General features: G+C 41.4%; 1 protein-coding gene and 1 long non-coding RNA gene across 2 annotated transcripts; one reads left to right on the top strand and one right to left on the bottom strand.

Moving 5' to 3' along the window:
- Window positions 1-41224: 41224 nt before the first annotated feature.
- Window positions 41225-83266, top strand: Cand1 (cullin associated and neddylation dissociated 1). Its single transcript, XM_041663424.1, has 15 exons — window positions 41225-41604; window positions 52609-52752; window positions 63799-63953; window positions 64601-64724; window positions 66102-66358; window positions 66859-66964; window positions 68182-68327; window positions 69931-70223; window positions 72203-72344; window positions 72598-74091; window positions 74819-74914; window positions 76651-76820; window positions 76901-77065; window positions 77892-77999; window positions 82651-83266. Exons 1-15 carry the CDS (start codon window positions 41537-41539, stop codon window positions 82873-82875), a joined length of 3693 nt encoding a protein of 1230 aa, XP_041519358.1. The 5' UTR covers window positions 41225-41536; the 3' UTR covers window positions 82876-83266.
- On the bottom strand, window positions 79958-97054 carry LOC121455759. Its single transcript, XR_005975541.1, has 3 exons — window positions 96994-97054; window positions 96050-96151; window positions 79958-80217 (listed from the first exon to the last, which is right to left on the bottom strand). It is a non-coding gene; the product is annotated as an uncharacterized LOC121455759 (long non-coding RNA).
- Window positions 97055-144179: the final 47125 nt, after the last annotated feature.

Raw genomic sequence — 144179 nt, 5'->3', positions numbered from 1 at the left:
TCCTCTGCTTTCTGAGTGCTGGGATTAAAGGCCTGTGCTGTCACCACCCAGCTGAGACTTTTGAAAATTGAGATTCCCCCCTCTTTAGTTTGTTAACATAAAACACGGAGCACGGTTGCCCGAGCATGGTTGCCTTAAGCTGACCTTCTCCAGAATCTTTCTGTCTAGACTTCCCAAGTGCTAGGATTAGCAGCACAGGGCACCATATTCAGTGAGCTCGCATTCCAGTGGGGAAGACAGAGGATGCTCCCAGTGCAGCTCGAGCTGTGCTACACACACACACACACGCATGCACACACACACACACACATGCACACATGCATACACACACACACACACACACACGCATGCACACACACACACACACATGCACACATGCATACACATACACACTCACATGCACACACAGAGTACTGGGGATTGAACTGGAGTCTTGCACAAACTAGAAAGATGCTCTACCACTGAGCTAAACTCCTAAACCTTTTGATACATTTTTTTTTAAATTTTAAAATATTTTGAATGTTTTTTTCACAGAACAAGGTTTGATTTTTATTATCTTAAAAAGTTTAATATTAGTTGGGCAGTAGTGGCACACGCCTTAAATACCAGCACTCAGGAGGCAGAAGTAGAATCTCAGGAAGATCTCTGTGAGATCGCGGCTAGCCTGGTCTACAGAGTGAGTTCCAGGACAGCCAAAACTACAGAGAGAAACCCTGTCTTGAAAAAACAAACAAAAAAGCATAATATTTACTTAGCTTTCTGACCTGTATTTGTGCCTTCAACAATGGTTTTCTGCTCCTCAATAAGGAACACTCACTAGATCCTGTCATGAACACATTTACCACAAGCAGAATCACCCTATACCCTGCTAACGTTGTTGTTTTAGGAAATGTCATGAGGACTTTAGGTCTCAGAGCACAAACTCCTCAAAGTCTGCTTGGACACACACCACATATGGATTTTGGTGCCTTCCCAAGCTTCCTGGAATAAAGATCAACAATTCTGTTACCAGGAGTTCCAGATAGCCATTTTCATTCGTCTGTATTTTAGAGAACCTATAATGGTGTGTCAAATGCTGGGCTGTTGTGAGCATCTCTAAACATTGCTATTGGCGTAGGAATGGCCCTTTTCACACTTTAAAATTTTTTAAGACAGAGTGTGGATAAGTTATGCAGGCTGGCCTTGTGCTTTTGATACTCCTACTTCAGCCTCCCAAATACCTAAGGTTACACGAAGGCCTGGGCCACCATGGCCAGCCGTGAAAACACTTTTATATTCTTGGGAATCTAGTATAGGGCCTGCCATGGTAGTAGAGAGTAAAGATTGTTTTAGTGAAGGAAAAGTTAATGTGAAGCTTAAAAATGAAATCATGCCAGGAGGTGGTGGCGCACGCCTTTAGACCCAGCACTCGGGAGGCAGAGGCAGGTGGATCTCCATGAGTTTGAGACCAGCCTGGTCTACAAAGTGAGCTCCAGGACAGGCTGCTATGCTACACAGAGAAACCCTGTCTCAAAAAAAAAAAATTAAATCCTAAGAATGTAAAAGAAGAGTGCTGCTATCGCCCCCCCCCCCCCAGCAAGAGTTATTGGGCAATTGGGATCAGCTTTTCCACTCACAGTGTTATTACTCGGTCCCCACATGAGATTTACAAAGACCCATTATCCTCAGCTTCTAATGAATTCGTGCCCAGGGTTAAAATAAAGTAGGACCCATGAGAGGCTTCCTCCTATTATAGGTTAGTCCCACATGTAAAGGTAACATGTCACATGCCAAATCCCCCACCTTTTAAACTATGAAAACTACCCACTCAAGAGAAAGTTTTTTGATCAGTCCTAAGCCTTTAGCCAAAGCATCTTAGAGAAGGGTTTTTTTTAGCTATGGTTCCAGAGGCAGAAGAGTTCGTTATGATAGGAAGGCATGGTTGCAAGCAAGCAAGGCAACATGATCCAGAAGCTGAAAACTCACATCCTTGACTGCAAGCTGGAAGCAAGAAGAGAACTGGAAATAGGGTGAAGCTACATACTTTAAAAACCTTCCCCAGTGAAGTCATTCCTCCTGCAAGGCCACACTTCTTAAACACCAACACCAGCTGGGGAGCAAGTGTTCAAATACCTGAGCCTATGGAGGATATTTCTCATTCCCATCACTATATAAGCACACATAAATTGCTCGAAATATTATGGATGGTATACTGAATGGTTGCTTTTCTTGGATGAGTGGATTTTCAGTTGCTTCACTAACAGATATCTAAATAAAACAAATATTATCAATTGTCAGAGAAACATAAATTAGAACCACATGAGATATTACTTTATTCCAATCAGTTTTCTTTTGTTTTTTAAATATTCTTTGTGGATTCAAATAAAATTAATTTTTATTTACTATCTAAAACATAAAATTGCATGTATTCATTGGGTAAATATAGTACTTTAATACATATATACTTTACACAATGTTTAAGTCAGATCAAAAATATCTCTCTCCTTAAATGTTTATCATTATACTCATTAGGAAAGCACTCAAAGTCCCTTCTTCTAGGTCTTTAAAATACACTGCTGTTGACAACGACAGCAGCTGTGCACATCAGAACCTCATTTTCTCTTCTCTGAATAAACTTTATTCCCATTGAATAAACTTTGTCCGTCTTTGCCTCCCCCTTCGATGAGAGCAGCGCTTTCATGGCACACACAGGAGTGGGGGCCTATGGTGCTTGCATCTCTGTGCTTCACTGGCTTCATTGAACAGTGATGTTAGTTCCATCTGCATCACTGCAATTGCCAGGATTTCATTATCTTTATAGCCTGGCAATATCCCATTGTGTGTCCATATCACGTTCTAAAGTCCATTCCTCATGTAATGGATCGGTAGTTTGTTCCCATGTCTTGGCTGCTGTGAATAGCATGGTTGTGAACATGGGAGTGTAGAAGTCTTCAGCACACTAATGTACATCCTTGGATATTCAGTCACTAGTGGAACTGCCAGGTCTTTTGATTACAATTTTTTGAGGAACCACCAGCTTTTTTTCCATAAAGGTGGAAACATTTATATTTCCATCAGAAAGAGTTCCCCATTATCCACATTTGCACAAACACTTGCTTCTCTCATATGTCAAAATAATGATGATGATAATGACTAAGAGTAATAATAATAGACAGCCTTTCTAACTGGGGGAAGGTAATAACATCATGGCTGTGAATCGTACTTCCCCAGTGATTTGGCTCTGAGCATTCCCCCTGATAATCATTTGTGTGTCTTTTTTCCAGAAAAGCCTCCTTATGCCTCTTCCCCCTTGTACAATCAGATCATTTAGGTTTGACTCTTGACTTGTAGTTCTTTACACACTCTGTATGTTAAGCTCTTGTCAGCTGCATAGTGTGTAAGAACTTTCTTCTGTACCATCGCTTTCTCCTTTTATGGTTGTTTTCTGCTGTGTCCTTCTTAATTGAGGATAATGCTACATGTCTACTTTTGGGTTTTGTCTTTTGTGATTTGGAGCCTTACTAAAAAAGGCCTTGCCCACCCTAAGACTTTGGTGCAGTTCCACCATTTTTTCTTCTAGTACAGTCATAACTTAAGTCTTACGTGTAAATCTTTACCCATTTTGAGGTGATTTTTTCCATTGCTGAGAAAATAGTTTCATATTTCTGCATAGATATATGTTATGCCACTAGAACTTAGCACCATTTATTAAAAGAATGATTTTCTTGGATGTGTCTTCTTAGCATCTTCATCAAAAAAAAATCATTTGAGTGTTGGTCTGTGTATATCACCAACCCCGAGTTTTTTCTACGCTATCTATATGTTTCAAGAGCAATAATTAAACTGTAGTAGACCGGAGATCATCATTCCCGCATCATTTATGTCTTTTGTAAAGACACAAATTGCTGCAGTTTCTCTTAAGTTGTGTTGCTTCAAACTTACTAACTAGGCAGAAAGGTGGTAGTGACTTCAAGAAGTCTCACTTGGCAGTCATCAGCATTCTCGTCCTTGCTTACAAGTCTAATGTTCAATAAAAAGTGGCTTGTATCTATAATATTTATTCTAATTACATAGTCAGCGTAATGGAAACTAACTACAAAATCGATCTAAGGATTCATTGACTCTTCCATAAAATGTTCTAGAGCCAAGACCCCATTTATCAAAAGCCCCACAGAGATGATTCTTTAGATTAACTGTCAGGAAGATAACCTCTCTGTCTCAGTGGAGAGCTGTCCTGGGGAAAAAGCCAGGAGCTTCTTGGGGAGAAGATCGGAGAAATATAAAGCTGTGACGACACTGTAGGCACCTCCTCGAGGCTGCATGTCATTTCAATTAGTTGCCTTTTAATAAGTAAACAAGTTGAGATCTGGAAAATAAGTGGAAAGAATGCATTTTCTTATTATAATGACTAATTACAGATCCTCATCCGCGGTTGCTATTTAAAAAATATTGTTATTGTTACCCAAATAATAACATCTTAACGCACTAGTCTTCTACCTTAACCTTAGAAATACTGGGATCCAATAGCCACCCTAGTCACCTCCATTGTATCCCTGTGGATCAAAGCAATGTGGCTGGCACTCTGCTGTTTATTACAAAAATAAGCAATGATTTTTGTCAAAGCCAGAGAATTTTTGAGAGGCACAGAATACAGACCAGAGGATCCATTTTCTCCTCTCCTCCAGACTCTCAGTGTGTGCCTAGTGTAAGAAGCTTAAGGGGAAACTGGCCTGCGAGCAATACAAAGCAAAGCCTAATAAGGCAGGGTTGGATCAAAGAAGGAACAGCTGCATAACCAGCATGGCAGCTCCTCCAACTATCACAGTGCCACTAGTACAGGTAGAAGAGCTTGCCACCCCTTCTGACCAGCAACAACTGGCATCAGATTAGAGAGAAAACAATTTCAAATTTCTATACAGATGCTTCTACAATTGAGAGTTATCCCTGATTTTAAGTCTGAGTTCCTCAGAGTGGATAGAACGAGTCATATGTTGCTGTGTTGCCCAAGAGTATAGGAAAACAGGAGTAAGGAAAAATGGGAAAGAGGAAGAGAGCCCCAACACAAAGTATATTATTAAGTAGGGGGCAATCTTGTACAACATATGAGACTTTATCTGTCAGGATCCTAAGAACATGTGACTACTGTTTCTAGATACCCTGGAAATGGAGGGCTGAAGGAAAGGAGGACCATTTCCTGCTGCACACCCCCCCACCCCTTGTTCTAAGGTAGAAGCTCAGTGATTTGCTGAGATTTACTTTCTGCCTTGCTGATTTGAATGGCTGGGCCCTCAATGCATCTTAGGGCATCTCAGGCTTCAGTAGCAACAGGGATGCCTTAGGACAGGAAATAGAAGACACAGAATCTGGGCAAAGTACAAGGCACTGTCTGATTAGGATGTCTCTGATCCCTTTTTGGTGGTCCTCACAGTGATGCTCAAGAGAAAAAGTGAAAAGACCCTGGTGGACCCGAAAGATGCAACTTTCATCTGTTAAAAAACAGCATTTTATACCAACAAAAGATGGAAAGCAACCCAGAAGGCTATAAAAAAGAATAACTGAATAAAATACATATACTGTATGTAACCTCAGAATACATATACTATATGTAATGTATAAATCATTTTCTATGCTTGTGCTGGCTGGTTTTATGTCAACTTGACACAAGCTAGTGTCATCTGAGCCAAAGGAGCCTAAACTGAGAAAATGTCTTCATAAGATCAGGCTGTAGGCAAGGGTGAAGGGCATATGCTTAATTAATGATTGATCAGGGAGGGCACAGTCCATGGTGGGTAGTGTCATCCCTGGGCTGGCGGTCCTAAGTTCTGTAAGAAAGCAAGCCAAGCAAGCCATGGGCAGTAGGTCAGTAAGTAGTGCTTCCCCTTGGTCTCTACATCTTCTCTTGTCCCCAAGTGTCTGCCCTGTTTGAGTTCCTATCCCTGACTTCATGAACGGGTAGTGCTGTAGAAGTGTAAGGTAAAAAAAAACCTTCTCTTCCCCAAGTTGCTTTTGGTCTTGGTGTTTTATCAAGTCAACAAAAATTCTAAGACAGTGTTGTTATGAGAAGTCTATAAATGTTACCACACCAAAAAGAAAGATGCAGGTGAACATGTATAATATGCAGACTTTCAACAAGATCTCAGAAAATGAGTCAGACATAGTGGTGTGTGTCTTTTATCTTAGCACTCGGGAGGCAGAGGCAGGGGAATCTCCATGAGTTTGAGGCCAGCATAGCAAGTTCCAGGCCAGTGGGAAATGAATGCATGAATAACCAACAAATGCTAATGAATGGTAACCGTTGGGGTAGGGTGTGAATATTGTGAACAATACATGGCAACAGTTTCCTTTGTCTGTTGAGTTAGGTATGTGTGCTTGTTACATTATTGTCCTTACCTTTTTACGAGCGTGAGCAGTGACTATACTACTAGTCAAGAGTATAAGCAGCCGGGTGTCGTAGCTCACACCTTTAATCCCAGCACTTGGAAGACAAAGACAAACATGTTTCTGTGAGTTCAAAATCAGCCTGGCTCATAAATCCAGTCCCAGGGCAGCCAGGGCTGTTACACAGAGAAACTCTGTTTCAAAAAACAGACAAACAAAAACAAAAAGAATATAAGCACAAGAGCCTAATCAGTTGGGTTAAGATTCCGTCTTTACCACTTGGAAGGTGGGTGATTTGAGTTTATTTAAACCACTCTATCCCTCAGTTCCTGTTCTGTAATATAATGGCAATGCTTCATATCCCGCGAAGATAAACTGAATAATGCATGCAAAGCACTTGGCGCAAGTGTAATTAACGTATCTTCCTTATTTCATGCTACTGACCTCAACAGAAGATTCTACTTTGAGCAATAAAGCCCTCCGCGACATGACTGGATCCTGATTGTATCTTAGTGAACACAGAATGGAAGGGAGACATGTATAAGCCTTGAGCCTTGCTTGCACCACTTCCTAGAACTAAGCAGTACAGAACAGAAAGTGCAACTGCATACACCTTCTTCTTGAGGGGTGTCTAGCCAGTAATGGGTGTAGACACTTAGACAAATTATAATGCAATATGAAAAGGTTGGTTCTAGGAAGAGCACTGAGAGAAGCGTGATAAAATATTTGACATTCCAAGAGTCATTGTTCAAAACCCATACTGTACCAAACATAGAATAAAGAGTAAATCTTAGTTTTCCTGCCCTTTCCTGAAGTCCATGTACAGTAGCTACAGAAAGAGAGAGAGAGAGAAGGGGGAAGAAATTAAATTAGTGATTGGTAAGTGTCTAAGAATTAGTTATTATTATAATAATAGTAACTATTATTATTATTATTATTATTATGGTTTTTGAGACAGGGTTTTTCTGTGTAGCTTTGGCTGTCCTGGACCTAGCTCTGTAGCCTATGCTGATCTTGAACTACAGAGATCCACCTACATCTGCCTTCCAAGGGCTGGTATTAATGGCATATACCACCATTGCCTGGCTTCTAAGAGTTAATTTTTATTTAAGAATACTAAGAATTAATATAAGCCATTAAAAAGAGGCTTAATTATTTTTTTTCAACATTTAAAAATCTAAAAAGAAAATCCTGATCCCAAGTGGAGACCCTTGCTGTTTCATTGATTATCAAACGTTAAGCTCAACCTAACAAAGTACAAAATCATGTCTGGCCAACTCTATGGTTATATTTAGCATCTCAATATAAACCAAGAAATTATTATTTTAGGTTCACTATGCTTCATACAAATCATTACCTAAATACACAAAGAAAAATTTGTTGTGACTGATTTTGTACTTTGTTAGGTCGAGCTTAAAGTTTGATAAGGCCACATATCAAATTTTAATTGGCACAAGTGTTTTCTGTCCTATATTGTTAAGAATGCATGTGTACACATATTTGTGTTTTCTTTTCTCAATTTTTTATCACAGACTATTGATGTGGGATGTCCTTCTGTATATGTGTTGCTTTATTGGTTTATGAATAAAGCTGTTGTGGCCAATGGATTAGCAGAGTAAAGCCAGGCTTGCATATCTGAACAGAGATAAAGAGAGGAATTAGGTGGAGACAAGGAGATGTCATGTAGCCCTCAAAGGAGACAGATACTGGATCCTTACCAGTAAGCCAAAACCTCATGCAGATACACAGATTAATAGAAATGGGTTAATTTAAGATGTAAGAGTTAGTTAATAAGAAGCCTGAGCTAGTAGGCTAAACAGTGTTGTAATTAATGTAGTTTCTATGTGATTATTCAGGTCTGGGCAGTTAGGTAATGGAAAAGCAGCCTCCACTTACAGAATATAATATCAATTAAGACAATATCAGTGGCTGTCATATTTAAGTTTGAGATACTAAAAGAATGTTCCACACGGGACATTGCTACCTTTTTAAAATTTATAATGTATTTATGCTTGTTCAAGGGATACTTAAACAATGTTAGGCATAATTATGACCTGGATAAATATCTAATGCATTTGCAGTTGTACATGGAATACTTTTATCATGTTTTTGGTATTATTGTGACCTGGTTATTGTTTTCATTTGGAAATTAATCACAGCATAAAGAGGTGTGATTGTGTGTCAAGTTGACAAGGAGTGGACTTGTGATGGCTCCTCTTGGTTGTCAATTGACTACGTCTGGATTAACTAAAAACTGTAGGGCACACCTGTGAATGATTTTTGCTTAATTTTAAGTAGAAAGATTTACCTCTAATCTAGAGCTAGGAGGTAGGAAGACACACCTTTAATCCAGATGTTTTGAGCTGCTAAAACCAATCTTTAATCTGGGCCACACTATCTGTTGGAAGCTTATATGAGGGCATAGAAGAAAACTTTTGCTTTTTGGCTACTTGCTCTTACCTTGCTAGCAAGTGCATTCCTTCACTGGCATTAGGGCCTACTCTTTAGAATCTCGGAGTACACTGAAGACCAGCTGAGACATCTAGTCTTGTGGCCTGAGCAACTGCTGGGTTCTTGGACTTTAGCCAGCTATTCATAGCCTGTCATTGTTGAAATAGCTAGACCATAGCCTTTAAGTCATTTTAATAAACCCCCCATATAGATGATAGATAGATAGATAGATGATAGATAGATAGATAGATAGATAGATAGATACTTGTTCTGTAAGTTCTGTTACTCTAGAGAACCCTGACTAATACATACTTCTTTGGAGAAGCTGATCTAAGACTCAAGTAAATCCCAGAGGAATGCAACTCCCACAGACAGTTCTGGAAAATCAGTGAGACTGGCTGTGAAGCCAGACTGCTTCAGAAAGCATCCTGGTGGTGTGTCTCACTGCCTGGAGAATTGTGGGAAAATCTGTGAACGTCTGCAAACCTTTACACGTAAACCAGCATAATAACAATGCTTGTCTTTTATTGATATCATTATTTGGTGAGTTAGCATCTGAAAAAACGTCCTTGTTATTGCATCCTTTAAATGCAAATTAAATAACAAATCTATCAACCAATGTTATGTCACTGCTGGTTGACAGATTAACTCATGACCACTGATAAGTAGAAGCATTAGAGGCTAATCAGACAGTGGTGGATTATTAGGCCAGGAACTGGATAGTAGATGGAGATAGATATGTGTAATTCGGGTATATAATTCTATTATCACTCTTCCTGGATACAGCATATCAGAGCTCTAGGTATGAGATTTAGGGATGACTTTGCCCTGGCACTATTGCAGCAGAAGTATCTCAGAGAAATGGTTGAAAGCTGAAAACAGAATCAGAGTCCAAGTCCCAAAAGCAATGGGGAACAGCGCTACTTCCCCTCTAAGGAGGGGTGTCCTCTTTGCATAGGAATAAGACAGAAGCAAACCAATCGTCACGTGGTATAATTCCCTGGCTTTATATTCAGAGCAGCTCACAAAACCTTAAGACTTGGGGGAAAAAAGAAAAAGGGGTATTAATGAAATCTCATGAACCCAACAGAAAGGAAAATACAGAGAGAGACAGAAGAGAGAGAAGAAGCATTATCTATCTTCAGAGCATTTCTGTAAACAAATTTCCAAGAGAATAGCTGGAAAACCACGAAAGCTAACAAACTGTGTGAGGTATAAGTTAGACAGCAGAAAGAAAACTGAAGAAAGAAAAAAAGAAAATCATATATATGTATATGATTCCCACACAATTGCTAGTGTGGGTTGTGCCCACTTCTAGGAAGGTGAAGAAGAAGGCTGAGCGGCCATGGAGAGCCAGCCAGTAAACAGCAGTCCTTCCTGCCGCCATGTTTCCAGTGCTTGAATTCTTCTCTTGGCTTCCCTCAGTGATGTACTGTAAAATATAAGAATAAACAATCCATTTCTTCCCCAAGTAGCTTTCGGTAATGGTGTTTATCAAAGCAACAGAAGTAAACTAAGATAAATACAAAATATAGAGAAAAATAATGGAATGATTAATCTGGGGCAGATATCTTGAATAAATCATGGATACATAGCATAAATTTGTGGAGGAAAACATGAGAGAAGGGGAAAAGGACAAGGAACAGAGTAAAAATGCCTAACATATATGGAATTGATGCCCCCCCAAAAAATGAAGATGAAAATGACACAAAATATTATCTAGAAAAAATGAGCTGTGTTTTTTCCAACCTGCAAAATACATCAGGCTAAATGTTTACAAAGCCCAATGAAAAATAAAAAATTCATACATGATACATCACAGTTAAACTCATGAGTAGGAAAAATCTTAGAAGGAGCGAGAAAAAAAAATACAGATTACCTTGAAAAGGCTTCCGTTCTATTGACAATTGGTTTCTCATGACAGAAGTAGGAGGACAGCGAGACATCATCAAAGGGGTAAAAGATGAAGACTGATGTTCTAAAATCCCCTCAGGAAAAAGTGCCCTTCACCACTGTAGATGAAATCAAATTGCTTGTAGACAAACAAAAAGCCGGGTAATCAGTCACCAACATTTCCACTGGAACGGAAATATAATGGAGATTTTCCAGGCCGAACAACCAAGTAAGCAAACAGAACCCTGGAAGCTCGGTTGTATAGAAAACTTAGAGTCAGGCAAGTGGAAAATTTATAGGCAAATATAAGTAACTATCAACCATATAAAATAGCAACAGTGAAGTCTTGATATAGAAAATTAAAATACTTAGCAATCACATTAGAGGAATTATGTCCTGTGTCTTCCAGGGAAAGGCAAAAAGCATTGAGTTATGTTTGTCATGGACAGTTGCAGTAATCTGTATCACTGTAAGATTACTGAGGGTATGCACCCTTATTAGTTTAATAAATACAAACAAAGCTTATTAGTTTAATAAATACAATAAAAACTTCATTGACAAGAGTCAGACTGAAAATAGGGAGGTGAAGTTGAGGAATCTGTTCTCTGGGTATCCAGAAGAAACAGTCCACACACGTTTTGAAGGTTTAATGCAAGGAGTATTTAAGTGGGGGACGGGCTGGAGGGATGGCTCAATGGTCAGCAGCGCACACTAGTCTTTCAGAGGACCTATTCTAATCCCTAGTACCCAGATACCTGCTCACAACCATGTGTAATTCCAGTTCCAAGGGATCTGATGCCCTCCTTGGCCTCCACGGACACAGCATGCACATGATGTGCTTACAGATGTGTAGGCAAGCATTCGTACACATAGAATTAAATAAGTCAGTCATCACTCTCAAGTGGATATTTAAATAGGTAATCAACAAATACCTGTGTAAAGGTAAGGAGAAGTGTTCAGACTGCAGGGTATCCTCCTCTACCTCTGCGTGAGATTAGTCACCCAGAGCAGAATGAACTTGAAAGCTCTCCTTTGTCCCAGCAATGAAATCTACATCTTGTTTTGTGGCTCATGGGACTACGAGACGTTTGCTCTTAGTTTAATGGCCAAACTCGCTGACGGTTAACCTCATTGGTTTACTGAGCTGGGATTGGATGGACATAGTTCTTAGATTCATCATTATTCCTCTCTCTGCAGATGCATAGCTGTTTAGTCATGTCTTCCCTGGGAGAGGGACACAGCTGGAGGGGCAGTTATATTTCATTTACATTTCTATTTTAGTTATAGAGAGTTATATTAAAATATATATTCTAAATTTGGAACTACGTCTGGCATTTAATTGTTGCCCATACTTTAGATATTGAACTGGGGTGTGGAGAGTTAGATGATTTTTTTTTTTTTTTTTGCAGAGGTACAGAAGTAGGACTTGCAGGCCCAGGTTTTCTTAGTCTGCACTCCTTCGGGTATACCACATCTGCCTCTCCACAGTTCTTCTGCAACAGACAGAAGTTTTCTGCGATTTTGGTCCTCACTGTACGCACAGCTAAATGAAAAACCTATTTCCAGCTATGGAGGCTGGAAATAGATTTCCGCTATAAATACAAATAGAATGCTGTTTTTAAAATGTCTTGACTGCAGAGTCTGCAGACAGTAGACAAGGTGGGATTTGCTTGCCCTTCACAACTGTGTTATAATGACTTCAAGCAAGAGCTCAGTCCGATAGTATTTTGGAAGCTTAAAGACAAAACTGTCTTTGTATCTTTAAGGACTTTGAACATCTCCCGTATCCCACAGCATGTTGAACTAGTCTCCCAGAACGTAGCAAGGAAGTACTGATGCAAATATTATTTAAAGATAGCTAAGTGGACCTCAAGCCCACAATCTGGACGTATTTGTCTCCATGGAGTGTGATAACTTGGGTCTGGCAAATACTCTAAAGGCCCATATGTTAGACTACAATTTATATATATTAACATATATATAAACATATATATTAACATTAACAAACTGTATTTGTGTGCTCTCTTTTGTGATAATCCAAGCTGAGAGCAAATAAATACTCACATAACTGGTGTAACAGGTGTCACCCCCACCTATATGGCTTAGTTCATCTGAATCAGTAACTTGAGAGGGGGCCAGGAGCTGAAGGAGAGGCAGCTGATGAGCAGGGGCTAGCCTGCTGTGATATCATTAGGTGAAGAGGCAAATAACAAACGCTCTACAGTGTGCTTTTGATCTGCTCCAAAGGCCACAAAACACGAAACCCCATCATGTCTTCTTATACCAATTCTTAGTTACCACAACCCCCGTTGCTTTGGTGTTTCCTGTTTCTATAGCTCACATACAACAGAGGTAAGTTTTGTTTCATATACAAAAGGAGCATCAGCTCAGAGGACTTCTCTTTAGGTTAACTCTTGGATGTGTAGGAAAGAACTCTTTAATCATCTTAAAAACAAACAAAATAAAAAATAAAAACCAGACTATCCAGCAGCAATCCTGCCCTAACAGATTATACACAAGTACCGCTGGACAAACTGACTCTCCTACCACATGCACAAGCCACAGGCACACTTGATGATGAACTCCAAGAAGTGCTGGGGCAGAAATAGATGGGAGTAAAGTCTGTTGTCAACACAAGGTAGGGCTCTTTGTTATTTCATGGAGTCATGTCAGAATAAACAACGGCCCAGTCAAATCCCAGACAGAAAGACTGACAGAAAGACCTGAATTTGTTGACTGATTCACAGGTCATCGGTGACCTGTAAGCAGCATGACCTTTATTCTGTGGTCATGAAGGCAATAAAACTTTAACCCATTTCTTCACTGATGGCTGAATATTGATACCAAGAGTAAACCTTTAGAAGCTTTGTGTGTTAACATGCGAACAGTACTTCAAATTCCATAATCTTTCTCTGGCTCATGAAGAGGGGTGAGCCACGCCATTTTGAAGATTGGTTATGACGTAGCACAGCCTCCCTGGTAACAGCTCTCTCTAACAGAACACTTAACAATGTACCTGGTTCTGAGCAAGTCTTTTTTTTTTTTTGGTCCTGGATTTTATTTTATTTTTTTAATTAATTAATTTATTTATTAAAGATTTCTGCCTCCTCCCCGCCACCGCCTCCCATTTCCCTCCCCCTCCCCCAATCAAGTTCCCCTCCCTCGTCAGCCCAAAGAGCAATCGGGGTTCCCTGCTCTGTGGGAAGTCCAAGGACCACCCACCTCCATCCAGGTCTAGTAAGGTGAGCATCCAAACTGCCTAGGCTCCCACAAAGCCAGTATGTGCAGTAGGATCAAAAACCCACTGCCATTGTTCTTGAGTTCTCAGTAGTCCTCATTGTCCGCTATGTTCAGCGAGTTCGGTTTTATCCCTGGCTTTTTCAGATCCAGGCCAGCTGGCCTTGGTGAGTTCCCAATAGAACATCCCCATTGTCTCAGTGTGTGGGTGCACCCCTCGTGGTTCTGAGTTCCTTGCTCGTGCTCTCTCTCCTTCTGCTCCTGATTTGGACCTTGAGATTTCTGTCCGGTGCTCCAATGTGGGTTTTTGTCTCTGTCTCCTTTCATCGCCTGATGAAGGTTAATATTCAGGAGGATGCCTATATGTTTTTCTTTGGGTTCACCTTCTTATTTAGCTTCTCTAGGATCACGAATTATAGGATCAATGTATTTATGGCTAGAAACCAAATATGAGTGAGTACATTCCATGTTCCTCTTTTTGGGTCTGGATACGTGAAGGTTTCTGATTGCTTTACAAGTAACTTATCCACTCCTGATGTGGGAGTGATTTCTTATTAATAAAGAAACTGCCTAGACCCATTTGATAGGCCAACCCTTAGGTAGGCGGAGTAAACAGAAGGGAATGCTGGGAGAAAGAAGCTGAGTCAGGGAGTCGCCATGATTCTCCCACTCCAGACAGACGCAGGTTAAGATCATTCCTGGTAAGCCAGCTCGTGGGCTACACAGATTAATAGAAATGGGTTAGATCAATATGTAAAAGCTAGCCAATAAGAAACTGAAACTAATGGGTCAGGCAGTGTTTAAAAGAATACAGTTTCCGTGTAATTATTTTGGGTAAAGCTAGCCGTGCGGGCGGCCAGGTGCCGGGGACGCAGCCCCGCCGCTCCATATTTCAACACACTCCCTCCCCCAGGGTCTAGCCTGGTACGTGTAGTCCTTACCCTTCATCAAGGCAACTTCTCTTTGCAACAGATGGAGACCACCACAGAAAGCCACAACCAGTCAAAATCCGGGGTTGTAGAGCCCTGTCTCAGTGGATACATTTACAATCCAGAATCAAAGGATAAGAGAACATTTCAGAAGAGGGGGGAAGACTGTGGGAGTCAGAGGACCAGGGAGTTTATTGTGAGATTGTGTCTCCCAGCAATATCAGGAGATGCACACATAAAGTGTCACTAATCCGACTGCCCAAGTGTGAACTGAACAAGGATGGCATCAATAGACAAGCAAAGTGCAAGTGAGGAGTCCATGAGGGTTCAACCCTACAGAAAGAGGAAGAAGCTCCAAGGAGGTCTGGGAGTGGGAGAGATGCTCTTCCCCAGGGAAGAACACACCAAATGGCCACCTAGTGATAAATAATCAGCTCTGAAAACATTCATACAGTAACTTTAGATGGACTGAACAGGCTGTATTTGGAAATATATGTGTATACACAAACGCATGAAACAATAGCGAAAGTGTCTGTGAGTTTGAAGGAAGGTATGGAGGGATATAAGGGAGATTTTGGAAGGAGAGAGGTGATTAAATTATAGTCCCAAAAATAACAATAAAAAATAACTTATGCCAGGTGGTGGCGGCGCACATCTTTAGTGCCAGCACTTGGGAGGCAGAGGCAGGCAGAGGCCTACTTGTTCTATAAAGTCAGTTCCAGTACGGAGAAACCCTGTATTGAAAAAGAACAATAACAACAACTTAAAGAACAGTGTTTATATCTCAAACCATGAAACTCTCACATGTGGTTATGTCCATCTGGTACACATAGCTGTTATTTACTGACTGTGCAAAACACACACCATATTTTGTGGCTCAAAATCTTCATGAAGCAACTCGTATTCTTGTATCATCATACTTGTGCCAATTCTTGAAAAAAAAAAGACTATTAAGTAATCTGTTCAGGTTGTGTTTGGGAGCGTTCTTCAAAAAAATAATTTTAGGAGGGATAAGGTGATGGCTCAGTGTATATAGCACTTGGCATGCAAGTGTGAAGACCAGAATTTGCATCCCCAGAACCCACATAAAGCCAGATACAATAGCATGCAGGCAGTCTCAACACGGTACAGTAGCATGAGGGCAGTCTCAACATGGTACAGTAGCATGTGGGCAGTCTCAACATGGCACAGTAGCATGCAGGTAATCTCAACACAGTACAGTAGCATGCAGGTAGTCTCAGTGTGTTACAATAGTATGCAGGTAGTCTCAGTGTGCCTATGGAGAGATTTGAAGCAGAGACAGGAGAATCCTCAGAAGACAAGGGAATGCCCACTTGTCATTTGCCATAGTGGACAACAGAAGACCCTGCTTCAGAGAGGCTAAACTAAGATTATCCTCTGACCTTTACAATGCACTAAGACACATGTGGCTGATACTCATGTATGAACACTCACACACATAACACACACATCTACACATCCACACATGCTATAAAAAGAAATGATTGTGAAAACGAGTAGCCCCAGCCAATCACAGCCTTGCCATAACCACTAAAATTACAACTTCAGAGTCTACCTTTTAAGGCACAAACAATTCTTTTTGGAAAGAAAAAAACAGTGTCGGCGGGTATCATAGAAACCAAGAACCAACGTCAGCAGGTACTGTGTGAGTACTGAGTGCTGTGTGGGTGGACAGGGAAACTAGGCCTTTCATCGTCTTTGAGATTATGTGTATCTGAGCAGGAGGCTCACCACAGAAAATAGAGCTGACATGTGTTTCTAGAAATTGGAAATTTGGAAGATCATGAGTTTCCTTTACACCTTGAGTTTCCAAACACTTACAGCTTGTAGGCTCTAATTTCTACATTATGGAAGTCCCACCCTTTGTGATGAAAAGACTCTGAGAAATAGTCTTGGAGTCCTCAATGCTACACTTCCAAAGAAAACATTGGAGAACAGGATTGGGGGGAACAATAACTGTTTCATTAAGCTAGATCACTGACTCTCCTGGGATTTATTCTTCAATGTGTTGATCATTCAGAAAAGTACTTAAAGTAAAACCAAAGCTAATGGGTCCCCCTTGAGCAGTCAACTAGAGCCCTCAGTTTAATCAAGGTGACCTGACAGTGCCCTGCTTTTAGAGAAAGGGGGATGATGAGAATGTGAAATCAAAGGCTGGAGAGACGGCTCCGGGGTTAAGAGCACTGGTTACTCTTCCAGAGGTCCTGAGGTCAATGTCCAGCAATCACGTGGTGGCTCAGAACCATCTATAATGGGATCTGATACTCTATTCTGACCTGCTTATGAACATGAAGAAAGCACGTTCATATAAATAAATGAATAAACCTTTTTGAAAAAAGAATATAAAATCAACTTAAATATTTTATGAACTTGATTTCTAACTATACTTTCTGGAAGTGAGTACAGATGTTCAGTCACCTACTACTATAGTCCCAACTATTGGAATTTGGTGTAGTGAATGGTGGGAGGCTAGCGTGATGGTGCTACGGTTTGGCTGTCCTTGACCACCAGAAAGTTCATGTGCAAGATGCTTAATATCCAGTGTGGTCATACAGAGATCAGGGCAACCCAGAAGGGGGGAGTGAGTGGGAGGAGAGATGTCATGTAGGCATCACCCATTACCGAAGAGTATTCTAGGATATTCGTGATTGGATCAGTTCTCCGACCAGGTTTTTATGAAACACTCATGGGCATGACTGCCGAATAGGGCTGTTTTCTTTTCTGCTTTTCGATTCCTTAGTACCCTTACCACATACAGGCGCTGTGCCAGTTGAACTTTACAGCCACCAACATAGCGAATAAACTTAATTTCTTACCAATTTCCAGGATTTTTATTCTGTGCGTGTGTGTGTGTGTGTGTGTGTGTATGTGTATCCGTGTATGTGCACAGTTAGATGTGTTTGGGGGTATAGCTGTACATTTGGGTTTTTTTTCCTTATTGAGCTCTACATTTTTTTTTTGCTTCCCTCTCTGCCTCTCCCCTCCCCTCTTCAGCCTTCCCTCAAGGTCCCCATTAATTAGGAGATATTGTCTTTTCTACTTTCTACTTGCCCATGTAGATGTAAGTCTATCATAATGTCTCTGTTGCTGTCTAAGTTCTCTGGGATTGTGATCTGTAGGCTGGTTTTCTTTGCTTTATGTTTAAAAACCACATATGAGTAAATACATGTGATAATTGTCTTTCTGTGTCTGGGTTACTTCACTCAAAATAATGTTTTCTAGCTCCATCCATTTTCCTGCAAAATTCAAGATTTTATTATTTGTTTCTGCTGTGTAGTACTCCATTGTGTAAATGTACCACAATTTCCTTATCCATTCTTCAGTTGAGGGGCACTTAGGTTGTTTCCAGGTTCTGGCTATGACAAACAATGCTGCTATGCATATAGTTGAGCACATGTCCTTGTGGCACGATTGAGCATCCTTTGGATATATACCCAAGAGTGGTATCACTGGGTCATGAGGAAGGTTCTGTGAAATCACCACACTGACATCCAAAGAGATTGTACCAGCTTGCATTCCCACCAACAATGCAGAAGTATTCCCTTTTCCCCATAACCTCTCCAGCATAAGTTGTCATCAGTGTTTTTGATCTTGGCCATTCTTACAGGTGTAAGATGGAATCTCAGAGTTGTTTTGATTTGCATTTCTCTGATGACTAAGGATGCTGAACATTTCCTTAAGTGCCTTTCAGCCATTTTAGATCTCTGTTGAGAGTTCTCTATTTAGGTCTGTTCTCCATTTTTTTTTATTGGATTATGTGTTCTTTTGGTGACCAATTTCTTGAGTTCTTTGTATATTTTGGAGATGAGATCTCTGTCTGATATGGAGTTAGTGAAGACCTTTTCCCATTCTGTAGGCTGTTGTTTTGTCTTATTGACCATATCCTTTACAGAAGCTTTTCAGTTTCAGGAGGTCCCATTTATTAATTGTTTCTCTCAGTGTCTCTGCTGCTGGGATTATATCTAGGGAGTGGTCTCCAGTGCCAATGTGTTCAAGTGTACTTCCCACTTTCTCTTCTATAAGGTTCAGTGCAGCTGGCTTTATGTTGAGGTCTTTGATCCATTTGGACTTGAGTTTTGTGCATGGTGATAGATATGGGTCTATTTTCATTCTTTTAACATGTTGATATCCAGCTATGTCAGCACCACTTGTTAAATATTTTTTCTTTTTTTTCATTTGATATGTTTTGCTTCTTTGTCAAAAATCAGGTGTTCGAAGCTGTGTGGATGGATAGCCGGATCTTCAATTTGGTTCCATTGGTCCTCCTGTCTGTTCTTATGCCAGTACCAGGCTGTTTTCAGTTCTGCACCTCTGTAGTAGAGTTTGAAGTCAGGGATTGTGATACCTCCAGAAAATCTTTTATTGTACAGGGTTACTTCGGCTCTCCTGGGTTTTTTGCTTTTCCATATGAAGTTGAATACCGTTCTTTGAAGGTATTTGAGGTCTTTGAAGAATTTTGCTGGGATTTTGATTGCATTGAATCTGTAGGTTGCTTTTGGTAGGATTGCCATTTTTACTAATGTTAATTCCACCTACCCAAGAACATGCGAGATCTTTCCACTTTCTGGTGTGTTCTTCAATTTCTTTCTTCAAAGATTTAAAGTTCTTGTCATACAAGTCTTCCACTTGTTTGGTTAGAGTTACTCCAAGATATTTTATGCTATTTGTGGCTATTGTGAAGGGTGTTGATTCTCTGGTTTCTTCCCCAGCCCTTTTATCATCTGTGTACAAGAGAGCTAATTTTTTTGAGTTAATCTTGTATCCTGCTACATTACTGAAAGTATTTATGAGTTGTAGAAGTTCCTTGGTAGAGTTTTTGGGATCGCTTATGTACACTATCATATCATCAGCAAACAGTGAGAATTTGACTTCTTTTCCAATTTGTATCTACTTGATCTCCTTTTTGTGTTTTATTGCTCTAGCTAGGACCTCAAGAACTATTTTAAATAGATATGGAGAGAGTGGAAAACCTTGTCTTGTTCCTGATTTCAGTGGAATTGCTGGGAGTTTCTCTCCATTTGGTTTGATGTTGAGTGCTGGCTTGCTGTATATTGCCTTAATTATATTTAGGTATGTTTCTTGTATCCCTGCTCTCTCCAAGACTTTTATCATGAAAGATGTTGTATTTTGTCAAAAGCTTTTTCGGCATCTAATGAGATGATCATGTGGTTTTTATTTTTCAGCTTGTTTATATGGTGAATTGCATTGACAGATTTTTGTATGTTGGACCATCCCTGCATCTCTGCGATGAAGCCGACTTGATCATGGCAGATGATGGTTCTGATGTGTTCTTGGATTTGATTTGCCAGTATTTTATTTAGTATTTTTGCATCAATGTTCATAAGTAATATTGGCCTGTAATTCTCTTTCTTAGTAATGTTTTTCTGTGGTTTGAGTATCAGAGTAATTGTAGCCTCATCAAAAGAGTTTGGTAATCTTCCTTCTGTTTCTATTGTGTGGACTAATTTGAGAAGTATTGGTATTAGTTCTTCTTTGAAAGTCTTGTAGAATTCTGTAGCTGCACATTTGTGCAGAGGTGTGCCCACATATGTGTACAAGTGCATGTGGAGGCCAAAGGTCATTTCTTGGTAAAGAACCACCTTGTTCTGTGATAGGGTATCTCTCCCTGGAACCTAGAACTTATCAATTAGGCCAGGATTGCAGTCTACCTCCTAAACTCTAGGATTATAAGTGTGTGCAAACGTACCCATCTTTGTTACATAGATATTGAGGATTACACTTGGGTCCCATTTTACTGACTGAGTTTTAGCCCCAGTTTTAAGTTTGTTTGTTTTTGATAGCAACACAAAAGTAACTAAGGAGTTACCCTAGATCCAAACAAGTATCCTTTATCAAGGAAGTGCGCTGTAATGAAGTCCTTGACAACACCCAAAGTCTTTTGCTAGTGCAAGGAAATGCTGGCTCAAGTGATTTTTAGATTAATTAAAATTTGCTCAGAAAAAAAAAAAGCAACCAAAGCTTCCCTATGTGAGACAGTCTCCCTTTATAGGCTTCCCCCCGCCCCATTTTCTCCTTCTGGAGCTCCAGCAGGCAAAATAAATATTGTCACTCTTACCCATTATTTTTCCTATGAGATCCCAAATTATGTCATACATGACAGTGGGATGTCTACTTTCATTATGAGGCTGCTATTAATTACTATTCATTGTTAACTTTAGGCTGATGAATCAAAACAGCTCAGTGATGCCTTCTCTAGAAGGCATTCTAATCAGGGCTAAGGGATGTAGTACATTTATAAAAACTGCAATGAAGAAGCAAACATAAAACTCCAGATCTGCTTCATCCCTACACCTTTCTCTGATGGGAACTGCGACAAATGATGCTTTGGGCTAGCCTCACTTTTGCTTTGTAACTGCCTCTGGCATGGTGCTCAGGGGGCAAGACCCAGTGGGGTACTGGCATTCCATGTGCAAAATTTCAGGGCCATGGCAAGTTTCTAGCAACTCTGTGTGCCCTGGTACTTGTGCCCCATAGAATGAGAAAAACCAGACTTTGTTCCGGACATAGCAGGAAGAGGCGAGGGGTGGGCAGCCACTCCTGTTGCCACTTCAGACCAATGTTTTCAAATATTATTAGTTACTCACACATGCATAATAGTTCAAATAATTTAACACATCTGTTCATATATTGTAATTTACTTAAATAAAATTGCATGTGTATTATACTAAGAATTTTCAAAACGAAAAAAGCAAAACTTTTTGGCTTTTCTTGCTGAACGTTAATGAATTTCTTGAGCAGTCCCTGGAGTGCTCCACCCCACAATTTAGTTCACCCCTGGTCTAGGTTTGACAGGTACTAGCTGCCCTAGCTTTCTTTTTGAGTTCACGGGTCCCATGATGGACAGCTGTTTTAACTTTTCCTTAGTTTAATGAGACGCATAACATAGGCTGTTTATGAACTATGGAGATATTTATTTAGCTAATGGTTCTTGGAAGCTCCAACCAACATAAAATAACGTGGCTTCTGATGAGGGCAGAAGAGCATGGTCAGGACACACGCTAGAATTAGGGGACGTGCTTCATGTCACAATGAGGAAAAAGACTAGGAAGGGGGGGAGGAAGAGAAAATAAGGAAGCAAGAAGAGAGGAAAGGAGAGCGGGAGAGAGATTGGAGGTCCTCCAGTGTCCTTCAAAGATACACCCCCAAAGACTCAATAAGGATGCCCTTCTAAAAGGTCCTCGCCCAACCCAGTACTGCTTCTCACAGCTTCCAGCGAGGAACAGTCTTCCAAAGCAGGCAGCAATCTTATTGTATTTAGTTTTTAGAAACAAGATCAAGGAACAATTGAGAAATGATTGCTATGGTTATTCCACATCTGGAGATACTGTATTCAATTGTGAACAAGAATTTACCAGGTATCAAAGTTGTTAGTCACACTGTGAAACGAAGTTAAACCCAGTTTGAGAAAACGCAATAAAATAGATTTAGGTTCTGCAATATAAATTTGAATATATATTTATCAAAAACAATGTTAAAATTGAGTTCAATAAAATAGTCCAATACATAGAATTTCTTGATTGTTTATTTTAAAAATCACCCTTGTTAACTACAGAGAGCAATACACGGAAACTGCATATCCTCTGGACTATACGCCATCATTCCACTCTCTCAGAATGCTCACTTGGTGTTTCAGAAGACAGAAGCAACAAAGGCACCTTGTATTAAAACATCAAAATAGCAGTTGTGTTGACTGAATGCTTACGACAAATGATAAATGGCAGATGCTTTTAAATTTTGCATGTTTTATTTATAAACCATGTAGTGATTTTTTTTTTAAGATTAAACAAAATTTATTCAGAGAAAAATTTTAGCCAAAGTATCTTTCACTCCCTTGGGTGAGGGTACAGTCTCTCCTCAAGGATTTTTATTTTTCTTTTTTTTGGGGGGGGCGGGGGCTGAAGAGGTCTGAGTATCTTTTAGTTTCTTTTTCTCTAGCCACTGCCTAAGCTCCACTTTCTACAGAACTCCATTTCCTTATCAAGAGTATTTGAGTGCATCCTAAAACCAGTCACTTTCCCTAGCATTTTATTATCATCCCTAATAATAATAATCACAATAATCATAATAATACACATCTATACAACATCAAAGTCTACATCCCTTCTCCATCTTATGAATTATACTGAATAACATAATTTGGGATCCCCAAAGGCTAAAACAGTCTCACAGAAATTACCGTGGCATCAATGAGAGATGGATAATCCCAAATGTTCAATAATGTGAATCTGCGGGTGCAAAATGGTTAGCTTGATTATTTGTGTGTTGCTATGCACTGTAATAGGTTGCTTTTACAGACTCTTAAAACTTATTGGGGTATTTAAATACACTTTGAGGGATTCGTTTTGTTTTGTGTTTTTGGACAAGATTTCTCTGTGTTGTCCTGGGTATCCAGGATTTCTCTCTGCAGACCGGGCTGGCCTTGAACTCAGATATCTGACCCCCTCTGCTTCCTAAGTGCTGGGATTAAAGGTGTATGCCATCACTGGGTTTCCGTTTTCAGTTTTTTAAGGAAATGAATTTGGAAAGGATCATGGGAAGAAAATGAGTGAATTTTTACAAGATTCTATTCTAAATATTCAAAGGCAAGAGAATAATGTTTAAGTGAAAACATTTACTAAGAACAAGATAATTGCTAGGGGAATGAGCTCATTTTACAGTCTCCCTCTACATTTTAACACCACTTGATTTCTTTCACAATTCACAATAGACAGTCCATGATACGCACTGAAAATAGAGGATAATTCCACAGAGGAAACTTAGAGTTTCTTCTCAAGAGCTCTAAGATGTCACAACCAGCCACCAGAAAGCCTGCTAGATTGATGTCTCCCAGGATAAGATCTCCAAATTCTATCATCCACAGGACTGGGAATACTGGTGAAGGGAAGGAGGCTTCAGTCTCTGGGAGCCTGCATGAGCCCTGCTTATCTGATTCTGTGAGTCATGTTTTCCTGGTGTCCTTGACCCCTTGGGCTCCCCAATCAACTTCTTAAACAAGTAACTTCCATCTTTTCTGTGAAAGTTGATGGTCACCTGGAAAGAGGAAAATATCAAGAAGAAGAAATGGAGCCGGGTGGTGATGGCACATGTCTTTAATCCCATCACTCAGGAGACAGAGACAGGCAGATCTCTGAGTTCAAGGCTAACCTGGGAAACAGAGTGAATTTCAGGACAGTCAGGGCTATACAGAGAAACACTGTTTCAAAAAAAAATGGAAGATGAGGGGTGTAAAATGGCAAAGAATGTCCACCTCCAAGTTATCCCAGGGTCTGAGCAGACAGTATCTCAAATACTAAAAGATGCCAGCAATTTGATTGACCAAAGGCTGTTGGTTATGACTAAATGGCTATAGAGAGTCTTTGAGAATTTAGAGAGTACTGAAAAGATGCTTAAAATCTAGAGCTGGAAAAATAAATTTTCCAATTAAACCCAAGATGCTACACACGATGAGACTGAGAGCTACACCTAAGACTCTAGGATGAGCTGTTGAGCCTTCAATAAGCACCAAAGAGGGAAATGTGATCAGGAGCAAACAGAATGAGTTTACCAAAAACTATCCTTCCCGATAAGCTTCATAATTTTAGATAAGAGTATAATATATATCTTGATCTTAGAAAGTGCTCTGACATGCTCTTTTTCTTTGTAGAAGATTTATGAGGGATGATGTTGTAGACGAAGTATCATCGAGTGCAATTATGTGGATTTGTAATTAGAGCACTTGATTAATGACATTTCCCAACATGTTGATTAATGAATTAATGAGAAGGTGTGCTGAATTCTCCAGGATGCCACTGTCTTATTCTGTTTCTTTAATAAATAATTTAGGTAAAGGTGTCACTGACATAATGCCTAAATCTGCACATGCCCAGTAGCTGCAAGAAGCTAGCATGCTTTGATTTAAACTGTCTAGAAAGATCATCGGAAACAAAATCCTATGATTAGATGGAGGGGGAAAAGTGAGGTAAAACAAGAGCCCAAAGCAAGCAAACCAACAAACAAGAAGCTAGACTGCAGTTCTCAATGTCATTTGTTGCTGGTTATAAATACCTATGGAGATTCCATCCCAACCTCAACCGATGTGTTTGAGGTCAAACACAGGGCTTTGTATATTCTAGGCAAGCCATCTATCAACTGTGCTATATATCTAACCCCAAGTTCTCGGAGGAAACCTGAGCATACATATTTCTTTAAATAATTATCCTGGATTGACCTGGCTTAAATCTGAATTGGATTCTGAAGGGGCATGTTTACCAGGCTTTGTTGATACATGAGGAGGGTTTGAGGAAGTACTTAGGTCACGACTTTTTCATCTTTTCAGTGGGTAGTCCATCCAGAGAGTCAAAGTTGAATGGGTTGTTTGGAGGTGGTATACACTGTTATGTATTGTCCCTGGTTGGAAGAAGTAGATCCCCAGGGTTAATGTAAGTGACTTGGGTAACTCATACAGCTTGTTGAGTTTTATTATCTCTCACAAAAATAGTGTAAGTATGGGGAGAACAACAGAATCCAGAATTTATTTGGCAGCAATTTTTAACTAAAAAAAAAATGGTGTCAAAATAATGTGATCCTGATTAGAGATAGGGTTCAGCAGTAAATAATTGGTGTAGGAGAGTCTTCTTTTTATGTGTTGCTTTCATTGGTTGAATAAAGAAGCTGCCTAGGCCTTTTGATAGGGCAGCTCTTAGATGGGCGTGGTAGACAGAACAGAATTCTGGGAGGAAGAAGGCAGTGTGGTAGATGCCATGGCTCTCCTCTCTGAGGTGGACGCTGGTTAGACTCATGCTGGTAAGCCACAGTCAATTGGCGATGCACATTAATGGTGATGCGATAAATGAATATGTAAGAGTTAGCCAACAAGAGGTTGGAACTAATGGGCCAGGCAGTGTTTAAATGAATTTAGTTTCTGTGTAATTATTTTAGGGGCTAAGCTAGCTGGGCAGCAGGATGCAGCCCACCGCTCCTCACTTACAAAATAATTTGTTCAACTCATCTAGAAGACCTGGGTTTGGTTCCTAGTATCTGCATCAGGCAGCTCACAATCACTACAGCTCACAACCACTAACCTGTAATTCAATACCAGAGGTTCTAATGCCTTCTTCTGGCCTCTGCCGGCACCTGCACTCAGGTGCACAAACCAGAACACAAGACATATACAAATACACATAATTAAGAATAAAAATAAATCTTAAAAATAATGTAGATAATTAAAGAAATATAAATCTTAAGTATTTCCCCAATATTTCCTATATTAAGACGTTGGAATTTTTGTAGATCTATGAGGAAAAATATGCTACTAAAGAGTTATTTTTTGGAGAAAATTGAGTTTTTAATAACAAAATAAAGTAGTTACTTTTTGCCAAGTGTTTTATAATTGTTTCCATTAAACCCCAAATAAGTCTATGAAGTAAATACAGCTAATATTATTTTCATTTAGAGATATTGCCCATGAATCCATTTAAGTGTTCTTATCGGGATTTGGATGCAGATCTAAATGATTTAGAGGAAGCCCTTTGTATCACCCTGAACTATAACAAGCTTAAGGTGGCTACGAGAACCGGGCAGAAACACACTACAAAAGCTGAGAATATAGCTAGAACACAGACAAAACAATTAACTTTATATTCAAGTTGTTGATGTTAAAAATAGGGAAATGGGAGGCAGAGGCAGGGAGAAGGCAGAAATTTTTAATAATAATGTTAAGTAAATTTAACTATTCACCAATGACTCATTTACTTCAAAGACTTTTCTTTGCATCGGAGATCAAACTCATAGCCTGTGCACACTACGCATTCTCCTTCTTTGCTACATCCCAGACCTAGTAATGCGTTATTCCTATGTCCTACATCACAAACTCTCTTCTGGGAGAAGCCCATAAAAGAAACGCTTAAAGTCCGAATAACTATGGTTTCCAGTAATATGTTTTCACTTTTATTATGTTTGACTGCATTATTGAAACACAATTAACATCCAATAAGCAATACACCTTTTACAGTATATGTGTTGATGAGTTTTGAAGTCTGTATACACATGCGCAATCACTACCAAATTAAAGTGTAAGCACTTCTATCACTCCCAGCTAGCTATCCTGGAGCTGTTTAATAATTAGTCCCTTTCTCCACGCTCACTCCTAGACAACCACTGAGGTACCTTGTGTCCCTATAGATTAGGGTGCAGTTTCTGCAATTATCTACAATCAATGAGTAGATTCATAGGTGATTTTCCCCTTTCACCTGACTTGCTTCACTAAAGATTATTTTGAGATTCATCTACTGTAGTGCATTCTACCATGGTTCATCCCTCTTTATTGCAGCAAAGTATCCACTGCATAAACATGATGTAATTTATTTATGCATTGCTCTACTGGTGGATATTTGGGTTATTTATAATTTGAGACTATTATTGATAGATTATTATGAATGCCCAATACTGTGGTGATTCAACCAATGGGCCCTCTACAGTATGGAATTCCTTTGACTTCCCTATTGCCTAAAGGATGGCCTCCTATAGTTATTCATTTAAAAGATTGTTTCTTCACTATACCTTTACAAGGAAAAGACAGAAAAATTTGCCTTCACAGTGCCTACTTATAATAATTCTCAGCCTAGTAAGTGATAGAAAAGGAGGGTCATCTCACAAGGATGTTAATTAGTCCCACCCTGTGCTAATGTTTTGTAAGTCAGTCATTGGAAATAATATATAAGCAGTTTGCTAAATCTATAGTCTACCATTATATGAATGACATCTTGCTATCTGATTCAAATGTAGATATTTTAGAAAGAATGTTTGAAGAAGTAAAGAAAGTTTTGCATAATTGAGTATTACAAATTTCTCCTGAAAAAAATACAAAGAGGAGAGTCTAACAATTATCTAGGTTTATTGAGGATTAGAACACAAAAAGCACAAATTAGGAGAGATCAGACACAGGAGACGTTTCCAATCTATTGCCCACTTGTGAGATAAAACCTGATCTAATAATTCATTTAAACAAAACCTTAGATGGTGACAAAGACATTTAATAGTCCCAGAGAATTAAGAGTTGAAGCTAAGAAAGAAATTTTGAAGAGAAATTACAGAAGGTACATGTGGATCATGTGGATCCAAATATTAACTGCATTCTGGTCATATTACTCTCCCAATATTCCACTACAAGAATTTTAATGCAGAGGAAGAATATTATCTTAGAATTAATCTTTTTACTGCATAAACTGAGTAAAAAAATTAAACCTTATGTGGAAAAGGTCTCTGAATTTATTATTAAAGGAAAATTGAGACTTTGTCAATTACCAGGAATAGACTCAGCCAGAGATTATAGCATCTTTTACTAACGTTGAATTAAAAAAAAAATATGGGAAGACAATGAACCCTGGCAAAGAGTTTGTGCTATTTTTTTGGAAGAGATGAATCACAATTATCCCCAAAGTAATAGAATTTACTGTATAAAGAGAGCTAATTGGATCCTTTCCTACATTGTATGGGACACACCAAGAACTGGAGCCTCTACATTCTATATTGATTTAAATAAATGAGAAAATGTAGGTTATGAATCAGAAGATTTAAGTAAAGTGGAACAAAGCCCTTACAATTCTGTCCAAAAGTCAGAATTATATGCTGTTCTCTTGGCGCTAGGGGATTTTAAAGAAACTCTCAGTTTAGTTACTGATCCACAATATGAAGAAAGAGTTATTCTGCATATTAAAAAACTACAGAATTTATACCAGATGATACAGAATTTACTTCATTATTTATTCAGGTTCAAAATAAAATCAGGAATAGGCTTTGCCACATATACATAACACACATACAATTCCATACAGGTCTGCCAGGTCCTCTAACACAAGGTAATGCAGAAATTGATTTATTTTTGATTGGAAATGTGCTGAAGGCTTCAGAATTTCATTAAAAATCATGTCAATAGCAAAGGTTTAAAAAAGAAGTTTTCTACTACATGGCAACAAGCTAAGGAGATTATAAGGAGATGTCTTGCTTGTTCTTTATAACCAAACACCTGCAGGGAGTAACTTAAAAAGTTACTAAAAGGAATGAAATCAGGCAGATGGATGTATTCCACTTTGTAGAATTTGAAAAATTAAAATATGTACACCACACCATTGACATCTACTCAGGTTTCCAATGCTAACTGCCTTGAGCTCAGAAATGGCTGATTTGGTAATCACACATTTACTAGAAGTTATGGCCATCATGAGTATACCTGCACAAATAAAAACAGACAATAGTCCAGCATGTACCTCTAAGAAAATGAAATAGCTTTTTGCTTATTTTAATATAAAGCATTTTATAAGTATACCACACAATTCTACAGATAAAGCAGTTTCAGAAAGATCAAATTTTGAACTATAAAGAATATGATAGGGGCTGCAGAGATGGCTCAGTGGTTAAGAGCACTGACTGCTCTTCCAGAGGTTCTGAGTTCAATTTCCAGCAACCACATGGTGGCTCTCAGCCATCTGTAATGAGATCTGGGGCCCTCTTCTGGCATGCGGGCATACATGGAGGCAGAATGTTGTATACATAATAAATAAATAAAATCTTTTAAAAAAAAGGAATATAATAAACAAACATAAAGAGATGAAACATATCCCCAGAAATAGATTGCATAATGCTTTATTAACCTTGAATTTTCTTAATGCTAATGAGAAAGGAACAATGGCAGCAGAGAGACATTGGATAATAGAAAAAACTTCTCAATTAAATCAGTCAGTGTATTTCAATGATGTGTTGACCTCAGCATGGAAATCAGGAGATGTTTTATGTTTGGGAAGGGGTTTCACTCTTGTTTCTACAGGAAAAGAAAGTTATAGATATCATCAGAATTAAAAAAGATTTTGTTTGAAAAAGAGAACACTCATGAGAAAGAAAAATGACAGCTCACCCACAGATGTCACAACCATACAGGTGGTAAGGAACCTCACAAGGGTTGGGGCAGGGTTCTGGTCTTAGCAGGAACGTACCTATCTTCATAAAGTCAAGAGATCTTGGACATCAAGATGCCTAAGCAAGAAAAGACAGATATCCAAAAAGAATCACCAAGCAAAGAGAAATCTGATTTATGATACGCATATTCTCTGCAGGATAAAATTTCACTTCCTAAACATACATATCACCCTACTTCTCAGTATAATGGTAGTCGCGACTCACTTCAAAATCAAAGCCAGCTTTGGAGTTGGACAGCGGCTATTCTCTAAATCCAAGCATGTTGTTAAAAGAAAAATTCAGTGTTTCTGTGTCATTTCAGGATCTACCTGGTATGGGACAAAAGGAAGAAAAAAATTTAGGGACTATTTTTTTTTTTTTTTTTTTTAGCAAAACTCTGATTTCAAAAAATTTTGCTTCTCCCCATACCTATTTTTGTCCCTATGGTACCTTTTGTTGAATATATGTCTATATGAATAATGTTTAAGTTTTCCATAATGAACAATAAATTTTCCTGCAGTAAACTATGGAGTTTCCAGGAAGAAGATGGGGCCCCACAACAATGACTCCACCTGGTTTATATGACGTCATTGTGCTGATAGCACCACTTTAATTTTGGTTTTGGGTGACAAATTGCTCAAGATGATTTCAACTTGGCTAGCTGAAATGATGCACCTTCTTACAATGTTCTGGCCAGAACTTCAAATAAGAACTCCAGCAAAACCGTACCAGTAATCTTGAAACTTAACTATCATTTTAGCTTTTACAGGATCCCATAGAAGTAATATTGATCCATAACAGCTGGAAGTAATTCTAGAAAATGACATCCCCTCTCCACAACTTTTGTCCTCAGGGGTAGGGACAACTAATAGGGCTTCGTTATAGGAGTTATAAGAATGGAGGTGGAAATTAAGTAGACTCAGGGATATCTTTTGAAAAAAAATAAAAGGATTGGATGGAATAATAGGTAGATTAGTGTGAGCTTACACACACTAATAATAATAGTGAGTAGTAGTGAGAATACTTGTGAGCTATTATTTATAGACAATTTACATTAATATAGATTCTTGTATAATCGTTCAATCAATAAATATTTTCTTCTGCACTGACCCTAGATAGTGACATGGCTTAATATTGAAAACAGATTATAGCAAACTAATAATTTTTTTTTTGGAAATTGACACATGCTTATGGCTTTTTTTCATGGTACATAAAAAGATGTTACTTGTAATGTTTTTCATAACCCATATAGGAAAGGAAAGTGTTTGTTTTCTAAAGTGACTTATCTAGACAGTTGCTGATGAGATTTATGTCAAGTTGACACAATCAAGTCATTTGAGAAGAGGGGAGCCTCAAAATTCCCTCAGCGGATAGGTTTAATTGGGACAGGTTCCTAATCAGTGATCGATGTGGGAGGGCCTAGCCCACTGCGGGAGTCCTGTGGGTATCTAAGGAAACAAACTGAGAAAGCCATGTAGACAAGCCAACAAGCAGCACTCTTTCTTGGCCCCTGTATCAGCTCCTGCTTCATTTCCTGCCTTGACTTCCTTCTTGATGAAATTTTCAGAGAAATTTTGAAGATTTTTTTTCAAAGAACTGCGTATGTGGGGTGTGTGTTTGTGTGTGTGTGTGTGTGTGTGTGTGTGTGAGAGAGAGAGAGAGAGAGAGAGAGAGAGAGAGAGAGCATGAGTGTGTGTGGTGTGTGTGCACATGCGTGTGTGTGCATATGTATATGTGAGCGTGGGTGCATGTGTGTGTGCATGCGTGCATGTACGCACACACGTACATGCTCGTTGGTGTTTTGCCTGCATGGATGCTTGTGTAAGAGTGTCAGATCCTCTGGAACTGGAGTTACAGACCATGTGGTGCTGGGAATCGAACCCTGGTCCTCTGAAAGAGCAACCAATGTTTTTAATAACTGAACCATCTCTCCAGCCCAAGACATTTTTGAGTATTTTAAGGAGACTTTAGATTTTCAAGTGTTTGAAATTTTAAAGAACGTAGGATTTTTAAAAGTCAGAACGCTTTATATTGTGATACTGATATTGATGTGAGCTCTTTGGGGATGAATGAGAAAGGAAAGAGTACAGCTTGGCAGTGCTGTGCGTGTGTCAGACTGACAGAGGTCAACTGCAATGGGTTTTGGTCACAGCAGCAGAAACCCTAACTAAGACACAAAGTAAAAGAACAGCTTTACCATCAGCAGGTTTTCCTAGAAAGCGATGGCTTTTACTTAACTTATAAGTAATGATTATGTACTGACATTATTTCATAGTGCCTAAAACAATTTCTCTCTCTTCCTTCCTTTCTTCTTCTTCCTCCTCCATCTCCTCCTTCTTCTTTTCTTCTCATTTGTCTTCTTTTAGAAATAAGGCTTTACTTTGGTTAGTAAAAATACTAATCTGTGCTTTTCACAGTTAAAAATACAGCTTATCATGGTGTGAGAAGCTGTAGAAACAGGGCTTGGGGAAGCTGGTTACATTATGTCTGCAGTCAGAAAGCAGGGAGAGAGAGAGAGATGGACACTCAATTTCTTTAGTATTTCTTTACATTTACTTTGATTAAACTACTATTTCCCAGCCCCACTTCCTTTAAGTTTTAAAAATTACTGATCTGCGGGTTCATGACTTCTCTAGTACCTCTGGACACTTTTTCTCAAAAGTCAGAATTTATATTTCGCAGTGAGAGGAATGTATTTTAACAGTAGTACAAGGCATCATCAGCACGATATCTACATTTAAAGAAAATCCTAGTGTTTGAGGGATCTAGCACTTTCTTCTGCTTCCTTATGCCCCAAACAATGGCAAGTTTGACATTGACTACAATCATAATTGCATTGGCCCCAGAAGTCCTGGAACAACTCTCTTAGCAATTCACATCAGAAATGCATGGTGTTTCTTTTATTGCCAATACTGACATAAAAGTCAGACACAAAACGGGAACGTCAGGCATTCCAATGGAGCACCTCAGTGAGGTGACTAATCTCTGTGCCTTTCACTAATATGTTGCACATGTATTTCCAACTCTAAGAGAATAATTCCTTCACAGAACAGCAATTACATTTGATTTAGAGGACCACTAAAAATTAACCAAGTACTTCTAGCAGTTGTTTAGTAGAGAATAGATCATGGGAAAAACTAGCTGTTGGGTTGTTCCTCGTCAGCTTGAAATAAATCTCGAGATTAGTCTTCCATGCATTTTCTTCCTTTGGCATCTGCGTTGAAGTCGGTATTGAAAAATGATCCATACAGGCAGCATTTGTGTCTATTCGAGTAGGAAGCTGTCTGCTCCCAAACACAAATCAGAACTGCCCTTTTCCTTCTCTATTAACATATCTGCCTTGACAATCAAACAGACGTCCTCACGCCTTGGAAATGAGTGACTAGTTTAACAAATAGAGCTCTCTTTTCTTTAACCCAACTCACAACAAATGTAGGAACTAATCATAGCCAAACTTACTTGGCAGAAGATTAATTTTAAAATATATTTTGAATTAGTTTTCTACCAAGGATCTCCTATCCATCATAATTTAGCAATCGATTTAGAGAAAAATATCAAGGAAACAATGTTTCCCAGACTGAATTTCATGGCGTGTTCATTCCTCTAGATGGTAAAAGGCTACAGTTTTAAATTCTGTGCCCAAATCACAAAATGCCCATCACATTGCATCCAGGTGCTATTTAACCCTCTTTGGGATACATGTTTGTATATTAAATGTTCTGAAACACTCCACCGGTAAGAAAATAGTTTTCTAAGTTTTAAAAAGAATGTGTATGGGTGGGGGCACCCATGCATGTCACATACACATACAAAGGTCAGAGGAATGTGTGTGCTCTACCTTCCACACCTGGGGCTCAGCCCAACTCCTCTGCCCACTGAGCCATCTTGTCAGTCCAGTCATTTCCCTTTTGTTCACTGCTCTGCCACCATCAACAACGCGTATTCCAGGACACAAACGTCTGCATGTATTCCAAGACACAAAGGTGGTTTTAGTTTGGTTTCTCAAGGTTGGAGAATGAACCCAGGTCCAAGAGAATCAGTTGTATTCACATTTTATAAAACTTGTTCACTATGGTTCCATTTGGGAAATGAAGCAGTCCCTCATTTCTCCTGCTATATTAGGGATGCTTTTGTGAAAAACTTGCAGCCTTTAATTAGACGTACCTTTATTTTACCTCCCTTGTCTTTAGCTGGGGTGTTGGTGAACAATCAAATGGCTGTGGGGAAGATAAGCAAATGAGATTATTTGGAAGTTGGATACTAGGTAATTAAATAAATTCAGTTCTAACACTTTTCTTAAAATTACTGCTGATATCAATATCATTATATGTTCATATTCCATACTTCCTCCACACATGTTTAAAATGAGACAATTTTAAAAGTTTCAGGGCTAGCTGGGCATGGCATTGACACCTTTAATTGCAGCATTTGAGAGGCAGAGGCAGGCAGATCTCTATGGGTTTGAGGCTTCCTGGTCTACAGAGTGAATTCTAGGATAGCCCGGGCTGTTTACACAGAGAAACCCTGTCTCAAGAAAACAAAAAAAATCAATAAATCAATAAACAAACAAACAAACAAAGTCCCGGGGTTGGAGATACTACACTGCATGTATAGTCCCGGGGTTGGAGATACTACACTGCGTGTATAGTCCCGGGGTTGGAGATACTACACTGATGTATAGTCCCGGGGTTGGAGATACTACACTGCGTGTATAGTCCCGGGGTTGGAGATACTACACTGCGTGTATAGTCCCGGGGTTGGAGATACTACACTGATGTATAGTCCCGGGGTTGGAGATACTACACTGATGTATAGTCCCGGGGTTGGAGATACTACACTGATGTATAGTCCCGGGGTTGGAGATAGATACTACACTGCGTGTATAGTCCCGGGGTTGGAGATAGATACTACACTGCGTGTATAGTCCCGGGGTTGGAGATACTACACTGTGTGTATAGTCCGGGGTTGGAGATAGATACTACACTGCATGTATAGTCCCGGGGTTGGAGATACTACACTGCGTGTATAGTCCCGGGGTTGGAGATACTACACTGCGTGTATAGTCCCGGGGTTGGAGATACTACACTGCGTGTATAGTCCCGGGGTTGGAGATAGATACTACACTGCGTGTATCTTCTCTTCCTATTTTTCAAACCCTTCTAGTCACACAGTCTGCCTCTCACCAATGCTCTCCAGTCCTCACAGCTTCCATGGTGAAAGTGGATGCTAGAAGAAATAGGCGACCTATTGAAAGTATTGGGTCTTTCCCCCTACTCACTACATAATAATAATAATGACAACAACTATAGTACAGTACTAATGACAATAACAGACAGTGGATAAAATAAAAAAAAAACTCTTTAAGAAATGAAGATTCAAGGGAGAGTTCTGGTCAGTCCAGAAGTCATTAAAGGTGGTAAAAAAAAAAATGGGCATCATGGTTGTGAATGATGATCGAAAAGACCAAATAACAACGGAAGCATTCGTGCTGGTAAGCATCGCTGCTTCCTTATTCTTTGATTGGCCACATCAGTGTATATTTAAGGAAAGCAGACGAGAACCACACAGACCTGGTGGGTGGAGAGGGCCCGACTCTGCAGTGCTCCCATTCCTTCCATTACAGTACAGATTCTTTAGTGCAGACGTGGAACACATCCTCTGAGATTAGTTGGGCTTCAGTGCTCCAAAGTTTCCCATCTAAGAGTGCTGTTGCCACCTGGAGGCCTTAGATGTTCTCAGACCGATGCCAACTTGGAAAAGATGCAGTGGGTGATCTCTGCGGCAATCTAAACAATCCATAACCTCGGACCTCACAAGAGTAGCATTTGGGTATTTGCCAAAGACAGCATTAACAGCAAGGATAGACTGAGACCATGCAAACAAAGAATCTTTATTTCCTTTGCCTTCTTTTCCTTTGTAGTTTACCCTCCGCTCCACAGGATCTAGAAGCAGAATAAAATGTCTGTATGAATATTGGATTAAATCAGTATCTTGGTTGGCTTTCTGTTGCCCTAATACAATACTACAGACTGGGAAAATTTTAAGCCATAGAAGTCTATTTGACTTGTGGTTCAGGAAGGTCGGAATTCCTATACTGTAGCTTCAGCATGTGGCGGGGCTTTGTATCATAACATGGTGAAGAGACCAGTGAGAATACATGAGACAGAGGAGAGAGCTGTACAAACTCATCTCTCTAACAGGATCTCACTCCCAGAATGACGGCACTAACCCATTCGTGAGGACAGAGGACATGTGACATAATCATTATTTAAAAATCCCATCCATGGGCTGGGGATGTAGCTCAGGGGTAGAGTGCTTATTTAGTATGTCCAAGGCAATGACAGCACACACACACAAACACATGCATGCATGCACACAAACGCGATGCACAGACAGGGTGGAGGATGGAATATGAGAGGTTCTACATTTTGAATTTATCATAGTGATAATAAATTCCAACAGGATTTTGAGCAGGGCATTTATTTTCTTAAGTTTGTAATCATATTTATGTACAGAAAACTTAGCAGGTACATTTAACCAGGTTTAGTGACGAGTTCTTTGGCCTTTGCCTTTTCCAGCTTGGCAATTCAAGTCACAGATTTAGGACCCAGGACATTGCCTTTCAGTGGCGGCGGATCTCATCATATCTGTCACTGCAATTGGTTCTAATAGCTTCCAGCAGCTGAGCCAGAGCATCCTTGTCTTCCGAGCTAACCTGTGGGAAGGAAGAAGTGGTGCAGGACTTCCTGTGGACCAGCCGCCCCAGCATGGCCTTCCCCTTGATGATGCAGTAGAGGACTCCCATCACAGGGCAAGCAGGAAGACCACCAGTCTAATGGGGTCTATGTCATGGGCAATCACCACCGGCTGGGTCTTCTTATTCTCCACCAAGGTGGCTACAGTATTGACCCCGCTCAAAGGACTGGTGGTCTCTTAGTTGGGACAACCCTTTACCAGCAATTTTCTTCTCAGGATATTTAAACCCCTGCCACTAGATTGGATTTTTGGTTTTGGTATTTTGGTTTTTCAAGACAGTGTTTCCAAGTTCTGGAACCAGTACTGGAACTCGCTGTGCAGACCAAGCTGGTCTTCAACTCACAAACAGCCATCTGCCTCGGCCTCACAAGTGCTGAGATTAAAGGTTTGTGCCATCACTGCCTGACTGGATTTTTTAACACCTCCAAACGTCTGGAAATCTATGGTGCCCCCAGGAGGTCATTAAACAGCATTGAAAATATTTTACACATGTGTTTGCAATAATGTAACAGATTATGCTGATACATTACTCTTCAGTTAATGAATTATATGATATTTCCATTGCTGTCCCCAGTCATTCATCTTTTAAAGCCCTTCCCAGTCCTGTCATATTTAAACATGTTAAGGTCAATGTTAAGTTCCGTTCTTCACTCCAAGTACATACTAGAAAGCTGTCTTGATTCTATTCTCATGCTGAGACCCCTTTCTAAATTTTGCCTAATGTATATGTGTTTGTGTGGATGGATTTGTGTCTGGGTAGTTAGTCTCATGTGTGCCTAAACAGAGTCTCCCGCTAACCTTGTTCTGTGTGGCAAAACTTTTCCTGGGAGGAACACACACACACACACACACACACACACACACACACACCTACTCATCCCAGGCAGGGATCCCATGGGTGAGAGATTACCTACAGGAAAAGAAAGGACTCAAGGACAGCTGCATCACCAAGGCCCACCCCAGCATGAGTGACTCACAGAAGCTGGGAAACCTGGAGCACATTACACAGCCTGCAGGCAGCTTATTGGTTGGAGATTGTCTTAATTTTTTTAAAGATTTATTATTTATTTGTTTGTTTGTTTGTTTATGTATATCGCTGTTTTTTTCTGCATGTACATCTGCATAATAGAAGAGGGCATCCGAATTCATGGGACTACAATTATAGACAGTTTGGACCATGTGGTACTAGCTATTGAACTCAGGACCTTTGGAATAAGCAGCCAGTGCTCTTAATTAATGGTTGAGTCATCCATCCCTCTAGCCCATTGATTCCTAATTCTTAAAAAAGAGTCTCCCGCTAACCTTGTGCTGTGTGGCAAAACTTTTCCTGGGAGGAACACACACACACACACACACACACACACACACACACACCCCTACTCATCCCAGGCAGGGATCCCATGGGTGAGAGATTACTTCAGGAGAAGAAAGGACTCAAGGACAGCTGCACCACCAATGCCTAGCCCAGCATGAGTGATTCACAGAAGCTGGGAAACCTGGAGCACATTACACAGCCTGCAGGCACCTTATTGGGTGGAGAGTGTCCCTTTTAACTCCTTCCAGGCATCTCTGTGGTTTCCTCTTCCAGGCATCTAGTCTGGTCTCAGAGAGGCTTCTTTGAGATTTTTCTCATCTCAGTTTTTTCTCTGCTGCTCATCTGCCTTCCCTCTGAGCAGGATTCTCAGCTTTTATTGCTTACTTTGGAGGGGGAGGGCGTGGGCAGTGCTGCTAACAAATCTGTTCAGTTTCAGGGACTTCTTGAAGCTACTTTGAGTTGCTTGCTTTTCTTCCACTTAAGAAGTTTCCACGGGATTGAACGTTTTGATCTGAGGAAGCTGGTGCACATTTGCAGCTCACAGACTCACTTAGATTGCCTGCTAGTGAGCTCTAGGAATCCTCCTGTCTCCGTTTTCCCAGGGCTGGATTAAAAGCCCAAGCTGCCAAGACCAATGTAGGATATAAGGATTTTCTATGAAATTTATGCTTGCACCACGAGTGTTCAGGTTTAATGAGCAGGTCTCGTGTGTCATTGAATCACCACGCTCCACTGCAGAGCTTGTCACAGTGCAGCTGCACCAGACTTGAGCCAACTACGCTAAACTGTTCCTTAGTGCTGGAGAATGTCCCCCGCCTTCTCAGGTTTCCCATCCAAACCTTCTCTTCTGATCACTGTCTAGCAGTGAAATTCTGAGTTTAGCTTAATCTTGACTTACTTTCTGCAGCTAAGGTTAATTTGACAGAGGGATTTTTGACACATTTCTTTACTGTTCCAAAGAGATATTCCATGTGTGTAATAGATGTGTTCGTTTCCATGCTGGTGACAAAATGCTTGCGATAAACAACTTCAAAGTAAAGGACTATTTATTTTGGCTCATGGCGATAGAGTTGGAAGAGAGAGCACACCAGTCTTCAAGAGCATCCCCAGTGACACTTCATAGTCCCTACCTGCCACAGCTGTTCCACTTCCAAGAGTGCTAGTCACTACATTGTACGCTCTCCATAGTCCAGACAAGCTAGAACCTGAGGTTCTCCTACCCAGGACTCCCAAATGACTGAGATCATGGGCCCATGCCACCACATCTGACTCTAATTTAAATTTTTTTTTTTTTTTCGAGACAGGGTTTCTCTGTAGCTTTGGAGCCTGTCCTGGCACTAGCTCTTGTAGACCAGGCTGGCCTCGAACTGAGCCTGCCTCTGCCTCCCGAGTGCTGGGATTAAAGGCGTGTGCCACCACCGCCGGCCTCTAATTTAAATTTTAACTCTATGGTGTCCATACTCTAAAGGTCATCATTTTTCTCACAAAGAAACTGAGGCTTGGGGAGGTCAGAATGAATTGCCTAAGACACTTAGCGGCAGGAAACGTCATCTATATCCACAGTGTCTGGCTGTAAATGATGAAGGCTGCTGGGAACTGACTGAAGAGTTGCACACCTAAAGACAAACCATTATCCGGTGTCTTCCTGGATACACACGAAAGGAGGGCTATTACCAAATAACTGACGTTCCCAGTTTTCAGATTTACATGAGAAAAGTGACCTGATTGTGTTTTAACTATCGTGTAAAAGATACTCGTAGATGAAGAAACCTGGGGTTGAAATGGTAAAGTTTGAAGAGCCCGAACAGTGGTAGTTAGACGAAATGAAAGGAGACGTAAGGCAGTAATGCAAGGAAAAAAAAAAAACAAAAAAAAAAAAAAAAAACGATACCAACCTTTTTAACCGGAAAGACAAACTCAGCAGGAGGAAATGGAGACCTGCGCAGTGAACCCAAATCACTTTTAAACTAATAGTAGTTAATAACTTAAGTACTATTTTGTAAAAGTTCATTCGATACTGTTATTTGATGAATGTACCAAAAAGAAAACAAAATCGGTAGCATGGCTGGGATTTGAAGTATTTGGAGGAGGTGAGCTGTTTAAAGACTTACTGTTGAGTCCAGACAGAAATCCAAGCCTTTCAATTCTTCCTTGGGCTCTTTGACACGTTGGCTAGTTAGTGAAGCTGAAGTTGTTGGCTGTTTCACCTCTGACCTCTTATGGTAGTGTTAGTCATCTATTTTATTTATTTATTTATTTATTTATTTGCAGCCCTGGCCTTTTCACCTCTGACCTCTGATGGTTGTTTTAATTAATTTATATGCAGCCCTGGCCGGCCCAAGACTCGCTTTGTAGACCAGGCTGGTTTTGTATTGAAGACCCAGGCGCCTCGCTTGACCAGCGTCTAGAGCCCAGGGATTAGAGGCGTGCACCGCCTCCACAGTTAGCCTTAGGAAGGTATTCTTATTAGAACCTAGCAGGAGTCAGGAAGCTGGCTCTAAACTGAAGGGAGCGTGTTCAGCCACAAGTGTCGGGGCCCTGATGCCTTTTAGCTAAGAAGGCTGGACTAGGCCCCTGCCCAAACACCAACTGTTGCAATGCGCTTGTCGGGAATGACAGCAGAACATGATGGGCGGTGGAGGTTTCAGAGAAATAAACACTCAAGAGAGGTAGAGAGAGCCGGTGCGAAGGTTTTTATTTAGCACAACCGCGTCGCCTGGCTGCAAATCCCAGCATCCTCTCCGACCCTGGGAACCAATGAGCAACCTTCAGGCCAAGCAGCCAATCCCGCCCTTCGCCTGTCACCGGCTGAATTGTGGGAATTGTGGTTTTCACGTGGCAATCACACAGCATGGTTGTCAGGGCGCAGGGTCGGCCACGCGTACCGATCGGAAGAAAAGCTCATTTTACAGCGCTCCCGTTGGCCTCCAGGCCTGCTGAAGGCATCGCCACTCACGAGCCTCCCGCGCCTTAAAACACATAAGTCATCTCCTCTCCTCTCAACGTCCTCCGGGGAAGAGCACGCAAGCTACCGCAGGAGCATTCCGGCCTGCTACGCTCCCGGCCCGTCCTTTAACCGTCGCTCTATAGTCTCGCGAGACCAGGCCCCAGAGGCGTTGTCATTCCCCCTGAAAGGCGGCCCGCGCGGAGACTGGCATCGGACGCCACCAACGGGAGCGTCTCTCTGAGCGGCGCCTGCGCAGAGCGCTCGGGACCGCCTCGGTGACCTCCGACCCCGCCTCCCGCAGCGCCCCGCGTCGGCCGCCCCCGCCCTCCCCGCGAAGGAGGCGGGCTCTGGCCTCTGGCGCTGGGGAGCGAGACGGCGCGATCGCGAGTGTCTGGCTTCCCGGCGAGGCCCAGCCGCCCGTCCCGCCGCCCATGAGCTCGTCGCTCCGCGAGCAGCTCCGTCGTTAGGCCGTCCCCGCCAGTCTCTCGTCCTGCCCCCGCCCCCCGGGACCGGCACCCCCCAGCCCCGTCTGCCCGGGCCCCGCACGTCGTGTCGAAGCGCCTTCCCCGGTCCGCGTCGCGCTGCGACCCTGGAAGCGGGCGCCGCCGCCAACGAGAGGAGGAGCCCCGGCCGCGGGCCCCAGCAGCCACCGAGCCAGCAGGCGGCATCGAGGCCGGCAACATGGCGAGCGCTTCGTACCACATTTCCAACCTGCTGGAAAAAATGACATCCAGCGACAAGGACTTTAGGTGAGACTGAAATCCGACCCTCACGCCTCCTCGGGGAGGTTGGGGGGACAGCCGCCGCCGCCGCCCGGGCCTCGCAGCAGGCCCGGCCCCACCCCTCGGTCCGGCGGGTCTCCAGCCACCCCCTCCCCCATCTTTCCTCCAGGCCGTTGTCCGCTGTGGCCCCCGGGTCCCTTTGGCGCCCCGGCGTCCCTATCGCATCCTTTGTCCACCCCTAGGGACACGATGCTAGCGTCCCAGGTAACGCCGTGGGCCGAAGGCACCCTCTCCGGTGGAGAAGGAGTCTTTCCCGGGCGGGAGGCGAGCGGCCAGGCCTAGTCCCCGGCTCTCCGGAGACACCAGGCCGTCCTGCCGCCGGGGACAAGCTGCTGCTCATCAGCCACGCAGCAGCCGCCTGCTTTTCCCGCGGATGGGAATGGGTGCAACGATCAACTTTTTTCGAGGCTTCCGCTGATTGGATTATATACTTTTTTTCCCCTTCGGGTATTCTTGTTTGAGAAAGGTGGGAAGAAGAGGGAGGGGAGCCGGGGGAGGGGGGAACAAAACTTGGCCTGCAGGATTTTTCCCGCCAGCATCGCTGTCACTTTCCCAGGTCAGGTGAAACCCCATTCAGGATCTCCCGGTTTCAGTCTCATACAAAATCAAGGCCAGAGGGCTGAATTGCCGAGACGCTTGCCAGGCAAACGAGTCTTCTTGGAAAGAGGGGCTGATGAGCCGTGAAGCTTAATCATGGAGTTGTGTTCTGGGAGACCTGGACTATGGGTTCTTCTTTCCGGTGCACTTGAAGGTGTCACAGTTTTACGGACTAGCTTAGTCTGTTTTTTTCCACGCTACACTGATTGTTCCAGCCTTCCTGATTACTATCCCTTCACAAATAAACAAGCAAGCCCTCTGTCAAAAAGAAAAGAAAAAACTATTACATTGATACGTGACTTTTGTCTGCAAAGCTTTGGGAGGTATAGTTTTATGGATATTTAAAAAGAACAAATAGTCTTTGGTTGAAACGAGCCTAGGAGCTTGGGCTTTACTGTGTGAGCTGTTTTAACACCTGAAGATTTGTCCAAATCCTATCAGGAACAATTTTCCAATCAGTGAAACGAGAACCCTGGGGAAGTAATGCCTTTGTTCCTAGATTAAAGTCATTAAAGTGGTCAGTGACTTACCATGTTGTTTCTGTGACCCAAAACCACTAATACCTTAATTTTTTTCCCTTTTCTACTTTGAGATCTAAGTCTTAAATTTCCATTTGAAAAAATAAAGGTTTCCCGAAGATTTCAATGTTGTGATGTGGGGAAAAGAGAGAGCGACTTGTTGAAGCATTTTGAATTTTTAGGTTTGTTTGTTTCTAGGACCCATATTGAAGATTGAAGCTCTTGTTGTTGGACTGTTGAGGATCAGAATGACTTTGGTTACTTCTGGATCTTTGCTTACTCACAGTTGAAGTCTTGAGATTTGAATAAATGAATGAAACACACATGCAAACCCAATTCTGAGGTGTGTGTGTGTGTGGTTCCTTCCTTATGTCCTGTAGGCACTTCCTATAGAAGTACTGAGTTTCACTCTGAATTTTTGCTAGGATCATATAATTTTGTTCATTTGCAGGCTCATGGATGAATATATTTTGAAAGACTGCAGAGCATGCGACTATTGATTGAAGTGATTTCCTGTAAAAGAATGTGTACACACTTGGATTTTTCTTTTGTTTTGAAAACAAACTGCTATGAAAGAAAAAAACTCCGATTTTCTGCATTTAGATTGGAGTGAATCAAAACATTGACCAACTATTAGCCGTAGTTCTGGAATTTGATAGATGTTTTCTTTAATAACAACAGCTTTCTTTAATTTAGCAATATTACAGTTTTTGGTTTTTTTACTCTTTTTTGGGGGGTAGGTGCGTTTGAGACTAGGTTTCTCTGCAATAGCCCCGGCTGTCCTGGACCTTGCTCTATAGATGCTGACCTAGAACTCACAGAAATCCGCCTGCCTCTGCTTCCCGATAGGATTAAAGACTTGTGCCACCATCACCCAGCTCTTAACTCTTTTTTCCTTTTTAAACTAAATTTTAGCCATTTTCTTAACATATCTTCGGGGCTGAAGCTCTCTATCCAGTAGTATCGAGCATTTTTGAAAGTTAACACATTGAGCTCAAGTCTTTTTTGAAGAGTTTTTTATATTTTCGTTATGTAAACACATAGCTTTTTAAGGTCATGCTTGGTTCTCATTAGAAGTTTAGTTGTTCCTGTAAGTATCAAGATTTGTGACTAAATATTTTTAAATACTTAATTGGCAGAAGATTTGAAGGCAGGCTAAGCAGCATTATGTAATGCCCGCCTTGTAGAAAGCTCCCTGACAGCCTCGAGCTCCAGGACAGCTATAGGGTTTGGCCCAACAGAATTGTGAGGTGAGATTTTTTTGAGGTTTTGTATATATAACTGTTGTGCCACTCTCTAGGATGAAGTTAGTGACAATGTCGTATCACAATGTCAAAAGCTTAGACATGCTCATAAGGAAGGAAGACAATGTTTCTAGAAGGAAGAAAAAGCTATGTTCTCATGGTTTACCAGGTCTGGGTTCTAGTCCCATGGGATTCTTAACTATAAATTGTGAGGTCTTGGGAAATCCATCTGACTTGAGATTCAGTTTTCACTTCAAAAGCCTTCAGTGTGTGTGGTTACAAACTCTCAAGGATAGCTCTTTTCAAACAGCAGTGCAGTGCATTAAGGCAGAAAGGGTGAACAGCATGAGCATAAACTGTAGGATGTTTTTAAAGATCCATTTGTGGAATTTAAATTGTAGGCTTATCTTATTATTTATTTATTTTTTTTTAAAAAAAAATCTCTCCTATATCTTTACCTTCAGTGTTTTGAAGGTTGGTACTCGTGTTGCGGATAAAGCAAGCATAAGAGGTGTAAAACGAACTTGGAACCTAATGAGAGGGGACATTTGTGTGTCCCAGTGTCTAGGATAGGTAGTGCCTGTCACCTACTTTGATTTGGGGAAAGATTATTTTTAAAATGATTGCTAATTCAAGTAACCCTTTAGAAGAAAAATGGAAAGACATCACTCATTGCCAGTGTCCGTTAGAGCAGTTCTCACTACTTCTTGCGCCCCCCAAAAACCCCACTTAAGTGTGCTCAGACACCCCTCCCCCAAAAGACCTTTATTATATCAATAGTTACTTGGGTTCATTGACCTTTAGAGGTGTGTTCAAAACCAAAGAGCAGATAGAGTAGCAGTCAGCAGATTCTATAGATAACAAGGAAAGCTTTAGGGGAGATGAACACTGAGTCCTCCTTTATGAATATTAATAGTAGATATTTGGTGGTTGTGATAACTTAGAAGCTTTATCCACTTGATTTTATTTATCCTTGTCTCTGGTAAAGTGGATAATAACAACCTCTATTTTGGAAACTGGGATTGATTGAATAAGGATTTGCTGGAAGTCAGCTAGTAAAGCTGGAATTTCTCTTTATTCATGAGTGCCTGGTTATGTATTCCTGGGATTTTAAATTATGGGCATTCTGATTCAGGTTTTAAATTTCAGTTGCTTCTAAAACTAGGTTCATGGAATGTTTTGTTCTGGAAGATGGCTTAATTCCTTTAGCAGAGCTTTGAGAAGTGGGCTCCACTTTTTATCCCTGGTAAATCTGCTTTTTGGATGGTTAAAACTTTACTGTAGAAGTGTGTAATCTCTGCAGTATGTAGGTGTCTGATAAGAAGTGACAGAGGATTAAAGCAAGGAGATGTCATGTCTGTGGTGATCTTACTGAGGTCTTGCTAATAAAGTTCTTGATAAAGTATGAAAACACCTGGCAAAAAAACCTTGGGGAAAAGGGAGAAGATGATTTTGTCCTATAACTGGACGGTCATTGGTTCCACGGAGTCCTTAAGAATAAGGACCTGATTTTTTTAAATAACTATGTTATTTTACTTTGTGTGTATGAATGTTTTGCCCACATGTATGTATGTGCACCATGTATGTGCCTGGGACTCTTGGGTCAGAAGAGGACACTGGATCCCAGGAACTGGCGTTCTGGATGTTTGTGAGCCATTATGTTAAGTGCTGGGAAGTGCACCCAAGTTCTAAGAGCAACAGGTACTCTTTAACCTTGGAGCTGTCTCTTCAGGGGTCTGGTCTTAACCTTTCTACTCTTATTCAGTTCATTGAACTGCTGGCTTCCACGAGAACTTGTAGTGCTTGAATTGCATGGAAGGAAAAAAGGCATGCAAGCATTTTGAGAGATCTCAAGAAACCATTGTAAAACAATTCCATGCTGCTTGATACAATCTTGAAATAATTTATGATGTTGATAGTTTGTTACAAAGTTTATTTTTGCTTTGAATATTAGTGGAACTTCCTTAGTAAAAATCTAAGCCTGTAAAGAAATCACAGTGGGAAGGGAGTTGGAGAGTTTGTTGACTTTGAGCTGCAAGTGTGAGTTATCACATTGACATAGAAAGAAGCGTAAGCATCACCATCTTCATTGCCTTTTCTTGAGCAGCTTTAAAAAGACCTTTGTGGTGTTTAAAAGGTGACTTGAGATACTTTGTACTTACTCTAAGGCAGATGGTGGTTACAGCTTGCTTGATATCCCTGAATGCCAATATGGGCAGACAGATCAGCAGCAGTGAGAGTTGAGTACTGAAGAGGGAGAGGAAGAAATGTGATAGAAGGAACTTGGCTGTGTAGATAGATGATCCCAGGCTTACTCATAGCTCTAGGAGATGCATCAGGAAAAGGTGGTTTGTGCATAAAATATTTGAGCGATAATTGCTGAATGGTGCATTCTGGCCAAGTCACCTAGATTTCTACTGTAGTCAAAAGTCAAGTTGCGTTTATGTGTGAGGGGAGGTGGGGAAAGTACATTGTACAACACAACATGCCACTTTCTAGCGTCATTTCTGCTCCTCTGTGCTGAATTTACCCGAAATAAATAAGTTTCCCCAGGAAGCTCTCAGCAAGAGTAAGCCAGGTGTATAGGGTCTGGATTCCAACTGTCTTGTAACTCACTATCTGAAGAGCTTCGCCTGAGTTCTCCATACCGATGCCTCCACCACTACCCTGCCCCCAAATACTTGCTGACTGTGTAAGGCATCTTGCTTGCAGATTGGGTCCACCTTAGAATTGCATAGTAGGCTGAATTTAGCAGTGAGGATTTTATCTCCCTCTTCCATATTAAATCTCCTTTGTTCCCAGTTTAGCTTATTAAATTAATGTTTGCTGGAAATTGCCAAGTAGAACAGCACCTGGATGCAACTCTTTTCCAGCCTTCTAGTAAAGACCTCAGACTTCTCAGTCTCCTGGTCTTAGTCTCTTCCGATGACTCAGTCACTCTGTCAATTAGAATTTCCCCTAAAAATCATCTCTGGTTCTTTTTTTTTTACTCCCTTTTTGATTCTGATTGGCGACAAGAAAAACTCCAAAGCCCTTAGCTGGTATCTCAGCTTATTAAAGCCACTCTCCCTAACATCCCTAACAGTCTTCCCCATGTCATAGATTTTAGTGCATGTCTTCTGTGTTGCACTTAAGCACTGTTAGCACACTTGGATTTTTCTTAAGTGGCATCCCAGATGTCATTTGGTATCTCCAAAAGCTAAGGCTGTTGGAAGGAACCTGTTTGGGGCGTGTTTAGAAGGGCGTAAGGAAGCAGTTTTGCTTAAATTGGATCTTGTCAGGAAGTCATGATTGTGTCCCAATAATCTTTTGGGGAGAATATACCTAAACAGTGGAAACGTTGGGTCACTAGCAGGTGCTCACTCCTTTAACAAGAAGGGGAAATAACTGATAGTTTTTGTTCTTATAACCTTCTCTACTGGATGTTCTTGTTTAAATTCAGTTCAAGGAAATAATATGCTTTAGATGGGAGCATCTCATCGGATTGTAGTAACTGAGGTTTGGGTGTGGGCCTCAGATTTCCTTCCTTCCTTCCTTCCTTCCTTCCTTCCTTCCTTCCTTCCTTCCTCTCTCTCCCTCTCTTGCTCAGGAACCTGTCCTGAAACTTGCTCTGTAGACCAATCTGGCCTTGAACTCAAATAGAAAGATCCACTTGCCTCTGCCTCCTGAGTGCTGGAGTTAATAGCGTGGACTACTGCGTTTTGTTTGTTTTTTAATTTTTTCAGCCCCTACTTCTGGATAGTAACAAAGTTGAACTATAGAACATTAATCTGTGATGTTCATGTTCTCATATCTGCTCACTTCTGTTGCTTAAGATTGGAGGCATACCCAGTCAGTACAGTTTGTAGTTAAACCAGGATGACTTCCTTGTCGTGGTGGGGTGAGATGAGTGCTTTAGCCTCTTGATTTTAAAATATATATATTTTGCTTAATATTTTTTAAAACAATCTTTTCTCATTTTACATACCGATCCCAGTTCCGCTCCCTCCCCTCTTCCCGCTCCCTCCTCCTCCCCCCCCATGCATTCCTCAGAGAAGGTAAGGTTTCCCATGGGGAGTCAACGGAGTCTGGCAAGTCACTTTGAGACAGGACCAAGGCCTCCTCTCTACATCAGGGCTGAGCAAGGTATCCCTCCATAGAGAATGAACTCCAAAAAGCGAGTTCAGACATGGAGCCTCTGATGTTAACAGTGGCTGCTCCATAACATTGAGACTCAGCTTCTCACTTAGGTGCCCCCAGCCTTTGTTCTTCCTCGCTGACATTGGTGCCTGGATAATCAGTCTTAGGTCTTCCTCACTTCTTTCTTCTAGCTCTGTCCCTGTCTGTAATCCCTGTCTTTTTCTTTACTCTCTGTTCCTGTATGTAAGATTCTAAAATGCTGTTAATTTTACCCCTTAAATTCAAGTACAAGGAATTGGCCCTTATTGTTTGTAGCAATTTTTTTTCTGGAAAATTCTCTCAAATCTGAATTAGCAGATATTGAACCCCAAATCATTGATTGCTTTTAAGGAGATTATAAAGTTTGATTCCTGTGATTCCCCTAACTCCTGCATTTTTATTAGTTGATATGTTAATTTGTTTTATGTCTACTTGCATTTAAAAGCACTTTATTTAATATGGTCGATTAGGCATGAGTGAAGCTTATTTAACACGTGTTTTTTTCCGGAAGGCACGCTGCAGCTCTTTGTATATGGGAATGCTAGATGGTTCTTCAGATTATGCATGGGGCCACGTTAGGCAGCAGAACCATCAGCAGAAAGTGTAGATGTGGACCACAGAGTGCTGAATAACCCCGCCGAGGGTTAGTTCCCTGTGGTATGAGGTAGGAACCAGGAGGCAGAGCCCCACTGCAATAAAGAGTGTGTTGTGTGTTGGAGGACTCGAATTTGTTATCACCTTGGAGCTGTCGGCAAGTGGTTTCAAAGGGGAAGATTTGAGTTGGGCTTACTCATTTTTTAACAAGTCAGTTGACAGGCCTTGAGTAATAAGGACTACTGTGTTACCCTTGCACTTTTGTTAATCACTTAGTCTGAGTTGTCTTTCTTATGCTTTGGTGGTTCTCCTAACGTGCCTCTAGTCCAGCCAACCAATGAGTGACTTTCTGAATGAAGTGTTGTAATGGTTCTCTGGAAGAGAAGTCTAGTCATTTCTCAGCCTAACTTTGCCCCATGTGTATTTGGTAGCTTCCTGGTGGTCCTAATTAAGTCCGAAGTCTGGTATGGCCTACTGGACTCATTCATCCCCAGACCCGGCTTTCCTGGCACCAGCTGTTTCCCCTTCCCAGAATAATTGTGTCTTCTCATCGTACCTCACTTTTCCCTGATATGGAGCCCCTGTTCCTGTTTGCTGGGCATCTTATCAGGGCATTGTGCGTTAGCATGTTAGCATCTGGGGATGGGGATGTCCTGTAGAGGCTAGAATAAGGAATCAGATCCCATGGAAGTAGAGTTAACAGTTGTGAGCTAGGACCCAAACTCTGCTCCTTAGGTTTCTTAACTACTTAACCATCTCTCTTTCTGCAGTTTTCCTTGATGAGATTTTGCTTTGCTCTGTAGTGTTTATCTCAGGTCATAATTTTCCAAGTACTTCATATACGAAGCCTTCAAAGTATTCCCTTTACTGGATTGTAATGTAAATTCTGAAACAATGGGATATAGATCTGCTTCAGCTAGTCCTTGTAACGTTAGCAGTTTGTAGAATGCCTGGTATGTTGATTTCCCAGGAGATGATTAGTGAATACCTGGGACCATTTTCCAGCTTCACTTTAGTCTGCATTTCCATTTTCTGTGGTTAAATTTTTCCCCACTTGGTTTCTGTGCTTCAGCTACACAAAACATCTAGGCAGTCCTTTATTCTGAGCTGCTCTGTGGTTCCCTCCACCACTCTTACCAAAACAGAAAGATAAAGCCCCAGGACAGACAGCTTCCCCATGGTCTCAGCTAGCAGGCATTTTGCTTGACACTTTGTCTGACAGGATTGTTTGGATGGTCTCAGTAAGTGTTGTTCTGTTCTGTTAAGACAGGAGCTGAAGTACCTTTGTCTAGCCTCAAAGTCTTTTAGCTGAGTCTGACCTTCTGCCTGCACCTCTCAAGTACTGGAATTATATAGGTGTACACACCATGCCAGGGTGCCTTTTAGTATTAGAAATTTGTAATAAATATATAAATGACAATTGATGGAGGAAGGTCATTGGTTAAATAAAAAGAAACTGCTTGGCCCTCATTGGTTAGAAGATAGGTGGGAGGAGTAAACAGAACAGAATGCTGGGAGGAAGAGGAAGTGAGCTCAGACTCCACAGCTCTCCTCTCGGGAGCAGACGCCTGAGAGAGACGCCATGCCCCGCTCCCAGGCAGACACAGGCCATGAAGCTCCGACCCAGGATGGACTAGGCTAGAATCTTCCCGGTAAGACCGGTTCTCACAGATTATTAGAGATGGGTTGATCGGGATATCAGAATTAGCCAGTAAGGGCTGGAGCTAAAGGGCCAAGCAGTGTTTAAATGAATACAGTTTGTGTGTTGTTATTTCGGGGCATAAGCTAGCCAGGCGACTGGGCTGCCAGGGACGCAGCCCCGCCGCCCCTATTTACTACAGACAATTTAAAAAGAGATGACTATATTTGCAACTTTAGATGGAACTAATAAAGTTTTGGAAAAAAAATGGAAGAATGAGATTTGCCTATTTATGTCTGTCCCATTAGATGAGAAAGAACAGACTTAGAACAGTAGAATATGCTGAAGAGGCTTCTAAACTACCTTTTCAACTTGCTTGAGGACAGCATTCAAACTGGCTGAGAAGCTTTCTTCCTTCTGAGAGTATTTATTATACAGGCTTTTATATGGGACTCGAAAGAAACTTCAGAACTGTCTGTTTCAGCCTCACCACTGAGAGGTTATTTTGGGATTATGAAACTTTCATCCAATTTTTCTGATGTTGAAAAATACTGTGGATAATTTTGCTGGTACTCATTTCAGCCTTAAAGTTTGTTTAGTTGTTAATTACTGGGGTTTTGGATATCAGTATGCTTCTTTATTACATGCTTTTGATGTCAAAGTAGAGGCTGGTTGATCCTTTGCTTGTGCTTAGCTTAGTCTTGCTTTTCTAGCTTAATAGATTAGTTAAAGAATGTGCCCGTTCTTGTACCAGAACTATCAAACACCTTGTTACTGGGATTGTTTATTTTATTGTTTTTTAGCTTAAATTGATTGTTGTTACTGGACCTGACAACTGGCATTACATAAATGTTGAGGAATTGTAAACGCTGAAGTATTTTAATGTGTTCTATTTAGGGAATGTGTTTTTTTCAGTGCTTTGTGTGGTGGTTGGAATAAGGATGACCCCCATTGGGGTGCCATACTTGAATGCCTAGTCACTAGGGAGCAGAACTATTTGAAAGGATCGTGAGGATTAGGCCTTGTTTGCTGTGTCACCCTGGGTAGCTTTGAGGCTGCAAAAGCCCATTCCAGTCCCAGTCTCCCTTCCCCTGTGGATCAGGGTCAAGCTCTCAGTACTGCTTCAGTGCCAGCCTGCATGCCACCATGCTCCCTTCGTGATAAGGGACTCACCCCCTGAAACTGTACGCCAGCCCCCAGTTAAATCCTTTTTTTTCATGAGCTACCTTGGTCATGGTGTCTCTTCATAGGAATGGAACAGTGACTAAGACATTTGTATACCTTCATTAATATATTTCCCCATTTCAGAATATTAATCAAAACTTTGATTTTATTATTGTTTTAGTTTATAATAGGAGGATCATCAAAAAGTGCCGAATTTATTTCCTGCTGCTCAATGTGAACAAAAGTTTTTCTTTAGCAGTTTTATGGAACTTGATAAAAATTGAATTATGTATTTTTATGCAGTTTAAAACTGACATTGATGTTAAATGATTATTGATTCCTAATTATTGGAATTGTCCTTGAAATTACCTTATACTAGTCACGTACTGAATTAAATTGTCACGCAAGCCATCACCACATAGCTTATTAACCACATTGCTAGATTACTTGCTATAGTAGTTTAGTTATTAGAGTTTTTCTTTTCAGCTGGGTCTTGTTCAAACAAGAGGGAAAAGACTATTAAGTATTTGTTATTTTAGTTGAACTATTTTAATGGTTGAGAGCCAGGAATTAGGAAAATGTTCATTTGGCTTGTAACAGCTCTTCATGCTTTATTTGCATGGGATCAGCCCATATCCAGTGACATTAATTTTAAACAATTTCCTCTTAACCTATATGGGGGAAGGAAATCTAACACTTTTATACTTCTCTTTACTGAATATTCATCCGGTTTATTAAATCTGAGATCAAGTGATAGAGCTGGCCTTTTTTTCCCCCAGTCTGTTTGATTTTAAACCTTCTTTTGTCTGTGGTTTAAAAGTTTCTGTATATTTTTGATTTTTATGTGTATGAGTATTTGCCTCATGGGATGAGGAGTTTTGAAATGGGGTTTCTCTGTGTAGCCCTGGCTTTCCTGGAACTCAACTCTGTAGACGAGGCTGGCTTTGAACTCATAGAGATCTACCTGCCTCTGCTTTCCAAGTGCTAGCATTAAAAGTGTATACTACCACTGCCTGACAAAATTGTTTTGGTTAAGAATTTTTCCCATTTTTACTAGGTTTATGGCTACGAATGATTTGATGACAGAGCTGCAGAAGGATTCCATCAAGCTGGACGATGACAGCGAGAGGAAGGTGGTGAAGATGATCCTGAAGCTGCTGGAAGATAAGAATGGGGAAGTGCAGAACCTAGCTGTCAAGTGGTGAGTTATGTCTGCTTGCTCACTTGAAAACTGGTACTTAAGTCTGATGCTGCCTTCCTTTTCTAGAAAGTTTCTTTTTAGAATTTTTAGGTTGCTGGTAACTGTTGTGATTGCATGCGATTAATTCAGGATATTTCGGTATAGACTCTTAACTCGTTAGTGTAGACTTTCATGGGATTATACAACTTTCATGGGAAGTGCATAGAGAGAAATCAAGAAACACTGCTTTTTGTGTGACCGTTGCCTATTTTTGTTTTGTTTTGATTTGTTGGTCTGCATTTGAAAGTTCTACTCTAGTTGAGGTGAAAAACAAAACTTAAATCTTAGAAAGTTACAGCCCTAAAGACTGCATGTGCAGGCCTGACGTCACAGGAGGCAGACTAGCAAGGGTTAGTTAGAGAGCTCCTTTCTCACAAAAGGGAGGGGAAGTAAAAGGCAGACAGTGAAAACCAGAGTGAGGTTGATGTGATCATGTGATTACAAGAATCTGCTTGATTGAAATTGCAGGAATTCCAGTTGTCTTTTAGTGTGCCTCCAATAAGCACTGCTTACTAGTTAGGATCTTGGCAGTTGTATTTATTATTCTTAGAGGATAGAATTTGAGTTCTTAGTAAATTATTTTTGAACCAATTTAAGCCTTGCATGTAAGGCTGAAGCAAGGGGGTCTCCGGACTCAAGGCCTACTGTTAGTAAGGCCTGGCATGGAATGAGAGCTAGAAGAAGGACTCAGTGGGTGACGGTCTGCTGAGCATGCGTGGGGGTTTGCTGAGATGTGTGATATCCTCCCTTCTTCCTCAGTGCCACGAACGATAAACAAGTTAGTAAGTCAGCTTCATTTGTGGGTGCTAAATCTTAGACACTAATGGATAAAAGAAGGCAGTTTCATCTATGAAATTCTGTGTCATTGTGTACATCGGTCAGTATCAGCTTACAGCTTTGTCCCATTACTGCCTTTCTGGTTTTATATAAATCTTTCAAGTTAGTTTTCGCCTCGTCATTTAGATTCCTGTCTATAAGAAAAATCTGTAAAAGATTAGAATTTCTATCATTGGTTGACATAGGAATTTCTAGAAAGACTTGGAGTGCAGGTTTACTTAACCCTGAGACCTTTACAAGTTTAAAATAAAACAGGTCTGTACCAAGTGCTTTATCCTTGGTGGTGTGGCTCAGCAGGTAAAGGTACTTGCTGCCAAGTCTGAAGATTTGAATGCAATCTCCAGATCCCACATAGTAGAAAGGGAAAAGGAATTCCCACCATTTATCCCCTGACTTTCTTACATGTACTCAGAACATGATGACAGAGTATTTAAAGTGGTATGAAACATGCAAATATTTGTATAGGAATCTTTTGGTCTTTTTATTTGTTTTGTTTTTAGAAACAGGGTTTCACTGTGTAACTCTAGCTGTTCTAGAACATGTTCTGTAGACCATGCTGGCCTCAAACTGGGGATCCGCCTGCCTCTGCCTCCTGAGTGCTGGGAATCTTTGGCTCTTTTAATGATCTCTTTTGTGTTTGCATTTATAATTAAAGAGATTGGGGGCTAAAGATACAGCTTGGTTTTAGAGTTCTTGCTTAGCATATGTGAGTTACTAGTTGATCCCTAGCACTGTTAACAAAATGGGGAGCAAACTTTCTATTATATTCCAAAAGGACTTAGGATACGAGCAGATAGGACTGCTCAGTTAGCTTTTCTAGTTCAGTGATAAATCACTAGCCAAAGGCAACTTAAGAAGGATTTTATTTCATGCTATAGGTTATAGTCCACCATGGGGCAAAGCCAAAACAGGAACTCAAGCAAGGCAGGGGTCTGAAGTCTGAAGCAGAAACTGCAGACAAAACCACTTCACTGACCGGGCGGTGGTGGCGCAGGCCTTTAATCCCAGCACTTGGGAGGCAGAGGCAGGCGAATCTCTGTGAGTTCAAGGCCAGCCTGGTCTACAAGAGCTAGTTCCAGGACAGGAACCAAAAAAGCTATGGAGAAACCCTGTCTCGAAAATTTATAAAAAAAAAAAAAAAAAAAAAAAAAAACACTTCACTGGGTTTGTCTCGGGGTTACATTCAGCTGCTTTTCTTACTCAGCCCAGGCCACCGTGGGCTGGGCCCTTCGAATCAATTGACAATCAAGAAAATACCCCGATATACCTACCCACTGGCCAGTCTGATGAAGGCAGTTTTTCTGTTGAGATTCCTTCTTTATTCTGTCCAGTTTACAAGATCAGCCATCTTTGCAAGGATAAAAATCATGGTCATAACTAAATAATAACTGATTCTCGAGGGAAAATGGCTTATACATAAATGACTAAATTCTTGTGAAGAAATCAAAAAATTATCAAAGAATTTGATTGCCACTTCCCAAAAAAAGGTTGAAAAATCTTCCACAAATCCCTGTGAAACCTGAAAGAGTAGATAGTTGTAGTACCATTGTGAAGTGCAGAACACATCTGAGAACATGGCAGACTTAAACCAATTACTCTAATCACTAGTAAAACAGGCTGACTAAAGGTAACACTGAAAAGGGAAGCCAGAGGTCAGACTGCACTTAAATATTTAAACTAAAACGTGGTACTATCGTAAGGACGATGCCCCCTCGAATGTGAGAATGAGCAGTAGAATATTAATATTGTATGTTCATTTAGGTTCTACTGGTGTTAACTGGTCAGAAGGAAAAACATGTATCTTGTTAATTGGGAAGACATTATTAGGATTCCACATTGGCTTGTGGCTACTTAGAATTACAAATGAAAGCATGCCTTCCCTTAAGCAGCTTCAGACTCACTGTCAGTAATGTGAAAATAGACCACACAGGCCTTATTCCCTCTTGACAGAATTCGCTGTCTGTTTCAGTAAGACATTTACAAGTCCAGGAATTGATGGGTTCTTCTTGTTCAGAGGATCTAGCTGGGAAGCTCAGCTATTTCTATATCCCTGACTGGAAGACTCAGTCCTTCTCTATTTGAGGAAGTTGTCCTTTTTGGCCAAGCCCTAGAAGCTTTTGGGAGGGACACACCCCTTGCTAGCCAGATTAAGCAAATCAGCCCTGGCTGGTTTGGGTCAGTGGGGTGACCCTTACATCTGATAGGTTCTTTTTTTTTTTTTGGTTTTTCCAGACAGGGTTTCTCTGTGGCTTTGGAGCCTGTCCATCTGATAGGTTCTTAACGTTGAAAGTCGAAACAGCTCATATAATGAGTACAAAGTACACTCACACTTACAGACTAAGCCTGTGCTTTCTTCTGAGGGAATGAACCACTATAACACAAGGAAAAGAGTGTCTTTAGAAGAATCCAAAAAAAAAAAAAACGTATTCAGAAAAGAAGAATTCAGTGAGGTAGCAAGATGTATACCGTACACAGTGAGTGGCTTTTCTGTTCTTATAAAACCAGCTTTATGAAAAAATCTGTTTATAGTCTGGAAGAAGATAACCTGCTTATTCCAGTGTCCGAAGGACAAGAAGTGTTAAGGTGGTGACCTTGAACAGAGCCCGTTAGGACTTATAGAAGGTTACACTCTGTTTCCCAAACCTAAGGAGGAGAAGGACCTAAGTGATAGTGTTGTTGCAGGTGCTATATCCTGTGTCAGCCATGTGGGATGGGGCTGGGAGAGAGGCGGGCAGGTGAATTCTTTTCTTGTACTTGTCAGTTTCAGCCATTCCAATTTCCAGTTGATGTTGATGGTATTAATTTATATTAAGCACTGTTGCAGTTTTTTTCTTTTTTCCGTATAATGAATTAGTTTATTTCCTACTATCCTTTCAAGACAACATTTTATAAGAATACGAATGTGTTAGAAGGAGCTGGAGAAATTGTTTAATCATTAAGAACACTGGTTCCTCTTTCAAAGGGCACAGGTTCGATTCCTAGCACCTACATGGTGGTGCATAACCTTCTCTATTTCCAGTTCCAGGGGCTCCGACACCTTCTGCCCTCCATGGTACATGCATGCAGGCCAAGCACCCATACACAGTGTAATATAATATTAACGGGGCCACTGTTTACCTCCCTGAACATAAAATGTCTGTTGAAATTGGGGTGCTAAATGCCGGCATTCCGAGTCACGTGATCGGTTCATATAGGTAGATTTTTCATCAATCCTCAGCTCACAGATAATAAGACGGAAACTTACTATTAACCATGAATTCTCAGCTTATAGCTTAGGCTTATTTCTACGAAGTTCTTTTAACTTAAATTAACCCCTATCTTCTACATTTTTTTACGTGACTCGGTTGCCATTACTTTATAAAGCCCACGCTGCTTGCTCAGTGTCCATGGTGTCTTCTCTCAACTCCCTCTTCTTCCCAGCATTCTCTGTCCAGAAGTCCCTGCTGTATTTCCTGCCTAGCTCTTAGCTTTGTACCTTTTAATGAAACCAATCACAGTGATGTATCTTCAACAGTGAAAAGGAATATCCCACAAGTCCATTGAGTCTGATTCCCCCTGATGCTTTTGGAAAACCTACATTCATTCTGCAGTGTTTCTTTCTTTGATCCATGTCCATACCTCAGAATACCAGGAACAGGTAAAAATAAATAAATCTTGAAAGAAAGAAAGAGAAAGAAAGAAAGAAAGAATGAATGAATGAATATAGGTGTTATAATGGGTTCAAAGTCTAGCTTCACTTCCTGATTCTTGGTTCTCTCTGTGGGAGTGTGGGCCATATTTGGAGACTTAATGAGACTCTTTAGGAGGTGAATTTTTATGGTGGAAAATAGGGAGTTATTGGTTTTATTTTGATACATTTATGAAAGAAATGTTAATTGATAACAAAGAAAAGACATCACCTGTGTGGTTAGAAGATGTCCAAGTGGAGTGTCCTTTGGAAAGTAAAGTTATGGGTTATTTTACACTGCAAGAAGAAAAGGGAAAAAAGAAGGCTCTTAATCACAGAGGTAGCAAAGCTTCCTTGTCCTTAGGAAGCAAGGTGGAAAAGGAGAAGTAGCACAAGACATGGGAGTCATAAATGAGTCACATGTTCTGGCCAGTAGTAGAATTGTTCACTACATATTCCTACATCTGTGAATTGCTTCTTGGGTATGCCTGTACGAGACCAGATAATAGTCTCTAACACCCGTGCACCTCTTGTAGCTGGTCTTCATGGTCATTTTAGTATCATTTGTTCAGGGTTTCTGAAGTGTGTATAGATCCGTTTTTCAAAAAAAGTAAAGGGGTTATTTTATTTTACAATATAGAATACACTAATTAGAAAGGAAAGCCGTCATTTCAAACTTAGACAGGCCAAGCCAACCAGAGCACCAGGAGAAGGCATGAGAATCCAAGACCCACGAGTTTACCCATTCAGGAGTCCCATAAAAGAACGAAACTGAAAGTTGTAGTATATATGCAACAGACCTGCTTCAGTCTCTGAGTTCATGATCTTTGTCTCATTCTAGGAGCTGTTTCGTCCTAAGTTTGCCTACCATTTGGCCAGAGTGTGGCTATTTATTTAGTTATAGACTTTTTCCAGCTTTTAGAATTGGGTTTATCTTTATTATCAAGTTGTAGGATTTTTAAAATATATTTTTTATTCTTTTTTAATTTTAAAACAATCTTATTTTATGTACCAATCCCAATTGCCTATCTCTCCTGTCCTAAAATATTTTTATATCAATCCATTTATGCATTTATTTTGTAAATATCTTTTAATTTGGTCTTTGGTTGTTAATTTTAATTTTTGAGTTTATTTTGATTTAACTTATAAAGTATCTGTTTTGTGGCTATTGTTCCCCTTTGGTGCTGTGGTGTATAGGAAGTCTGGGTTAACCTGACTCACTTTGGCTAGCTTAATTTTTTCCCCTTTCTTGAGACTATATTGTTTCTTTAAAAGCCCTTATTATTTTAATCACTGTCAATTTCAGTGTTTAAAATAATTATGCTGAAGCTGGAGGAATGTCTGAGAAGAGCCCAAGTGAGCCAGTTTCTCCTATCTGTTACATGAATTTGTGTTAAATCCTTGGAGTTTTGTACCTAACAGTCACTTCAGTGGTGAATCTGTTGAAATCCTCATTATTAAGTGGGGCTATTTTTTGTGGGAGACTGCTTGGCCACTTGTTCATTTCCCGGCTGCCCAGATTCCTGAAATAACCACACAGAAACTATTAATTAAATCACTGCTTTGCCCATTAGCTCTAGCTTCTTATTGGCTAACTTTTCCATCTTAATTTAAACCATTTCTTAATCTGTGTATTGCCACAAGGCTTACCGGGTAAAGTTGTGGCTTCTCCTTACTCTGCCTTTTTCCTCCCAGCATTCATTTTAGTTTTTCCAACCTAGCTCTATTCTCCCCTGCTATAGGTCCAAAGCAGTTTCTTTATTCATTAATGGTAATCACAGCATACAGAGGAGACTCCCACATCACCTCCCCTTTTCTGTTTAAATAAAAAAGAATATTTTAATTTTAACATAGTAAAATTACATATAACAAAACAGTTATCAAGCAAGAATTATAGTTACAATATTTATATCTATTTTATCTTTTATTGTGACTAAGGAAAACTATATCCTTTAACTCCATCAAAGACTCCATAAAGATACAATATTACCTAAGTGTAGGCCCATATTTTTGGATGGCACGAGAGCCATTAGCCTGGTCTGAGCTGATCACGTAACTCTGCAGACAAGCTGTCTCTGCCTAACAATAGCCAGGATGTACTGCTCCTAGTTTCTTTTGTTATAAATGTAGATTACCTGAGAAAAGATGTTGGCTGAAGCTGATGACTTAAGAGTTAAGAGGTTCATTGCTTCCTCCTTTTGTAACTAAGAGGATGTCTTATAGAGATGCTAATTCATGGCCTACCTGACTGCTAGCATACAGGTAGATGTGGACATGCCTTGAGCCCATGCACCTCGTTGCCTAGGAGACAGCCTAATATGTTTTCCCGCTCAATTGATGTGATGGTATATAAGGTCTTTGGAGAATAAACGAGAGATCTTTGGAGAGAGATCTTGTCCTTCCATGATGACCGTGTAAGCTGCGTCGGTTTATTCCTCGCGACTCCGTTCCAGTCCAGTTAGGGAATCTGTGTTGGACCCACATGGGCTTCAACACCTAAGTAAACAGGAAGTGCATTGTAAACCACTTCCAAAACTCTAGAATTGACAGAGACATCTTGCTACTTGTACAGTCACCCAGAGTTCTGTAACGTTGGAGCATTCATCTTCAGCCTACAGGCCCATGGTATTGACAGACTTTTTCATGAAGCAGGAAATCTCAAAGACAGTTCCACCTATATTGGCAGACTGTCAGCCACTTTTTTTCTGTGTCCTGCAGAATGTCTGGCAGACTTTTTCAGGAAGCAGGAACCCCAAAAGACTGTCTCACCTTTAGGCAAATTCAGCAGTCATTTCTCTGTGGGTCCTGCATGTTCAGTTCATACAATATACCATCAAGCAGTCCAGGCAAGAGCAGTTTCTTGTCCGAATGGCTAACCAACACCATAAGGAGCCTCTTTGATGCCCATCTTTCTCTTGAAGTAGATTGGTGCTGCCAGGAGCAGATGTGTCTCATTGTCATAAGTCCTAAATTCTTAAAACATTTTAAATGCCATATTCTATAGTCTTTGAAAGATTCAAAGAATACCTATCTATCTGAAATACATCTCTGTACATCTAGAAAATCTAACTAACATGACTACAAGATTGACTATTATAGATGATTATCTATTAACCTATTCTTAACTATACATTGCATTTTTAAATGAGCTATACAAACACAATACCTTAATCAAGAACAGAAATATACATACAACAAAATTGCCTTAAATTTGTATCAATAGAGCAAGAGCCATACTAATGGAAAGTACCCATCTCTATAGCAAGCCCCTCTTTAAATGTAAAGAAACATTTACAAACAATTTTTGGAAATATGGGCGTAGTTCTTTCTTTCCAAACTGCTTCTTGCTCTTTATTGAGCTAAGTAATTTTTTGAGGGATGTTCAAGGCGACCTTTACAGGGTTTAGTCCATCAGACCACATAAATCTTGAATTAACCCACAGGTTCTCATCTTCTGTGGAAAACAAAAGCAGAACCTCTTTCCCAAAGCAGCATATCCTTAGACTCAAATTCTGAAGTCAAGATACTTTTATGTTGGTTTAACTTAGCAGCCCATACAAAGAAATGTGTCTTTATACTTAAATCCTTGACAGTCAAAAAATTCAAAGAAAGCACAATAATATTCATAATCCAGACTCTGTGTATTTTCCATCTTTACATGACTTATTTTTTTACTCTACTACTGTTTAATACTTAATGTCTATGACTGTCTGTACTCTTTTATATTATACTTACTGTCTCTTTACTCTTTTTCTTCTCTCTCCAAAGCCTACGTATATTTTTTTAAGCAGTGTCTTGTTTAGAGGTCTTTTGTGTTTGAATTTGTCTTATTTTGCCTCTGCAATTCTTTTCTGCCCAAGAGTGCTTCTTAAAATGTTGAACAGCGACTAAGGCTGCTTTGTCTCTTTTGCTCCACCCAGGTCAGCAGGTGGGGCAGAGTCTGTTTAGCACGACCCATGCTCACAGTCCTATTCTTATGCAGACAGTGCATCTGTGTTGCCATTAAGCAAGTTGTAGGAGTCTGCTCAGAAACCCCATTTAAATGCTCCATAACCAGACCCCCAGAAAGAGTTAAAGAGTTTGTGCTGACTGTGCGGTCCAGGATTCCAGGGCTGTTTAAGCTGTGGCACACCGCCAGCAAGCAAAGCCCATTTTTAATAAAATGGGGCTAAATTTTGTTTTTTAGTGTCTAGAATTCCTTTCCAAGCCCTCTAAGGTTTTATCTGAATTTAGTCGGCCACATTGGAGTGCCAGTTTGTAATAGGAAGCCTCTTGTTTGTTTTCCTGGCCACCCAGACTCCTGAAATAATCACACAGAAACTATATTATTTAAATCACTGCTTAGCCCATTAGCTCTAGCTTCTTATTGGCTAACTCTTACATATTAATTTAACCCATCTCCATTAATCTGTGCATCACCACAAGGCCATGGCCTACCAGCAAAGTTTCAGTATGTCTGTGTCCATTGGCAGCTCCATGGCTTCACCTCACTCTGTGTTCCTTCTCCCAGCATTCAGTTTAATTTTCCCCACTGAGCTCTGTTCTGCCCAAAGCAGTTTCCAAAGCAGTTTCTTTATTCATTAATGGTAATCACAACATACAGAGAGGAATCCCACATCAACTATTGGTGGTAGATCTTCTCTGGTGTTTGGTTTGAGTAATCTATTGATTGAGAGGGATCTTAAGATTTCTGTTTTGTTGTTTCTTTTTAGTAATACCAGTTTTTTTTTTTGCATGCATTTTAAAAGTGCATGTTGTTAAAGATGAAACTCTTGATACGTGTTTAAACATTAAGGAAGCCTTCATTCAAACTCAGCAGTTAGTTGTGATAAGTGCAAGATTGTTGGAGTAGGGAGAGAGATTAGATTCGCCTGAATAAAAGGACAAGTGGGAATTATACCCAAAAGGAGACAGGGAAATTAGGAAATGGAAAATAACCCAGGAGGAGACATGAGTAAGGGAATTCTTAACTCACTGCTTGCTTTGCATGTTTATCCAACGAAGATGGAAACAGAATCATCTTTATCAGTGATTAGGCATACACGTGTTTAATTGCTATTTAACACCTAATATTTGACTGTTTCATAGCACGGGAGCCTTTATTAATGTTTTGTAAATGTTGATATAGTTGGATTTGTAGAAGTTGCTTTTCTTTTTTCTGCTTGATTTTCACCCACCCCACTCCTTTAGATTACTTAAAGATCTGGATACCTTCTGAAAATCCACTGAAAGGTTCAGACTGTCACTGAATGCCGCTGAGGACTTGTTTTTTCCTTGGATTTTGATGTTTTCATCAGTACACAACAATGATCCAGAGACCACATGACATGTGCTTCCATAACAAATTGAATGCAAAACTACACATAGAAATTAATTTTTTTTAATTTCAGACATTAAGAAATTTACAGACTAGTACTCTCTACTATTTTTTAGGATATAACTTGTTGTATATGTTTGTAGTGTGTGTGCACATTTGTGTGTGTGCGCGCATATACTTAAGGAAAGCTCTTCACTAGTCAAGCCATCTCTCCAGCTTCCATTTCAGTATTTTTTTCAGTATGCATTCCATTTATTTTAGGTTCTGGTCTTTCTTCTCCATTAGAAATGGTTGTCTTTTTTCTTTTCCTTGTTTATATTTTAACATCCTTTTCCCACTAAGTCTCATTGTATTTGATTAGGGTTGTTTACCAAAGTGAGAGTTTTGAAATAGTTTTTCCTTTCTAACTGTTTATCTCTTGAGAGCCTACTACCAAAAACATTGAACTTTAAGTCTGCCAATAATATTGAATGTGAAAGTTTTTGGAAACTGTAAATTTCATAGTTATATGAATTCTTACCTCATAAGCTTTATAGTAAATCCTCTATTTTAGGGCTTATGTCTTCTTTATCAGGAATCTTGTCTAGCAGTCATTTCTTGATGAATATTCATATACCAAACATGCCTGCTATATACTCCAGAACATACAGAAAGGACTTCTATCCTCATGGGGGGGGGGGGTTCAACCAGCAAGAGTAATAGAAACACAACTATATAAAAGAGATATGCAGCGTGCTTTGAGAGCATATAATAGGACTGGTGGTTTTCATTGTGCTTTTAGAATTTAGACAGGAAATTAAAAGAAACTAGAACAATAACAAGAAAGAGTCAAAGTTAGCAATGTAGCATCATATGGGACTTTTCTTGCACCTGAAGCTTGTTGGGAGCAGATCCCTAACTATTAACACTTTTGTTTGCTTGTGTTTGTGTGCGTGAAGGGTTAGCATGCAGGATGGAAATCTTCGTTTTCTTCTTATTCTGCTGGAAATCAGTGGGGGAAAATTGGGAACCAACTACAAGAGTTCTATCAGTCAGTTCCCCTTCATCTTTATTTATGTGTCATATGATACGGACATCCATGGTTAAAATTGACATTTACTAGGCAAGATTTCTATTTGTGCTTACTTTTTCTGTTTATTTTTGTTTTTATCTAGTTGCTAAAAGAACTTCCTTCTTTCTGTTGCAGTCTTGGCCCTTTAGTGAGTAAAGTCAAAGAATACCAAGTAGAGACAATTGTAGACACCCTCTGCACAAACATGCTTTCTGATAAGGAGCAGCTTCGGGATATTTCCAGTATTGGCCTTAAAACAGTAATTGGGGAACTTCCTCCAGCTTCCAGTGGTAAGCAAGAATGTTTTTTCTTATTTTCTTTCTACATGGAGATATACCTTCCCTGCATTCCAAGGGAAAGAGCTAATTTGAGGCCTTATTTTTCTTAAACACAAATGTAACTTTTGAGTAAGTGGAATTTAAATGTATAGACTCAGTTCTGTAGGGTATTTATGTTGAAGCAGGGTGGTGTGTGTGTGTCTGTCTACATGCACATGAGCAACATCTCCGTTTGGTGTGAAGTAACTACGTTGGAGCTTAAACGTGTTACTTTTTTCTTTTTAGAAACTGTTTAAATTGCAGTGCAAATGCATCAGAACATAAATGGCAGTTGCTAGAAAGAATTCAAGAGCAGCAAACCCTTGATACATTTCAATCTAGACATTTGTTTGCCACAAGCACTACAGGCTTCTAGTCAGGATTCAATAATTGCCCAGCAAAATGTGAATAGTGATAGTTGTTACATTTCCCGTACCCCTTGACAGTTAAGATTTTTGATTATTGGTTAGGTCTAATAAGCTATTATTTTTACGCATTTTTTTCCTTAGCAAGGCTCTCTTAAGTGTCTTGAACAAGGTTAGTCTGTTGAATATTTGGTAACCAGTACAGCTATCAGATAGATTTGACATATTTGAATTTTTTATTTACTCCCCCTATAGGCTCTGCACTAGCTGCTAATGTATGTAAGAAGATTACTGGTCGCCTCACCAGTGCGATAGCAAAGCAGGAAGATGTCTCTGTCCAGCTGGAGGCCTTGGATATTATGGCAGATATGCTGAGCAGGTAAATGTGCCCACTATTTATTTGTATCGTGTGTTATAACTGTAATAAAACTTGCCCTAGATTTCGGTGGTTGGGGGTAAAGGAAATGTAGGCTGATATGCGTCACAGATGTTTCATGATTCTGAAAAATCTTAAGTTTGTGATTGCACATTTTTAGCAGTTTGTTATTATTGTGTTCTTGTTCAGTAGTCTGCTGACATGAGGAGATGCTTTAGTGGAAGTCACAAGTCTGCAGTTGAACAACTGTGTTTACACTGCATGTCTGTGCGACGGTGCAGGGGGGTGGATTTTATTCACTTGTTGCTTTCCTACTTTTTGTGGCAGGCATAAATAAATAAGGCACTTCTAAGAAAATGAACTTTATAGGGCATTTCAGTTTCAGTGTATCCTTGTTTCTAACAATTATTAGTTATTCATTATTTGTGACTAGTATTATGGTTAATTTGGTTTAATATAAAAATAGTTGAGGGTTTTGATAGAAAAAATTGTGCGTTTATTAAATAATGTAATGAGGGGCTGTGATTGCCCTGTCACACAGAGCTCTCGTGCTTTTATCTAGGAGGTAAGAAGGGAAATGGCCGAAAAGCAAGGGAGCCCAGACAAAGTGGGACTATGCTCAGTGAAGCTTTGTATGGGTGGATGTGAGGAATAGGCGGCACTCGGGTGATGAGCTGCAAAGGTGTAGAATATGTGGATAAGGATGGCGAAGACAAAGGCAGCTGGAGTCCTTGGTGGACTGGGGTCCTGCCAACTGGGCAGGAATGTATGCTTAATTGTTAAGCAGTGATAACCCAGACAGTCTTTTGTCCCCTGTGTGATTCGCAGACTGGTACTTTTGGCACATGATAGTAGATATACTTTGGTTTATATATATAATATATAATTTAGCTGTCTGCATGTTGAGAGATTGGGAAACAAAATATTGGGAGCAAATGAACCAATAAAACTGAGCATGAGGTAGACAGAGAAAAGAAGGGAGAAAATGAAGAGACATTTGGGTTTTTGGTGTCGTGAGTACTCAAAAAAACACAACTAAGTAGATGAAATACTTTGAAGGAAGGACGTGACAGGATCATTGTGCCTTTTGTTTTGTTTGGTGTTTTGCCAACAATTGGTTAGCCGGTTTATATAGTAGGTAACAGGCCTCACAGGAGTTGTTTGGTGAAACACCTTCATATACATTTAGCTTGGGGTTTTCAGATGCATCGATAGTGGCAGTGAAAATTTAGCTTTTCTTTTATTCTGAGTTTCAATTTGTCTCAACCTAATTTGTACCCCAAATGTATACATTGAGTTCAGAGTCTAGACATATTAGTAGTGCTCTGGCATGTTGAATTGATTTTTCTTTCTGTTTTTCTCTCTTTCGTTTTTTTTAAGGCAAGGAGGACTTCTTGTAAATTTCCATCCTTCAATTCTGAGCTGTCTGCTCCCCCAGCTGACAAGTCCTAGACTTGCAGTGCGGAAAAGAACCATCATTGCTCTTGGCCATCTAGTAATGAGCTGTGGGAATATAGTCTTTGTAGACCTTATTGAACATCTGTTGTCAGAGTTGTCCAAAAATGACTCCATGTCAACAACAAGGACCTATATCCAATGTATTGCTGCTATTAGTAGGCAGGCTGGCCATAGAATAGGTAAGACCTTTTTAAAGTTTCAAAGTTGTTTTGTTTTTTTTTCCCCCACATGTTTATATGTTGTTTGTGCATGGTATGTGTGTGACTCAATGTTCATGTGAGGTCAGAGATCAACTCTGCAGTCAGTTCTCTGCATCCACCTGTACATGGGGATCAAAGCCAGCCCCAGCCTGTGCAGGAGGCACCTTTACCCTCTGAGCCTACATGCTGGCTGGCCCCCTAAAATTGTTTTTTTTAAACGCTATGATTTTTTTTAATTTATTTATTTATTATGTATACAATATTCTGTCTGTGTGTATGCCAGCAGGCCAGAAGAGGGCACCAGACCCCATTACAGAGGGTTGTGAGCCACCATGTGGTTGCTGGGAATTGACCTTTGGAAGAGCAGGCAATGCTCTTAACCTCTGAGCCATCTCTCCCGCCCCCCCCCCCCCAAAACTATTTTTTAAATTTTTTTTTTTTAAAGTGTTTGGTTTTAAAAAACAATATGCTTTTATTAGGTGAATACCTTGAGAAGATAATTCCTTTGGTGGTAAAATTTTGTAATGTAGATGATGATGAATTAAGAGAATACTGCATTCAAGCTTTTGAATCATTTGTGAGAAGGTAAGTCTTTGTATTTAAAAAAGTTTTCCCCTTAAGATTGAAATAGTCATTTTAAGATTAGGTAAATAAAGAGAAATAGCATAGGATTTTATATGTAATTCTTCATAAATAGTAATTGATTGCAAATAGAATATTTGTAGCAAATGTCATCTTACTATTATTAAATCTAGTATTTTCTGTTTACTTTGAAAATACTTATTGTTATAACTTAAAAGACTCATACAGTATTCACTTACTCATACCGGGAGAAATGCCACGTAATATAGTCTGTTTCCAGAATAACAGGGTGGAATTTCCAAAGAGAAATATAGTAGGTTGTACTTCTTTTCAACCTTTATGTTTCAGACAGTATTGGCTGAAAAGTGTGTGAGAGCAGTATTAGCTGAGTGCTTGTCTTTGACTAGTGGAGTTTGGATGTCTTGACTCTATAACTAGTTTGGTTTGAACTTTGCCCTTTTGCCTCATAGTTTAGGGAGCACTTTTATAGTGCTGCCAGTTTAAAAGTAATTTATTATTACTGTTGTCTTTTGATGTTTTAATCTGTGTGGGGGTTTGGGCTGTGTGTGTGCCTGCACCCTGTACACGCCTGGCACTGATGGAAACCAGAAGGAAGTATCGGATCCCCTGGCACTGGAATTCAAAGGCAGGTGTGAGCCTCCATGTGAATGCTAGGATTGAATCAAGGTTCTTTGCAAGAGCCACCAGGGCTCCTGACCACTAAATTGTCTCCAACCTCCATACCATATTTTGAAAATTAGTAGTGGTGAGATTCGTTTTATTAAGAACCATGAATTGCTCCTTTAATTTTGACTCTGTGAGCATATGTATATTTTTTATTGATAATTAGTATACAGGGAGAGAAGACCATGATGCTAAGTGAATATTCACTAACAATTTTATAAGTCCATTGATAAGTATCTCTATACTGCTCTGCCTTGAACCATGTAGTTTATGCACACACACACACACACACACACACACACATATATATATATATATACATACATATGTATGTATGTATATATATATATGATATTTGTGTGGGGTCACGCATCCTAAAACTGAATATCATTTGAAAGGGAAATCTTTTCAAACATGAAGCTCATGGAACAAAAATTAAGTGGTCAGAAACTATTTTGCTGGTACTGCTAATAACTGAACAGGGAGAAAAGTATGGTGTGTGTGTGTTTTAAAACAGCTCTTGTCTTTATATTCAGATGTCCTAAGGAAGTTTATCCTCATGTTTCTACCATTATAAACATTTGTCTAAAATATCTTACCTATGATCCAAATTATAATTATGATGATGAAGATGAAGATGAAAATGCTATGGATGCTGATGGTGGAGATGATGATGATCAAGGTATTTCAAATTATATAGAAGGAATCTGTGTGTTATCTCAAAAGAAACCAGTATCCCAAATGGAACATTGGTTCATAACTGCAAATTGTACCATAGTTTTGTGGTGCTCAAGCCTTAAGTCTTAAGCATAGTGGTGGATAACCACTCGATTCTTTATAAACCCAGTCCAGTGTGTTTATACTACTTTTTTTTTTCTTGAAACAGGGTTTCCCTTTGTAGCCCTGGCTGTCCTGGAACTCCCTCTGGCCTTGAACTCAGAGATCCACCTGCTCTGCCTCCTGAGTGATTTTAAAGGCAATTTATACTTTTTAAAAAACAAAAACAAAGCTTTTGTGCACGATAAGTAATTGTTTTTGAGAAATGAGTCTAAATATATCAGTATTAATTAGCTCAACTCTACACCTTTCCTGCAAATCTGGTTTTGTACATAACTGTTTAATTGATGTTACTGATTGTTTAACTAAAATATCTATCTTATCCCTGCCTCTTCAGCCTCTGCTTCTTCTTTAATCTCCTCCATCTTAAAATGCCTCCTTCCTACCTCGCACCCCAGAGCTTTCCCTCATTTGACACTACTTTATACCCCTTTAGCATTTTTATTTTAGCAATAATCATTTTTGTGCATATTGTAATTGATTACCACTCACCTATTAGAATGTAGTATTCCTGAAGACTAGAAAATTTAACCTTGATTGCTTTGCTTTTAGTGTGGTGATTAGGATAATACTTGGCCCATAGTAGTCACTTGATAAATATGTTATATTAATGAGGAGGAACTTCAGGAATAAAATGTATGTTCCGGGTTTTGAGTTGGTATTTATCATGCTAAATAATCCAAGTCCTTCTGCTGCTTTAAAATGAGATGGGCTAAATATAAGGTTACTCAGCCACAGCATTTCAGTTTCCATGATTAAGACATTTATTAACTTTCTATTAAACATATATTTCTAGGATGCAGTTTTCCTGATGTGTTGTAGAAGAAAGAATTTGGTTTATTTTCTGTTAAATAGATTAAGTCTTACCTTGGTGCTACCTTGTAATTTTTAAATAGGTATTGTTAAATGAATCTAATGCCTTTTATTTTAGCACTGTTTGGTTGAGTTTTCTTATGAAGGATAGATGTCCAATCTCTTAGGTCATGTCTTTGTTCCAGTAGCACAGAGAAGGCTCAGGGGGGAACTCTGAGATCGCAGCAGTAGCCGCCTTCTTGCTGAAAACCGGTCATAGCTGTCCTTTTTACTGATCTATAGCCAAACCTGGGCCACAGTTCATCTGATAAATGCCCATTGATTGGTTTTTTTTTTCTTCTACTGAGTCTTGAATTTGGTTCAAAGACTGAGAAATTTTTGAGTTTCTAAGCATTTGCTGTATTAATGAAAGGGTTGCAAGCTAAGTTTGTCATCTTCATAACAAGACGGGGCGTGGTTGTAATGAGTTCTGTATCTGTTTTGCAATCTACTCTGCCTAAGCCACCTGTTGCTTATATGTTAAAGAAGCTACATTAACTAGTTGTCTTCATTGAAAACACCAGTTCACATTGTGTGTTAAAACGTGTACTTTCTCTACCATTAATAGCCTGTTCACCATTGCCGCTTCCCTCTAGGGAGTGACGATGAATACAGTGACGATGACGACATGAGCTGGAAAGTGAGACGCGCGGCTGCGAAGTGCCTAGATGCCGTGGTCAGCACGCGGCATGAAATGCTTCCAGAATTCTACAAGACCGTCTCTCCTGCACTGATATCCAGATTTAAAGAGCGTGAAGAGAATGTAAAGGCAGATGTTTTTCATGCGTACCTTTCTCTTTTGAAGCAAACTCGTCCTGTGCAGAGTTGGCTGTGTGACCCTGATGCAATGGAACAGGGAGAAACCCCCTTAACAATGCTTCAGAGTCAGGTCAGTGTGTGCATGTGCTAACCTGTTCTCAAGGGGAAAGGAGTTCACGGACGACTGAGAGAAGCGCAGAGTTAATGGGTGTGGTGCTCATACTTGGAAACCATTGGTTGTCATTTAAATAGACCTTAAGAGTCAGGATATTAAAGGAGAAATCAAAGCTGTAAGATCATATAGCCAGCTTCACTTGTAATTTGTGTGACCTTAGACAAGTTAGTCATTTTTATTAAGCCTTGCTTTTAGTCCTTTGTAATAGGGTTTACTTAGAAATAGCTATCAGGGTTGTTATGGATGAAATGGCCAGTGTAGTGCTAGTGTCTGGTTTGCTGCCTAGTGACTTTTCACCACCACCACTATTTACTGAATATTTGTCCATACGGGCCTTTTCCTGTCTATATGTAATTTATAGCAGCTCTAGGCATTTTTGTGTTTTTGTTGCTGGGTTTTTTTGTGTTTTTTTTAAGATGGTCCCATGCTATGGCCCAAGCTCGGAGTCCTTTTGCCAATGCCCCTAAGTGCTAAGATTGCAGGCATGATCTGCCATGCCTTGTATTTCCATCTGTATTTCATAGGTCACAAAGCAGTTGTTGAACGATTAAACCAGAAGAGAATAAATACTGTTTCTCTGCCCCCCCCCCCCCTTTTCTAAGACAGGTTCTCACTATACAGCCCTGGCTCCCCTGGAACTCGCTCTGTAGACTAGGCTGGCCTTAGAGAGATGTATCCACCTGCTTCTGCCTCTCAAGGACTGGGATTAAAGGCGTATGCCACCGCTGTCTGGCCGTCTACCCTATCTTTAAGTAATGCAAATACATTTTGAACTGAACTTGTTAATAGAAGTGAACTTGGAGATTAACTATGAGAGAGGATATTTTGAAATAGAGGATAAATTAGATAGTTAGATAGACAGACAGATAATAGAAGAACCTTAAGGAATTCTGAGAATCTCTATTGTTTTAACTATGAGAGAGGATATTTTGAAATAGAGGATAAATTAGATAGTTAGATAGACAGACAGATAATAGAAGAACCATAAGGAATTCTGAGAATCTCTATTGTTTTTATTTCTTCATCAGTTTTATTTATGAGCCTTCTCTATGTTAGGGAGAGGGTGTTTTATTCTCTCTGCTTAGTTACTGTATGAATTTGAGGAGCCGGAAAGGAAATCCCTGTCTATAGCCAGTAAAGAACACACCAAAGTTCGCTAAACATTAGAAAGTTTAGATCAGATGTCTCTGAATTTTACCTCTACTGTTTGTTCCTTTGAGATATGAAGTCTTTTGTAATAGCAAACTAAAAAAGAAAAAAGGGATATCAATTTGATGGTATTTTTCTATTTTTTAAATTATATGCTTCAGTTTTTGATTGGAAATGATTCTGGTCATTGAAGACTTGTTGCTTGTTAGGAGGCTTTTCTCCACTTTCTTGATGTTACTGAGCAAGTATAGTTACAGTACAATATGTCCAGGATATGAATTACCTAAACTTGGCTCCTGTATAATAGTGCCTGTCTTAGCAGTGTTGGGGAACTGTATTGGAAACACGATAGAAAAGATAGATTCTTTTGCTCATTTCCTGTAAGTTATATTAAGTATATGGAGGCACTGGAGAGATGGCCCAGAGGTTAAGAGCACTAGCTATACTTCCAGAGGTCCTGAGTTCAATTCCCAGCAACCACATGGTGACTCACAACAATCTACAGTGAGATCTGGTCCCCTCTTCTGGCATGCAGGCAGAACATTGTATCTTACAATAAATAAATTTTAAAAATTAAATTAAAAAAATTAACTGGGTGGTGGTGGTGCATGTCTTTAATCCCAACACTTAGTTCAAGGTCAGCCTGCTCTACAGAGTTTGTTTCAGGACAGCCAGTGCTACACATAGAAAAACCCTGTCTTGACAAAACCAAAAAACAACAACAAAAAAGTATATGGAAGCAGTGCCTTTGGATCAGCTTGCTAATGAATGTGTGATGATTGCAGGTTCCCAACATCGTTAAAGCTCTGCACAAACAGATGAAAGAAAAAAGTGTAAAGACCCGACAGTGTTGTTTTAACATGTTAACTGAACTGGTAAATGTATTACCTGGGGCACTAACACAACACATTCCTGTACTTGTACCAGGTATGTAAGGAACAATCTCTTTGGATACTTATTAAGCACTTTTATTTTAGCACTTAAAATTTATGAAAATTTGTACCCACAACTTTTTAATCTGTTTGAACACCTGAAGTTATCCCCTGTAAGTAAGGGGGATTTAATATTTTCTATAGATTGTAAAGCACCTGCCATTTTAGAGATTATATACAGCTGGAAATTTTAAGTCTTTCTGAAAACTACATAGAAACGATTAGATATTTTTCTTGGCTTTTTTCAGGAATTATTTTCTCACTGAATGATAAATCCAGCTCATCGAATTTGAAGATTGATGCCTTGTCGTGCCTGTACGTGATCCTCTGTAACCACTCTCCTCAAGTCTTCCACCCTCACGTTCAGGCATTGGTCCCTCCAGTGGTGGCTTGTGTTGGAGACCCATTTTACAAGATCACCTCAGAAGCTCTTCTCGTCACTCAGCAGCTGGTCAAAGTCATCCGGCCTCTAGAGCAGCCTTCCTCGTTCGATGCAACTCCTTACATCAAAGATCTGTTTACCTGTACAATTAAGAGGTTAAAAGCAGCTGATATTGATCAGGAAGTCAAGGAAAGGGCTATTTCCTGTATGGGACAAATTATTTGCAACCTTGGAGACAATTTGGGTCCTGACTTATCGAATACACTTCAGATATTCTTGGAGAGACTCAAGAATGAAATTACCCGGTTAACTACAGTGAAAGCTTTGACACTGATTGCTGGGTCACCGTTGAAGATAGATTTGAGGCCTGTCCTGGGAGAAGGAGTGCCTATCCTTGCTTCATTTCTCAGGAAAAATCAGAGAGCTTTGAAACTGGGTACCCTTTCTGCCCTAGATATTCTAATTAAAAACTATAGCGACAGCTTGACTGCTGCCATGATTGACGCTGTCCTGGATGAGCTCCCTCCTCTCATCAGCGAGAGTGATATGCATGTTTCACAGATGGCGATCAGCTTTCTTACTACCCTGGCAAAAGTCTACCCCTCCTCCCTTTCAAAGATAAGTGGCTCCATTCTCAACGAACTGATTGGTCTTGTGAGATCACCTCTTCTGCAGGGAGGAGCTCTCAGTGCCATGCTGGACTTTTTCCAAGCTCTGGTCGTCACTGGAACAAACAACCTGGGCTACATGGATTTGCTGCGCATGCTGACTGGTCCAGTTTACTCTCAGAGCACTGCTCTCACTCATAAGCAGTCTTATTATTCCATTGCCAAATGTGTAGCTGCCCTGACCAGAGCATGCCCTAAGGAGGGGCCTGCTGTAGTAGGTCAGTTTATTCAAGATGTCAAGAACTCAAGGTCCACAGATTCCATTCGCCTCTTAGCACTCCTTTCTCTTGGAGAAGTTGGACATCATATTGACTTAAGTGGGCAGTTGGAATTAAAATCTGTAATATTAGAGGCTTTCTCATCTCCTAGTGAAGAAGTTAAATCAGCTGCATCGTACGCACTAGGCAGCATTAGTGTAGGCAACCTTCCTGAGTATCTGCCGTTTGTACTACAGGAAATAACCAGTCAGCCCAAAAGGCAGTATCTTCTGCTTCATTCCTTGAAGGAGATCATCAGCTCTGCATCGGTGGCAGGCCTTAAGCCGTATGTTGAGAACATCTGGGCCTTGCTGCTAAAGCACTGTGAGTGTGCAGAGGAAGGCACCAGAAACGTTGTCGCTGAATGTCTAGGGAAGCTCACTCTTATAGATCCTGAAACGCTCCTCCCGCGGCTGAAAGGGTATTTGATATCAGGTGGGTATCTAGGCCTATCTAGCTGTTCTCACCTCCAAGTTTGTTGACTTATTGGTGAACAATGCCAGTTGAGGAACTAAAACCATCTGCTTTTTGTTTTAATGTGTTAAAGTCACAAATTTGATGAAAATGTGTTGTGTGCATGGTATGTGTTGTAATGTGAAGTGATATTCAAAGGGACTTTGTTTCTGAGAAGGATAAAGCCTGATTGGATAATTTCTTAATTAATGTAATCTAGTTCTTTATGCTGACTACATTTTATTGTTATTATTTGGAATTAGAATATAGAGAAGACAGCTCTTGAATTTAATATGAAGACCTTGGTAGTACTTATTCTATTAGAATTGCAGAAATTGCTGAGTTTAAATATAAGAAATTAGAAGAGATTTTGATTTATCAGTGTTTACCTAGTTAGAAAAATAAGTGATAACGCTATTCAGTCTTAAAATATTGTTACTTAAAAATTTCATGAACTGTAGATTTATCTAGTCCCTTCATGGATTTAACAGTTCCTTTTGTGAGGGCTAGGTCTTCTGTTGCTTGCTCCTTCATAGCAGACAAGTTTTCTTCTAAAATCCGGTAAGATTGTTCCTTTAAGGTAGGAAACTCTTGATTTAGTATCTTGAGAGCAAGAAGACAGCCTTTGGGGACAATGATGAGTTTTACAATGTCATTCATGGACATTAGTGGAGTGCATGCTGATGGACTTCAATTTGTTTTTTATTAGGGTCATCATATGCTCGGAGCTCAGTGGTTACAGCTGTGAAGTTTACTATTTCTGATCATCCTCAGCCTATTGATCCACTATTGAAGAACTGTATAGGTAAGTGGAGACAACAGGTACTGCTGAGCTGCTTGGGAAAGTACTGTTGCTTCAATAGCCTTATTACTAGGGAAGTGAAACGCACCAAGGTAATTGTTTCATTATAAAGATCATTCATAATATATAGTTTTACAAGTTTAGCAGTTATATAGGCATTTCTTTATCAGAACTACCAAATGATTTGCTTATAACGGAAGTCGTCAAATATGGCAGCCTATAGTTAGATTCCTTGATCACCACATTTTGGGGATGGCCTAAAATGGCTGGAATGAATAAAGCAAATAGACGCCCTAGAGAACAGCCCGTCCTTTTAACCCCTGGGCCAGCTCTCCAGCCCCGAATAAAGGAATCTTACTGTGTTGTTAGAGCCTCAATTTCTGGTGATTTCTCGGAACCCTCTGACTCAGGATCCATAGAGAAGTTCCCATATAAGATAACGCAAACCTAAGAACAGAAAGGTGAAAGCTTGGGTGGTCTGATTCTCAGAAGTATCGAGAGGAAAACCCAGGAAACACTAGAGCCATTCCTATTTTTGTTAAGATAGTTTCTGGAATTAGACTTTTATAGCTTTCCTATGTTTTAATGTTTTCATCATTGGTTACGCTAATGCTAATAGTAATTCAAACTCCTCAGGGTATAATTTGATGTTTTCTTAAGGTCAGGTGACAGTGGCACAAGGAATGGCTAAGTCGATTTCTCAGTGTGCAGGAAAGGGGGTCAGTTTAGAGTTAGGTGATAGAGATACAAATGAGTAGTCTTGCAAGACCTAGAAGATACCTGTTCCCTCCCTATAGAAGTATGTACTCAGACATTTGTGTTGTGAACTATAGGATGCGGGGAAGATGCTGCCAGATGCAGCACCTATAGTCTGTAGTCCCCCTCACTTATCAGTTTGCTCCACTTGAAATTGATCGTGCAGTTTCGCATCATCTTGACTTGGTTTCTCTATACTGATGAGGAAGTTATTATCTGCAGGACACTGTTCAGTGCTGTGTGCTTTTGCTCTGCTCAGGGTCCTGAAAGCATTATCTCCATATATTGATTGGGAAATTGGGCTCTTGACTTAAAGTACCTGCCCAGAGCTTCACAGTTAATATGGGAAATGATCTGAAGCACCATATGTGTGATCTCAAGGAAGTTTTCATCTTAATTTCTTTCTGTACATTTTCATAATAGCAGACTTTAAAATCTGTGTAAGTAGTACCTGGATATTTGACATTTATCCTGGTAGGTCACACTCTTGTGCTTTTGTTAATTCCTATAATTCCCAGTGAAGACAGATGGCGTTAGGTGCAGTTCTCTGTCCTTTGATGATCTGTATTTCTGCTGAGTCTGGTTAGCTTACTTTCTTGCTGCTTCTAGTAAAGTGGAAGGAATTTTAAGGTTATGTTTGCTGGCTACTTGCTCCATTGCTTCTGAATAACTCATCTGTTTATAAAGTATTTATAGAAAGTAGTAAATGATGGATCTTAGGTGCTGTTTATATGTCCTCTGCTTTTTAGGTGCCAATTGTAAGTTATCAATGGAAAATGTACACACATTCATCAATGATGGTTTGTTTTCATGCTGCTGAAATAAACTTAATGGCTCTCTTAATCTTATATCTGCTTCTCTGTGGCCCTCATTGAAGAAATAGCAGTGAGACCCACAATAGCTAAGGCAGTTTAGAAAAAATAATGTGTAAATTGTGTTCTAAGCTTACCACGAATATGTTGTTTCTCTTAACAATTTTTCAGGTGATTTTCTAAAAACTTTGGAAGACCCAGATTTGAACGTAAGAAGAGTGGCCTTGGTCACATTCAATTCTGCAGCCCACAACAAACCGTCGCTGATAAGGGACCTTCTGGACTCTGTCCTTCCTCATCTTTACAATGAGACAAAAGTTAGAAAGGAACTCATAAGAGAGGTGAGTGAGCTAGATCCCATCTGTTACCTGCATGTGTCTTTAATTGTCACCTGCTTGCATGTTCCTTCTTGTTCTTGCAGGTAGAAATGGGTCCATTTAAACACACGGTTGATGATGGTCTGGACATCAGAAAAGCGGCTTTTGAGTGTATGTATACACTTCTGGACAGCTGTCTTGATAGACTGGATATCTTTGAATTTCTAAATCATGTTGAAGATGGTTTGAAGGACCATTATGATATTAAGGTAAGATGTTTGTGAGTATCTGTGGAAGGATTTATTTAATCGACTTTGATGTAACAACTTTTGTGTGTATAATTTACTTAGATGTATATAAGTGAGAAAAATTAAGCCATGTATCACAACATATAGACAGCAGTTGCAGCGTGTTTGGAGGAGTCACTGCCTTTGAGGTTGAGGGCTTCTGTGTCTCGTTGTCCTATTTACCCTGTGTGTCGTCTGTGTCTCTTTCAGTGTCAGTAAATGAGTGACTTAAAAACGATCAAGTAAATGAACATACTCTTCGTGATACTCTTTAGCAGGGACCTTTGGCCTGGTAGAGCAAAGGTGGCTACTGAGCCATGGTACCTGAATTTCACTTTTATGATACAATCGTAGGCCTTTATAGTCCAAGGAAGAAAGAATATTGTAATATAGATTTTTCAGGTTTTAAGTGATCATCTGCCCTCCCAAACTCTACTGAGAAAGTAGAAATTCCTATAAAGTTTTGCATCCAGTTGAACACGTATCTAATTCAGTGAATTTTACTTACATTGCATGTGAATGAGTTTGCTGCCTTCTGCAGATGCGGTAACCCTCGCTAAGGAGTGGGTGTTTTCCCCCGGTGATTCAGCTGTGCAGTCAAAGCTGAGAGCAGCTTTCTAGTTTTGTATTGTAGGACACATGGCAGCTGCATTTCCCTTGCATTCACCTCAGACAAGGTGTGCTGTGAATCTCACTCTGAGTGGCAGACTAAACTACAGTGATGCTTTAATTTGCATATAGTTTTCTATTTTAAAAGTGTGTCAGAAGGTGTCATTAGAAAAATTGAATCTTTTTTTATTCCTTATAGATGCTGACATTTTTAATGTTGGTGCGACTCTCTACCCTTTGTCCAAGTGCGGTACTACAGAGGTTGGACCGACTGGTTGAACCCCTGCGTGCTACCTGCACAACTAAGGTAATCGTCGCCCTTAACGTAGGCTACATCTGGCATAGGAATTATGGGTTGTGGAAAAGAATTGTGTTAAGATAAAAATGTTAAAATTTTGTGACCATAAATTTTTTTAAATTCTTAATATATGCAATTTACATAGTGTGGATGTGTATTCTGAGGCAGAATCCTGTGTTTTAGTTAGGATGGCTTCCAACTCTGCTACTTATCTCAGGCTCCCAAATGCTGGGATTACAGGCATATGCCTACTGTTTTGTTTCATAAAATTAATTTTAAAACAAATAAAAAAGTCAGGTGGTGGTGGCACACACGCCTTTAATCCTAATAGTCAGAATGCAGAGGCAGATAGATGTCTGTGAGCTTGAGGCCAGCCTGGACTAGTGAGTTCTACGACACCCACGACTACATAGAGAAACCCTGTCTCCGAAAAAGAAGATAAAAGCTTTTCTTTTTTATCTTTATTCTTTTTTTAAGGAAAAGTTTTTATCTTTTCTTTTTCTGATACTTTATTTAAAAACTACAGATTCCTAGCTTATTATTTTTTCTCACTTTTCAAATTTTAATTTTGTTCTTTTTCTGTTTCATGAAACCCTTTGAGGAACACTGGTGTTTCTTCAAGGGTCTGATAGAATTCAGAAGTTCATCTCTTCAGTCTTAGGGTTGTCTTTCTTGGGAAATTCTTTATTACTGCGTCAACCTCATTGCATTTTAATTTGCTTTCTATTGGTGTGATAAAGACTGTGACCAAAGCAACTTGGGAAGGAAAGGGTTTATTTCATGTTACAGCTTGTTGACTACCAGACAGGGAATGTAGGGCAGGAATTGGTGCAGAGGCCAAGGAGTGCTGCTTACTGACGGCATCTCTTGACTTACTCAGTTTGCTTTATTTACTCCAGTACCCTGCTCAGGGACAGTACCACCCACAGTGGGCTGGGCCCTTCTAAGTATCAGTTAAGAAACTGCGCGCGCAGGCTACCTATATATAGTACAGTCTGATGGACAGTTTACTCGGTGGACCTTCTCTGTTCTCTTAACACCAGATTGTGTCGAGTTGACAAAAGCTAACCCCCACAGTTCTGCATGTCTTCTTGGTTCAGGTTTCTTTTATTTGTGGGGTGGGTGGGGGTGGTTTTGAGACAGGATTTCTCTGTGTGGCCTTGGCTGTTCTGGAACTTGTTTTGTAGACCAAGCTGGCCTCACACTCACAGAGATCTGCCTGCTTCTGCCTCCCACATGCTGGGATTAAAAGTATGTACCACCACTGCTCGACTTGGTTCAGTTTTATAGGTCAAATATATCCATAACTTAGAATTTTCCTTTTATTTGTATATATTTTTTACAGTATTCCATAATGCTCTTTTTGGATTTCAGTGCTGTTTAATATTTCTTATTCCGTATCAAGTCTAATTAACTTGGCTCTTATCTCTTTCTCTTGAAAATAGTTTTGTCAGTTTTATCTATTCAAAAAAGCATCTCTGCTAGCTTATTTCTTGTGTTGTTGGGAATTTCTTGATTTCTGCCTCACTGATTTCAACTCTGACCTTTATTGTTTCTTACTTTCTGCTTTCCAGGTTTTGTATATTATTGTTTTTCTAAATCTTTAGGATATTTGAGGTATAATCTCGCAAGTTTAACACGAACTGACCTGAAACTTATGGTGTAGCCCAGGTTGGCCTTTACATCTTGATTTTTGGAGTACATCATTAGCTTATCGGAAATTTCTGAGGTTTTTTTTTTCCATTGTAGATACTCATAGCTATGAATTTGTATCTTATATTGGACTCTGCTGTATTCCACATACTGTCGAGAGGGTAGAAGCCTTCTTAACTCAGAGCAGTGTTCATTCTGCTATTAGAACCAGATACAGATATCAAAAATAAAACTGTCGACAATTTTCTCAGTGATCCTAGAACCAGAAATTCTCATCCACTTGGGAGAATTAAGCAACACATTAAAAAAAAAGTCAAGTTGATTTTATTATAGACTATAAAGACAAATAATATACACAGATCAATAAATGTAATGTTGCACATAAATAAAAAGAAAAATAAATACATAACTACTTCAGTAGATGCAGGAAAAAGTCTTTTACAAAACTAAGCATCCCTTTGTGATGAAAAGTCCTGTAGAACTGGAAGCCGAAGGATCGTTCCGCAGTCGGATAAGGCAGTGTGCAGCGGCTTGATGGCATTACGCTTACTGGGAAAACATACAGCATCTCCTTCTAAATAAAATCGAAGACATGATTTTCCACACTTAACACTCTTACTCATTATAATTCCTAAAATCTTAGAGTAATAAGGCAAAAGGGGGGGGGAACAGGAGCAAAAAAGTAATTAGTCTCCTTATCTCTGTTTCATAGTAATGTGGTTTTACACTTGAAAGATGTAGACCATTAGCAAAGTAGAGTGATTCTGCAGTGGCTTTTATATGCCTCGGTGCAAACTAGAGAAATCAGGATAACAAATACAAATCCCTCAATTGCCAAAGTCCTTCTGAGCAAAACATCAACGTTGGAAGCATCACAGTGTGCTACTTAAAAGTTCATACAGACCCACAGTAGCAAAAGCAGTGTGGTATTGGCACAAAGATAGAAGAAGCCTGCACAGCTACAGCCATCTGGGCTTTATTTTTGTTTGCTTGGTTGTTTTTAATAATTTGTCCCCTCCCCTTTTTTCTTCTGAAACTTGAGAGAATCGGAGAGGGGAAAAAAAGCAGCCCTCTAAATACTGATGCCAGGAAACTGGGTGTCCACACAAGGAAGCCGAAATTAGATCCCTAACTCGCTTTTGTTTGTTTGGGATTTTGATGATTAGTTGGTTGGTTGGTATTTTGTTTTGTCTTTTTGTTTTTGTTTGGTGACAGAGTTTCTTGTTAATAGCTCTGGCTGTCCTTGAACTCGCTCTGTAGACCAGCCTGGCCTCAAACTCAAAAGAGATCCACCTGCCTGCCTCCTGGAGTGCTGGGATTAAAGGCGTGGAAGAACATTGTCCAGCAGATCCCTTACTCTTATTCTGTACAGAGATCTAGTCAATATGATCAAAGATCCTAAACTAAGATTTGAAACCATGAATGGAAACACAATGCTTTAGTATATTGACATGGACAGTGATTTATTTGAATAGGACTCTTTGGTTTTTCGAGACAGGGTTTCTCTGTGGCTTTGGAGCCTGTCCTGGAACTAGCTCTGTAGACCAGGCTGGTCTCGAACTCACAGAGATCTGCCTGCCTCTGCCTCCCAAGTGCTGGGATTAAAGGCGTGCTAGGACTCTTAAAGTCAAAAACTAACACATAGAAAGAACTACATGAAATTAAAAGGCTTCATTGCGCACAGCAAACAAAACAATGGGGTGAAGAGATAGCATGTAGAACAGGAGGAAACCTTTGCCCGTTGTTCACGTGATGTGGGCTTGGTACCCAGAATATGAATAAACCAACAAAGCAGATAATTTCATAAATAAATGAGTAATGAACTGGACAGGTACTTTACAGATGAATTTTTACAAGTGATCAGTAAGTAATAAAAATGTCATTAAGGAAATACAAATCAAAACTGTATTGAGATTTCCATCTCACATTCTCAAAATCAAACAATGAGAAGCAGACTCGTAAGGATGCAAGGAAAAGGGAATTCTGGTAGTGCTGATAGGTATGTAAGTAAGTTTAGCTACTGTGGAAATCAGTCTTGCTGATTTTCAAGAACAATTAAAGTGACAAGAACTTTCATGACCTATAATACAAATAAATACATACATACCATGTTTATTGTAACACTGTTCACAGTAGCCAACTATGGAATCAGTGTAGGTGCTGATGAGATGAATGGATTTTAAAGTGTGGTTTGTAGTATGTATGTGCTATACAGGTACAAGCAAACACACACACACAGTGCAGAATAGCAGTATTGTATATATTTTTTGAGACAGGGTTTTTCTTTGTAGCCCTAACTGTCCTAGAACTAGTTTTGTAGACCAGGCTATCCTTGAACTCACAGAGATCCACCTGCTTCTACCCCTTAACCAAGTGTTGGGATTAAAGCATGCACCACCACTGCCCAGCCAATTATATACATTTCTAGGGAAATGAATAGACCTTGAGATAATCATGGTTTACAAAATAAGCTAGACTCAGAAAAATGTTTTCCCCTTTGTATGTGAATTTAGGCAAAACACAAAACAGAAAAAAATACAAAAAAAAGATACAAAAGTAAAAAGTGGACTGAAGTTATATTAGTGTGGGATAAGATACGATAGAGAGGGATTCATAACTGACACATAATGAAATGAATCTTGGAGAATGAGGACTTTGAACCATGAAGATGAAACAAGTTTAGTGTTTTACTAAAAATAAAGGCATGCATGCAAATGTTATTTGGTGTTCAAAGGAGATGAATATTAAGTATTTGTTTTCTTGGTAGGGCCAAAGTTGTTCTCTCTTTCTATAGGGCTGAATTTTTCAATCTTTTTTTTTATTAGGGCTTGTGTCCCGTACTAGGAAAGAGGTAGTGCCTCAAGGTGATTTGTTGTGTACTGTACTGAAGTGCATTGTGCCTTCTGGACTATGAGGGCGTGGCTTTACGTATGGACCAGGAGTTCCTGTCTGCATATACATTTTGTTAATGTTATGGCATGTGATCTGATTTTACTTTGTATTGCAGGTAAAGGCAAACTCTGTCAAGCAGGAGTTTGAAAAGCAAGACGAGTTAAAACGATCCGCTATGAGGGCAGTGGCAGCGTTGCTAACCATTCCAGAGGCAGAGAAGAGCCCACTCATGAGTGAATTCCAGTCACAGATCAGCTCTAACCCTGAGCTGGCAGCCATCTTTGAAAGTATCCAAAAAGATTCTTCATCCACTAATTTGGAATCAATGGACACTAGTTAGATGTGTGTTACTCGTGGGGACCATTACATTTGACCGCACAATGCACTGAGTTGACAAGTTGACCATTGACACGGAAGAGAAGAGTCTAGAAGCTTCGGGATGTTCCATTTGTTTTCCTCCATGGAGAGTTTGTTCAGCTTTCTTCCGTTTTTGTTTTTATAACATTTACTTCAGAAATCTGTATTTCCATAATCCAGAGGTTGTAAAACCACTAATGTTTTTAGTGGTTAGGGCAACATTTGAAATGGGAACTAAAGTTAGGATGTATGAAATGTGGAGATGGGGTCCAGTATCTCTTTGCCCTGTAATGTGTAGGATTAAAATGTTAAAATTTTGTGACCATGGATTTCTTGTTTTATAAATTCTCTCATTTAAAATCAGTTCTGCAACACAAAAACCATGTTTGTTTTCTTGTATATCCTCTTTCAGCAACGTAAGTTGTTTTTTAACTGGCAGATAAGAATGTCCATTTAAGATGTTATATTTCAGAGATTGGCATCTTAGCAAAGATAAAGTATCACTCTTAAGTGTAAGACTTAACAATATCCCCTTGTGCACACTGATCTTGCATGAACAGGTTTACAAATACGTATTAACACAGCATGTACAGATTATTCACAGTGCCAGTTCAAATAAGCATCAATGCAGTGTTGACACGTTTGCGCAGAAGCCATCTCCTGCTGAGAGGGGAGTTAATGTTGAAACTGGCTTTTTAACCGCCAGTGTGAACTTACAGATGTGTTCCACAAATCAAGTCACAGCAATTTGCAACCCTATACTTTTTGAAATTATCTTATACATTTAAGTACTTAGTTTTTCTTAGTTCCGTATTGGTGTGTGTGTTTCTACCGAGCAGTTCTCAAAGCCAGACTGTCGCTCCTTTTGGGTTCTGCCTTTGTTACTGAAGGATAAAAACCTCACCTGCGCTTTCAAGTTTCGTTTTTAGGAAATTCTGAAGCTGCCCATTACTCATTTTGTTAGATGGAGCTTTCTCGTAGTTGAGTTACAGCCCCCTCCTCCCCAGCCTGTCTCTTGTCATAAGCTCCATATTGTCTTTGGTAAGTGTTGGCTGTTTGCTGGGGGAGCGAAGCTTTTGCAGTTTTTTCTGTTGTAGTTGCAGGCTTAACTAACATTCCCTCTATAGCCGCCTCCTCCAGATCGTGGTGCTCTTGTTGACAGTGAGAGCTATTCTGAAGTAAAAACATCTCTTCATGCCGTGCAGATGATGTTTACATGCCTTGAAGGGGGCAGTTTCTAGATCGGGCGATCAGTGTCAATCAGCCTGAAAACTGCACCGTGAGATGTAAAGCTGTGAATTTAAACACTATCCCAGTTATTGGTCCCATGTACTATAACAGGTGAATAAGAAAACAACTTGGCACTCTGAATGCCAGCTGCTGCAGAAGGCATTGGTACGATTTCCATTATACATTGGTTTGGAACATTATATGAAGTTGGTGCCCTGTCAAAATAGAGTAGGTAACAATTTTATATCTTAACTTGCATAAAACTCATTTAGTAGATTATACACTATGCATTACTATGTATAGATGAGGATGTAGTTAAGATTTGGGTTATTGCTTTCATCAGGCTCTAGGTCTGGACATTTTGACAGTCATGTGTTCTGTGACTGTCTTAATTACCTAAAGTTAAGCCCATATACTTTCATTGTTTTTTTTTTTTCCCTTGGTTTGTCTTGAATTCAAGGTACATGTTATGTTTTTGTTTGTCTGTTTTGGGTCTTGCAAGTCAACTCATTTTCCTACATTGATAAATTCTTTTCTGAAGAAAATACCGCTTTAATGGCTATTTTATATATAGTGTCACAGTTCCCATCCATCCAGAGCAGAGGAATCAGGAATGCTCAGGGTTGAAGTGCTGAGCCACACTAACAGTGATGTGCTCAAGATCTGAGGTGGAAGGAAGCAGAAGGGAATATAGTCCAGATGCGAGGGAAGGGCTTCTGCCTGGCTTTCTCTGTCAGGGAGGTTCCTAGACCTCAGCAGTGTGAGAGCAAGCTGTTGGCAGTTTTTATGAGTATATTGCAGTTAGCTTAAATCTATTTGGAATTTTTTAAAAGAAAGCTCAATATGCATTGAGTTTTGGGTTTAGACTGTCTTAAAAGTCTAGGAAGGAAGAAGTCTAACAAGAGTTATTTATAAGTTTAGTAGGACTGACTGCTACTATTTAATCATATTTTATTAGTGATATCTAAAAGCTGCTGCTTTACTAGCAGTTAGAATTCTTAAAAGATTGGAATATGATAGCTTTGTCCAATATTTTATATTTACATAAATTAATCATAACTGAGCAACCAAATGAGTCCATTTTAATCCACACAGTCCTTGCATAAACAATAACAGCACAGGGGCATACACAATTAACTTCTATAGGGTGTTTTAATATTTTTGTATCTAGCTCAGCCTCATATAAGAAGTCATGATTGAAGTTGAACATGTTGACATCCATAAAATTCTTAGCTGCTGAAGCTTTCTTTAATCTGGTCTTGAGTCTTCAGAGCCACTTTGGCTTACGTGAACAAGTGTATAGTGATGCTTTATAACTGAAGGCGTGGTTTCTGCCTCACTTTTAACTGAGAAGCAGGGTGGTGGAAGCACACGCCTTTAATCCCAGTACTTGGGATGCAGAGGCAGGTGGATCTCTGAGTTTGAGGTCAGCCTGGTTTACAGAGTGAGTTCTAGGACAGCCAAGGATGCCTAGAGAGACCCTGTCTTGAAAAACAGAAACCAAAAAAAAAAAAAAAAAAAGAGGGAAGAAAATTTAAAGTTGTCAAAATTTGGTTTTAGATGTGAAAGCTTTCAAGAAAAATTCAAATTGTTGATTTTCCTGAATTTCATTTTCACTAAGTTACAGTCTTTAATTAAACTCTGTGGAGTGGAAAATTGATGTTTGGTTGAAAAATGGAACACAATAGAAGTGTGCCAGCAGCTACCCAGAGCTCACCAGGTAAAGCTGCTTTCTTAGGAAAAACACAAAGGGAAATTATTTATTTTTCCCTTTTCAAGTACAAAAGTAGCTTGTTTTCCTGGTAATACTAATAAGGATTATGGGAAGACCTATATTATAGTTTAGGACATACGGGTTTCAGTAGCATGGTTTTGTTCTGTTGGAAAACTAGCATGGTATCCCAAAGGACATTTAGTTTCCTTGGGCATTTTACCAACCAACTCTGAGAATGACCAAGAGGTGATGTATGGGCTTGTTTTCTGCTAGACCTACTGTATCAATGAGACAGAATCTGAAATTTATTTAATAGATTAAAGTTCTATGTTGGATCCCTCAAACCTTTAATATCAGGTCTCTGGGTGGTTTTGGAATGTTTGTTTTGCTCAGGTCTTCAAGAGAGAGAGAGTAGGAAGAAAACTTATTTGAAACAAAATGTTGGGGTTAGCATATTTAGCCACTTGGGAATAGTTGATGCTCATGAGTGACATGGGAATGCTCACACATGGCTGAAAAGCTATAGAGTTGTGTTCTGAATGATACCATGGCAGCCCCGTGGTTACTAACTTGTAATAAGCTATTACTCTGAAAAGTTACTTTGCTTGTTTCACAGATTTTTTTTTTCACATTTAAACAAAACTGCAACTGCTTGCTTAGGTGAGGACAGCTAAATGTGTATGTACCTGTACGCCTAGTGTAAGACATGTATTTGCTTGCAATCATCGCCATATGTAAACTAAGAAAGGCTTTCCTAAGAGATTTGGAAATAAACTCCTGGTTCCTTATTCTAGAAATAAAATCCATGTTTTCCTTCAGACTTTATACTGCAGTAGACCAGAAATATTACTTTAGATAAAGATTTTGGATGTTGACCCTGTTAAGAGTTTACATTTGTTGAGTGTGTGTTGTAAGATTGGAGGCCAGCAGAGATTGCTCCAGGTCCCCGGATGAGGGGACTCTGCATTGTCACAGTTAGATCCATTCTTTTTGAGAATTTTCTCATCTCTAGCCACTGTATCCAGCATCAGTTAAAAAGGTGTCTCTTTGAAAAAAGGTAAACTTCTCATCTTTACTAAGAGTTCTTCCTATGTATCAAGTTTTCATCTTACTATACAGTTAGGTGTTGCTTATAATCAACTGATTGTGCCATTTAGCATGGTTCAGTGAAAACAGCTTTCTCTTACACACAACAGTGTCCAATGTTATAAATCGACGGTCTTTAGGAAGTCATGTAATTTCCTCCAGATATAACATGGCATATTTAACAGAAATATGATTATCAAGGGCTGGTAGTGTAAAGTGTTTGAAACAGTTGAAATTGGTGTGCAGCGTGTAAACTCTGGTGACCAAAAGGGTCTAATGCACTTGAGTTCTTAATAACACCCAAGCCCAAGAAATAGATTTCCTTTTTGTTTGTTTTGTTTTTCAAGAAAGGGTTTCTCTGTAGCTTCAGAGCCTGTTCTGGAACTAGCTCTTGTAGACCAGGCCTCGAACTTGCAGAGGTACACCTGCCTCTACCTCCTGAGTGCTGGGATTAAGCCACCATTGCCCAGCCAAGAAAGAGATTTAAAATCAAAAACCTTTCCATAAGTTTGCTCATTAATTTGCTTCCTAGTCATGCCAAATTGGTATCTTTTTCATGTTTCCAAAGCATATATGACAACAGTCAAGTCAGATTGACTATAACAGGTTTTTGCTATTTTTCTAGAATTAGCTCAGGATCAGAGAGAAAGTGATTTAGTATGAATCTTGACATTCCTTGGAATTTTTGAAGACTAGAGATGGTAGGGCAAAATGGCTGAAGAACTGCCACAAATTATCTTTGAAATAAGACCACTGAATGAGTGAGTTTAGAGACTCAGTTTGCTTGGAAGAAATAGCATCAGTAATGATGATAATTAATTACTTTTTTTGCACAGTAACGAAATATTAACGAGGTTAATTTATCCAGGAATTTAACAGCAGATTGGTAACTGGGCTTGGTAACCTTGAATACTTTTTTTTGCATAGAGGATTTCTGTGTTGAAATCTACATTTAGGGATGCCAGATGGTTCCCTGGGTAAAGGCCTGCTGACCTGAGCTTGATTCTTGGGATGGGTGCACATGTTGGAAAGAGAAATAGTTCCTGCTCGCTGTCTTCTGCCCCCACATGCATACTGTGTGCATGGACACCCCCTCCCCATAAAATAAAAGTAACAAATTATAAAAATAAAATCTACACTTAAAACATTACTTTGTTTTCCAACATCAGATCTCTACAAAGTAAGAAGCCAGAAAGACGAGCTTACAAGGCATCTCCTTGACTCTGCCTACTTTCTATACCTCTTCAGATTTCCCAGCTGACTTTACTAAGTCACGGGCCAAAATTTCTTTAATAACCAATGGTAATAAAACATTCATAGCATACAGAGAGGAATCCCACATCAAATCTTTACCTTATTTCTTTTTTCCTAATTTTGTAAATTTTATATCATAAATTGACAAATTAGAATGGAATATATGAATGCTTCACAAAGTGTGTGTGTGTGTGTGTGTGTGTATATGTGTGTGTACCAAAGTGATTAAAGCTAGCACATCTAATACATCAAATACTTTTTGGAGGGAAGTTTTGCCTTAAGTTTGAAAGGTAACTACAGTCATCATGTACTGTAGATCTCAAACCCTTCTAACTGAAACCACCCACTGTTTCAACTGATCACTACTAGTCCAATACGGACTTTTCCATCTGATTATTTGAACTGTTTAAACTCCAAGATCTTTCTTGTAGTGGTTTTGATGAAAGTTGCCATGATGTTTTATATCAACAGGAGAGAGTTAACTAGTACATTCTTCTAGCCATCAAGTTCTGTGAGCCTCAGTCAGTGAAACATCACAGAGGCCTGCAGTCCATTTCCTCTTCCTGATTTTTTTTTTTTTTTTTTTTGGTTTTTCGAGACAGGGTTTCTCTTCCTGATGTTTTAGATAACTTACTTGTGCAGTTCCTGTTCTCTTCCTGGATTTCAGCTGCTTCCCTTAAGTGTTACTTCTTAGCCCTTGCTCTATACTCAGCTAAACCCAGTAACCTCATCACTTCACCAATGCGGTTACAGCCTTAACTCTGACACTGTGGGGAGTAGAGAAAGCCCTGAGCAAAGCTGATGACATCCTGAATGGATGTATTATTGACAAGGACCCCAATGCCTGAGACCCATGGGAACTGGCAAAGCCTCCCTCAGGTCAGGGTCAGGGAAGTAGCACATATTGGCGATGTGTACAAAAGTTACAGCTGCAGTTTCTTCCTCCTGAATGACTAACCTGAGACCGCTTCATGATAGAGACCTCTCACCAAGACTTGCTAACCCAACCTATGCAGTTTAATAAAATATGCACTGAGTTTCCATTTATGAGTGGTTGGCACTGGTTCCTGCTTGAGAATTGACTGAATAGGTCTGGATCTATAATACCAGTTCTGCCTTCCACAGTCAAATCTACCATAAGACTAAAGGAACTGAAAGATGAGTAGAAGCACTATGATTGATAAATCCATCCCTAGCCTATAATCAGGTTTGTTCATGGAACAACAATGGCAAGGACTTTCTGCTGCTGGAATATAGCATCTGTTTGTGCTCTTTGGTTTGTTGTAAACTCATAAATGCTGCTGGTTTCTCAGACACATCTCCAGTCTTACAGTTCATGTGTTGATTTTAAAAAGTACTTTAGTTTTGTTTGCATATATGTGTACCATATGCGTGCCTGGTACCCACAGAGCCAGAAGTGAATGTTGGATTCTCTGGACTGGAATTAAGGACTATTGTTCAGGTGGGTACTGGGAACCCACCTCCTCTATGAAAGCAGCAAGTGCTCTCAACCTCTGAGCCTTCTTTTCAATCCATGTGTTGTTACTTTCTTAATCTATTCTATAGGAACAGAACCAATAGAATAAATATATATTGTAAAGTATTTTAGGTAGGCTTAATTGATATGGTCTAGGTAGTTTAACAATGACTGTCTTCACACTAGACAGGACGAAAACTTAGGAGCCGCTCTGTCCATGAGGATGGATTCCACAACAGTATCAATGTGGTGGTGAAGGTCCAGAAGATTCCTAGAGTCACTGATCTTTGGTCTGTATTGTAAAGTCAAATTCCGCTTTCTAATGCGAGCAAAGGATTGAAACAGTGGCAGTGGCAGAAACAGATGAACTTGCCAACAAGATGGGAAGTAAAACAGGCAAAAGGCAAAAGCTTTTCCCTTGGTCCTTCTTATGTCTGGAGTGTGGAAGCCAGACCAACCTAAAACTCTCGGAGGCTCTGATGAAACTACGCTGGGCCTCCAGGGGAGTGCTGCCCATGCTTAAGGTAGGGCCTCCTATTTCAGTTAACCTAATGATGAAAATCTGGCCAGGCAGTGGTGCTCGCGCCTTTAATCCCAGCACTCAAGAGGCAGAAGCAGGTGGATCTCTATAAGTTCGAGGTCAGCCTGGTCTACAAAATGAGTTCCAGGACAGGCTCCAAAGCTACACAGAGAAACCCTGTCTCAAACAAACGAAAGAAGGAAGGAAGGAAGGAAAAGAGAGAGAGAGAGAGAGAAAAGAAAGAGAGAGAGAAATCTTATGGGTATACCCTCTTAATCAAGTCCTGATCCAATCAGTTGACAACCAAATTTAACCGTCACAGACAGTTATGCACAGCTAGTTGGTAGCAATTTGTGCTTCTACGCAATGACTAAGACTTTGGGAATTCTGTCTACTCTGAGTTCCATGGCTTCCAAGACCTGAAGAAAGACTCCTCAGCTTTTCGGGAGATGGGAAAACATGATCCTGGACAAAGAATGAGAAACAGTACTCCTTGTTAGGATTCTAGCCAAGCAGCATGTCTGGCACTTCTGGGTTCCTGGGCCGCATGTGGGCAGACAAGCCCTCAGGATACCTAGCCACCCCGGGAACCTTAAAAGGTCCTGCATGACCCACGTGCAGCATGGTTGCATCACTTATGTATGGCACAGCTACATGAGCCCTATGCACATGCGTGAGCTCCATCATCTGCAAATGACATGACTGTGTCATCCCCCTGTGTGCATGTGCTAGACAGCCTTTAAAAGCTGGATGCACCATCTTCAGCCCTCTCTGCACACCGACTTCACCAGGCCTGTACACGTCTCCTCTAATAAACTCCTAAGAAGGTTTGTTGCGTGTTTCATACTTTCTTCTCACCAGGTAATTTCTTTGGTGCCATGACACTCAATAGGCCCTCTGGCCCCTCTCCCAGGGTCGGGATCCGGAACCGGGTATTTTTCCCACAACCACATGTTCCATCTGCCTGATGGAACCTCTACACACACCACCAGCTTCAGTTGGTGGATTTCCCCATTCTTGTCAGCTTAACCATTTCTCCAAACCTGAGAAATTGACTGTTGAGCTCCAGGAAATCTTCTGGTGTTCCTAGAAAGAGGTGGAAAGCCCCCAACCATGGCCTTCATGGCTACAATTGAGCCCTTTGCTGACATTCATCTCTGGTTGCTTCCCGCCGCTAAAACCATATCGGACAACCCAGGGTAGTCCACACATGCTAGCACTGCAGACACCAAGCAGTGCGTTCACCTTGGACCCCAGGGTCCTTGGATTTTTCTCTTTTTCTTTTCTTTTGGACCACTACTCAGTGGTCCCACTGTGACAGACCACTCGGAGTGGCCTCTAGTTTCTCTGGCTTCTGAGTCACCCAGACCAGAGCCAGTCAGGCTACAACATCCTGCCTGTAGAGAAGAGACGTCTTCCTAGGCTTTGTGGTGTTGCTGTTTTACACAGCACCTATAGAGAGGAGGCATTCTCTCATAAGCCTTGTGATGTCACTGTTCTGGTGGGTTTTCATGGTTTCAGCTATGAGCAACAAGCCCTCAAAGACCATCAATCCAACCTCCCCCTTGGGATGCCTTTTAGAGGCCCTAAAACCCCAGGACTTAATGCTCTACTTACAGACTTACACTTGTCCATCTTTGTTCAAAAAAATGGCCTCATTACCATTTAGGTAACAATCTAAAGTGGCGGCCTAATGGCACCTTTGATTCCAATATTCTGTGGAAGCTTTCTAACTACTGTCAGTGCACAGGCAGATGGAAGGAGTTTCCCTATATCAAAGCTCCTTTGACTCAAACACAACCACCATCTGTAACAGGGAGCCATGGGTAAACATCATGGTATCAGGACAGCCCATCTTCTTTCTCTTGGACACTGGAGCCACATACTCGGTACTGAGGGAATTCTGGGGGCCACCTATCCTTCTTGTTCCCCTATTGTTGGGGTCGGGGGACAGCCTCATCTTCCTCAGCAGATCCCACCACTTAACTAACTGTGCTTTTAGGGGTATTTATCTCACTCATTCATTTTTAGTCATGCCAATCTGCTCAGTATTTCTTATGGGAAGAGTTTTTTTTTTTTTTTTTTTTTTTTTTTTTTTTTTTTTTTTTTTTTTAGCAAAAGTAGGAGCTTCAGTTTTGCTTGCTCCTTCCATTCTCCTTATCCCAGATTCACCAGCAGCTCCCCTCCACCTCCTTCTAGCCTCTCAACCTCCCAGCTCCAATGTGTCTTTTCCTCTACCAGCCTTTCAGGTGGACCCCAAGTCTGGGACACCCAAAACCCCTCTGTTGTTAAACACCATTCCCACATCATTATCCAATTATAAGATCCTACTAAGCACATTACCCAAACGCAGTACCCCCTCTCTCTCCAGACCCTTGGGGGACTTAAGTCTATTATCTCTGACCTTCTAAGAAAAAAAGCTATTTCACCCCACCTCTTCTCCCTTTAACACTCTTATACTTGCTGTTAAAAAAAAATCTAATGGAACCTATCACCTGGTTCAAGACCTCCAGCTCATTAACTCCACTGTGGTCCCTCTTCATCCTGTAGTGCCTAACCCTTACACACTTCTTTCCACTATCCCTCTAGGAACCTCCCACTTCTCAGTTCTAGACCTCAAGGATGCTTTTTTCTCTATTCCTCTCAGCTCTCAATCTCAAAATACCTTTGCCTTCACCTGGCCTAACCCTGACCCTCACCTCTCCACACAGCTCATCTGGACTGTCCTTCCCCAGGGATTCTGGAACAGCCCACACCTATTTGGTCAGGCTTTAGCTTCTGATCTATTCTCACTGTCTCACCCTAAATCTAAACCCATACAGTATATAGATGATATTTTATTTTCAGTCCATCCCTAGAGATTAGCAAAATTGATATCTTTGCTCTTTTAAATTTCTTGTCCAAAAAGTGCTATAGAGTCTCACCTTCTAAGGTCATTTACCTGAGATTAACTATTACCCCAACCCAAAAAGCTATTACTGTAGACAGGAAAAAGCTGATTCAGTCCTTTGCAGTTTCTTCCACAAAAGAAGAGGTTTTATCATTCCTAGAAATAGCTGGCTTCCTACGTTCCTGGATCCCCTCTTTTTCTCTCCTCACCTACCCCTTATATGAGGCAGCTCTCAGCTCTCTGCATGAGCCTCTTCCCTAAACCCTTTCAGAGACTCCAGCAAGCCCTTATCCAGGCTCCTGCTCTTCATCTCCCGGATTTAACTTGTCCTTTCTCACTTTATGTAACAGAGAAGGAGGGATATACCCTTGGGGTTCTAGGACATCATCTGGGACCTTGATTTGCACCTGAAGTGTACCTGTCAAAGAAGCTGGACCTCACCACTCAGGACTTGGCACCCTGCATACACACTTTAGCAGCTGCTGAGCTTCTTATTCGTGAGTCAAATAAACTAACCTTTGGGTCACCCACCACAATCAGTTCCATCTCTTAACTTACAAAGGCTTACAAACCTTACCTCCTTCCCAAGTTCTTTCCCTCCAGGTGTCACTAGGAGAAGATGCCACAGTCACTTTCCAATCCTGCCCACCCCTTAATATCTCAAATCTCCTACCTCAACCTAACATTAATTATTCCCCATCTTAATCCTTCATAGAAACCTTAGAGGATCTACTGCCCCACCGCTCACATATACAGAAGGCCAAACTGTCCCAGACCACTTATTCCTGGTACACACTCCTCTTTATGTGAGGGGACCCGTAGAGCAGGCTATGCCACAGTGTCAGATTCTGGGGTGGTGGAGGCACAGGTACTCCCTGCTCATACAACTAATCAGCAGGCTGAATTAATAGCCCTTACCTGTGCCTTCCAGTTAGCAAAAGGGACAATTTTTAAATGTTTACACAGACTCTAAATATGCCTTTCATATCTTCCTGTCCCACGCAGCTATCTGAAAGGAGTGTGGGCTTCTTACAATGAAAGAAGGATCCATAACTAACTAAAGTTACATTATGGACTTGTTAAAAGCCTCCCATCTCCCCAAAACTATAGGTATTATTCACTGTTGGTCTCATCAGACTGACAGCTCCATTATTTTCAAGAACAGCAGCATTCCAGAGCCCAAACCTACATCAATCACCTCAGGGGCTTTATACAGTACAGCCCACATTCTCACAGACACTCCCTAACACCCAGAAAATTCTATCCTACCTACATCACCTCTTTCATCTAGTAGCAAAGCTCTGTTTCATTTTGTCAATGCTCACCTCCAACCCGCCTCTGAGGATTTAGAGTTCTTAAAATCTATCACTACCTCGTGTAAAATCTGTCAAAAGTCAGATCCCAAGACCAAATATCATAGCTTCCCTTTTTTTACTCAACAGGCTAGGGGGTCCCCTCCAGGAACTGACTGGCAGCTTGAGTTTACTCATATGCCCACAGTCAGATGAGTTAAATATCTCCTGGTTTTGGTGGACACCATGTCTGGGTGGATTGAAGCATTTCCCACCACTAACAAGAGGGCCCAGTTTCCAGTGTTCTCCAAGAAATTATCCCCTGTCTGGAATTCCAACCTCTCCTCAGTCGGATAATGGCCCAGAGTTTACCTCCCAGATCTCTCAAACTTTATCTAAGGCTCTTAGCATTTTCGTATCCCATACCATCCTCAGTCTTCAGGGAAGGTAGAACAAACTAACTGCTCCTTTAAAAAAATGTTCTTGTTAAGATGTCACAGGAGCTTCACCTTGACTGGGTAAAACTTTTGCCTCTGGGTCTTCTTAGGTTTAGGGCTCTTCCCCCAAAGCCCCCTTTCCATCTCATCCTTTGAACACATGTATGGGTGGCCAGTTTTAACTACTGGCCTCTCCCCTAAAACCTCTCCCCTTCCTGATCACCTGCTTATTCTGCTGTTATCCCATCTTCGCTCCCTATTATGGGATTTTACCAACTAATCATTACCTCAACCATGTGCCAATCCATGCCCACCACCAATTAAACTAGAAGATCAGGTACTATTCTCCCTCCCACAAGACCAACACCCCTTACCCCTAAATGGTAGGTCCCCTTTAAAGTAATTCTTGCAACTCCCACAGCTGCCAAGCTCCAGGGACTCCCTCATTGGATCCACCTGTTGCATCTTAAACCTTTTACTCTTCCAGCTCAAGATACTTCCTCAAATACTCAAACAGGGCCCTGCTTCCTTAAGTTCCAGAGGCCACCAAAGATCAGTCACTTTTTCTCCAGTTCCAGAAAAATAAAAGTCTCAACAACTTACTCAACTCTCCTGTGCCAAAAACTCCATTACTCTCCTTCTTCCTCTTTCTCTTATCTGCTTTACCAGCTTCTCTATATCTCCAGTGTCATACTTAGATTTCCAGTTAACCAATCAGCTGCTATTACAGGGACCATTATTAAACATAGAGCCATAGGTACAAAGATTACCAAAAGCCCAGGTAGTAAGAAACAATAACAAGTTTGGGGACATTCACTGCCCCAGACGCCAAAAAATTCACAAAACAGATTTTAACATAACAGGTTTATCACTGACTGCAGCAGTGTCTCCAGGATGTTGAGGTAATACCATGATGCTAAAGAGATGCCTTAAGATTTGCTTCGGGTACAACATTGAGGGGTCTAACAATTTCCCTTTCTAATAATTCCCCCTTCTTTTCTTCCCTCCTCCCCACCATCTTCTATTCCAACACCATACTACTGTAATCATAAGCTTTTAATATGTCTAAAATTTATTTCTTTTCAAACATTTTTTCATAAGCTCCAGGGAGCCAATTGGACGTATCTAAATGGACCAGACTTTCCCAGAATAAGTATCATTTAATTCTTCCCTTATCATTCCTGGTCTTGACAATCTCTGGGAAACTCCCTCCTCTACCCTCTCAAGATCCCCTCCATCTTCCATCTTGGGACTCACCTCCTTTAATCACCAGGATCTAAATTTTTTTCCAAACATAATCTTCTGCCTTTCCAGCACCTTGCGAGTTCCAAGCTGCCAGCCAGCCAGTTTCACAGAGCCCTAAATAAAAACACAAAATTAATCAGCTACCCCAAGATGTGGTCAAGCACCTCAACTCTCAATGTGGGGGCTAGCCATGATAATCTAAGTCTTGGCAGGTTACGCAAAGAAAGTTCTTTACTTCCCACCATTATCACCTGGGACTCTGGCCATCGATAAACTTAAATAAGAGGCCTGAGTTTCAGTAGTTTACCCTGAGACAATGCCTGGTAGCAGAAAAACACCACAAGCTGAGATTACCCAACCCCCACCCAAGAGCAGACCATTTAAAGGTAACCCCTGACATTCCAACTGCTGTTGCACCTCACCAGGACACCCCTAGAAAAATGTCAGCCAATCAGGGTCCTTAACCTCAGAGACCCCTCATCCCCACCTTTACTACTATAAAAACCCAATTCTAATTGGCTCGGGGCTCTCCAGTTATTCCAATATGTTGGACATGCAGAGAGACCAAGTTTGCAAACTAGATTAAAATAAAGGCTCTTGCTTTTACATATGGGACTCAGTCTCCTTTGTTGGCTTTTGTGGGGACCCCATGGATTTGGGCATAATATCCAACACACACAAAATCAGCTGTTCCATCTGCCTGGACGCAGCTCCTCCAAACAAAAAATCAACTAATCGTGAGTGTCCCCTTCTCGGCCAGCTTAACCATCTCTTTTAACCCAAGGGATTGACTGTTGAGCTCCCGGCAACCCTTTGCGGTTTCTAGGGCTGGGGGAACCTCCAACCGCAGGCTTTCAGGGCCTCGGTTGTTCCCTTCGCTGGCATTCAATTCGGCTTGTCTCCTCTGCTAAGCCCGTGCCTGGGATGGCATTGCCTTAGCCAGCCCCTCAGCTCACCCATGCCTGGAGGCCCGGGGTCTCCAGTTCTGTCTCTTTTTCTCTTTTCATTTCTTTTCTTCCTTCTTTTTGTCGTAACTTCCGCTACAGTGTTTTTTAAAAAATGCTGCAAGATCCCCGGTGGCAGTAGGCAGCAGAAATGCTGTAGGTTCCAAATGGTGGTAGCGGGCCATGTTGTTCTTAATTCTGCGGGTTAGAGGGTAAAGACCTTAAGCGAGGAAGAAGACACAGACACGCGGCCGTCCCATGTCAGTGCACTTTAATGGGGGAGGGGTAACAGGCAGGTAAGGGGTGTGCGGACATGGTAGGAAAGGCAGGGGAAGAGAGAAGGGGAGAGGGGGGAGAGGGGGGAGAAGAGAGAGAGAGAGAGAGAGAGAGGTCGTAGAACCCTCGCTTTTTAACGAGGAATACAAAGGCTTCTGGGAGTCCAGGAGAATGCTGGGAGCTGTAGTCTTGCAAAGGAACAACAGGCCATGTGGTGGCAGGCAGCGGGCTCTGGGAGCAGCCAGTCCCAGGCAGAAATGGCTGCCAGTCCCAGAGAGGTGGCCTGAGCGGTGGTGGCGGGCCATGTGGTGGCAGACAGCGGGCCCTGGGAGCAGCCAGTCCCAGGCAGAGATGGCTGCTGGTCTCAGAGCAGTGGTGGCGGGCCATGTGGTAGCAGGCAGTGGGCCCCAGGCAGAGACAGCTGCTGGTCCCTGAGCAATGGCTGGTCCCAGGCAGGGAGACACATCGCGGGCAGGCAGAAGACAGAAACATGAATAGACATGACATGCAGGGTGAGGTTGAATGTTTATTCAGGGGGTTATGGAGGAGGAAGGGTGAAGGGGGGACAGAGAGAGAGGGAGAGAAAGAGAAAGAAAGAGAGAGAGAGAGAGAGAGAGAGAGAGAGAGAAAGAGAGAGAGAGAGAAGGAGGAGGAGGAGGAGAAAGAGACAGAGAAGGGGGGAAGCAGAGAAGTGGGGAGAGAGGCAGAAGCAAAGCTGCCTCTCCAAGAGGAAGATGGAAAAGAGAGTGAGCTCAGGCTGGAAGCTCAGCCTGCCTCAGCGGATGGGGGAGGGAGTGGGCGTGGCTTGTCTCCTAAAGGGACCAAAACCATACAAAAACAGTGGCTTGTTGTCTTACAGGAGCAACAATCCCCAGAATTCCAGGAAGCTGTTTGTCCTTGGGCAGGGGGTTTTACAGATTAGAGGCATTTTTGTTTTGCAGATCTCTTAAGCTCAGTCATTTAAACTTAACCCTCACAACTGGTCTCAGCCAAGAAATTAGAGTGGTCTTCTAGAAAGTGAATCTAATCATACCACTACATAATCTAGAGCTTTTCATTATACTTAGAAAAGCAAAACTTTCCATATTGTTGTGGGACCCCAGGCAACCTGGCCACACATAATGGGGCCCAGACCATGTGGGGCCCTGGGCAGGTTGGTCAAACATGGGGCTCGGGCCACACAGGTGCCATAGTAGGCAGCACCAGGTTCCAAGTCATAGGCTGGCTCCACCCAGGAACAGACCATCCTAAGGTAATTTCTAACATTCCAACCATTGTAGATAGGATCACCTGCTAGTACCCACAGACAAATGTCAGCCAATCTGGGGTCCTGAACTTTAGAAATCTCTCACCCCTACCTTTGCTACTATAAAAACCCCACCCCATCTGAGCTTGGGGCTCTATGATCACACCAATTCATTGGACACATGGAAAGTGTGAGTTTGCAAACCTGTATAAGAATAAAGGCTCTTTGCTTTTATATACAGGACTTGATCTAGTTGGTTTTTGGGGGACTCCATGATCTGGGCATAACATAGCCTTTACCCTCCAGGATCTAACTGTCCATTGCATTTCTGACTTCAGCTATTCTCCACTTTGCTGCATCTCTTTAGCCTCCTTCTTATGACCCCATGTGCCACCTCAAGACATTTGGACTGGCTCTTTCTTCTGCCTAGAACACTGTCTTCCAAAGTGCAATGTCTCAGCCAGATAACCACTTTGATCATTTGTTCTAATTTTTGTGTATCTTTTCAAGCTAATCTTTTCATTTCTGGACCTTGTTACTGCCCTATTTATTACACAACAACCTTAACCATATTACCTATGATTGTATATCACTTCTTTGTGTCTTTCCTAGAAAACAGAACTGCTTTGTCCAGTAGCACAAAAGCTAAAGCATGCAGTTCCTTGAAGAAAAGAGCAAACACTACAGGGAGACACACAGACTCTGAATTTGTTTTACTGAGAAATGAGAAAAATTTCGTCTTACAGTTTGGTGTATTTCAAGGACAGAGTAGGGGGTGGTGGTGTGGAGAGGTTAGTGTATGGTGAAGAAGGGAGGATTACTGGGAGTAATCTTATCTTATCTGGAGCTTTATAAATCATAAAGGCTCGAAGCTACCTTGTGAAGATACTTACCCCAAAGGCACACCTAAAGACATTTTCCCCTCAGGCTAGCAGCTTGTCTCACAGTTTTCTGAAAAGACATTTGCCCTCCAAGGGGAGGATTAACTGAGTCACAGTTGCCCTAAATTTAGGTTTGCCCTTGAAAGCTTTACACACGGTCTATCTAGCAACACAAAACCTCCATTGGGCAGAGGGTTTTAAGCACTGAGTTGTTGTAACTTCAGCATATAAGGCATGCATATACACTCCACAAATCCATAAATGCTGAGTGAAGAGATGGGTGAAAGCATGAACAGATATCTTCCGTAGCTCTAGATAATTATAGATGGTGATGTTATGTGGACAGATGTGTTAATTTCACATGAATTGTGGCAGCTCCATTTGAGACTCTATTTTTACAAGGGAAATTTTTATTTGGGAATTCACTGTTCTTTTAAATTGGTAAGCACTTCATAGCAGAAAGTTCGAAAAGTAAACTTTTAGAAAGGATATATAATAGAAAAGCAAATCTCTCATCTGTATTTATTTCCAATTTTCCCTCTAATCCTCGGGGAATTGCTCTTGACTCTAGTGAAGTGGTTTGCAACCTGGGGGTCATGACGTCTTTGGGGGTTATATATCAGACATCCTGCATATTTACATTACAATTCATAACAGTAGAACTGTTACTGTCATGAAGTAGCAATGAAAATAATTTTATGGCTGGTGGTCACAACAGCATAAGAATTTCATAAGAAGCATCATGTCAATAGTAAAGGCCTAAAGAAAGAATTTTCCATTACTTGGCAACAAGCTAAGGACATTATAAAGAGATGTCCTACTTGTTCTTTCTATAATCAAACACCGTTGCCTCCAGGGAGTAACCCAAAGGGCACTAAGAGAAATGAAATCTGGCAGATGGATGTGTTCCACTTTATGGAATTTGGTAAATTAAAATATGTACACCACACCATAGACACGTATTCAGGTTTTCAATGGGCTACTGCCCTGAGCTCAGAAAAGGTTGATTCAGTAATCACACATTTATTGGAAGTTATGGCCATCATGGGTATACCTGCGCAAATAAAGACAGATAATGGTCCAGCATATGTATCTAAGAAAATGAAACGCTTTTTTGATTATTATAATATAAAACACATTACAGGTATACCAAATAATCCTACAGGTCAGGCAGTTATAGAAAGATCAAATCATACTATAAAGGATATGCTGAACAAACAGAAAGGGACCGAAAATACCCCCAGAAATAGATTACATAATGCTTTATTAACCTTGAATTTTCTTAACGCTAATGAGAAAGGAATGACAGCAGCAGAAAGACATTGGATAATGGAAAAGTCTGCTGAACTAAATCAACCGATTTATTTCAAAGATGTGCTGACCTCTCAATGGAAGCCAGGAGATGTGCTACATTGGGGAAGGGGTTTTGCTCTTGTTTCCACAGGAGAAGAAAAATTGTGGATACCATCAAAATTAATAAAGTTTCGATTTGAAGAGGAGAGACCTCTTGGAAAGGAGAAATGACAACTCATCCACAACGATGATATTCATAGAGGTGGTAAGAAAAACATATAGAATGGGGACAGGGTTCTGTTCTTATCTCCACAGGAAAACACTCATCTTTGAAAAATTCAAGGAATCCTGGATGTTTGGATACTGACAGATGAAAAAATACCTGGCCAATAGAAAATATCAAGAAAACTGAATGGGTTATGTAAGTAATATTAAACCATATTTCTAAATTTATAAAGCTGGTTTGGAAGTTGGACTCTGGCTCAGTTCTTCTCCAATTCCAAGCCTGTTAGTAAGAGAAAAACCCAGAGTTTCTGGAGTTTCTGTCTCATGTCTAGAGCCATGATATGGGACAGAAAGAAATATGAGTTTAGAAAACATCTTTGCTTTTCTTCATATCTATCATACTTTTCATTGAATATATCTATCATGCCTTTCAGTGAATATATACATATGTGTCTATATGATTAATGTTTAAGTTTTCACAATGAACAATGAGTTTTTCCTGAAGTGACATTTGAAGTTTCCAGGAAGAAGATGGGGCCCCATAACAACAACTCCACCTGGTTGATATGACATCCTGATACTGATAGCGCTACTACAAGACCTGTTTTGGATACCAGCTGCACAAGACGATCCCAACTTGGTTAGCTGAAATGGTGCACATCTTATACAACATTTTGGCCAGACCTGCACAAAATACTCAGAGACTATTTGCAATTTTAAAAGACATTGATCTTGAAATTTAACCATCATTTCACTTTCACAGGATCCCCCAGAAAGAACGTCGCCCCCATGACTAATTTTAGAGGACGACATCCCCTTTCCCAGTAAAGTTTGCCCTTGGGTTTAGGGACATCATTTAGGGGTTGATTATAATTAGTATACGATTGGGGGTTGGGGGAGGAATTTTATATGCTCAGAGATCATTTTGAAAAAAAAAAGAGGTATGATGGGATAATAGATTTGTAATTGTGAGTTACTGTTTTTAGACAAATATATTGGTATAGATTCTTGTATATTGATACAAAGTTAAATTATATTGACTATTGTAGGCATGCATGTTTCTACCTCTGTTTAAAACATTTTTATGTATTGACATATATTTTATTGATATATATATATATATTGTATATATTTACCATATTGCAGTGTACATTTCTACCTCTGATTAAGACACTTATATAATGTTTGTGTATTGATATATATTTACCTACTGCAATGTATATTTGTACATTGTTTATATTTGGAGGTCATTGTCCTCATTTGTTTCACAGTCGTTTATTGTCTTAGTCTTTAAGTTAGATAGATATTGAGAATTATATAGACTAATAGTCATCTAAGTTTGTCATTTATAATTAGACTAATCAGGTTCTTTAGATATATAGAGATTATACTCAGTATAGATAGATAATCTTCAACTTCTTCAAAGAGCTGTAGAAAATGGCCTTTAATCTAACTCAGAGTTTTGTGGTAGTGAGACACAATTGCTCCTGGCAACACCACTCTATTCCCGAGAGAATGTTGAGCACCAAAGACACTCCACCTGGAGCCTTTCTTTTTGGCAGAACTGGCCTTTGGGCAAAGAAATGCCCATACCTCAACCACTGACAGAGATAGAGAGCATACATCAATGGATAAAACAGGACTGTCATATCCTGCCAAGACAGGGTAAGATAGTTTTGAAAAGTTGTTTGCCTTTGAAAATGGTATGTCAGTTATGTTAGGCCTTAGCCAAAGTTGGTTGCTTCAACGCTGCTAATGTGACTTTGGGTGATTGCCCAGGTAGCTAGTTGTCTCTGTGATTTCTTGCATGTTTTGGAAGTTGTTTTACTGGACTTCCTAATTACCCAGGTAACATTATTTCCCTTCTCAGATCTTTGATGGGGTTGAAGACTATATAAATGTAGTTACTTTCTGTCATGACTTGGCCAAGTTATTTATTATACAAGACCTAAGCTAGTTAGAATAGGATATTTGTACTTATTGTATATAATTTCATAGTAGGTTTAGAACTCTCTTATTTAAACAAAAGGGGGAGATGTTGCGGGAGGTCCTCCCACTCCTCCTGCCTATAGCTGCTGAGATACCAGCCTATTGGGGGCGTGGTCTCTCTCCCTTTAAAAAAGCGGCCACTTCCCTCTCCTCTTCTCTTCACTTCCTGCTCCACCGGCGACTAGACTCCCTTCCTGGTTGCGCAGAGGGCTGACGGTGATCTGTAAGTTTTTTCCCCTTTAAATAAATACCACCCTATTAATCATAATTCCAAACTGGTGTGGCATTGTTTGTGACTTATGCCTTCAAAACACTGATTGGCCATTAGCCAGGCAGGATATATAGGTGTGACAACCATACAGGAAGTAGAGGCAGGGCAATGAGAACCAGAGAATTCTGGGAAGAAGGAAGCTCTTTCTGCAGTCTCACCCAGATCACCAAAGAAGCAGGATGTGACCTGCCCCACTGAAAAAGGTACTGAGCCATGTGGCTAACATAGATACGACTAATGGATCAATATAAGCTACAAGAGCTAATAAGAAGCCTGAGCTAATGAGCCAATCAGTTTATAATCTTATGGAGCCCTATGTGTGATTTTCTTTGGGGCTAAACAACTGTGGGAACCAGGCAGGACAGAAACCCCAACAAGCAGGCCCTTATGTTACAATGATGTTTTGTACCAAACAATCACCAGTGCTTACCTTTCAGTCTTCTTCAGTGTCATCTGCTATCATGTCATCCACATGCAGGAGAGTGACCTGTGGGTGTGTCCTCTGGTATTCCCTGAGGGTCTCATGTAAGGCTTCATCAAAGATGGTTAGGGAGTTTTTGAACCTTTAGGGGAACCTGGCCCAAGTCAGCTGCTGACTGCCAATGGACCAGTATTCCCAGTTCTGTGAGCCACTTGATATGAGGGGTGAGTCCCTCCTTTGCCTCCTGAGACTTGGGGTATTGCCATGCCCACATGGAGGTGGCATCAGACTTGAGCTCAGTGAGTACTGGGGTATGATGTTTTACCAAGTTAATTCTCTGGGTCTCTGCAAATGCCTCAGAATACTCGCTATCCTTGTGGTCATGTCCTGAGGGGCAGGTGGCAGCTCCTGGTCTAATCTATATTCATCCCCAAGCTGGGCTGGGAGCGGAATTTGATCAGTTGTCCCTCCTGACTTGTAATTGAGACTCTATTTTTATTAAATATGATCTGAGCTCCAACCTTAGTAGTCTCTTCCTAATAAGGGGTAGGGTCACCTAGGTAGAACCAGGAATATGTGGAATACCTGGCCTATTCCAAGATCCACTGTTCTTTGGGTAGTTCATGAATATTGACTCATACCTGTAGTCCCCTACACCGAAGACTTTTTTTCAGACAGGTTTCCTTAGGGTTTGGTCAATACCGAATGTTGAGCTCCAGTATCTACTACAAAATTTATAGATTTCCCCTCCACTCTGAGAGTTACCCTGGGCTTGGGGAGGGATTCCGTACCCTGTCTCCCCTAGGCGCTGAGGTCTCCTGATTCTGCAACCAGCACATGGCAGGAGTCACATCCCAGGTTAGAATCTGTATGTTTGGACTTCTTCGGGTGCTCTTTAGCCCAATGTCCCATACCCTTGCAATAAGCACTTTGGTTTTTCTGCAGCCTGGGTGCTCCCTTGAGCAGGAGTCTCTGACTAGGTCTCAGCTGGTGCTTATTTTCATCTGGATCTCCTGTAGTGGCTGCTAGGAGGATTCTTACCATATTTTGAGTCTGCTTTGCATTCTCTTCAGCAATGACCCTCATCTGTCTGTCTTCTGAGGTTTTTTGGTTGCTGTACACAATATCCTGAGCTACTGCTGATGGCTCCTGAATGCTCTTATCTGCAAGTCCTCTGTCTTCTGTAACTTGTGCCTAATATCAGACTTGGCCTGATTAACAAAGGCCATGATCATGGCTGACCTATTCTCCTTGGCCTCGGTATCTACAGGGGAGTATTTCCTAAAGACCTCCATAATCCGTTCTAAGAAGTTTGATGGAGACTGTCTTTTCTTGTTGTAATTTGACTGACTGGTCCAATTAGTGGGCTGATGAGTGGCCACATGGAGACCTCTCATTAGAACTTGGTGGTAGACCTGGAGTGTCTCCTTACCTTCTGCCAAGTTGAAAATCCAGTTAGGACAGGTCACTGAGAAACCTTGGTTTATTAGGGCAGTGTTGACAGTTGGGTTTCCGTTACGTCCCAGCGCCAATTTTTGGGCCTCTGTCAGAATTCTTTCTTTCTTCTGTGGTAAATAGAACCTGCAAAAGCTGTTGGCAATTGTCCCAAGTGAGCTGATGAGTGAATATACCAGAATCTAAAAGGTTAATAAGGGCCCTTGAATTGCCTGAGAAACTGGGTGAAATGGATTAGGTAAAAATGCTGCAGATCCCCGGTGGCTGCAGTGGGCCATGAGATCATGCTGCAGGTCCTGGAGCAGCGCTAGGCAGCCGGCCATGTGGTGGCAGGAAGCGGGCAGTGGATCCTGAGAGCAGTCAGTCCCAGGCAGGGACTGTGCACGAGACCACACAGCAGGTCTCCAGAGGTGGGTGGTTTTGGGCGGAGAGCCACATGGCGGTGGTGGGAAAGAGACAGACAGATAGGCTTGCCATGCAGAGTGAAGTTGGATATTTATTTAGTGGGTTGTAGATATACACCTTAATAACTTGTATTTGTAATTTACTGAAATTTGTTTTGTGAGATTGTCCTTTTAAACTGACAAAATCTCTCATCTATCAAACTGCACCTGAGATTGTTGAGAAGGTTATTGATTAAAAAGTGACAGAACTTACTTGGTTGGCACCTAGAGCTACTCTTTAGGTCCTCCATGGTCGCTGAAGGTTGTATTTGCCTTTTGTTGTTTAGTGCAGGTCCTGTGAGGCTCCAGAAGATCCTGTGGGCTAAGAAATCTGTAGGAAGCCAAGCCTACCTTGACCTGAGCAGCTAGGCTGTCGATTCCAGCCATTTTGTCCACCGTCTGGAGATCTTCAGTTTAGATGAAAGGCAGTTTTGCCCAATGGTCAACTTGGCAGTTGAAGTAAATTGTGGATGGACATTGTTCTGTGCCCATTTGTCTTCTGTCTTCTTTGGAGGAAGTAGAGAGCTGCTAGGAGACAAACTTTCTTTTTTTTTGTTATGAAAAGGCTTTTTAAAATAAATATTTAAATGCCATATACCTTAGATCTCCTAGATGTTGAGGGCTGTTTATCAAGTATAACTACAGTATAATCTACCTATAGAGATGGGTCCAAGCTTGACTGTACTGGTTCTTAACTTAACAGGTAAGATTTACACTTGTAAAAAGACAGAAAGAAAAAAAATCTGCTTGCAATAGAAGGTTAATGACAGAACTGGCAAGAGTAGAGAACATCTTAATATTTTTTAAATGAAGTTTGGACTAAATATGAAGTATTTTTGTAAGAGACTTAAAGTACATACCAGTTTAAGACATGAGATGCAATTAACAGACAATTATAATGTTTAACAGACAACATAGGTACATTTAAGTTACATGTATGAACACACACATACAGAGTGAACAGGAATTAGTTGAAGTGGGTATTTTTGGTGGGCCATATCAAAGGCATGCCACTGCACAAAACACGCATGCAACAGAGCCAACAGGAGGAATTTAGAGACAGAAACATAAGTAAATCAGGGGACCAGGTAGAGTATACCTCAGTAAAGATGGCAGTGACCTGGCTCTCAGTTAAGATAGTCGTAAGGTCACCCATGTAAACAGAGTTAACACTGGGGAACCAGGCAAGCAATACCTCAGTAAAGATGGCAAATCTTGGTCACCTGACCTGACTCTCAGCCAAGATGAAGGTGAAGTCACCTGACCTCAGTCAAAATGGCACAGTCACATGTTGCACGGAAAAGCTGCAGGGAATTTAAGGTTAATAATAAGGGAGACCTAGAGCCATTATCTGTCTTGTTGCTGAACCGCCATGCCACAAGCTGTAGTGGGGAGCAAAAGGCTGGAATTAAAAAAAGTGAATCTGACCAATCTTGTTGACAGTAGTGGCAGGGACAGTTTGAGTATACTCCTTCCATTTTATTGTGCACTAACAGTAGTTAGTAAGCCCCCATAAAGGTAGAGCTGATGGGACACTGGCAGAGTGAGGGTAAAGAGCTAAAGATGTAGCTCTAAGGCCTGTGGTTTTAGGGCCTTTATGGCTTGCTACCCGTAGCTGAAACCATGAAAACAGTGACACCATAAGGCCTATAATGGGATGTCTCCCCCTATAAGTGAGGTGCAAATCAATGTGAACACCACAGGACCTGTGGGAGAGCATCCTCCACCCCTGGGTGGGGTGCTACAGCCTTCAGTAGGGGTGACCCAGAAGCCAGAGAGGCCAGAGGCCACTCTGAGTGGCCTTTAATGGTGAGGGGGAAAAAACCAAAAAGTAAAGAAAAAGAAAAGAAGAGAAAAAAACCAGAGGAACTCTGGGCTCCCAATTGAATGCACCACACAGAGTGTGTAGTACTAACATGGGAGGACTGACCCCAGGTCAGTCTGGTCATGATTTTAGCTAAGGGAAGCAATCCAGAGATGAATGTCAGCAAAGGGCTCAAACATCTGTGGTTGGGGACTGTCCTCCCATTTCTAGGAATACCAGAAGATTGCCAGGAACTCGCCAGTCAATTCCTCAGGTTTGAATAAATGGTTAAGCTGACCAGAATGGGGGAAACTCACCAACTGAAGCCAGTGGTATGAGTAGAAATCACGCTCAGGCTTATGGAACATGTGGTTGTTATGGAGAAAAAATACCTGGTTCTGGATCCAACACCGAGAGAGGGGCTTGAGGTGGGAGAGCCATCTGAGTCACATCACCAATGAAATGGATTAATTAACTATGCTGCAGATTCCTGGTGGCTGCAGGAGGCAGAGGGCCACGAGACCATGTTGTAGGTCCCAGAATGGGGGCAGGCGTGGGCAGCAGGTCCTGAGAGCTGCAAGTCCCAGGTAGGGATGGCGCACAAGACCACTCCACAGGTCTCTGAAGGTGCTGGTCCCAGGTGGTGAGGCTTGTGGCAGCTGCGAGCAAGAGACAGGCAGATAGGCATGCCATGCAGAGTGAGGTTGGATATTTATTTAGTGGGTTATAGAAATATGGAAGGGAAGGGGGAGAAAAAGAAGAGGAGAGAGAGAGAGAGCAAAAGAGAGAGAAGGGAGTCACAGAACTTGCCTCGAGAAGGAGATGGAAAAGGTAGAGACTCAGGCTACAAGCAGGAAGAAAGATCTGCCTGTCTCAGCAGATGGGGGAGGGAGTGGTTATGGCTTGTCTCTTAAAGTGACAGAACAGATCATTACATTGGGCTCTTTTCTATCTTTTTTTTTTGGAATTTTGACTATGTTGAAATATTCTCATTAGAAGTATGAAATATTAAGCCTTGTTTCAGCACCACTACAAATGCTGAGGAATAAAACAGATGAGTATGGGGCAGATATAGATATAGATATCCCAGTCACTTCTTGCTTACTGTGGAGCACTATGCCATCCAGTAGTGCTATTTGAATGAGACTGGTGGCCCCCATAGCCTGAGACATTTGTGTAGTAATTTGAGGCGGCGGGGCTGCGTCCCCAGCACCCCAGTTGCCTGGCTAGCTTATGCCCGAAATAATTACACGGACACTGTATTCTTTTAATCACTGCTTGGCCCATTTCTATCTAGCCTCTTCTCGGCTAACTCTCACACCTGGACTAGCCCATTTCTAATATTCTATGTAGCACAGCTAGGTGCGCTTACCGGGAAGATTCTAGCCTATGTCCATCCTGGGTCGGAGCTTCATCGCATGTGTCTGCCTGGGAGCTGGGAGCATGGCGTCTCTCTGAGGCGTCTGCTCCCGAGAAGAGAGCTGTCGAGTCTGAGCTCACTTCCTCTTCCTCCCAGCGTTCTGTTCTGTTTACTCCTCCCACCTATCTTCTAACCAATGAGGGCCAAGCAGTTTCTTTTTATTTAACCAATGACCTTCCTCCATCACATTTATAGCTTTGTCCACAGTTGGCAAAGTGGTTACAAGGATTGAGAGATATGGCCTTGTTGGAGGAGGTGTATCTCAGTGGGCTTTGAGGTTTCAAAAGTCTATTGCTAGCCCAGCGTTTATCTCTCTGCCTCTGTGGGTTCAGATGTAAAGCTCACAGCCACTTTTTAGTCATGCGTATCACCATGCTCCCTGCCATGATGATAATAGACTAAGCCTCGGAAACTGTAAGCAAGTTCCTAATTAAATGTGTCTCTGCGCAGTAATAGAACAGGGAATAAGACACCAGCACTCCAACTGCCCTGCCTGCCTTACCAGAGATGAGGAGGAGGAAAGAACTGCACCACAGGCAATCCACAGTTTTAGTACTTTCTGTTCTGATGTGGGAGTGTCATATATCAATCTGTTGATTTCGTTGGTTAAGCAATAAAGAAACTGCTTGGCCCTCATAGGTTAAAACATAGGTGGGAGGAGTAAACAGAACAGAATGCTGGGAGTAAGAAGCTGAATCAGAGAGTCACCATGATTCTCCCACTCCAGGAAGACGCAGGTTAAGATCATTCCTGGTAAACCAGCTCGTGGGCTACAGCAGATTATTAGAAATGGGCTAGTCCAGGTGCGAGAGTTAGCAGAGAAGAGGCTAGATAGAAATGGGCCAAGCAGTGTTTAAAAGAATACAGTTTCCGTGTAATTATTCCGGGGCATAAGCTAGAGCTAGCCATGTGGGTGGCCGGGTGCCGGGGACGCAGCCCCGCCGCTTATTACTACTACACTGTTCTGACATGAATTGTTCTCAGCAAAGTGTATATTCTCTTACGATTTGTGGGCATGGGATATATAGTATATTACCTTATTTTTCCTTTACAGTCAAGGTAATATTGTAATTTGTTTAATAAAATGCTCCTTTTAAAATTTATTTAACTTCATTTTATGTGCATTGGTGTGAAGGTATCAGATCCCCTGGAACTGGAGTTACAGACAGTTGTGAGCTGCCTTGTAAGGTGCTGAGAATTTAACCTGGTTCTCTGGAAGAACATCCACATTCTTAACCACCAAGCCATCTCTCCAGCCCCAATACAATGCTCTTAATAGTGAAATACTGTGTTTTCAGTGTGACAGTCATGAGGGTAAATTGAAGATCTCTGAATCAAGGCTATGCTGTTGTGGGCTTCCCTATTCCCTGAAGATTCTACAGTAGAGCTCTAGGTAGAGTTAGGAAAGGAGCATCATTAGTGAGGCTTCTGATCTTCAAGATGGTGTGGATCACATGGAGTCTGCAGTTTACAGGTGGACACGTGTTTTTTTTCTCAAGGCTATAAACATATTATGTAGTCAGGCTTCCAAACTCCATTAAAATATTTGGAGAGGGGGCTGGAGAGATGGCTCAGAGGTTAAGAGCATTGCCTGCTCTTCCAAAGGTCCTGAGTTCAATTCCCAGCAACCACATGGTGGCTCACAACCATCTGTAATGAGGTCTGGCGCCCTCTTCTGGCCTGCAGACATACACACAGACAGAATATTGTATACATAATAAATAAATAAATATTAAAAAAAATATTTGGAGAGATAGAATTGGGACAACTTTATAGATTTACACAGTTTTAATAGGCTAACAAATAAATTAATACTAGTAGTATGTAATGTGAACAAGTTAAAACAAAATACCTCTGGTGCTTTGAATAAGTGTGGTCCCCATTGACTCTTGTGTTTTAATGCTTGGCCACAGGAAGTGACACTATTAGGAGGTGTGGCCTTGTTGAAGGGGTGACCTTGTTGTTGGAAGTGTGTCACTGTGGAGGTGGGCATTGAGGTCTCATATATGCTTCAGCCATGCCCAGTGTTACAGTTCACTTCCTGTTGGCTGCACAAGATGTAGGATTCTCAGCTCCATCTCCAGCACCATGCATACCCGCATGCCGCCATGCTTCCCACCACGATAACAGATTACATCTTTGAAACTTTAAGCCATCTTGTTGTAGTTTGAATGTAATTCCTCCCATAAACTCATAGGGAGTGGCACTGTTAGGAGGTGTGGCTTTGTCGGAGTTGATGTGGCCTCATTGGAGGTAGTGTGTCACTGTGGAGGTCTCATGTCTGCTCAAACCACACCCAGTGTCTCAGGTACCTGCGCAAGATGTAGGACTCTCAGCTCCTTCTCCAGCACCGCGTCTGCCTGCACACTGCTGCATCCCACCTGATGATAATGTATTGAATCTCTGAACTTTAAGCCACCCAGTTAAATATTTTCCTTTATAAGAGTTGCCACAGTCATGGTGTCTCTTCACAGCAATAAAACTAAAACAGAGTGAAACACTGAAGTAGAGCTTTGAAAACTGGTTAATTTTGAATTCCTTAGAAACAGGCCAAACCTGCTCCGTTTTATTGCTTCTGAGTGATAGTGCATTAAATCTGTTAATAGATAGTTGCAGACCTAGGCCTAATTGCCCAGCCAGCCTTGGGAGACTAATAATAAGTTCAGGGCTGTCATTACACTCTGACTGCTTCTTTGGTCGGGAGCCACTGCCTCTGAACTGGTACTGCCTGGGTTTTTGACTCCTGTTGAAGAGGTTTTGAAGTTCCAGGGGAAATTTGTCTAGGGGAAACTCCTCCTTGGGGACTTTCTCTCCTTCCAATTTATTTTCATAGGGCTCCTGTGGGTGAACCTCTTGGATTTACGAGAGCAGAAACTATTGGTTTCATTGTTTATATGTGCAAAGACATGATACTGAAAATAATTAAGCTGAAAAAAACTTTAGATGGAAAAATAGCAATTTTAAGATAATTTGTTCAATTCACAAAATGCCTTGAGCCCTTTCTATGAGCCTGGCACTTTTACAGAGCATGGGGACATAGGACCGGACTTAACAATTGCATGATCATAAGAAAGAGGAGGCAATGATCAAATTAACAAATGTGTCAAGTGGTAACTGTTAGCATCCAGGCACACCTGGTCCTGCCCCCTGGGGATCTGGCTGAGTGCATTACCCCTGTGTGCATCGCAGGCAGTACCCTGGCCTGTGTGGTCCCTGTGCACATGTGCTGTGCCCCATCCCTTTAAAAGGTGGAATTCCGCTTACTCCCTTCTCTTCTTCATGTTCCTCCTCCTCTCACCAACCTGTCTCTCTTTTTGGCTCTCTGCCTCTCTGCATCTATTCCTTTCTCTAGTTCTTTGCCTCTCTGCACCTCTTTCTCTCTTGCCCTTTCCCTCTCTCTTTCCTCTTCCCACAATGCCTCTCTGTGCTCCCATTCTCTCTCTCCTCTCTTCTTCCCTTCCCCGGCTCCCTTCCCTTCTCCCAATAAAGCCCCCATGTAAACTCTGTCTGCATGGTGTGTTTGTCTCTCACCTGCCATGGTTTGGACCCACCCACAAAGGTCCATCTTATGGCAGATAATAACACTGATATTGCGAGAGTCTCGGCAGGCTCTCCTGGCATTTTCTCCTGCCCACCAGCAGTTTGAGGCACAACAAGTTGCTGGAACCTTCAGCCCGGTCACTTTTCCAACTAAAGGACCATTGGACACTTCCATCCAACACCACCATGATCAGTAATGGTAAACTCCTCCCTTTCCACCTCTGGCCATGCTTCCATGAGTGAGGATTTGTCTCTCTACCACAGTTTCTCACATTTCCACCCACCCACAAGCTACCAGTACCTGGAATCACCCACATTTCCTCCAAAGAAGATGGATGGACAGAAGAGCCTCCACTTGGAACTTGTTTCAAAAGTGGCAGCATTAGTCACCGAGCAAGCCTGCCTTTCACCTCAGCTGCTGCAAGGACCCTCTTCAGAGCATGGACAACAGGACACAATTGCCTGGACAAAGGTAGGCTGGTCCTCGCACGAGTCCTTACTCCACAGAAGCCTGTGGCATCTTCTGGGGCCTGACGGGCCGACCTCTGCCAGCTGAAGATGGATGTCTCCCTGAGACCCCTGCCCTCAGTGATCATGGAGAACCGTGAGGAGTGGCTGTCTCGGTATCCAGCAAGTAAGCCTCTGTCATTTTTAATTGCTAGCTCAGGTAAAGTTTATCCTTTTCAGAACTCTGAAATGTTTGATGACTTTGTCAGACTACAGCAGCCAGCAAGGCTTCAGCTGCCTTCTAAGTGCTCTGTAAATTCAGATCACAGGCCTCATTCTAGAGCTAATACTAAGTCTAGACCTAATTTACCTCATTACCAGACTCAGTAAAGAGAGAGATATATGTACAAAACAAACCAGTGCAGCTGCTTGCCTTTCCTTGTTTAAAGGAACTTCCTTTACAGTGACTGCCCTCAGCAACAACCACCTGCGTCTTCTGAGTGAGTGTGAACACCCTCAGCAACAACCATCTGTGTCTCCTGAGTGTGTGTGACCGCCCTCAGCAACAACCATCTGTGTCTCCTGAGTGTGTGTGACCGCCCTCAGCAACAAACACCTGCATCTCCTGAGTGTGACCGCCCTCAGCAACAACCACCTGCATCTCCTGAGTGAGTGTGACTGCCCTCAGCAACAACCATCTGTGTCTCCTGAGTGAGTGTGACCGCCCTCAGCAACAACCACCTGCGTCTCCTGAGTATGACTGCCTTCAGCAACAACCACCTGCATCTCCTGAGTGAGTGTGACCACCCTCAGTAACAATGACCTGCGTCTCCTGAGTGATGGTGACTGCCCTCAGCAACAATCACCTGCGTCTTCTTAGTGTGAACACCCTCAACAACAACCACCTGCCTCTCCTTCATGTTGAGGCGACGGCACACTTTAAGGTTCACTTATATAAAGTTAGAAAAGCATAAGGCATGAGGAGCTAAGAACATTTCAGGGTCTAAGAAGGTGTGTTAAGGTGTGTAAACATAAGTTATAAAGGTCTAAGGATAAAAAGGCTTATGTGCTGATAAGGAGAAAGTGATTTGAGATTTTTAAAGGAATGATACTTGTTCCAGATCTCTCTCTCATTGTGCTACTGTTATATTAAGACTCCAAAAGCTCATAGTCCTAACATTAATTGCTAAAATTCTGATAAGCCATTAACCTGGCAGAACTCTACCACTTTGTGAGTATACCACCTATTCTGCATTGCAGATTTCAGTACAGTGGGAATGGTAATCTGTCTAAAGTTTATCTTTTCACGAACTCAAAGGATTCTTGTAACATCAGGGAGTCGACTTGGATACACCCAAACAAGTCAGATTCACTCCAGGTAAATACCATTTCATCTTCCCTGGTAATGACACTCCCCTCCCCCAATTAGCAGAACCTAAGAAAAAATTTTCCCTAGATTTAATTTTGTCCTTTTCTCTGCCCGCATCCCTCCAGGTCCGAGAGGTACTGGATAGTTCCACAGAGCCTGGACAGCAGGGAAACAATCAACTATCCCAATACATGGCTGGCACCCCAGCTTTCTCAGGTCCCCCAAAATTGTCATGCCCAGAATCAGCAGGAAGCAGTCTTGAGAACTCAACACCCTCATTCCCCTAGCCTGCCATACCTGACTCCTCACCTTATTGATTGTTTATCAATAAACAAAGAGAGAGAAATGATAGCTACCAGGCACACCTGTCCCCACCCCTGCACACCCAGCAGGCAGCACCTGGCCTGCTGTGTGGTCCTTGTGCACATACTGCACACCGCCTCTTTAAAAGGCACAACTCCTCCTACTCCCTTCTTATCTTCCTCTTCCTGTCTTCCACCCATCTCTCTCTTTTTGACTCTCAATCTCTCTCTTTCTCTCTCTCTCTAACTCTCTGCCTCTGTGCACCTCTCTCTCTACCCCCCTTTTTCTTCCCACGAGGCCACTCTGTGCTCCCTTTCTCTACCTTTTTTTCTTCCCTTCTACCACTCCCTTCCCTTCCCTAAATAAAACTCTCCACATAAGCTCCATCTGCATGGCGTGTTGTCCCGTACCCACCACGGTTTTAACACAACCCACCAAGGTACTGGTGAGAGATGCTGGTTCCCTGAACCAGAATAGTTGGGATATGGGTGCTGAGAAATGTCCGGGTTCTGGATGTTCTGTGGCGATTGCCTTGCCTATGGATGGTATGAGCAGCAAGATTTCCACATCCATGCTTTCTCATCCACGCTATTTCTCATTCATATTTGTTTTGTTTGGTTGTTTTTGCTGTTTCATTGCTTGAAGTGTTTTAAGCATAGAAAGTGTTAGTTAAGCTTATAGCAGAAAGAAAGGAAAGCAGATATCATCTGATGTCACCTATATTTTATAAATAAGTACAATCATTATGAAGTGAGAGATTGTTTCATATTTAGTTTTGCCAGGATTGAATGAGTTAACAGACATGATAAGTTCAGGCTGTTTTCTGGCACGTGAGATCTACATAATATTAGCAATCATGATGCTTGTCGGCTAGGATGAAGTCAGTATTTCCATGTTGAACACAAACTGACAACATTAAGAGGCCAGAACAAACAAGTAAACAAGCCAGGAAAAACAGCAAAGTTATAAAATTAAGGAAAAAAAGCTGTACTGTATAAAAAATTACTTGTTATGATTAAATATTTACTTTTGAAGCATCCAGAAGTCATGTCAAAGGAGAGTACTGGACTGGGGAGTTGCTCGGTAGGTGAGACTTGCCACATGAGTGTGAGGATGTGTGTTTGGATGCCCAGAGCCCACTTAAAGGAGCACATGGTACTCGTATCTGTAATTCCTGTGCTCCGAGGGAGAGATGGGAAGTGGAGACAGGAGAATCATGGACTCTCACTGACCAGCTAGCCAGGCAGATATAGCAGTGGGGAAGAAGAGACCTTGTCTCAAACAGAGGGAAGCAAGGACTAAACACAAGGCTGACCTTCACGAAGACACTGTGACATGCGTGTGCCCACATGAAAACGCATGAACACACATTTTTAAAACTTAAAAATGGTAACGATCATGATTAAATAGTTCTCTTTTGATTTGTATAGAAACAAATCGAGATTATCTAAGTAAAGGACACTTTTCTAGAAGTCAAATTATAATTCCTTGAACAAGGGACTCTGGAAACATAGCTTGGGGGCTTTCTCGGAGTCTAAGGCTATAACATTAAATCACAGTGCAGAGAAGTCCTGTACTCATATTCTAAACTTACATGCTCCAGGTATTTATTTCTCATAAACATCCATCTTCTTTTCAGAATGACTTTTAAACATGCAAACCCGATCCTGTCATTCTCCTGTTTAAGATGCTTCCCTGATTCGTCATTGCCCACTGCCGTATTGCCAAGCTTAGTTTAAGCTATAAAACCATTTCTTTAAGTTACAGTTTATATGGCAATGCAGTATGGAAGACGGAAGTAAGATTGCTGCTCCGGATATGGCTGGGAATACTGGTGGGATCCTGAGAGACCTGCCCAGTTCCATCCATCTCCCTTCACTTACACCCTATGATCTGCTGCCTGAACATCAGGATCTCACTAGAGTCCGTGGAAGACTCGAGAGAACTGATTCTTTTGTGTGGCTGTTATGGGTGTGGGGTCATTCAGAAATTCAGCAGTCTGACCATGAATATATGTGTGTGTGTGTGTGTGTGTGTGTGTGTGTGTGTGTATGTATGTATGTATGTATGTATCTATCTATCTATCTATCTATCTATCTATCTATCTATCTACCTACCTACCTAAGCTGTGAACATGTTCTATTACCATTGGTTAATAAAGAATCTGCTTTGGCCTATGGTAGGGAAGAATATAGAAAGGTGGGAAAACTAAATTGACTTCAGGAAGAAGGAAGGTGGAGTCAGGTGGATGCTATGTAGCTGTCCAAGAAGCAAGAGGTAAAAAAAAACCAGGAGCCTCATGGTAAAATATAAAATAAAGGAAAAGGGTTAATTTAAGATGTAAGAGTTAGTTAATAAGAAGGCTGAGCTAATAGCTCAAAGAGTATGTAATTAATATTAAGTCTCAGAATGATTATTTCATAAGCGGCTGCAGGAGCTAGTTAGCAGGACCCAGTGCCTGGAGAGAAACCGGTCCAAGGGACCAGAAGAACAGAAAATATTTGTAGTTTCATATACACACATATATGTACACACACACACACACACACACACACACACACACACACACACACACAGAAGAGGATATTATTTGGATTCTGGCACCAGAGCTAGACTTGGAAATTGGGATCCCCAAAATGTAGTGCTGAAGCCACATTAGTTAGGGCCTTACAAAGGCAACAAACAAGCAAGCAAACCAAAAAGCAAACCCATAATTGTGTTCTTCCTTGTGCAGGTACACATCCTATCACCAGGAGATTATGTTCTATTTAACAAACAGATGTCTTGGTTATCTTGAGTAAGTGAATTTTTGTGACTATTATCTTGCATAAATAAGAGTTTCTTAAAGATTATAAGAATAGCCCCCAGAATTCCTGGAAGGTATCTGTCCTGAAGTAAGGCTTACTTACAGGTTAGAGGTATTTTTGTTTAGTGGGCCTCTTAAGCACAGTAACAGAAACTTAATGCATAATATTAGCCATGACACTGTCAGGCAGTCTGCATTAGATTGAGTTTACGCAACAGTACAGCTTTATCAACCAAACTGGGACATCTTTAAGATTAATGACTGTTATTAAAAAGAAACTCTTATTTTTGAAGTATTCCCTTACTAATCAATCAGCAGGTTTCATGGCACTGTTGAACATTTAAAATTGTATCTCCCTAGATCTATTAAGGCATATATATTTAATTTCTTGTTAATCACATCAGTGAAAATAAGACAATTACCACAATTTGAGCCATATTTGAAGTAAGCTTAATTTTATTAGGGTGCACCCAGGAGCTGGCCAGCGACTGTCCCCTAAGTCAGGTTAAAGAGTGCAGCCTCAAATCCATCTCTTGGGCCCCTCTTAAGGTGTAAAATCATGAGCAGTTACAAAGCAAACGCTGTGGGATGATGCTCTTGTACACTGCAAAGACTTGTCACTTGCATTGGTTTAGTAAAATGCTGATTGGCCAGTAGCCAGTCAGGAAGTCTAGATGAGGCAGCCAGACTAGGAAAATGCTGGCAAGAGGAAAGACAGAATCAGTTGCATGCCAGACACAGAAGAAACAAGATGAAAATGCCTTATTGAGAAAAGGTACCAAGCCACATGACTAAACATAGATAAGAATTAGGGATTAATTATGGCTATTTAATAGTAAGCCTGAGCTAATAGACCAACCAGTTTATAATTCATATAAGCTTCTGTGTTTCTTGGAGATTGAATGGCTGTGGGACCAGGTGGGACAGGAACTTCTTTCTACAGCAGATTTTGTTGTTGTTGTTGTTGTTGTTTTGGTTTTGGGGGATGGTTTCTCTGTGTAATAGCCCTGACTATCCTGAAACTCAATTTGAAGATGAAGCGGCTTCAAACTCACATAGATCTGTCTGCCTCTGCCTCTGAGCGCTGGGAGTAAAGGTGTGTGCCATCACCACCCCGCTTGCCAAGCAGGTTTACAGAAGAGAGATAATAGAGGAGTAAGAAAATGCAGAAAAATATCTCAGAAAACATCATATGGTCACGACTAGGGAAGGTTCAGGGAGGATCATGGTATTCTCAAAACCAAGTCAAGGCTCTTACAGTAAATAGAGACTCACTTTTAACCATACAGAACAATGGTTCCTGTCTTCAAAATGGAATCGGGCAAGTTCCTCTACCTGTATATTAAAGTACAGTAATTATTCCTGAAACTCGTTGAAACGAGTTAGTTGGCAGAATGGTTTATATTGACTGTCATCATGCCAGGGTCTGGAATCACCTTGGAGAAAACTCTCTGGGCATGTCTGTGAAAATGAGGTGAAAATGCCCACCCACAGTGTGAGTAGTGGTCCCTAGACTGCGACCTTAAACTGCGCTAAAGGGAGAATGGTGGCTGAGCACAGACATGGCTCACCTTGCTTCCTGACAGCAGGTGCCATCTGGCCAGCTGGACTCCTCCCCTGATCACTCTGTCTGCCTCCCCAGAACAGACTGTGTCCCCCTCAAATTAAACCCATCTCACATTGCGTTTATTCTGGTCAGAATTCGGTTATAGATAGTAACAAGAAAAGTAGAGAATATAGGAAATAAAGACCAAGTGTGAGATGGAATGGATTACTGGGGAATGTGGAACAGTTTGTTTGTGAGTTACGAAGGTGCTAGAATACTATGAGCAGAGTGTTTTGGGCTTTTCTGGTGGGATTTCAGAAGCCCAGCATGCCGAGGGAAACGCTAACAGTGAATGCCTGGATCAAACAGCTTTGGTGGCGAAGGCGGGGGTGGGGATGCGGGGGGAGGATGTAGACTCTACTGGGACTGGGCAGGACGTCATTCTTGCAAAGAATATAATTGCATTCTTTCTGTGTCTGAGGATTTCTGTGAGGTTAAATTTAAAATTAATGCACTAACTTCTTTGTAGACAAAATTTCAGGATAACAGCATTCAAGCTATGCAATGGCTATTTCTCATGGCTCTTATTGAGATATGTATTGATAGAGAATGAAAGATTATGTTTTTTCTTTTTTGAAGCAGGGTTTCTCTGTAGCTTTGAGGCCTGTCCTAGAGCTAGTTCTTATAGACCAGGCTGGCCTCGAACTCACAGAGATCCGCCTGCCTCTGCCTCTGAGTGCTGGGATTAAAGGCACGTGCCACCATTGCCCAGCTCAGTAAGTTATTTTTAAAATCTGCAATTTAGAGGCTGGAGAGATGGCTCAGTAGTCAAGAGCACTCACTGTGACTCTTGCAGAGGACCTGAGTTCAGTTCCCAGAACCTACACGGTGGCTCACAACAAACTGTTAACTACAGTCCTAGGAGATCCAATGGCTTCTTCTGACCTCTGCCGGCACCACACACCCACGTGTTTCACAGATATGCAGGCAGGCAAAACACCCACACACATAAAATAAACGTTAAAAAATGCTTAAACTGCAAAATTTAAATTTTCTAAAAACTTAAAAAAATATTTTAAAAACTGGAGTTTGAATGTTGTGAACTGTTGGTCCGTGGACATGAAATGGCTGTTGTACACATGAACTCAGAGAAACAAACTTCCTGTGTGTGAACATCTTTAGAGTCGAAGACAATGAGAAAGGGACCCTGAGGACAAGACCCCATCCATGAAGGATCTAACGTGTGAGAGTACAGCCATAGGCACCGGGGACCTGGAAAGGTAATGGTAGATAGGAACAAAAGACCCTGGGTCATTTCAGAAATGAACACCTTTCTCATTTTCCCTGCTGCTGTTTATATGTCGTTCACCTAGCTACTAAAGATAGCCTTGCAAGCAGAGCTTGAGCAAACAGTTTCTTTGACCCTCTATCTGAGTTATGCCTTCTGCGTTTCCCTGTCTTTCTGGCTCTGTTTGTCCCAGAAGACAATCCTTTTAGACCTTGGGCACCTTACCTTTTCTCAGGCTGGAATATGTTTGTTCAGATACCTCCCCGCCCCTAACATGAGCAAAATCTTCTGGTCACATCTGGGTCAGGGGTTTCTGCTTGGGAAAAGAATTGCAGACCATCGGGACCCTGATAATAAACTCTTGAAAACTGAAGGAGTGATCCGAGAATGCCATTGAAGGGGTTTCCTGCTTCCAAGTCATCTTCATCTCAACAAGTCAGCATCATGTGACAGCCATATGCTCTCCCTGTTATAGATATGAAAGGTAAAAAGAATGATGGGCGTCATGGAGGCTTGTGCTAGGATTTCAGAAAGCTTATGAGGTCGGAAAATGTTTGGCAGGGTCAGAATCCTTGCAATCCTGAGTAGCCACCCACCTCCTGCAGTGGTGAAGACGAAGCCTGAGTTTATATGGAGACCCTGGGTGTTGGAAATGCAAGGCTCATGGGAGGGCCGCCATGGGAAGCTGCAGGCCTAGCGTGGGCTCCACTCACGAGAGAAGCTGCGTCTGCTGAAGACAGAACCAGATGGCTGAGGCTACCCAAGTCCTTTGGGGCCAGGTGATTGAGTTTTGAACCCCAGATCCACACACTGAACTGATTTGGTGTTTGCCTTGTTGGGCTTCAGTCTTATTTTTATTTATTATACTCTGATTTATTCATTCTAGTCTGAAATTGCTTTTCTGTGTCATTCCATGTTGAAAGTATGCAACTTTGTTTTTTAAAAATATTTTTATTTATTCTTTGAGAATTCCATGCCTACATACATTGTGTTTTGATCCTAGCCCGCCCCCCATTTAATCCACCCAACTTCACCTGGACCCTACCCCCATGTCTACCTTCCAAATCTTATTCTCTATCTTAAAAACAAACGATCAAACGACTAAGTCCAATTAGTGCAACCCGTGGTGGCATGATATAAGACCATGCTGGAGCAAGTGATATGATTATGCGCGGGAGGGACCTTGGCAGTAGGTAGGTTCAAACTACAGCAGGTGAGAGCGCATGGCAGGTGAGGGACAGACACACCATGCAGACAAGTGGGAAGTTTTACTGAGCTAAAGGGAGTGGGGGAAGGGAAGGTGGAGAGAGAAAGAGAGGCAAAAATCTGCTTGCCTCTTCTGAAGAACAGTGGGGGGTGGAAGAGAGTAGGCAGGGGCGGAGCTTGTGTCTTAAAGGCGCCTTTTGCACCTGCATACAGAATGTTTTGCCTTAGCAACCTGACCAGGGTACTGCCTGAGTACATCCTGTCAGGTGACAGGCCAGCATAATGCCTGGACCTAACATTCTCGCCTTTTTCTTACTGTAAAAGGTGGAAAAGTTAAAGAAGATAGCGGGTGGGATGGGGATAGGGGCGCTGGGTTCTCAAGATTGCTGTCTGCTGATTTGTGGGTGTTGAAATCTTGGACCTGAGAAAGCGTGGCCATTTCCTGGGGTGTCTGGTTGTTTCACTGCTGTCCAGGCTCTGTGGAACTATCTGATACCTCTTGGACCTGAAGAGATGCTGGCAAAGCAGAGGACAAGGTTAATTTTAGGATTTTTTTTTTTTTTTTAGGTTTTGGTAATTGTCAAGACCAGGGAAGGGGGGAACACTTAGTCTGCTAAGGGCCTGGTAATTGAGAGAGGGATGCATCTGAACCCAAATCGACTTCCTGGAGCTTATAAGAATTTTTTGTGTTTGCAAAAAGTCAAAAGTTTTAGACATATTAACATTTCTACTGTTTATAGTCCATATTGAAATTTACATTGTAAATGGCTTTATACTCATACCATTAATGATTTTTATTGGAAACATTAACATTCTTTTTTCTATCTAGAAAACTGTGACAGGTGTTTTCAGCACAATGAAAAGCACTTTTGAAGTCTATAGTTAAGAAACAGCAAGAAGGAATTTGAAATCTTGAGCTTGTGGCTATGATAGTGGTAGTACTCCGCAGAGCTAAATTAATAGCTTATTAGAATTTTATTTGTTAATATTAAGACTCTTGGAATCTTAATATAGCATATTAGCATAATGATAGAGAACTCTGGAACATATTTTATTGTTTTAAATGTCTCACATCACTTGTCTTTGTCATCACTTAAACTTTTTATCTTCAGACCTTCTTAACTTACATTTATACACCTTAAGTCACTTTCTTGTACCCTGAAACATTCTAATCCTCTGACTTTTTTAATTTGCATTTCCCACCTTAATAACTTGCATTTGCACACCATAAAACATCTTCTTAGACCCTGAAGCATTCTTAGATCCTCACATCTTAAGCTTTGCATCTTAAACCACCTTTTCTTTAAGCAAAGGGATGGTAAGAAATTATATCGAAATCTGTTTTGTGAGTTTATCTTGAATCTGGCCGCAGGATGAACTGTGTCTGGACTTAGTATTGAGTCTAAGAGAGTGAGTCCTGTGATCTGAACTTTACACAGAGAACTCAGAATGCAGTTGAAGCCTTGGTTCTTGCTGTTAAACTGACAAAGTTATTAGTTGTCAAACAGCATCAGAGTTCTTGAGAAGAATAAAATTTTTATCTGAATTAGCAATTAAAACTACCAGAGACTTACCTGATTGACTACCTAGACGTCTAAACCATGTCCTCCATGGTTGTTTAGGGCAATGTCAGTCTTCCTGCTTTAAGAGGTAGGCCTGCAAGGCCCCAGAAGATCCCACAGACTTCTGTGGAGTAAGGATTCATGGGAAAATCAACCTGCCTTTTGCCTTTTGAGGTAGTCAATTCCCACTGTCTTGTTGTCCACAGTCTGAAGAGGGTCTTTGCAGCAGTTGAGGTGAAAGGTAGTTTATCTCAGTGTCTAGTGCTGCCACTTATGATCAAGTTCTGGGTGGAACTTTTGGTTCCCATCTGTATTCTTTGGAGGAAATAGGGGTGCCTGCCAGGAGCTAGCATTTCTGTAATTTCATAATATTATGAAAAGCCTTTTAAAATTAAGCATCTTAAATGCCATACTCTCCAGATCTTTGAGCATTCGAGGACTGTTTGTCTCTTGGGTATATCTGAGTTATGAATACAATGACACTAAATAGGATCTGCATGGAGAGCTGGATCCAAGCTGAAAGGTTGGGTGTAATGGTCTGTCCTGTGCCTTTAAGAGACAAGCCCCATCCACTCCTGATGTGGGAGTGTCATATATCAATCTGTTGATTTCATTGGTTAAGCAATAAAGAAACTGCTTGGCCCTCATAGGTTAAAACATAGGTGGGAGGAGTAAACAGAACAGAATGCTGGGAGAAAGAAGTTGAGTCAGGGAGTTGCCATGATTCTCCCACTCCAGGCAGACGCAGGTTAAGATCATTCCTGGTAAGCCAGCTCATGGGCTACACAGATTATAAGAAATGGGCTAGTCCAGGTGCGAGAGTTAGCCGAGAAGAGGCTAGATAGAAATGAACCAAGCAGTGTTTAAAAGAATACAGTTTCCGTGTAATTATTTCAGGGCATAAGCTAGAGCTAGCCATGTGGGCGGCCGGGTGCTGGGGATGCAGCCCGCCGCTCCTATTACAACAGAGTGGCACCCTACGTGATGGACTAAATCCACTTAAAAACCTGAGAAGGCTTAAAAATAAGGGAGAGAGAGTTTAACACAGATTTTTGCTGTTTGTTGGTGGCGTGCTGTAGAGAGATTTCCTGATTCGGCAACAGCAGCAGAAAAAATGCTGTGTCATTTTAAAGTGCAGCTTCTTGGGGGCTGTGCTGCCAGTGCAAACTCTGGCTTTAAAGCATTTCAATGGATTTTATGGGACTGGATGTTTGTGTTCCCACCTGGGATCAGAAGGAGAGTGCTCTGAGACCGTACCAATGGCTCAGCGCTCCCTGCCTGCACCTGGGAAGACTGCAGAATCAGGCTCAGGCAGGCGGCTCTGTGTGTCAAATTTGGTTGTAACTCCGATAAAAAGAGTTTCTGTGCTGCATGCTCAGTCTCAGAGTTAAACTGACTGCGGCGCCAATGTGGACTTTCTGTGTGCCTGGAACTGTGCTCAGCTCAGGGGTACCAAATGGATCTGAGGCAGGAGCGGCTGCTCTATGCTGAACTGTGCTGACCTCAGGCAGGAACTGCCATAATTACCATAATAATAGCACAGTTAAGGTTTAGACTGCAGGAAACAGGCAGTACCGTATTACCCCTAGGTGGCGCAACTTAAGTTTTTAAGAACTGCTTAACATTTTAAGAAATGCTCCTGGATAGTAAAAATATTACAGATTCACAATAAAACAGATTCAGACATAACAGACCTCAATGAATCACAGTGTTGGATGAATGTACGTAGGCTTGAGAGAGAGAAGAATAAGAATATAGAGAATAAAGTTAATGTCTTAAAAAAAGGGTAAAGTCTTTAAAGAGACAAAGTACAGATAGTTATAGACTAAAAGAAATAAAGGAAAATAAGCCACGTAAAATGGAAAATTCACAGAGAGTCTGGATTATGTACATTGTGTTTTCTTTAAAATTTTTGACTGTGAAGGAGCTAAGTACAGAGAGACATTTCATTACATGGGCTACCAAGCTAAACCAGAATGGATATAAGGGTATTACGATTTCAAAATTTGGTTCTAAGGATATGATGCTTTGGAGAGGGTCTTCTTTTGTTTTCACAGAGGACCAGACCCTGTGGATTGCATCTATCCCGATATGGTATGATAGACCACGACCTCCAGAAAAGTTCCTGTGAACACCCTCAAAAAATTACTTCACTCAACTGCCAACTGAGGTAAACCTGGCACACAGGTTACACCCTAAATGATCTGGCTAACAGCGCCCCCATTCAGCAGGAAGCAGTTTGGAGAGAAAAAACTGCGCCCATGTTCCCAAAATATGGTTTATAAATGTTCTTTTACATTTAAAGGGGAAATGATATAGGTATGAGTAATTTGCATTGATGTGGATTTTAAGGTCAATTTTGCTATATGTATATGTATTTCTGCTCTTGCTTAAGGTATTGTGATTGTGTAGTTCATTTAAAAATGTAATGTATAATTAGGAAATATAGTTTGTTAATGGATAATCATCAATAATAATCAAGCTTGTAATCATGTTAGTTGGATTTTCTAGATGTATAGAGATACATTTCAGTTAGATAGGCATTCTTCATATCTTTCAAAGGCTGCAGAATATGGCATTTAAAATATTTTAATAACTTAGGACTTTTCATGACAATGAGACATGTCTGCTCCTGATGGCACCAATCTACTTCGAGAGGAAGATGGGCATCGAAGAGGATCCTTATGGAGTTTGATAGCCATTTGGGCAAGAAACTGTTCTTGCCTGGACTGTTGCATAAACTGGACAAAGAGAACCTGCAGAGAGAGGACTGCTGAACTTGCCTAAAGGTGAGATGGTCTTTCGGGGTTCCTGACTCATGAAAGTCTGCGAGACATTCTGCAGGACACAGCAGAAAGTGACTGAACTGTCTTTGGAATTTCCTGCTTGATGAAAATGTCTGCTGGATACTATGGGCCTGAAGGCTGAAGATGGATGCCCCAACGGTACAAAAGAACTTTGGGTGACTGTCCAGGCAGCGAGATGTCTCTGTCATTTCTAGAGCTTGAAGTTTCTTAGTTCTTGTTTGCTTAGGTAATATTATATCCTTCTGGAGTCTTTGATGGAGTTGAAGAATGGATAGGTAGTTATAGTTGTCCATTGTTATGATAAAAGATAAAGTAGATATAAATATTGTAACTGTAATTCTTGCTTGATAACTGTTTTGCTATATGTAATTTTGCTATGTTAAAGTTAAAGCCTTCCTTTTTTTGTTTAAACAGAAAAAGGGGAAGTGATGTGGGAGTGTCATATATCAATCTGTTGATTTCTTTGGTTAAGCAATAAAGAAACTGCTTGGTCCCATAGGTTAAAACATAGGTGGGAGGAGTAAACAGAACAGAATGCTGGGAGTAAGAAGCTGAGTCAGTGAGTCGCCATGATTCTCCCACTCCAGGAAGACGCAGGTTAAGATCATTCCTGGTAAGCCAGCTCGTGGGCTATACAGATTATAAGAAATGGGCTAGTCCAGGTGCGAGAGTTAGCCTAGAAGAGGCTAGATAGAAATGGGCCAAGCAGTGTTTAAAAGAATACAGTTTCCGTGTAATTATTTCAGGGCATAAGCTAGAGCTAGCCATGTGGGCGGCTGGGTATGGGGACGCAGCCCGCCGCTCCTACTACAACACACTCCACCCCCCATTCGTAGAGGCAAGCAGATCTTCCTTTCACTTCCAGCCTGAGCTCCTTTCCTTTTCTGCCTCTCTCCCTTCTCCCCTTCCTCCTCTGATTCTCTCTCCCTCTCTCTCTCTCTCACTTCATCCTTCCCTCCCTCCCTCTCTCTCCTCATCCCCCTTCTTCCTCCCTCTCTCCTTTCCTGTTCCCTTTCATAACCCACTAAATAAATATACAACCTCACTCTGCATGGTGTGCCTATCTGTCTCTGTCTCTTATCCACCATGCAAGGACCCACTGCCCCTTGTGCCTGCTAGAGCTAATGGGCAAATGAGCTTATAATTTATGGAGACCTATGTGTGATTTTCTTTGGGCATAAATGGCTGCGGAACCGGGTGGAACAAAAACCCCAACAAGCATGCCTGGCCCTCCATGTTATACTCCTCATCCCCCTTCTCCCTCCCTCTCCCCTTCCTTTCCATAACCCACTAAATAAATATCCAGCCTCTCTCCACATGACATGCCTATCTGTCTCTGTCTCTCACCTGCCATGTGGCTCCCTGCCCAGGACCCACTGGCCCTTGTGGCCTGCTGCTGCACCCCTGGGTTAACCATGGCATTTTATTTTTACCATAACACTGGAGAGGAATGTTTTACCCAGAGTCCTCCAGCTTCACTGTACCTGGTTTTAACTTAGCAGGTCAGATTTATGCCTCTGAAAAACAACAAAGTAAATCTCTAAGTTATCTTTTGTTAATCTGAAATAGATCTTTATAACCTTAAACTTTTATCACTATATAGGATATATTTTAAAGCAGACTTAAATCACATATACAGTATGTTGTAACAGATCTAACCATATATTTTATTATCATCTAATGTACATATCAATTTAAAATATTTGAGACTTTTTTTTTTAGTCTAGAATGAGATACAATGAACAGAACTCATTAGGACTGTTTAAAACATTTTTTAAACAATTGGTACATGTTCACATACACAGTTGAATTTAAATTACACACACACACACAGAGTTAAAGATAGCTTGCATTCACAGACATAAAGTTAAATCAAAAGTCACATGCACACACACGTACATATATTAAACAGGAGTTGAGTAGAATAAGAAAGGAAGAATTGGTGTGTGTTGAGCCAGAGGAAGCTGACTTCTCCATCTCTGATTTGCACATGGTAGCAAACAGGCAGGTATGTAAAGAGAGAGAGTAGACAGACATAAGCAGGTCTTTGGAGCAAAGAAAAAGAAAGTAGAAAATCAAAGCTTCTACTAAACAAGAAAGCAGATTCCTTGCAGGTGGAAGAGAGCAGATCAGATGAAGGTAAAGCAGGTGGGTGGGGTACCTGCATGAAGTGGATGCCCTGGCGAGGCATGCATACCCTACTGCACAAACATGCCACATGCAACAGAGTCAGTGTAAGAGGGAGTTAGAGACAAAGACATAAGTAAAAGTTGACAGACTTGGCAAAGAGCATCCTTAGTAAAGATGGGGACTAGGTCATCTGACCTATCTTTGCCCTTAGTCAAGATGGTGGTGAAGTATCTCTTTTAGACTCAAACAAAATGTACTAGTTGGCAGTTAGTTCATCTGACCTGCTTTTAGTCAAGATGGTGCCTGCCCATGTGTTGTAAGGTACTGACAGATGTGCTTGAGTAGTTGTACAGATTTTAAACAAACCCGTTAGCAAGATAACATACTGGGCATTCAGAAACACATGAATGTGGCAACATTTACTCATATCTTTCATACGTATGTATCAGACAGGAAACATCCCGAGCATATGCTGCTCATCTCAGGACAGCCCATAGATGGGCGGGAAAGAGGGGCCTTCCCCCAGGCTGCTGCAGGAAGAGTGTGGGAAGGATCAGAGAAATTTTGAACATGAATATGAGGTGCCTAGCGAAACAGAACTTTTAGAGTGGGGAATAGATGCTCCTAGGTAGAGGGAGGATCCCACCTGGAGAGAGGCTAGCCTTAGCCATGGTGGGAAGCCATTCTGACAGACAGGAGAGAGAGTCTCAGCATGGCTAGATCAGTTGCTGGGAGCAGAACCAGACAGACAAGCAAAGAGAACAGGGAAAAAGAACAGAGATACGTACTTCCAACTATCGGATCCCTGGCAGAATGTATCTGGGGGTGGGACAGTTTCCATGAGTCAGGTAGGGATGATCCAAAGCCTGTAATCTCTAGCATCCCAGAGATTAAGGGAAGACCAGATAGAGAGCACAGGCTGCTTATATGGTTTATCAAGCACAAAGGCAGGGGCCAGGGCTCCAAGCCCGAGACCATGACTGCCCAGTACTGGGCAGATAGAGAGCACAGGCTGCTTATATGGTTTATCAAGCACAAAGGCAGGGGCCAGGGCTCCAAGCCCGAGACCATGACTGCCCAGTACTGGGTCTTTCAAGTGAAGGTGAAAAACCGTGGTTAAGAGATGAATCCTCACTCATGGAAATGTGAGAGGTGGGGCAGGGGCCTACCATTACTGCTGATTCTGTTGGCATTGGGTAGAGGCCTCTGGTGATCCTTTAGTTGTAGGAGGGACCAGGTTGAAGGTTACAGGGTTCTGGTGGTCATCAAACAGCCAGCGGGCAGGAAGAAATGCCAGGAGAGCCTGCCAAGTCACACAGCACCAATAATATGATTATGCACAAGAGGGAACTTGGTCATGGGTGGGTCCAAACCACAGCAACCTAGTGTGAGACACTCCTCATGAAAAAAACCCATTCTCTTTCTCCCAGAGACCAATAGATTATCAACTGCTTCATCAACTGTCAATAGATCTTTAGTTAGGTGTGGGGCCTCATGAGCCACTCCCTCATTCGTGGAGTTTGAACTGGCTTGATCTTGTGTAGGCAACCACAACTGCCAGGAGCTCATGTGTGCAGTGTTCTTGTCTTATCCAAAGGACGCTGGTTTGCATCAGTCCTCCCCAACTTCATATCCTTTCTTCTGAGATGTTCCCTGAGCCTTGGGAAAGAGGCTCCTATATGGATGTTGTGTTTATGACTAAAATTCTACCATCACCTATTCACTGAGTTTTAATCAGTTATGAAGAGTCCTTAAGTTAAACACTATCCCTGAAAACAGAAGTTTTTTCTGATGAGCGCTGAGAGTTTCACTGATCTCTGCGTACAGAGGTAAGTATTTCGAAAACAGTTGAAATGCCAGGACATGGTGGCACACACCTTGGGAGGCAGAGGCAGGTGGATCTCTGTGAGTTTGAGGTCTACAAAGTGAGTTCTAGAACAACCTGACTGGTACACAGAGAAACTTGTTTTGAAAAACCAAAAGTCAAAAACAGAAAGAAAGAAGGAACGAAGGAAGAAAGAAAGAACACAATTTGATAATGTCTGCGGAGGAAGATAATAGTAAGTTCTCTTCCATGGCCCATGAGCTTCCCAGTCACAGATTCTTGGCTGAATTTACAATACCAGACATGAATTCTGTGCTGTGGAGAGGGTCTTTCATCCTGTCTAAAAACAATTAGTTGCCCAATTATTGCACAAATTAGTGTATCTTGACAGGGCTTACAGCTCAATAAGACTGTTAATGTCTTTCTTCCTCCAACAGTCTGAATGGAGTCTTCCAGCACCATGAAAGCTAGTGAAGAGACTGCTTCAAGACCGGCACTAGTCTGGTTTCCATGTGCTGTGACCCAAAAGTGTGCTGTCTTCAGCAATGGGGTTTTACAGTTAAGTTCTGGTATATGACCAAAAGCTTGTATTATTTTTGGAGCCTGTGAAAAACAACTTGAAACGAGAAATTCCACAGCTGGCCCTTGGGTTTTGTTTGACAACCTATAGCATCTGGAAGGAGCATTATCCCCAATCCCCAATTCAACATAACTGAATTTTGTGTGCATGTGTGTTAGGAAACTTACACAGTGGATTTTCCATATGACTTTTTTAAACATCCTTAGTGTTTGCTCTTACTCCTTCACACACACACACACACACACACACACACACACACACACACACGACACAAGATCCCAAAGACACACATGGTATCAGAACACAGACAAAAGCACCCAGATGAGTCCATTTATCCAGGGAGGTCCCAGAAGCCTTATTGGCACCAGTGACTAGGGCAGGCCTTTGGGGACATTGTGGCAGAAGGGCCATGTGGTAAAAGGCTGCTTGTTTGTTTTCCGGCCACCCAGACTCCTGAAATAATCACTCAGAGACTGTATTAATTAAATAACTGATTGGCCTATTAGCTCTAGCATCTTATTGGCTAACTCTTACATCTTAATTTAACTCATTTCTATAAATCTGTGTATCACCACGAGGCTGTGGTTTTCTGGGTAAAGTTCTGGCATCTGTCTCCGGTGGGGCTACATGGCTTCTCTCTAACTCTGCCTTCTTTCTCCCAGCATTTAGGTTAGTTTTCCCTGCCTACCTAAGTTCTGCCTTGCACAGGCCTAAGACAGTTTCTTTATTAACCAGTGGTATTCACAGATACAGAGGGGAATCCCACATCTGGGCCAGGAGTCTTTGTGGCCACCGTTACATGTTTGCAGAGTCTCAGAAGATACTGAGCTTCTGATCCTGATGCCCGGTCATGGTAATGAAATCTGCACTCTTATTAAAACGTAAGATATTCAGAGAGCTCACATCGTAGCCAAAATAAAGCTCTCTCTGAGGTTGCTTCTTGTCAGTATTTGGTAACAGAAGCAACAAAAGTAACACAGACAGCTAGTTTGCCTCAAAAACAGACTCTGTACTTCTCTCCTACCCCTGCTCTTTTTTTCTCTTGCCTCCTTTTCTTTGATTAAACAATGTGAAGGGTTTTCTGTATTTTTCTAATAGAATTTCATAAAATTGCCTATCATCCTCATAATTGGATTTTGTGGTTTATAAACTGGGAACTTTTGGTATTCTGAATTGAATTTTCTCTGAAGATCTTATTTTTTAATGAGAGTATAACCTCGCTGTGAGTGCAGATTTCATTAGTGAGATCAGAGCCAAATCTGCTTTATGGAAGCTATTTTCAATTCTGCTTAAAATGGGTAAATATTTGAGCCTGGATATATTTTTTTCATCTCAATTCAGAATACCATCTGTTTCATATATTTTTTTCTATTTTCATGTGCATGTGTTTTGTGTGGGAGCCATGTGGGTGGAGGGAGGAATGTGGAGGCTTGGGGATAATGACAGGAGCCATCTTCCGCACCCCTCTACCTTATTACTTAAGCAAGGTCCCTCAATCAAGCCCAGAGCTTGCTGATCTGACTGGCCTCACCAGCCATTTTACTTAGGGATCTGTACTCTGCCATCTGAGACTGGAACTACAGGCAGATTGCCCTGCCCACCTGGCATTAGGTGGGTCCAGGGGATTTAAACCCCAGCCATCTCCCCTGATCCTTCTTGCATAGCTTCCTTTAGGTGAGGATTGTTCTTACAAAGTTGTTTTATGATTGGAATGTTTCACCAAAGTGTAGGCTTCTCAGATCCATTACATTTTATTCTGGAACAGGGGCTCCTTCCAAAATGTTCCCCAACTTAGCACACTTCAATGAGTAATTATGGAATTCAAACTTAAACTCTGTGTAACTTTTAAATGTTTATTGCGTCGTTCCTTTACCTTCTTGTTTCGGGGATGTTTCTCCATGGTTATTAGCTTGGTGCTTGTCATTCCCAGTCACTTTGATTCCATTACGTTTGCAAGCTGAAGTTCTTCAGTCCACCCCTCATCTGAATGCTTGATGAAAATTTCAATACTTACCAATAAAATGCAGCCAAAATTTAGAGAATGGCTTTATACACACACACACACACACACACACACACACACACACACACACACACCACTATGATTGTAGTCACTTATCCTGAAGAGTGAAACATTTTAACAATGTAACTGGCAACACGTAGCAAATAAAAAAAAAAAAAACAGTGGGTATGGAAATGTTTTTTATTTAATATCAGCTTCATCAAAACAACTTTGTAGTTCACTTATTTCAACTATGAATGGGTATATAATTATTTTAATGGGCAGATTCTAGAAGGTTACTTTGGAATTATTTGTATATAGTTTTGTGAATTATTTATCAGTGCTATATGTGCTTATATATTTAGTAATATTGTTTTTATATGACATACTTTTCTAAAAGATTGGGTATATTTTGTTTTTGTGTTTTTTGAGACAGGAATTCTCTGTATAACAGTTCTGGCTGTCCTGGAACACCCTTTGTAGAGCAGATTGGCCTTGAAGTCAGAGGTCTGCCTGCTTCTACCTCCCCAGTGCTGGGATTAAAGCCATGCTCCACCACCATGCATCGGATATTCTTATTTATACTTACATGGTAACTGTAAAAAGTTCCCTTTGATCTCTTAAGCTGAATTGGTAAATAATAATTAAAAATGTTGTCTCATCTTTGACTGAATAAGCTTCCAAATTGTTTATCCTCATCCTCTTAATTAAATGAAAAACATTTATTAAATATTAGAATTAATAATTTTTCTGTTCAGTTCATCCATTGAATTATAATTACTATTACTATTATTTCCTGGTACTCGCTATGATGAAATCACAGAGATCTGTCTGCCTCTGCCTCTCCAGGGCTGGGATCAAAGGTTTGCACCACCAAACACTGCTTTGTTAGAACTATAAACCAGTGTTGCATAACTGAATTTCTGACATGGCAGGGGCCCTTTGGGAAGTTATGACTTAAGTTTTCATACAAATATGGAAGCCCTGGGATTGAAAACAAGTCGTTTCCATAAGAAGAATCCTCCATAAATCTAAGTGAAAACTTAATTCTTTATAAAGTCCCATGACAAAACCACTTCTGTGTGTATTAAATTGTCATTCAGCACAGAGCGCGGGGCCGTGCTGCTTCCTGGGCACAGTGTGTCCTCCAATATACCCGAGTGGTTGGTGTCAGGAAACATCTTGCATAGGTCCCACGTTCATTATCAACTTTTCTAGAAATGAAAATCCTGTCCTTGATTTCATAATTTTGCCTGAGGTTCTCCTTGCTCCACTTTTTGAGTTCACTGTTACTGAGAAGGGTTCTGGAAAGTAAGCAGGCGCTATCCCATAATAACATGAAAACGCTGTCAGTTTGCCAGAGACAAACTTAGATGTTGCTACCACTGTGCCAGGGAAGAAGTTTGTCATAAGCACTGTCCACCCTCTATCTTTCTGATATTCTGTGTCTAGCCCAAGATGTAGCGTGGTCTTTCCTTACTCTGCCCCCTCATGGCCTGGTGCTTTCCAACTCATGGGAACTTAGTCCTTTTCGGTTTGAATCTTGGTCCCTTTCAGGATTCTCTTCCTTTCTCTCCAGAGTTAGCTTAAGTGGCTTCTGTTCTCAGAACTTTTACCTCCTCGTGGCCTTGGACATCACAGGGACCTTCTGAGGCCTGATGGCTTTATTTTTCTTTAGGACAATGGTCTTCAAACTTGCGAATCTCACAACCGTTTAATCCAGTTCCTCATGTTGTGGTGACCCCAACCATAAAATTATTTTCCTTGCTATTTCATAACTATAATTTTGCTATTATGAATCCTCACGTAATTATTTTTGGAGACAGAGGTTTGCTAAAGGGGTCGTGACCCACAGGTTGAGAACTACTGCTCTAGTTGCGTTTCCTCTAGTGGGGTTACCTGCTTATTCAGTCTGCACCCCAGCTCGAGGGGGCTGCTTGCCTTGCCTAGTCTCAGGTATTTCTTGCTTTTGAGGAGATATGGGAGAAAGCTGATAGGAGGGGCTCAGCAGTGGACATGTTTCTTGTGTTTGTGGTTTTCAGGTTGAATGTAAGGGTCTGCAGGTGACCATTGCCCTCTGCACTCTGAGAAGTGGGGAACTACTGTTTCTGCAATCTGGGCTCCCCTCAAATCTTTCTGGGGTTTGACTGCAAATCTAGCCCTGCTCCCTCCTTTTCTCATGCAGTAGTTCCTGGGACTGGGGTGCTGGGCTCTTTTAAGGGGTTGTTGGTTTATCAACATTGAGCCCAGGCTCCCCAGACTCTCTTTTCCTACTCATTAGTCAAATTCTCATTTTAGGAGGATGTACAGTGGAGCAAGAGCTCTCATGGCTTCATGGCATTGGGCTTATTATTTCTTACAGCCACTGTTCCAGATTCATCAGGATTTGGTGTATTCCAGTTTTCACAACTGGAACCGACACACTAGGTCAAGCAACACCATCCTTCCCCAAGGAAAATCTCCAAATGAAAAAAACATCAAAAGCTTCCAAACGTACTCTCTCTTTCAAAATACAACAGAAGGTCAGTTTCCTACTCAGTTGAAAGCCATGGCCTTGGCAGCTGAGCACAGTAAAGCGGAGCTGTGGGTGAGTGCTGGCTTTGGGGACTAGGAGAGATGCACATGGATCATGTACTGGGCCCAGCTCTGAGTCCTGGGCTTATAGAGTCCAATCCTAACTGTTACTTGGGCTTGAGCTCTGATAGGTCATAGCAGGATCAAAGAGGCAAAGGGTGGCAGATGACTGTAGTGAGCCAGACAAGATCGCCATTACAAGATGGCACCGACATCCTGTCTTGTTGGAAATAAACAACTCCATATTTGGCTAAGCCTTTGAGAGCTGCGTGTCCCCCGCTTCCCGCATGCGCGGTGGTTAAGGGTCCTTGGGCCTATCCTGATACAGTCTGGTGTCAGCTGTTGGTGGCAGCCAATCACAGGGCGATCCGTGTGCCATTTCCAGATATAAGCAGCTGCCTTAGAGCTCTCGGGCCCCTCTCGCTTCCTGCCTCCCTCTCGTTTCCTGCCCCTCGTTTCCTGCCCCCTTCGCTTCATGCTCTCTCTCAATCAAGGGCACTCCAGTAAAGCGTGATCTGAGTAGAATCCTGGTGTGGTGGTTGTTCTTTCTCGCCGGTCGAGAGGTTCGCCACAGATGACCTTGAAATGACAAGAGAAATGCAACTGGGCTAAGGCTGAAGGGCGAGTAAGTGATCCCCAACCTTTTGATATAGAAGCAAGAGCACACATGTTCTGTGGAGAGCAAGAGAACTTGGCTCATTTAGGGTAACTTGCAAGCAATTCTGTGTGCTAAAAGCCAAGATTGTATTGTGAGAGTGAATGGAAACAATTTAGCAAAAACCAATTCATTAGAGCCTGGGAAGACCCCAGGGAAAGAATTAGATACATTTTGCAAACGTTTAAAATTAATTTCATGAAAAGAGAGCTTGTCAGTGAGGATTTGTTCTGTATCACATAGCTCACTTTGCTTTTGAACTGTCTTCCTGTTGTCAGACCAGAACCCACCTATGCTGTAGAACAATCCCTTTGCACACTGTAAAGATGTGTTGCTGCGATTGGTTTAATAAACAAGCTGACTGGCCAATAGGTGAACAGAATAAGGCTTGTCAGGAGAGCCAGACTGGAGCATGTTGGAAGGAGAAGAGCAGAGTCAGGAGAGGCCAGCCACCTAGCTACGCGTCGTGTAGAAAATGAGGCAACAAGCCATGAGCCACGTGGCAAAGCATAAATAGAAACGGGTTAATTTAAATGTAAGAGTTAGTAATAAGCCTGAGTTATTGGCCAAGTGTTTGTAATTAATATAATCCTCTGTGTGGAAATTTGGAAACAGCTACCAGGATGGGGAGTGGGTGGCAGGGATAGGAAAACTTCCAACTACCACGTCTATCTCACATCAGTGACCCTGCTGGAAAGTTAAAGATGATGTCATCACTGCTAATGACACAGCCTTCTATGTCTTGGCCAAGTGTCTTAGCTGCATGGATTAATCATATGCAATGAGAACATCGTAATCAGGGTTTCTATTGCTGTGACGAGACCCCCATGGCCATGGCAACTCTTATAAAGGAAAGCATTTATTATATGGCTTATATTTCAGAGGTTTATTCCATTACCATCATGGCAGGACATGGTGGCATACAGGCAGACATGGTGCCAGAGAGGGGGCTGAGAAAGCTACAAATTAATCCAAAGGCAACAGGAAGTAGACTGGGATACCGGCTACTTCATGTGGCTTGAGCATAGAGGAGACTCCACAGTGACACACTTCCTCCAACAAGGTCACACCCCCTAATAGTGCCACTCCCTATGAGCTTAAGAGAGCCAGCACATTCAAACTACCACAGAATGATTCAAATGTTCTGCTAGCAAACAGATGCACAGTCAACAGGAGGGTGTCTAAAACACTATGTCCAGGCAAGCAAACTCCCACAGTGAGGGAGGAAGGGGCATGCAGACAAGGAAAGGACAGACCTGAAAGATTCATCTGAGCAGGGGGGTAGGTCAGGAAGTAGTTTCGTGTTTCTGTTGTCATGGTCGCGACAGGAAGGTGTTCTGAAGAGATGCTGCACCCCTTCTGAAGCTGTTGAACTACTGAATAGACTCCAAACTGACTCTCTTCAGGAATCTGATGCTGGGAACTGACATCAAGAGAGATGTCACACAGATCTGACAATTTGCCAGATCATCTTCTAGGAGAGACTGAAGCCAAGACAATGACGCTGGGAGAGACCACACCTTGGCCGTCCAGTAATGCATGCCTCTTGTCTTCTATTTAAAATGAATCCACATATCAGAGTTCCAAGGATGTAGGTGGGGGCTGTCCCCAGGCTTCTGTGCTCCTCTTTCTATTGGATTATCCCCCTTTCTCTGCTTTTCACTGTTACTGTCTCCTAAATTGGACTACTCTTGGCAGGTGGGTAAGCCTAACTTGCGGGGGTTGCTGGGGCCCCATCCTCTGACCCCAGTAACTCCAGTAACATTGTTCCTCATGAAAACTCAATTTCTGACTCTGAAATGTGAGCCCACTGGGAGGTCAGGATGCTGAAACACATTGGCAACTTTGCTAGGTATTGTAGGCAGTGTTGCTGCCCAGAGGTTTAGCTTTAAGAGCCGTTAACTCCCTTGGCCACCTACGTTGAAAAAGTAGCTCGATGTGGCAAGGGTCTTACCAAGTCACTGGACTGATTATCATGTCCCACGTGGTGTCTCATAAAAAGGCAGAGCCCGGGAGAGACCTAAGTATGGCATCAAAATTGCTATTGTCACCATGCGTTTTCTATTCAACCCTTGCATACACTGGGGAGCCAAATTCAGACTTCAAAAGTGGGGTAGAGGTGAGAGATAGGAACTGTGTCTTTCCTATTTTTCTTGTTTTTGAAAAGTACTTTCATTCATTTATTTCTGGGGGGAGGGGTGGAAGTCAGAGGCCGCTTGTGTGAGCTCTCTCTTTTCACCGTATGGGTTCTGGGAACCAAACTCAGGTCATTTAACAGTGCGCACCCTTTTTTCCTGAGCCACCTCTCTGGCCCCTTTAGTTTGCCTTTGCAAGGCTAAACCTTCAGGAGAAAGAGAATCACCAGACATTAGCATCTTTTGTACTCGTTGCTCAAGGGAGCCACTGTCTAGTCTGAGCTCTCATCTTCGCACTCCGTGCTGCGTGCTTCATGAATAAGTACAGTTAATATCTGGAAAGGAAGCTACAGTCCCAGCCTACTCGGGACATTGTGGCTCTGGAAGCTATAAAATCAGCAAAGTCAAGAGAGTGAGGTGGGAGGGGATGAAACACTTGGCGAGAATAGGTTTCACAGTGTCCTTGCGATGATGCTTCTGAGAAAACCAAGCATGAGAATGGCTGTAGCGTGGGAAAGGGGAGTCCGTGGACAGGGACACTGTCCATTCTTCAGTTAGAACACCCCACCCTCACCACGAGAAGAATTTGCTTCAGATACCTTAAAATATTACACAAGGTTTCTTCTTCTTTACATAAATCAAACCTTAAGATATACAAAGACAGACAGGATTTTGTGTATGAAAAGCCCACACTCTGGATCATTGGATTTTGTTTGTGACGAATGTGTGAATAACCGGAAGCAGGAGTTCAATGTGGGGACTTAATAGTCTTTCACTACTGTTTTAAAACGCCTTGACCCCCCTTGCCAAGTCCTGAGACTTAAAATGCGAAGAGGAGGCTGATGGTCTGAGAGATAGCCTGGAAATGGTTCTTTTGACTGTCTCTCTGAACTCCTGCAGTGCTGCTGCCCCCGTGAGACAGGATCTCACTGCCTCTTGGCTAAGGAGAACTCAGAGCTCCAGGGATGGCAGTGGTTACCATGTTATCGCGGGCTCTCAGGAATCTGGTGCTGGCATGCTGCACCGTTTGCCTGGGTGGCTTCCCTGTTTATTTAACACTATGCTAATTTACCTGGACATGAGAGGAAGTGACTGTAGGATTGACGTTGCCTTTCCTGAGAATTTAGGATAATTATCTTAATTTTAAGCCAGGAATCCTAGCTCCACGCCCCCCCCCCCCCCCCCCACCCCGCAGTCTCAGTTCTTTCTTCCAGAAGGTGGCGACAGAACATCAGAAAATTCAAAGTAAGAACCACCCAGTGTTTTGCTCCTCAAGGTCTCCCGCTGGGGAACTCCTGCCCAGGCTGAATTCCTCTACAGAATAGGAAGCATTTTCACTACAGAATTTGACACCCAGGTCGTGTGTGAAGATAGCAGAAGGGGATTTGGAGCTCAGCTGTCCTCTTCTTTTTCCATGTAGCTTCTCGCAGTTGGGTGTAGGAGACATGGACTAGATTGGGCGATGGCTGGATGCATTTAACTAATGACTGAAGAGGATGCTTCTGAATTTAGAATTATGACTTTTAATCTAACCACTATGGCAGCATATGCTTAGGGGATATTAGGATACTATGGGGCCCTTGGAGGCTACCTTTATTTTCAAAATTTATTTCTTTATAGAGAGAGGGTCTCATTGTGTAGCCCAGGTTGGTCTATAACTCATGGTACCCTGCCCACTCCCACAACCAATATGTGTTTTTATTATTAGTAGTATTTCTGGGGTGCATAGTGACATGACAATGTGTGTATGCATGTGTGCAACGAGTCACACTCATATCAGGGCAAATGCCTTACCTATCACCTTTGACACGGATCATTTCTTTGGGTTGGGAACATTCAAAATCCTTTCTCTTAGCTGGTTTAAAATATTGTCTTCAGGGCTGGAGAGATGGCTCAGAGGTTAAGAGCATTGCCTGCTCTTCCAGAGGTCCTGAGTTCAAATCCCAGCACATGGTGGCTCACAGCCATCTATAATGAGATCTGGCGCCCTCTTCTGGCATGCAAGCATCCATGGAAGGAGTGTTGTATATATAATAAATAAATAAATCTTAAAAAAAAATATTGTCTTCATCCTTGTCAGTCATCGTGGTTTAGAGAATGCTTTGAGTTATTTTTCCTCGCCAACTACCGCTGGGTTCTTTGCCCATCTAGAAGCTAATTTTCAAAATCTCTTTGTGTTTGCTTTTCTGCATGGCATTTTTCAAATTGCTGCTTGGCAGTTCTCCCCTCTGAGGGCAAGTTCAGGTAAAAGAAACAAGAGGACTTTGACTCAGAAACAATTTCACGCACCTTGAGGGGTGTGGGCTTTTGGGGTCTCTCTTGTTTACCTAACTATTGCTTTGTAGTCTCTAACGGGGGAGAGAGGCAGCCACTCTAAGGTTCATCTCAGCCTCTTGTTTAGATTAGCTGCCCTCCCAGAAGGATTTCATTAAAATGTCTGGGGTTTTTTTTTTTTGTTGTTGTTGTTGCATTGAAACTTTTATTATAATAAAAACTTGTGATTTAGCAAGAACAATTCTAAGTAAAATTGGAATAGGTAAACACAGGGGAATCAAATGTAAGGATGATAATAAGAAGAAAGCCCAGTTGTATGTAAAACACATGCATCCACATCCACGCACACACACATGCACACACGTGTGCATAAGCATACGAACACACACATGCACGTGTGTGTGCATATGCACAGACACACTATAGCATTCTACAGTCACAGCGTTCTATAACTGTAATTGCTGGATTCTAGGTCAGTCTGTTGCTGGTTCTTTCTCTGACAGAAAGCTTTTTACCTGGGGCGGGTGATGACTCAGCAGCTAAGAGCTCTTCTTGTTCTTGCAGAGGATCTGTATTCCACCCCCACACCTATCCAGTGGTTCACAGTTGTCTGTGATCCCTGTTCTGTGGGATTCAACATCCTATTCTGACCTCTTGGGTACCAGGAATGTATGTGACACATGTATACACATGATACATGCATGCACATGTAAGCAAAACACTTATTGCATAGAGTAAACACATCTACAAAAATTCTTTAATCTCAATTTCTTTTAAAGTACATATAGATGACCAATAAGTGTACATTTAATTCACTCCTAATATAGACATTACTACGCTTCTACTTTCGGCCAGGTCCTGTATCAGGTATTAGGGATACCCGACCTACTCAGTTCAGGTGTGCTGATATAGAGGGGCAGGCCTACCATTTCAAGGTGCTTGTGTCTCCTTTGAGAACACAGATAAGTCAACAATCATTGGTGCTTGTCAATATCTTTAATATTGTGTGTGTGTGTGTGTGTGTGTGTGTGTGTGTGTGCTTAAATGTGGGAGCCAGAGAACGACTTCCAAGAATCAGTTCTCTCCTTCCACCCTAAGGTTCCTGGTATTGAATTTCGGCTTTCAGAGTTGGTGGGAAGCGTCTTGCTTTTAAGTTCTGGAGTCACTGTGTAACTTGGGCAGCATATGCAAGCTCTCAAAACCTAGTTTTCCCATGAGAAATCAGGTTGGCTGGTGAGTCAGTCTGCTGCAGAGATTCAGTAATGAATATAGGCAATGCATTCAGCACTATCCTAGGCCAGACTCTCAAAGCTGGAGTTACTGTAACCGTCTCTGAACTCCGTCTGTTGCTAGGCACTAGGCAACTTTTGCTTGCTCGTGTATTTTCCCTTTTTTCCTGTGGCTCCGGGGATGAATCTGGCGTCTTCTGTTTTCCTGTCACATTATTCCCAGGAAACACCCTCTTTCCAGACACACCACGTGCTGCTAAAGTTATGTTTTAAGTTATAATTACTGTGCTTAAGAGATCTATAAAACAAAAATGCCTCTAACCTGTAAGCCCCACCTGCCCACGGACAAATAACTTCATAGAATGCTGGGGACTGTTGCTCATGTAAGACTACAAGCCACGTACTTTCACTTCTGTGACCAAGGTGGGCTGCCCTGAGTGCACAGGATGTGCTTGATCACATGTTGGTGGGAGGTGTGTAGGCAGGAAGTACATCAGGATGCACGCTCCTTGCTCTGGACTCTTCCCGACCCTCTGCCTGTTCTCACCCTCACATCTACAATAAAAACCTTCTCTTCAGCCATACCTAGAAGTGGTGGCCATTGTAAGTCCCTGTCTCTGGCCTTCATCTTTGGAGGCCCGGTCCCTGTGCCCACCAACCTTTACCCCTCCCCGGGACAGCCTGCCAAAATCTTGACCACTCCCCCAGTCCATTTAAACTGCTCCCCTGGAAATGGAAAGTGTCCACCCCCACCCCCACCCCCACCCCCATGGAGTTTGAGGCTTCCGGGTTCCTCCTCAGGGCCACCTGAGAGCACAGGAATCCCACTAACCCTGGATATTTTTTTAATTTGGCTTGTTATTTGGCTTGATTGGGATTTTTGTGTCGGCAGAGAGCTCACATTAGGAAAATTCCTAACAGTCATGTCTTTATTTTTATTGTTTCTAAAACCCTTTACTTCCAGAGATGCATAGTCGCTGGCGTTTCTTTGAACCTGGTCAGTTTTTACATGTCACAACTGACATACAGCAGCAACAAAAAGAAAAAAGAAAAAAAAGTCTATATAAGCTTGAGTAAGTGCCAAGCCAGTGGAGCAGGAGCTGAATCTTGGAGTTTCCGGAAGGGAAGAGCGATGCGCGGAGATCGGCTCGGCCTCTGGGTTTCTCTCACCGTGGAAGCAGAATAGGGCAGAGTGTGCTTCCTGGGAGTATCCAGGTTTATCTGGAGCTTTAGTGGGTGCAAGGGTTCAGAGCTACCTTACAAACATACTTTCCTCAAACCACACTTGTAGGCCTTTCCCTTAGCTTATTAGATTGTCCAACCACAGTCTGCAAAGACAGGTGAACTCAAGGGAAGTATGTCCTTACAGAAGATATACTGGCCCTCTGTATAGCAACAGGAAGCATTATGAGGAAGAAAAACTGGAAACTTAATTTAGGCAGTGTAACACCCGATTTTGTGTTACACCCTCGGTACAGGAGATTGAAAGAACACACAAAGAGACCAGGGTCATTCGAAAGGAGATCAGCCGAAATGCCCGTTTATTCAGACTTGGGGAAGTCCTTAAGTACCTAACTGCTGCACAAGGACCTCTGCCCTGGCAGGTGGGAAATTACCATATTAACAAAGGAGTCATTGCCCTACAGCTAATCACCAGGTGGGGCAGGGAGAGCACAGAAACAAACAGGATGCGTAGTTAGCTGACCAGAAACTGTCCTCGCAAATGCACCGCAAATGCACCCCAGGAACAAGGGCAGACCCGGGCCCTACAAGACAGAGGATCTGCAAGATGGCTGCAAATGTACGTCCCTACAGTTCTAGAGGTGAACATCTCTGAGATGGAGGCCTGGATAGTGTGGCTCCTTGTGAGGGCTGTGAGGACAAGTTCCCCTTCATCCTCGCTCCTGGAGTCTGTGACAGTCTTTGTACTCCTTAGCTTCTGTTGCATCAACCCAGTTTCCACCTGTATCTTCTCATGATGGCCTCTTCTTGTCTCCTCATTTTCCTCCTTTAGAAAGGTATCAATCCTACTGGAGCAGGAGGTCCACCCATCTTAACCAGTTTAGCCTCATCTTCTCATTATTAAGCATGCAATGAGCTGGTTGCCAAAATGAGGGATTGGGCTTCAACACACAAATTTGGGAGGATGCCCTTCAGCCTCTAACTGAAAGGGAAAAAATGATCTCTTGAAGGGAGGGAAGAAGGGAACAACTTAGGACTGGAAGTTTCTCTTGGGGCATTCTCTCTTAACATATGTTCAGAAATGTGACCCTGTCCGTTCTACAGTTTGTTGATTGATCTTTCTTCACCACTCTTCCTCTCCAGCCTCTGAACCTTGTAATTCAATGGATTACATCGTAACTGCTTTTTGTACCAAGACCCATTGGTTATTGTGTAGCAAAGTGTGTCGGGGTGGTGTGCACCTGCCATACCCCTGCCCAAAGCATCTCGTGTCTATTTCTTTAACAAAACATATCTGTTAATGTAAGCAATCATTCCTCCAAGTTCTGTGAGTTTTTACCAGCAAATGATGAACATGGGGAGGAAGCTGAGTCAAGGCCAGTTGGTTAGAAGAACAGGAACCCTGAACTCATGATTGGCATCCAAAATGAGGGCAGCCTCTTGGGACATGATGCTAACTTGGCTAGATAGCATCAGGAATGGATAGATATAGGTGTTTCTATTTAGGAATGAGTACTCGGAAGGATATGTGTTGCTGGGAAAACAGGGAGGATTGGATGGGGAAGTGGTCACATTTTGGTGTATACCTCTACAAAATTCTCATGATTTAAGAAAAATCGAAAAATACAGGAATTGAGTTGCAGGATACTCAAAAACTGGGAGAAGAGCCGGGAGGATAACCTTCTGCAAAATTTGTCATCAGATATGCCCTGTGAGTAGAATCTGAGCATAGTATCTAGAAGAGTGTTGACAGGTTTCTGTCCCACCTAATCCCATAGACATTCAGTCCCCAAAAAACACACAGAGGCTTCCATTAATTATAAAATGGTTGGCCTATTAGCTCAGGCTTTTAATTAACTCCTATATCTTCCATTAACCCATAATTTTTGTCTGTGTTAGCAACATGGCTTGGTACCTTTATGAGTGAGGCATTCTCATCTTGCTTCCTCTGTGTCTGGGTTATGACTGCAGACTCAGCCTTTTTTCTTCCCAGAATTCTTCTGTTTTGGTCACC

This window comes from Microtus oregoni, unplaced genomic scaffold, assembly GCF_018167655.1.
Source record: "Microtus oregoni isolate MIOR12 unplaced genomic scaffold, Mior012 000001F_ref0000356, whole genome shotgun sequence".
Taxonomy (NCBI): domain Eukaryota; kingdom Metazoa; phylum Chordata; class Mammalia; order Rodentia; family Cricetidae; genus Microtus; species Microtus oregoni.
This window is presented reverse-complemented; position numbering and strand designations above follow the sequence as displayed.

Bases quoted from the DNA above. Each gene is read 5' to 3' on its own strand.
- Cand1 (XM_041663424.1), top strand. From the start codon at position 41,537: ATGGCGAGCGCTTCGTACCACATTTCCAACCTGCTGGAAAAAATGACA. The intron at 66,359-66,858 runs GTAAGACCTTTT...TGCTTTTATTAG, and splicing joins GCAGGCTGGCCATAGAATAG to GTGAATACCTTGAGAAGATA. The intron at 77,066-77,891 runs GTAAGATGTTTG...TATTCCTTATAG, and splicing joins AGGACCATTATGATATTAAG to ATGCTGACATTTTTAATGTT.